Raw genomic sequence first — 139805 nt, forward strand, 5'->3', positions numbered from 1 at the left:
GCAAAAACCAACGTACATTGCATCAAAGAAATAAAGGATCTGGAGACATGGCTCAGTGGTTAAAAGGACTGGCTGCTTTTACTGAGGACCCAGGATAGTGTTCAGCACCCAAATCCAAAGGATGAAATGTCCCTTTCTGTCCTCTGTAGGCACCAGAAACCCACATGGTGTATAATACATTCATCTAGGTAAGCACTTACACCCATAGACTAAAAACAGCAGCAACAGCAGCAGCAGCAGCAGCCACCACCACCACCACCACCAACAGTAACAGCAACAGTAAAGGTTGTGCTGGCTGATTTCATGCCAAATTAACACAAACTGGAGTCATCAGAATGGAGGGAACCTCAATGGAGAAGATGCCTCCCTAAGATTGGACTGTAGGCAAGCCTGTAAGGTCAGTTTCTTTTTCTTTTTCTTTTTCTTTTTCTTTTTCTTTTTCTTTTTTTTCTTTTTTCTTTTCTTCGGAGCTGGGGACCGAACTCAGGGCCTTGTGCTTGCTAGGCAAGCACTCTACCACTGAGCCAAATCCCCAACCCCGTAAGGGCAGTTTCTTAATTAGTGGTTGATATGAGAAGGCCCAGCACATTGTGGACGGGGACACCCTGGGGCTGGTGGTCCTAGGTTCTAAAAGAAAGCAGGTTGACTTGAACTTAGTGCTGCTTGTCTTTTATCCCAGCACTTGGCACTTGGAAGGCAGAGGCAGGCAGATCTCTGTGAGGTTGAGCACAGGGCTATGGACAGAAACCCTGTCTCAAAAAAAGTGATGGGGGGGGGGAGAGGGAGAGAGAGAGAGAGAGAGAGAGAGAGAGAGAGAGAGAGAGAGAGAGAGAGAGAGAGAGCTGAACAAGTTAGAGCCAAGTTTGTGTTTTTCTTTTGCCTTAATGGACTGTGACCCCACATATATAAACCACAATCCTTTTCTTCCCCAAATTGCTGGTCTTGGTCGTGGTGTTTCATCACAGCAATAGTAACCCTAACTAAGAGAGGTAAAGAGGCCTTTAAATTCCAAGAGGTCTTACTGAAGACAGGCCGAGAGCTTATACGCATGTGGTTAGATAAGATATTACAAACCCAAAGGGGGAGTTGCTGGTGATGTGCAGGAGCAGGGCCATGGAGGTGAAGGGCAGGACTGGGTCCAGATGGAAAGACCGTTCCAGATGGACTGATGGACAGACTTAAACTTGAGTGTAGGTAGTGACAAGTTGTCAGATAGGCTGAGCCAAAGCCCCAGGGGACAATAAAGAGTGTTTTTGCCTATCCATCCCTTGAGGCACATACCGTAGGGGATGGTCAGGTGATGGTTTATTGGGTCCTATCTCTATCACCATTGTGGCCACCAGAGTGTTTGGTGTCTCTTCATTTAAGTGTCAGGTAAGGGTCTGGTGTATCCTTTTAGGTCTGGTGTATTCAATACATTCAAAAGGCCTCCCCCTCCTTCCCCGCTTCTCTCTCTTTCTCGCTCAGGGGTTTGAGACAGAAATTCTCTGTGTAGCCCTGGCCTACAGCTCAAGAGATTCACCTGCCTCAGCTTCCTGAGTGCTAGGATTATAGGCGTGCACACACACACACCTGGCTCCCCCGCCCCTCTCCCGCCTGGCAAGGCTAAGCTTTTCTGAGAGTGTTCTAGTATACTTTGATAAGCTCAAAAGTGGTAACCTTGCAACTTGTTAGGAATGTCATTTATCAGTCTGTGCCTCATGGGTGGTGCTGAAAAAGTGGTGGTGCCTATGTGCATGAATAAGATACAGTCTTCCTGCCTCTATAGCTGCACTTGGCCAAACGCTGCTTATAAAATGGAGTCACCTAAGGCAAGGCACAGCCTGAAAACCATGATTCCACATAATGTGTATTAACGTAGAGCAGGGCACAGCCTAATCTCTACATTGAGTAAGCACTTTGCCACTAAACTACAACACCAGCCTTTTAAAAGATTATTTTGAAGGCCAGTATCAGCTACACAGCAAGTTTGAGGTCAGCCTGAGCCACATGAGATCCCGTCTAAACTAAAATTAATTTTGAGACAGAGCCTCATTAACTTGCCTGTCTGGTCTTATACCTCCAATCCTTTTTCCTTAGCATTCAAAATAGCTGGGATAACAAAGTACGAACTACCAATTTTATTTTTCTGTGGTCCTGGTCTTATATAGTCAAGAAAAATGTTTTACCATTGAGCCACAACCATAACCATTTTAGAGGTTTTTTTTTTTTTTTTATTAACTTGAGTATTTCTTATATACATTTCGAGTGTTATTCCCTTTCCCGGTTTCTGGGCAAACATTCCCCTAATCCCTCCCCCTCCCCTTCTTTATGGGTGTTCCCCTCCTCATCCTGCCCCCAGTGCCGGCCTCCCCCCAACAATCACGTTCAGTCTTAGCAGGACCCAGGGCTTCCCCTTCCACTGGTGCTCTTACTAGGATATTCATTGCTACCTATGAGGTCAGAGTCCAGGGTCAGTCCATGCATAGTCTTTAGGTAGTGGCTTAGTCCCTGGAAGCTCTGGTTGCTTGTCATTGTTGTTCATATGGGGTCTCGAGCTCTTCAAGCTCTTCCAGTTCTTTAGAGGGTTTTGTTTTTTTTTTTTTTTTTTTTTTTTGTTGTTGTTTTTTTTTCCCTTTTCTTTTTTTCGGAGCTGGGGACCGAACCCAGGGCCTTGTGCTTGCTAGGCAAGCGCTCTACCATTGAGCTAAATCCCCAACCCTGTTGTTTTAAATATGGAATGCTTCATGAATTTGTGTGTCATCCTTGTGCAGGGGCCATGCTAATCTTCTCTGTATCGTTCCAATTTTAGTATATGTGCAGCCGAAGTGGGCACCACTTTAGAGTTTTTGAATCCCTCAATAGCTACTCATCATTTGTGGCAGGGGTCTCTTTCAGGATCTGGCCTTCCTGAGCACTTGTCCCTGTCCCGTCCTCCTTCCTTCTCCTCTTTCTCTTCTTCTTCTCCCTCCTCCTCTTTCTCCTTCTTCTTCCTCCTCTTTCTCCTTCTTCTTCCTCGTCCTCTTTCTCCTCCTTCTCCTCCCTCTTCTTCTCTTTATCTTTTTTCTTCCTTCTTCTTGACAAGGTTTCTTTGTGTAGCCCAGACTACAGTAGTTCTGACTGTCCCAGAACTAGCTCTGCAGACCAGGCTAGCCTCAAAGTCACAGAGATCCCCCTGCCTCTGCTTCCCAAGTGCTGGGATCAAAGGTTCATGCCCCCCTCGTCACTTCTGATGACCATAGGTAATCATCTAATCATAAAGATAGCCACTGGGCTTGAAGATTTCTACATCCCTGTCCTTCAATATGCTCAGGACCTAGTTAAACCTGAACCAGGAAGAGAACCCCAATATTCGGTGTAAGGTTCATTATCTGTGACCTACTGAAGAAACTCCAGGAAGGAAACTGGGCCATTTGTAAACGTGAAAGGAGGCAGGCAAGAGCAGAGCTAGGAGAGCATAGAAAATGAGACAGGGCATGCTCTGCTGTCCTCTCTATAAAACTGCAGCGGGAGCTTGCAGAGCCCTTCTGACCTAGTGGTTATGGAGGAAGGTAGGGTTCTCAATACCATCTGAACTTGGGGAAAATACTGTGACAAATCTCTAGTTCAGACAGCTTAAACAAAATTGTCCCCAAGGACAGCACATTACCAATGCAGCCTCTCCTTCAGTGAGTGCTTTGGAAGGGCCATGTGCTCAGGTTCAAGGCTTGGGTGGGGAAATTGACCTGGGGGCTTTCGGATCTGAGATGGCAAAGGCAGTGGGCATAGATGGAGTCTTTCTTGAGTCTACTTGTCAGGCCTAATGTGGCACCCTTCTGTGACACTATATTACTTTTTTCCCCCCCTGTGACAAAAGCAAGTTAGAAAAGGATTTGCTGAAGCTCACAGTTGGAGGATATAGTCTATTAGAATGGGAAGTCTCGACTATAAGAGCTCAGGCAGCTGGTCACATTGTCACCACAGCCAGGAGACAGATGAATGCTGGTGCTCAGTCCCTTTTCTTTTCTTCAGCTCAGGACCTGTACTGCCTATATTTGTGGTGGGCCTTCCTATCTAATTAAACTAATCTAGAAACTTCCTGGCAGGCATGCCCAGATGTTTGTTTTCACGATGAGTGTAAATTGGACAGTCAGGATTAACCATTTTTTGAGCTAGCTCAGCAGGTGAAGATGCTTCCTGGGACTCACAAGATGGAAGAGAAAAAAAATCCACTCTCATACGTGTCCTTCCAGCTCCCCATCGCACATTCCTCTCAATAAGCAATTTATAATAAAATTATTTAAAATATTAATTATGGGATGACTGTGGTGACTCTGAGAGTCAGTACAATGGAGGAGTCAGAGAATCTCTTGCAGCCTCCGGGCATAGGCTTTGCCGGTGCCTATTGTCCTCTGCCCATCACTCCTCTTATAGCCCAGAAGCATCTTTCTGATGGGGCAGACAGCTGGAGGATGTTTATTTTCTGGTGCTGGCTCTTTTGCCTCTTAAAAAGTCAGGCAAAGTCAGCAGCCTTGCCAGAGATTTAGCTTCTTACATTCTCAGTTTCTTCCATCAGTCCTGCGACCTTGGTGGGATGCCTGAATTATAGGAGGGTCCTGTCTCTTCCTTCTCTTGGCTAGCTAGGCTCCACCACAGCTGTGTAAAAGATCATGAGAAGGGGCAGAGTTCTGCTTGGTGCGTCTGGATCGTGATAACCACCTTAAATGGGAAACTTCCTCTTTACAGAAGAGAGATCTCCGTTTCCTGGAGCGTTAGGCTCAGCCCGCTCCTCTGCAGAATGGGTGCATAGGAAGGATCCAATGGGTCCACCTCGCTAGAGGGGAACAGGGGAGCAGAAGCAAGAAGCGAAGGGGCTTGAATGGATGTTGAGAGGTTGTACTCCAGAAAACAGTCACCTGGGCCAGAGTGGTCAGTCTATCTTCGATCCTCAGTTTCCTCATCTGTAAGGGAAGTAGGGGCCTGGAGTAGAGCTTTTGTCCTAGCTTAGAGGCTTGTAAACGCCTCTGACTCTGGTTCCACACCGGTGGACTGGGGAAGGAGGTCACTCTTACTGCCAGGGCGCTGGGGCAGGTGTGCACAGGCAAAGGTTGACCGCTGCAGGTGCTAGCGCAGCCCGCTTCTCCCCCAAACCCCGGTGTGACACTGGGTTGATCCGGCACTGGTGTCAGTGTCCCTGTCTAGGTAAAGCCGGGCTCACCCGGGAGAGCGAGATCGGGGCTACTCCGGTATACATTAGAAGGATCCTTCACCAAGAGGTGATAACAGGCGGCGCTTGCTTGCTCCGCACCTCTGGGGTTCTCCAAGCGGTAAACCTGCTCTATCCCGCGCCACGCCCCCGTTCCCCCTGCCCCCCCGCCCCCCAGCACCGCGAGAACGCGCACGCTCCCTTGCACCGCCCGTCGCCGGGCGCGAGGCTCAGCGTGCGCGCCGGCGCGTGCGTCGTGCGTGCTCGCGCGCGCGGCTCAGCGAGCGGCGCTCGGGGGCCCGAGGCGGCTGTGGCTAGGCGGCTCCGCGCTCCAGGGCTACTCGGCGTGACGGCCGCGCCCGTTCTGTTCCAGCCCGCCGCCGAGGCCGCTCCCGGGTCGCAAAGATGCCGGCCGTATCCAAGGGGGAGGGGATGCGAGGCCTAGCGGTCTTCATCTCCGATATCCGTAACTGTGAGTGTCAGACGCCGGGCGGGCCTGAGCGGGGGCGCGGCTGGGGGTCCGCAGGTGCGGCCGGGGGCCTGGGGGTTCGGCCGAAACGGGGAAGAGGGTATGGGCCGGTGCGTGGGTCGGCGCAGGCCTGGGAAGGAGGGCTGCGGGGTGCAGATCGCGCGGTGGGGCGGGGGTCCCGCGCGGGCGCTTAGGGTGCAGAGCGCGCGTCCTGGGTGCACATCTGGCGGGAGTTGGTTGCTTGCTGCGGGGGCCCAAACTGTGGTGGGGATAGTGGTGTCCCAAGTCCTGACCCACGATGGGGTGTGGAGTGAAGATTGGTGCGGGTGTGTGGGGCAGGGTCCTGGAGGTGCAAATCTGGTAGTGGGTTAGGCAGAGATCTGGGGTGCGGACCCCTGGTGGAGTGGTTGCATGTATGGGTTTGGACAGCTGGAGATTGCCTGTGGGTGTTCAGACTGAGGTGCGGAGCTTAGGTGTCTTGAGATCTAGGTGTAGCGATGGGAGTGCGGGGCGGGCTGGGGAGTCTGTGGGGTTTGTGGCAGTCGAGGGGTTTCCGGCCCAAGACGCCCCTCCCCAGCATGATGTCATCTTGGTCTTTCTAGTAATGGAGCCTTTAACCCAGCCTTTTCCAAAACAGCGTGAATTTTCTCTTTGGGCGGGGATAGGGACACTACACGTCTCTCGGACCTGATTCAGGCGGCATGTTGGGCGCGATGATTAGATCTCACCCACTGCGATTAAAGTGACTCATTCCCCCAGGGAACCGGGAGCAGCCGGGTGTGGATGTGGAAGCTGCGCCTGCTTCTCGCTGAGCAGTTCTGTAGCCAGTGTCCCCTGGGTAGAAAAAAAAAATCTGCACAAAGTGAAATGGGTCGGAAGGTTAAAGGTCACGAAGGGCGGGTGCCCAGGACTTTGGCTTACGGAAACTTCTGAGGGTTATCAGACACCCCCTTACTGCAGAGAAGAAAAGGCATTTTCCTGTCAGTTTATTTTTTACTTGGTATTCACAAATAGCTGACTCCATAAGTTTTGTTACTTTAGAGATTAATATGTGTCCTGAGGAATTTGGCCCTTGTGTTGTCACACTAACACTTCATTTTATACTGTATTCCCTAAGACTGTGTGCAGGACCCCAGCTTGCCTGGCTCTGTAGGACTCTGGAAGAGGTAGACTTCTGTCCTTCCCTGCTCTGCAAAGATAACAGGCATCCTTGGATCAGGGCTTACCAAAATTTTAGACAATAACATTCATAGTCATAATGCATTTGTTCTGAAAATTTTTGTAAGAAATTGCATGTATAAGTGTGTGTGTTGTGTGTGTGTCTGTGTATTCACCCACAAGCCATGGTGTCTTGTGTTGTAGTCAGAGGACATCTCAGAAGTCTGTTTTCTCTTTCCATCATGTGGGTCTTCAGTGTGCCAGCAAGTATCTCCCCCCCTACCCCCCGCCCCCAACAATATCCCCATCTCCATCCTTCTGTCTTCTGAAGAGAGTTACATTGGGCAGGATATTGATGGTGAAAGCAGTTTCTCACCCAACAGGTTACCACTTGTTAGACATGCCCGGTGTTTGATACGTGGTAGGAACTGGGTAAATTGGTAGAGAAGCCATCCCTATCTTGGCACAGCTAATCTTTGGGGATGATCGATATTTGTTTGGTGGGGGGGCACTTCTGCCTCTTGGAGGATGTTTGGCAACACCAAGTGCCTCAGTTGAATAGTGGTAAATGGCTCCTCAGAGGTGTATGGGATGTACAAGACTGAACCTAGAGGACCCGTTAGAAGATGGGGTATCTGGGCCTCCCTGGGAGCAGGTTTCTATGTAACCTAGCCATCCTCTCAGAATACCTTCCTTCTCTGCTGTCAGGGCTCCCATGACACTGCGAGTCTCTTCTGTGGAGCATGTTGTCTCTTCCAGGGGAGTCTTATGTCCTGCTGCACAGGAAGTACCAGAGCAAGGGCCCTCATGCTCTTCAGTCCACCCCGCCCCGTGCCCCTCAGTGTCTGGCATACAATATGTGCTCTGTGAGTGAGTCAGCTCCAAGCAAGACGCAGAAATTCTCACTCGAGCCGGGGACCAGAGCTGGTGTGAACATGATCCCTAGGCCATGGGGGTTGGGCAGTGTCACTACTCTCCCTTTTCCTGAGTTTGTATTTTCTCATGATGGGAGTGGGTGGTGGCTCTGTGGAGAGGGAGTGCTAGGTCAGCCCCCAGGGTGCAGTGCTGGATCCTGACTCTGGTACCATCCTTGTAGCTAGAAGCTGCCAGTCAGTGAGCCTTGGTTCTCAAGGGGTTGGTGATAAGCTGATGTGTCCTCAAAGTCTGTGTCATGTCTGTTTCAGCAGTGTTTTTATCTGGTGTCTCTCCGAGGGCCTGTGTTGAGTGAAGGCTGAGAGGGAAGGGTCGAGAGGGATAAAGGGATGTGGGAGCTGTGAGGTTCTGCATCTTGTTCGCGCTTGGGTTACTAGTTTACCCTCTCCCAACCTACTCCCATGTCATGGAGGCCTGCAGCTTTGCAGCTCAGGTAACAGACACAGTCAGTCTTTTTTTTTTTTTTTTTCGGAGCTGGGGATCGAACCCAGGGGCTTGCGCTTGCTAGGCAAGCGCTCTACCACTGAGCCAAATCCCCAACCCCACATTCAGTCTTATAAAACTAATGTGTTCCTTCCTGGTCTGCTTCAGCCAGGGCCTGTGAACTTAGTAATATGATTTTAGTGTGTCAGAACCTTGTAAATGCTTCTGTTTCTCTTGCCTTTATTTATTTTTATTTATGTGTATGTGTGTCTGCTTGTTTATGTGTGTATCATGTGCATACAGGTGTTGGGAGAGGCCAGAAGAAGGTGTTGAATTTTCTAGAACAGAACTGACAGGTTGTTGTGATCTCCCCAGTGTGGTTGGTGGGTGCTGGGAATAGAACCTGTGTCCTTTGCATGAGCAGCAACTGTTCTTTTTTTTTTTTTTTTTTTTTTTTGGTTCTTTTTTTCGGAGCTGGGGACCGAACCCAGGGCCTTGCGCTTCCTAGGCAAGTGCTCTACCACTGAGCTAAATCCCCAACCCCATGCAGCAGCAACTGTTCTTAACTGCTGGGCCATCTCAGATTGTTTCTTTTTTCTTCTTTAAATAACAACACATGCACACATACATACATACATACATACATACATACATACATACACATACACTGTAGCATGCATACAGGTGCACGCATGCATACATACATACTGTAGCATGCATACAGGTGCACGCATGCATACATACATACATACTGTAGCATGCATACAGGTGCACGCATGCATACATACATACATACATATATATATAGTGTATGAATTTTTTGCCTGCATGTCTGTCTGTGTGCCATGTGTGCCTGGTGCCTATGGAGGTCAGAAGAAGGCATCAGCTCCCTGGAACTGGAGCTGTCGTTGTTAGTAGCCATGTAGGTGTACAGAGTTGAACCTGGGTCCTCTTCAGGAGCAGCTGGTGTTCCTAACTGCTGGTTTGGGCTGGTGACGTAGCTCAGCTGGTGAGGGCACTGGCTGTCAAGCCTGCTGACCTGAGTTCTATGCCTGGAAGCCACATGGTGGAAGGAGAGAACTGACTCACCAAATTGTTCTTTAACCTCTACATGTACACTGGGCATGTTTGCTGTGGCACGTGTGCCCCACTGAATGTTAAAAAAGAAAAAAAATATGTTTCTGTTTGTTTTTTAGTCCAAGTTTTAAATAATTTCTTATTTTGAAATAATTGTAGATTCATAGGAAGTTCTGAAGAAATTGATAGGCAGGCCCTTGGCATCACCCTTCATTCCACCTTTCCTGATGTGGACATCTTTTGTAACCACAGTATTTTCAACACGGGAAAACCAACATTAGTACAAACCACTGGCATAATTAGATTTCATTATTTTGTTTATTTACTTTTTTTTTTTTTTTTTTTTTTGGTTCTGGGGATTGAACCCAGGGCCTTGAGTATTTCAGGCCTTAGATGTCAGTATTTTACTTGTAATCATGCATATCTGAGAGAGAGAGAGAGAGTGAGTGTGTGTGTGTGTGTGTGCATGCGTGTGAGAGATGCTTGTGGGTTTAGTTTGCATAGCTTCAAGTTGCTTGCACTTCTGAGAGACTGTTCTGCTCTGTTCCACGAAGCTCCCTAGCATTAGCTCTCATAGCCACACCCACTGCCTCCCACCATGGCAACCGCTAATCTGCTCACCAGCTCTGTAATTTTGTGATCTCAGGAATGTCACGTAAATGGAATTGTACAGCATGTGACTTTGGAGATTGGCTTTTTCACTGGTGTGGTCCTTGACATCCATGTAGGCTTTTGTGTTGATGGTGTGCCAAGGAAACCAAACCCTTCTGACATTGGGAGTACAAGTGACGCGAAGGAGAGCCATGTGGAACTTATTTAGCATGTCTTCCTCATTAGTTTTTGCAGTGCTGGGGATGAGCACTGTCATGGAGCCACACCCCCAGACAAGTGGCACTTGTCTTTGTGCACTGCTGTTGACTTCACAACAGTCCAATATGATTGGGGATACCAGTGGTCCCAACTAAGATGGTTGGCCTGACAGGGTTTTTGATCTTATTAATATGCATAAAAGCAATGCTCGTTCATGAAAATCTGGCTTTGATTTTTGATCTTTTACTGGGCTGCTTGTGGTATGATCCTTTCACAGTCCCGAGCAGTGGCAGCCAGTGAAGCTTCCCCTCAGTCCCTGACTTTGCAGTGAGCTGTGCGTCTGAGCCTGAGGCTCTGGGTTAAGTATATTGAGGGCCTTTTCTGCTAAGTATTTTCACCTTGCTGTGGTTTAGTGGGCACCTCCATCACAGGTTGTAGAGCATCTTTCTGTACAGTACTGACTGAGCATGGCATACTCTGAGAATTGACTGTCACAGGCAGGACTGCAGCAGAAAGACAGAGGGTCCTTGTAAGACTTGTCATATTGCTATGGGCAGGAAACTGCCCAAATTGCCATTTATCTCTGTGTGTGGAGCTGGGCTTTGGAGACTGTGTAATGCTTTTATCATGCTTGGGTGCCTTCTTAATCATCGTAGGAGCCCAGGTGAAGGAGGAGAGGGTGGGGCGGCCAAGCCACGCCTCTTCCGTCCTCAGAGAAGAGCATAGCGGCTGTGTATGGCAGGGTCCACTGTGGCAGATGCCCCTTTGAATTGTACTTCAGCATCACTAAGATCTCAGACAACTTATTTGGTCATAGAATCTCAGTTATTAGCCATAAGTTGGACATTGAGAAATGGAACATAACAATTCGAATTCTGTTTAAGCTTCTGTATAAACATTAAACATGAAGTTGGTACTTGATTTTCCTCAATAATGGTAAAGATAAATTAGACCTGGTCTGTTGTTGAATGTTTTTATTTAAATATTTATTTATTTATTTTTAAGATTTATTCATTTATTATATATAAGTACACTGTAGCTGTCTTCAGATGTACCAGAAGGCATTGGATCTCTTTACAGATGGTTGTGAGCCACCATGTGGTTGCTGGGAATTGAACTCAGGACCTCTGGAAGAGCAGTTGGTGCTTTTAACCATCTCTCCAGCCCTTATTTATTTATTTATTTATTTATTTAATTTTTTTTCTTTTTTTCGGAGCTGGGGACCGAACCCAGGGCCTTGCGCTTGCTAGGCAAGTGCTCTACCACTGAGCCAAATCCCCAACCCCCCTTATTTATTTTTTTAACAGGGTTTTTCTGTTTTTTTTTTTTTTTTATTTTCATTTTCTTTGACTTACTTTATTTGTTTTTGAGACAGAGTTCTCCATAATAGCCCTGACTGTCCTGGACTTTACTGGGGCCCAGGTCACTTTGTAGACCAGGTTGGCCTTGAACTCACAAGACCCACCTAAATCTGTCTCCCTAATGTTAGAATTAAAGGCATGAGCAACCATGCCTGACCGCCCCTTGTTTTAATGAAAAAAAATATTTTTTACTTATGTGAGATGGGGTCTCATACTGAGACTGACCTAGAACTGACTGTGTGGTTCTTGTTTGTTCCCTTCGCCCTCTAAGTACAATGTGAGCCACCATGCTTAGATATTTATTAATCGATTAAGGGCTTCCTAGGTAGCATGGACTGTCTCTGAGGCACTGAGATTATAGTCATATGCTATTATGCCTAAGCTTTTGTTGAGTTTTAAAAAGAACCTTCAAAGTTAAAAGCCTGTAAAGTTCACTCACTGTCTTCTCTCCTGATAGTCCCATTGAGAAGTGCTGACTTTTTGAGAAGAATGCTTGTCTTGCACATTTTCTTTTGCAATCTTCTGCATAATTCATATTCCTTAGAAGCCCATTTTGAAAACTTGTGACAGGATGGTGGTGAGGGATGAGGAAGGAAGTCTTAACTGCCATTCCTGTGTGCACTGTTGGTTGGGGCTTCCAGGAGATACTCACAGGAGCTCCACAGTACTTTCCCACCCTCAGGAAGGGCTTACACTGTTTTGTGACAAGTTGGCTCCCATTGGTAGCACCTTTCAATGTCAGTACCTAGCAGTAATCTCAATCTCCCGCTCCACCCCGCAGTTGAGACTTTTACTGTGTATTCCAGGCTTGCCTTGAATTCATGTGTAGTCTAGCTTAGCCTGTGGAGTGCTAGGATTGCAGGTGTACGCCATGCTTGGTACCTCTCTTTTCCTCTTAGAATGATTCTCTGTGCTTTGGCAACTGCTTGAGGCACGGTTCTTAGAAAGGCTGTCTCTGTGGGATTAAATGGCAGTTCCTTGGCTCTTTAAAAAAACAAATGAGTCAGACTAGAAGGGCAGATGAGCATCTGCTGGAGAAATGGTTACTTTGAAGCATTTTTAGCTTCATGTATGTGAGTATTTTGTTTGCATGTATGTCTGCATTCTGAATGAATGTCTGGGGCCTGAGGTCAGAAGGTGTTGGGTTCCCCGCAGCTGGGGTTCTGGATGGCTGGGAATGCTATTTGGGTGTTGGGAGTTGAACCCTGGGCCTTTGCAAGAAAAACAAGTGTTTTAAGCACTGAAGCATCTTCCCATCCCTGAATGGTATTTTGAAGACAGTTTACACGAGAAGAGCTGAAGTATGTGGTGTCAACTCCGGAGCAGAAGGGGCTGCACTCTGGTGGATCTCACCTGTGGCAGCTTCTTGAGCATGAGGCCTCCCTTGAGCTCAAACTTCAGGATTTGTAAGGTTCAAAAGTATTTTCGTTAATCTGTAGTAAATTAGTCAGAAATCTTGGTTGGGCCTAGACTGCCCAGATGGTTCAGAGGGATGAGGTGCTTGCTACCAAGACTGATAACCAGAGTTGGATCAAGAAAGAAAAAACAAAAACCCACTATCTGAAGCTGTGCATTGTAAGCTTTTAATTCCAGAGGCAGGAGGACTGTGTGTTTGATGTCAGCTTGGGTTTCACATTAAAATGCCATCACAAAGAAAAAAAAAACCCTCCTGAACCTGCAAAGCACAGTGGACTGGCACTGCCATTGAGATGGCAGGATGGGCGCCTGCCTGGTGATTTCTCAGATCTGGAGTGGTACCGACCGACACCCTGCCTGACGGAGCTCTCTGATTGGAGGTGGGTGATCCTACGGGACACAGAAATAATAAGAGGTATAAATGGTATTGGGCACTACGAATCAGCGATTCCAAGTAACTTTGGAGGACCGTGTGCTTGGGTGTGGCTTTGCCTAACAAGCATTCTTTCCAGTGGAAGTGGAAGTGTGTGATGCAGTTCCTACCTGCCTGCAGATTAATACGGTCTGGAATGTTCCCTCCCAGCCTCTCCGTGTGGTCAGCGGTGAGCTGCATGAGGTCTCATGTAAGGCCTGATATGGAAGATCATAGGAGCTACAAAGTCGAGTGGCCTCTTCCGGCTTCTGTATGTAGAGCTAAGTAAAAGTCTCCACAGTTGGGAAGAAATGCAGAGCGAAAGGCATTGGCTTAAAACACAAATGAGGGGGCTGGAGAGATGGCTCAGTGGTTAAGAGCACTGACTGCTCTTCCAGAGGTCCTGAGTTCAATTCCCAGCAACCACATGGTGGCTCACAACCATCTGTAATGGGACCCGATGCCCTCTTCTGGTGTGTCTGAAGACAGCTACAGTGTACTGATACACAAAATAAATAAATAAATCTTTAAAAACAAACAAACAAACAAACAAACAAACAAAACCACAAATGAGCAGAGTAGGTGTTCTGCACACTTCCAATCTCAGCAGAGGCCGAGACAGGAGGATCAATTCCAGGCCTCTCTGGGCTACAGGAGGACACCCTGTTTTAAACCAAGCCAAAGAACAAAACCAAATGGACGGCTTTTACTAAATCATATGATGCCTTACACTCAGATAACAAAACTGTATCAGGGTTTGCTTTCTAAACTTTCCTGACTCCCATGTGGTGGCCAGCAAAGGCTGACATGTCCGAAAAACAGTACCACACATGCAGTTTTACTCTGGTGTCTAGGATTCATTGGGTGTCCCTGTGCAAGTGTCTCATAATTAGCCCTGGCATTGTGTGGATGTGGCATTGTTAGGCTTGGCCAACATGCATACACTAGATAGCTTGTGAGCAGACAACAGTTTCACTGAGAAATAGTGCCCTGTACACAGAACACAGACCAAGAGAGCGTGGGACCTGAGGTCACAAAGTCACTGTTACTGTAACCCTTCAGGGAACTGGGTGGAGAAGGGTGTTACTCCCCGCACTGTGGACCCTAAAGCCATGAATTCCCTGGGCAACCTCACCCCTTTCCCTTCAGTATTCAGAACGGACTGGGGGACGGTGGGAGGGTTTGGGCCTGGGAATAAGGTTAGGTTAGGCCAGAGGGCTTCTGTGGGAGGAGCACAAGGTACGGGCTGGAGTGTGCTGGTAGATAGCTCGCCTGTGTTCCTTCTACTTGCAGGTTTGTTTTTGGTTTTGTTTTGTTTTGTTTTTTTTTTTTTTTTTTGGAGACAGGGTTTTTCTAGGTAGTGAAAATCTTTTAAAATGGTGAAATATGAGTATTTTTTAATATTTTCTGGTTTGCATATTTTATAGTTCAAAATATAGTTCTGAGTCTGGGTGTGGTAGTCTTTAATCCCAAGATTTGGGAGGCAGAGGCAGGTGGATCTCTGTGACTTTGAGGCCAGCCTGGGCTACACAGCCAACCTACATAATAATAGAGACCCTGTCTCAAAAACACAGACCAAAACAGCAAAAAAAAAAAAAAAAAAAAAAAAAAAAAAAAAAAAGCAAGAAAGCAAATGCAAATACATGTCTGAAGCTCAGCATTGTGATGCATGCTTGTAACCCCAGCACTTGGGAAGCAGAGGCAGGAGGATCAGGCTAACCTTGGCTACATAGCAAGTTTGAAGCTAGCCTTAGATTACTTGAGAACCTTCTTAAACAAAAAACAAAAACAAAACAAACCATAACAAAAACACCAACTTTTCCCCTAAAACAATAACAAAAACAAATTCAATAGCTTTTTTATATTTATTTTTGGTATAGGTGGTTTTTGCTGGTCATGGTACCAACAAATCAGAGCCCTGTTTTGAATCCCATTTATGCCTATAGACGTTTGAAAGTCTTTGTCCAGTTTGAAGTTTATTGGTACTGTGGGCTGTTGTGAGTCTATTTTCAAGGGTTCCTCTATAAGTTCTCTCTGGTAGATTCCTCACCACTATTAGTGAATACACATACCCATGGTGATGGCCACATTGCTTAGGCTGGCATTCCATTTCCTAGGTTCAGTCATTCTCCTGCCTCAGCCTTAGAAGTAGCTAGAAATACAGGTGTACCCCACCTTGTTGACTACATTCAGTCAGTTTTCCATGTTAAGCTTTTGTTGCCATATTTAACTGTAGCCTGCATTGTCCCTGCACAGGGTAGCAAATCCCTCTCTCCTACGAGGTGAGAGTGCAGCTGGAGGGAGCTGCAGGCTAAAATTACTCCTGGGAGCACCAGGTCCTTCTGCCCGAGGCTGCCTCAGCCTCTGAAGCTGACATTCGGTTTTTTTTTAAATTGGTTAAATTATTTATTTACTTTACATCTCATCACAGCTTCTCCTCTCTCTTCTCCCAGGTTCTCCCGCTCCCCTCCGTCCTCATCCAGCTCTCCCCCACTTCTCCTCAGAAAAGAGAGTCCTCCCATGGCTATCTACCAGCCTTGGCATATTAAGTTGCAGTAAGCTTAGTCACATCTTTTATTGAGGCTACACAAGGGGAAAGGGATCCAAAGGCAGGCAGGGTGTCAGAGAAACCCCTGCTCCAGCTTTAGGAGTCCCCACATGGAGACACCCAGCTGCACAACTGTTACCTGTGTGTAGAGGGCCTAGGGCTGTCCCATTCATGCTCCCTGGTTGGCCCCATGGGCTTGTTAGTTGATTCTGTAGGTTCTGTTATGGTGTCCTTGACCCCTCTGGCTCCTTCAATACTTCCTCTCCCTCTTCCACAGGATTCCCCAAGCTCCACCTAATGTTTGGCTGTGGGTCTTTGCATCAGTTTCCATCAGTTTCTGTGTGAAGCCTCTCTGATGACAGTTATGCTATGGACCTGACTTCAAACATAGCAGAATATTGTCAATAGTGTCAGGGGTCTCATGGCATGGATCTCAAGCTGGGCCAGTCCTTGGTTGACCCCTCCCTCATTCTGCTCCATTTTTTATCCTTGCACATCTTGTAGGCAGGACAAATTGTGGATCTAAGGTTTTGTGGCTGGGTTGGTATCCCAGTCCCTCCACTGGAAGTCCTGCCTGGTTATAGGAGATGGCCAGTTCAGGCTCCGTATCCCCCCATTGCTAGGAATCCCTAGGGTCACCTCATTGATTCGAGGGAGTTCCCATTGTCCTAGGTTTCTAGCTTATCCCAGGGATGCCCACCCCCCATTCCAGTTTTCTCTCCTAGCACTTTCCCCCTTCATCCCTCCTGTTCCCCCCCCCCCCCGCCCCACAGTCCTCTCCTTCCATCTACCCCCTTTTTTGGTTTGAGATCAGGCCTTAGTAGGTAACTCTGGAAGTCCTGGAGACTAGGCTGGCCTGGGATTCTCTGGGATTGAAGGTGCATACCACCATGTGCACACACATCCGCCCCTCACCCCCCATGCTTTGGAAGCTGCCGTACTTGTCATTGTTGTCCTTGTGGTGGGAGATAAGGATCCAGTTCTGAGTGCTGTCTCCTTCATACTCTCTGATTTATTGCACATCTAATGTAATAGGTTTATTGCTTTTAAAAAAAGAAAACAAGAATACGCAATATGGAGGTGTGCTCTTAGAACCCCGCACTCCGGAGGCTGAGGCAGGTGGATGGTGGGTTTGAGGTGAGCCATCTTCTTTCTTTCTTATACTTCCATTCTTATTTTCTTTGGCTTTGCTTGGATGGAGGCTGGAGCTGGAGAATCCCTAGGCAAATGCCCTGCATTAATAATATAGTAAATTCCAGGGGATTTTTCTTCCAGAACAAGATACTGTGTACTCCAGATTGGCCTTGATCCTTCATCCTCCTGTCTCAAGCCTCCCAAGTTCTGCGGTTCCAGATGCTACCACATCTGATCTGTGTTGCTGTGGTGGTTATAGTAGTGGTGCTGCTGCTGTTTCCTCCTCCTCCTCCTCCTCTTCCTCTTCCTCCTCCTTCTCCTCCTCCTCTTCTTCCTCCTCCTCTTCCTCCTCCTCCTCCTCCTTCTCCTCTTCCTCTTCTTCCTCCTTCTTCTTCCTCCTCCTTTTTTTTTTTTCTTCAAAAATAAGGTCTCATAATATAGACTAAGCTGCTGACTTTGAACTTAGAGATTTACCTGTCTCCTGAGTGCTGGAATAGTTTCCTTTGTTATGATTTTGGTACAACAGCATTTTTTAAAAAAGATTTATTTATTTTATGTATGTGAGTACACTGTAGCTGTCCTCATACACACCAGAAGAGGGCATTGGATCTCATCATAGATGGTTGTGAGCCACCGTGTCCTTGCTGGGAATTGAACTCAGGACCTCTGGAAGAGCAGTCAGTGCTCTTAACTGTTGAGCCATCTCTCCAGCCCTATAGCAACATTCATATGAGTGTTCTGAGTGTGGTGTATAGTTCAGATTTCTTTTTTTTTTTCTAGATTGTTAGTGTGCATGGGCACTGGATGGCATTTTTTTTTAATTAGACAGGATGGTGACACACCTTTAATAGCAACACTAAATAAATACATAAAATTATTATTATTGTTATTTTGGTTTTTCAAGGCAGTTTCTCTGTGTAGCCCTGGCTATCCAAGAACTAGGTCTATAGACCATGCTGGCCTCAAACTCACAGAAATCTGCCTGCCTCTGTCTCATGAATGTTGGGATTAAAGGCATGAGCCACCACTGCCCCACAATAAAATTATTTTATTTTATTTTTTTGGATTTTGAGACAGAGTTTCTTTGCATAGCCCTGGATGTTGTGGAACTTGCTACATAGACCAGGCTGGCCTGAAACTCACAGAGGTCTGATGCCTTTGCCTCTTGAGTGCTGGGATTAAAGGTGTGTATCACCACACCCATCTAAAAATAATTTTTTAGGTTACACTTTGCAACCCCTACTAGCCTGGGGCGCTCTATGTAGACCAGGTTAGCCTTATACAAAGATTGCTTGTTCTACCTCCCTAGTGCTTGGATTAAAGTTATGGGCCCATACCTGGCCTAGATCTACCGTGACACCATTCTGCCCTGTCACATTACACCCTGAGATCAGGCCCTGGTCAGATGCCTGCTCTCTTGACTATGGATGCCCCAGTTTTGTTTGTTTTTTGTTTTTGTTTTTGTTTTTTGAGACAGGATTTCTCTGTGCAGCCCTAGCTGTCCTGGAATTCAATCTCTAGACCAGGTTGGCCTTCAATTTAGAGAACCACCTGCATCTCTCTCCTGGAATTAAAGTCATGCGCCACCACTGCCTGGCTGATGACCCAGCTTTTAAAGATTTTTTTTTTTTTTTTTTTTTGGTTCTTTTTTTCAGAGCTGGGGACCGAACCCAGGGCCTTGCGCTTCCTAGGCAAGCGCTCTACCACTGAGCTAAATCCCCAGCCCTGCATGACCCAGCTTTTAAAATTGTTTGAAGTAGAGACCGGAGAGATTGATTGCTGGATACAAGCACTTGCTTTTGCAGAGGACCAGAGTTCAGTTCCTCGCACTCATGTTAGGTCGTCCAGAATGCTTGTAATTTCAGCTCCAGGGAATCAGGCATCCTCTCCAGCCTCCATGGCAGCCCCCCCTCACATGTGTACACATTCATTCTCTCCCCCCTTTTTGCTCATATGTACTATATGAAACAATAGACTTGTTTCTGCTGGTGGGTCTGCTTCTGGGCTGGCACATCCTGTCTCTGGTACCCGTATGGGATCTGCTGTCATCTTTATAGCCTCTGTGTCTCTCTGGTATTGTTCCTGTGCTAGTGATGCTTTTAGGCAGTTTGATTTATTCTGTTAAAGTTTCTATCCTTGAGATTTGAGCTTTTTAGACCAGTGGACTTATAGTTCTGAAGTCTGGAAGACAGATGAGATGATCTACTTAAACAGAGAAAAAGTTGATTTTTCTCATAACTTTGGAGTTTGCAGTCTATGAGGGGATGGTCCTATTGTTTGTGGTCTGTGGCATGGCAAAGGTGACACGACATCTCTTCATGGAGTGAACACATAGAGCAGAATCACTTAACTAAGCACCAGGAAGTGGAAGAGGTAGAAGAATGGGGTCCATAGTCTCTTGGGAGAGCAAGCCCCAGACCCAAAGACCTGCCCTGTGTTCTACTTTTTATACTTTGCTTCCACTTATGACCTCCCAGGAGCTCCAGGCTGGGGAAGAAGCCTTTATGGCTTTTGGGGGCATCCCAGATTCAAACAATAGCTGTAGTTTTCATCTGTTTGAAACTCGTGTCTGTTCTCTCACACACACTCGTTGCCCCATGAGATCCCCCAGCCCTCACGGATGGTCTTCTTTCTGTTTGCTCCACTTGCCTAAGTCCCTGGGGCTGTTCTTTCAGCTTGTGACCTGTGGTGCCAGGTTGCTAACATGCTGGGCACCACGAGTGCTCTCCCAGCTCTACCTTCTGCCGTTCACAGCCTAACAGCCTATGCCTGTTAGTTGAACTCCTTTCTCCTTATAAGTTGTTTCTGTTTTTTTTGTCCACAGGGTGACATTTCCTGCGATTTAGACATTGTGAGTCCCTCCTTAGTTTTGAATGATTACCTTGCCTATAAATATCACAGAACTTTGTTCTGGGCTGAAGCCAGGTCATTTGGGGGCAGTTTGGTCTGGTAAGGAAGGACCAGAGTAGCCTCAGGCCTGGGGCTGATTTCACTCTTTTCTCTCCCCTTTTAAGAGTCTTGTAGGCCAGGCTGACCTCCAACTTACTGTGTAGTGGAGACTGGACTTGAACTCATCACTTCTTGCCTCTACTTATTAAGTTCTGGAATTACAGGTGTGTGCCACAATGCCTGGCTCTTGTTTGAGGTGGGGTCCTTACCAGAAGAGGGCCACAGTGGGCTTCTTGCAGCTGAGAGGCTTCCTGTTAACCAGGGTAGCACCTGTCAAGTCAAGGATTTTCTTACAGAGTCCATCTCCTGCTCAGTTCAGGGAGATAGCAGGCCTGGGTTCCCTCTCTTTGACTGGAGGCAGAGCATATCTCTGTGTCTTCTTAGATCTTTAAGAGAGAGGATAAGTGTGGACCCTGCTAATGACCAGTAGGTTTTAGAGAGATATTTGTTACAAGAGAGTGGAGTTTGGAGGTCTGGGCTGGAGATAGGAATACAGGGTGCTGTTACAGTTGACATTTAAAGCTGGAGGGCATGAGGTCAGGCCCAGGAGGAGAGATGGATTCGTCCTTCTGGCCACCTGTGATGATTTGAATAGGTTTGGCCCCCATAGATTCTTGTGTTTCAGTGCTTCCCCTTAGGGAGTAGCACAGTCAGGAGGTGTGGCCTTATTGGAGTAGGTAGGAAGTCCATCTTGGTGTTGGCAGGCTTTGAGATTCCTATGCATACATTCCACACAGTATGGAATCAGAGCCTTCTTCTGGCTGCCCTCAGATGAAGATGTAGAACTCTCAGCTCCTCTAGCACCATGTCTGCCTGGATGTTGCCATGCTCCCACCATAAGATGATGGGCTGAAGCTCTGGATTTGTAAGCCAGCCCCAGTTAAATGTTGTCCTTTATAAGAGTTGCCTTAGTCACAGTGTCTCTTCACAGTAATGAAACCCTGGCTGAGACACCATCCTAGCTTACATCTGATGCAGGCTCTGTGCATTTCCCTGCTCTGACTGAGCAAGTGAGGCAGCTGCTGTGGCTACTGCTGCTGTTGTGTGCTGGGGCCCAGATTCAGATGCCACAGACTGCAGCATTTCCCCTTCTTTTAAGGATGTTGTAGGTGTGTTGAGGTGAAGAGGATCATAGACCAGGGAGGAAGTCTGGTGGGGTGGCTCAGGGGACAACAGTAGTTGACTTAACCCTTCCAAGAGTTTTTGGTCTAAGGAACAATGAGGATGGGTGGGACTGCAGAGGTGTTGGGCGTGTTGGCTTCAGGTCACTTCCTGACAGGTCCACTTACAACCATAGCACACCCAAGCATCATTGGGGCTTGGAAGATGCTCACTTAATAAAGTACTTGCCACAGAAGCCTTAGTTCAACTCCCAGCACCCGTGTAAAAAACTTCGTAAAGCCAGGAATGGTGGAATAGGCCTTTGATCTCATCACTGGAGAAGCAGAGGTAGGCAAATCTTTGAGTGTGAGGCCAGCCTAGTCTACATAGTGAGTTCAGGCCAGCCAGGGGTCTCTCAAAACTACCCCCTCCCTCCAATCAGCCAAACAAAAAAATTGCATGTGATGTGATGTTGTCCTTTTGCAGGGGACAAGCAAGGATTCAGTATGTATAATTTACAGAAATTTGCCTACCTCTGCTTTTGGAGTTCTGGGATTAAAGGAGTATATCACCATGCCTGACTGTAGTGCCAACAGTGGGAAGGAGGAAACCCAGGATTTCTGGAGCTTGCTGGCTTGACAGTCTAATCTACTTGGTAAAATTGAAGGTACAGTGGCAAAACAAAACACCAAGCTGGGAAGTGTTAGCCCACACCTTTAATCTCAGCACTTGGGAGAGAGAGGCAAGTGGATCTCTGTAGAGGGAGTTTATCTTAGGATTTTAGTGCTGTGAAGAGACAGCATGAACATGGCAACTCTTAGAAAGGAAAACACTTAGTTGGGAGCTGGCTTACAGTTTTAGAAATTTAGTCCGTTATTGTCATGGAGGGAAACAGGACAGCTTACAGGCAGACATGGTGCTGGAGAAGGAGCTGAGAGTTCTACATCTTGAGCCATAGGAGACCTTAAATCCGCCTTCAAATGACACAGTTCCTTTAAAAGGCCACATTTTCCACAGTGCCACTCCCTGTGGGTGAAGCATTGGATCACTTGAGCCTGGGGAGCTGTACCTATTCAAACAACCACATTCCACTCCCTGACCCTTATCGGCTTATAGTCATAACATAATGCAAAATGCATTTTGTCCCACTTCAAAGTCCTCATAGTCTACCACAGTCTCAACAACTTTTATTTTTTGAAATTTTTTTAAAGAATCATTTATTTTATATATGCGAGTACACTGTTGCTGTCTTCAGACACACCAGAGACGGCATCAGATCCTAGTACAGATGGTTGTGAGCCACCATGTGGTTGCTGGGAATTGAACTCAGGACCTCTAGAAGAGCAGTCAGTGCTTTTAACTGCCGAGCCAGCTCTCCAGCCCTCAACAGTTTTTAAAAGTCCAAAATTTAAAGTCTCTTCTGAGATTCATGCAATCTCTTTAACTGTAATCCCCTGTAAAATCAAATTAAAAAAAAAATCACATACTTCCAACATATGATGGCACAGGATATACATTACTACTCCAAAATATAGGGAAGGGAGCACAGTGAGGAAATACTGGACAAACTCCAAGCTCTGCATCTTGGATCTCTTCAGATCAAATGCTCTTCAGATCTCCAACTCATTTCAGCTTTGACTGTAACACACTTTTCTTTTGGACTGGTTCCACTCCTGTTAGCAGCTTTTCTCAGCAGGTATCCCATGGCTCTGACTGACCTCTTGGGGTTTCCAAGGTAATCCACACAGCGACCTTTCTGGGCCTCCATGTAGGAACACCCCAGCCCTACATCTGGTCTCAGTGGCTTTCCCTAATCTTGGAAACCCTAATCCATAACCCCTTTCTTTTCTCCTTGTTGACAGAATTATATGACTGAAGCTGCCAAGTTCTGTTGCTTGCTGGGACTGGAACATGGCCCCCTTTTTCAATTACATCTTCACCAGCTTTCGGTTTTCAATGATTTCCTTCACTGTGGAAGGTTGGCTGTTCTAGAGTTTGCTGTGTATACTAAACTGACCTTGAACTCAGAGATCTGCGTGCCTCTGTCTCCTGAGTGCTGGGATTAAAGGCGTGTACTATTATGCCTGGACCTAAGCTGTTCTTTAATTCCTTTTCTCAAGATGGGGCTGAGCTGGGTGGAGTCTTCCCCTGAGGCCACTCCCTTTATTCCATTTCATCACATGTTTATCTCTGAACACAGGACTTGGCTCCATTCCACCTTTTTAGTGCCCTGTTTCTCATTAATCCGTTTATTTTGAATTTTTCCTTTCACATTCTGTCTCTTTTCATCAAAATGTTCTTCATAAGAGTGGACAGCAGTAACCCCACATAATCAATAGTAGACTGTTTTGAGACTTCAAATGCAATTAGTCTGGATCTCTTTACTTTAGCTTCAGGCAGACTCTTCTCACAAGGTAAAAAAGCAGCCACGCTCTTCACCAAAATATCACAAGAATGATCTCTAGGCAGCATACTAAAATTCTTGAGCTAGGCTCCCGTGGTTCAAATCTCCCTCAGCACCACTTTCTTCTGTGCTACTAGGAGAGCCCATTAAGCAGCACTCAAAACATTCCATGGCTTTCCTAACCCCAAGTCCCCAAATCCACACTCCTCCAAGCAAAAGCACGGTCAGGCCTGTCACAGCAACACCCAGTTCCTGGTACCAGCTTCTGTCTTAGGGTTTTGTTGCCATGAAGAGACGCCATGAGCATGGCAACTCTTAGAAAGGAAAACATCTAACTGGGGCTGGCTTACAGCTCCAGAGGTTTAGTCTGTTGTCATCATGGCAGGAGCACGACCGTTTACCAACAGACAGTGGTGCTGGGAGGGAGCTGAGAGTTCTACATCTTAATCCACAGGAAACAGAAGGAAACTGTGTGCCACACTGGGCTTAGCTTGAGCATATGAGACCTCAAAGCCCATCCCCACAGTGACATACTTCCTCCAGCAAGGCCACACCTCCTAGTGTCACTCTCTATGGGTGAAGCATTCAAACACAGTCTATGGGGCCATACTTATTCAACCCACCACAGTGTTTCAGGACACCCTAGTCTACACAGAGAAGCCTTGCGTGTGTGTGAGGGCAAGGTGATGGTACCTGAGGGCAATCTCTAGCTTCTACATGCACACATGGGTAGGCACATCCACATAGACATATGCGCACATTCGCACACCTGAAAGTGAAGGAATGAAAAACCCTAGTTCCTGTGGCTCACAGCTTACCTGAATGAAGATAGTTCTGGGGTCTGAAAGGTATCTGGGGTAAATTCTCTTAACTTACCAAGCTATGTATTGGTTGTGGCTCCTGTGCAAGGGCTTAAGTTCCCTCCTTGACTGGCTATTAGTCTAGGGTGGGGAGGGTGGCTTAGTGTAAATATGGTCACCATATGACCAGGATTTCGAAGTCTCCGTGAGGCATGTGTCTAAGAGAAAGGATGTGTATATACAGAAACTTACATGTGAATGTGACAGTCAGGGTCTCACTATGGGTCTCACTGTGTAGCCTTGGCTGGCCTGTGGGATGTTAAATTATTAAGGCATTTATGTATGTATGTATGTATGTATGTATGTATGTATGTATGTATTTATTGTTTTTTCGAGATAGGGTTTCTCTGTATAGCTTGGCGACTGTCCTGGAACTCTATTTATGAACCAGACTGACCTCAAACTCACAGAGATCCACCTGCCTCTGCCTCCTGAGAGCTGGGGTTAAAGTTGTGTGCCACCACCTGACTTTTTTTTTTTTTTAAAGATCTATTTAATTTATTTTTATGAATGAGCATTTATATGTATGAGCAGTTTGCCTGCATGTGTGCCTCTGTACCTTATGTGTGCAGTGCCTGAGGAGGTGAGAAAAGGGCATTGGGTCTTCTGGAACTGGAGTTGCAGACAGTTGTGAACCACCATGTGGGTGCTAGGAACAGACCCTGTGTCCTCCAAGAGCAACTGTTCTTAACTCTTGAGTCATCTCTCTAGCCTCATACGTTCTTTAAAAAGATTTGTTAGTTTTATGTCTGTGACTGTTTAGACCGCATGTATGTATGTGTACCCTGTGCATGTGTGGTACTCTCAGAGGCCTGAAGAGGTGTTATTACCCTCGAGCTGGTGTTAACGAATGTTGAGAGCCTCCATGTGAGCATGGGAATGTGGGAGCTGAACTTAGATCCTCTGTGAGAACAAGGGCTATTTATCACTGGGCCATCTCTCTTGTCCCAAGGATGTTATTCTTGATAGCCCCAAGGTAGAAAGAACCCCAAAACCACTAGGTAACAAAGTATGGATCACAATGATGCCCCTAATAAAAATGGCCGTGCAGGCTGCTGCTTGACAGTGTTGTGCTGAGGAAAGAAGCCAGACTTTAATCATACATACTGTACTTTCCCACTTAAATGGACTGGCAACAGGCAAGCTGAGGATGTCAGGGGCTAGTAAATGACTGCCAATAGTTATGGAGTTTCGTTTGGAAAGATAAAGGGCAGACAGATAGGAGAATGTTGGAAGCCACTGTGTACATGTTTTATGTGAGTGAACAGTGTGGTTTGTGAATCATATCCCAAAAAACTGCTGAAAAAGATGGTCCAGCCCAGTGTGTCAGAGCCTCGTGGGTTTACTCAGTGGGACTTACCAGCAGAACAATTTTTAATTTCTGTAAAATTTCCCCCTCCCTTCCCTTTCCTCCCCTCCTCCCATCCCTTTCTTCCCCTCCCCTTCCTTCCTCTCCCCTCTTCTCCTTCCTTTGAAGCCCACTCCATATCCCTGCTGTTAAATTGCACGAGTCTTTAGCTTCCCGTGCTGGGGAGCACAGATCCGTGCCATCAGACTGTCTGTGCACCTTTCCTTGGGTTTATTGGTGTGGATTTTGATCAGTGGGCCCCCTTCCCATTAACACAGACCATAGAGAGGCATTCCTGAGCACAGCCATATCAAGCCTGTGGCCACTCACTGCCTTCTGCCCATTATCTGAGATTACATTCCTCAGAGCATTCGGGCTAATGGCAGTCTTGTCATTAGAAGATCTGAGTAGGCAACTCCAGCAATCTGAGCCTTGCAGTTTGTGGGTAGGTTGTGAGTGGCTATTGTGGAGAACACCTTCAATGCCTAGTAAGAGTCTTATCTTCATGTGGACAGTCTAAAGTGAAGAGAGTTTCTGTCTTAGCATACATTTGACTGAAACTCTTCACTTTAGACAGAGTTTCGTTATACACGTCAAAGGTTCATGTTTTTATACCTCTCTGTGTCTCTGCCTTTGTGTCTCTTTCTTCTGTAAGGTCCTACTGCACAGCCCAGACTGGCCATGAACTTGTGATCTTCCTGCTTTTAGTCTCCGGAGTGCTAGGATTAGAGGTGTCTGCCAACATGTCCAGCCTCGGCAGGTGTTTTGTAATCCGGGTCGTTCCTGACTGAACTACCGTCAGGATCCGTCTGATCCCTAGAGAAGAATGATTAACTACTCAGTTGCTGAGGAATGAGCTTTCTCCCAGGTGCTCCGTCCCAGCCTGTCCCCATTCTGTGCATTCTTTGAGACTCACTAAGGCAAAATATGGCTTGTTCCTGGCCAATGTCTGCAGCTAGTCTAGGTCACTTATTAGCCAGTGACGCTCCGAAGTCCATGCTGAAATTGCTGTTGCATTTCAGAGAGTTAAGGTAGCTAAGACCAGAATCCCACAGCTCAGAGTGTCTGTCAGGCTGGTTCACACAGTCTGGTTGGTCACTCAGGTTGGTGGTTACCTTTTTGGTTTTTTTTTTGTTTTTTTTTTTTTTTTTAAATGGATGCCTAGCCTAAGACAGTTTCTTTTTTTTTTTTAAATATTTTATTTATTATATATTATGATTACACTGTCACTATCTTCAGACACACCAGAAGAGGGTATCAGATCTCATTTCAGATGGTTGTGAGCCACCATGTGGTTGCTGGGATTTGAACACAGGACCTCGGGAAGAGCAGTCGGTGCTCTTAACCACTGAGCAATCTCTCCAGCCCGGTGGTTACCTTTTTGAAATCAATTTCTAGAGTTAGAATAGGTAGTAGTCCTTGCCCTTGCCTATATCTAGGTGTTTTTTTTTTTTTTTTTTTTTTTTTTTCAGTCTGGGTACTTTATTTCATTTTTGTCCATTAGGCCATGAATTTGTATGGCATGGGCTCCAGCAGCTCAGGCTCCTTTCCGTTAGTCCTCACAAAGTGCACTTCTCTGGGTGGCACAGGTGGGCGTCTCAGCTGAGCCCAGGTGCCCTTTTCTTTGGCTTCCTTTTTCTTCTGATTGTTCTCCTTCACCTCCTTCAGGAAGCTGTCTCTGCCCTTCGACTGTTTGATGTGCTTAACTTGCGTGTTTGCAGTGATGCCCACGGCATGCTTTGTAGACTTCCGGTTTTGCCGTGGTAACACTTATGGGGCATCCCTTTTTGAACAGTGCCCATTCCCTTGATGTCTACAGTAGCACCCTTCTTGTGGATTTGCATGCGTGTGGCCAAAAGAACAGCTCCATGCTTCCTAAAGGTCTAGAGAACATAGACCGAGTGCTTCTCTCTGTGTTCGTCATTTTGGTGAGTTAACTGGAAGGTGGCTGCTGTGGCTGAAGAACTATATCTAGTTTTTAAAAAGTGTTTTTGCTTTTGTTTTTTTGGACAGTATTTCACTTTGTAACCCTGGCTGACCTCAGACGCACAGAGTTTTGCCTGCCTCTGCCTCCTGAGTTCTGGAATTAAAAGGCTGCTACATCTGGTCCAAGCTGAATCTTTGTCACATTAGCTTTTTGTTGTTGTTTTGTTTTGATTTTTTTCTTTTTTCTTTTTTTCGGAGCTGGGGACAGAACCCAGGGCCTTGCGCTTGCTAGGCAAGTGCTCTACCACTGAGCTAAATCCCCAACCCCTGATTTTTTTTTTTTTTCCTAGATCTGTTTTTCCCAAGATGAGGCCCTTTGTCTAAGAGTTAGAAGTGTGATGTGAGTAAGGAACGTGGCCAGGTACTACTGTCCAGTGGCACATCTGTAATATATGTTACAGATACCACCTGTAAAACATCTGGTCAAAAGAGGCAGGCCTGCTGGTGCCATCTGCACTTTAAATCCTGTGTGTCGTTTCATCTGGTGGGAATTCCTCTATAGCATTTCCAGAGCATTTGGACATTTGGTGACCCCTGTGAAGTGAGTAAAAGTACCACCCTGTGGAGGGCAGCGTTAATGGCCTGTGTCATTCAGGCGGCCTAACCTCACAGTAACATAGGATTCTATGATGCTGCCTTCTGTGTCAGACGGGACTTAGAGCCATCCTAACTGGGAAACATGGCCCATCGTGGAGCAGCAGTAGTCTGTATGCACACTGAGCTCATGGCTACTCCTCATGTGGGAGCTTCTCAGACAGGTAGACCTGCTCTCGCTTTCACTGAAGGCATTCTCCATCCCTTGCTGCTCCTCAGAATGTCAGTGCCGGGAGGCATCAGATACTGGGCTCTGATCCAGGGAAAGGAGAGAGGGCCTCACTGTCTAGTGGAAGAGGCAGTGAGGCTGCAGACAGACAGGGATGCCCGAGGACAGGAGTAGTTAGAGTGCATTGGTGGTGGCAAGTGGAAGCTCTCTCAGTGAATAGGCTCATTCCTTGTTCTTGGAAGAGACTTGAGTTTTCTGTAGCGGAAGCTGTGGTCAGATGAATTGAAGGACCCAGATGTACTCTTGTTCACCATAGGGAGTGCCTTGAGCAGACCCAGGTGAATGGAGGACCGAGGGCAGTGCAGGATGGTGGGCTGATATGGCTTGGCCAGAGTCCCATAGAACAGAGTCAGGGTAGATCAGAAACACTGGAAAGGCCAGGTCTACTAAGTGTGCCTGTGACCTCTGGGTGTCTATCTGTCATCGCCACCTGGGGTGCACTGCTTCTCTGCTTCAGAACCAACTACACTGAGTTAGGACTGACTTGCTTTCAGGACGGTGTGGGCCTCTGGGCGGACAGGTCTCCCTTCCCACTGGGAACTACTGAGGCAGGAAACAGGCTTTCTGAGTGATGATTCTCCTAAGGTTAGGTGCTGCCACTCTGGGTGACGGCTAAGCAACTGCCTTCTGCATGTCCACTGTGCTCCTGCGGGAGCTGTGTTTCACAGTTGCACACTGTTACATTGTTACGTTATCTGGACATAACGTTTCTGTACTTATGCATGCCTTCCCCTTTCATACTGCCATCCTGTACACTTAGACTGTCCCTGAACACTTACGCCCACTTTTGCAATCACCCCCACCCCACTTATGCTCCTCTGCACACCTCATGCTTGCACCTCATATTCATAGTTGATGTTTTCTGTGGTTCCTCATGTGACTGGATGTCTGAAGTTCGTGATCCACAAAGAATTTAGGGAGCAAGGTGGTTTGGACTTTATGTAGTTGGTTTATGACATTTATACCTGATAACTTTGCTGGATATAAAGCCCCAATGTCTTGTTTCTTTTTTTCTTTTTTTTTCTTTTTTTCGGAGCTGGGGACCGAACCCAGGGCCTTGCGCTTGCTAGGCAAGCGCTCTACCACTGAGCTAAAATCCCCAACCCCTTGTTTCTTTTGCTTGAATATCTTAGATATATTATAACCATTCTGATGTTCAACACTGCTTAGTGTCTTAAGCTCCATGTAGAACTTTTTTTCTTTTTGAGACATGTCTTTCTATGTAGTTCTGGATGGAACTTGCTGTGTAGACCAGGCTAGCCTTGAGCTCACAGAAAGTCACCACACCCAGTTTTTGTTTTGTTTAGTATTTGAGGCATTTCCCCATTCCACTATGCTAGCCTTGGCTACTTGAGACCCTGTCTAGAGAAACTAAAGAACAACAAACAACATACCCAGCACCCACACACGAAACAGAAGCCGCTGTGCTGACCTTTAAACATCGTGCTCTGGGGCTTGGCTAGGATTTCCCCAGGCTCCTACTGTCCACAGAGTCCTTCAGCTTTTCCTTTTTTTTTTTTTTTTTGGTTCTTTTTTTCGGAGCTGGGGACCGAACCCAGGGCCTTGCGCTTCCTAGGTAAGCGCTCTACCACTGAGCTAAATCCCCAGCCCCAGCTTTTCCTATTTTTAAAACTTAAAATGTGTGTGTGTGTGTGTGTGTGTGTGTGTGTGTGTGTGTGTGTGTGTACATGCATATGCTCAAAGCATGGCTATCTTCTACTGGCATTCTCCTTCCTTCCTTCCTTTTCTTTCTTTGAGATGGGGACTGATCCTTGACCTAGAGTTGGTTGAGTAAGCTAGACTGGTTGACTGGCAGCCTCAGGAATCTGTTTTTCCTCTCCTAGGTCTGGGTTAACAAGCCTGTGCCACCCGACTTTTTCTTATAGATTCTGGGGATGGAACTTAGGTTTTTATGCTCATATTTTTACATTTACTGTTACTCTTTTAAAAAAGTTTTTCCATTTTTACCTTTTATGCATATAGGTGTTTTATCTGCATGTATTTCTGCTCATGTACAAGCAGTGCCTGCAGCGGGCAGAAGTGGGCATCAGATTCCCAGGATCCGGAGGTTGTGGGCTGCCATGGAATGCTGGGAATTGAACCCAGGTCCTCTGGAAAAGCACTCAGTGCCCTCAGCTGTGGAGCTCTCTCCAGCCCTCTATTCACTTTTATGATCTGGAGATGGAACTCATGATTTCACCATGCCAAGCAAACCTCTTCCTCTGACCCAGTCTCCTGACCTGAGTGCTGAAGCGATAGATGTTTGTTAGCACCTGAGCTTTCCTGTCTGTCTGTCTCTCTGTCTGCCTGCCTGCCTGCCTGCCTGCCTGCCTGCCTGCCTGCCTGCCTGCCTGCCTGCCTGTCTTCCTTGGGGCAGTCTTGTTGTGAGAGCCAAGCATGGTGACTGATGGCTAAGGCAAAGAAGATTGTCATGGGTTCCAGGCTAGTTGAGGCTACATTCTTTGTCAGACTCTGTCTCAAAAGCAGCGGGGAGGGGTGGTGGTGGCGGCAAAAAATATGAAATACTTTACAAGTTAAAGCTGTTTTAGTTTATAATATGCAAAACAATTTAAGCAGACCCTTCCATTTTTAAGAAAATTTATTTTTATTTCTTATTCGTGGGCAAATTTTTAATTCTCTCCAGAAAAACCAAAGCCTCCCACAGCCCTCTCCAAGCTCTGCAGCAGGTGAGCTGCTTCTGGCTAAAAAGTAGGCTCTCGGGGTTGGGGATTTAGCTCAGTGGTAGAGCGCTTGCCTAGGAAGCGCAAGGCCCTGGGTTCGGTCCCCAGCTCCAAAAAAAAAAAAAGAACCAAAAAAAAAAAAGAACCAAAAAAAAAAAAAAAAAGTAGGCTTGCAGGTGGGCTGCCCCTCCCCTTACTCCTTTTCCTTCAGACATCTCTGCTGAAATGAACCCCCACAGGTATGCAGCCCCGGCACAGCCTGGAAGGAGGAGCTGCCCAGATCTCCATTTCCTCAGCTCTTTTACACAGGTGCGCCTGTCACCTCAGGAACTTAGAGCCACAGCTCAAATTTTTTTGGTGGCCCTTAGGTGAAGCTTTGTGTTCCAAAAGCCTCCCTCCTAAGGCTGGGCCTCTGGCTGGGGACACCCTGATATCTCTTTAGAGCAGGATGTGTCAGAGCCTGATGCTCAAAGGAGATGTGGCGATGAGGCCTGTGCTAGGGCTAGGGTGGGTGTGTCCCACCAAGCCTGGCTTTTAATTCTTTTTTTTTTTTTTAATTTTTATTTTATGTGAGTACACTGTAGCTGTCTTCAGACACACCAGAAGAGGGCATATGACCACATTACAGTTGGTTGTGAGCCACCATGTGGTTGCTGGGAATTGAACTCAAGACCTCAGAGCAGTTAGTGTTTAACCTCTGAGCCATCTCTCCAGCCCCCTGGCTTTTTTTTTTTTTTTTTGGTTCTTTTTTTTGGTTCTTTTTTTCGGAGCTGGGAACGGAACCGGGGCCTTGCGCTTCCTAGGCAAGCGCTCTACCACTGAGCTAAATCCCCAACCCCTAGCCCCCTGGCTTTTAATTCTTTTTTTCTTTTTCTTTTCTTTTTTTTTGGAGCTGGGGACCGAACCCAGGGCCTTGCGCTTGCTAGGCAAGTGCTCTACCACTGAGCTAAATCCCCAACCCCCTGGCTTTTAATTCTTAACTCCCTTTTTTCCCTTTTCCTTTTTGCTCATGTTAGCCCGGGCTAGCCTCCAACTCACAGCAGTCCTGCCTCAGCCTCCTGAATACTGGGATTATAAATTTGAACTGTATCTCCTAAAGACAGGATTAAAGAAAACTTCAGAAATAAAAGCAGCTTCTTACCTTCTTCCTGGCAGTTTAGGAAGCACCAGAGCTAATCCAGTGCTTGTGCTGTCCACTCTGATGGAGCCTTCGGCTACTCAGGTGTGGCAGATAGGAATCAGGGTCCTAAGACCTGCTCCATCAGGGTTGGAGACAGTGATGTGAGGTTGTTGGGCTCTAGACCTTGCTGCCCTTTGCCCCAACTGCGTCATAGAATCCTGTTTCCTGTCCTTCTCACCTGTCCATCTAGAGCTCGCTGGGTAGAACTGGACTCAGAAGTGCTCTCAGTTCAGCTATAGTGAGCCCTGCTCATGAACAAGTCTTCCCAGGAGATAAGGGACACTCGATTGGCCTGCCTTGCGGGGTGGGGGGTGGGGACGACAGGTAAGCTGGGTATCGAACAGCAGTGTGAGGCCAGGCTCTGCAGTGTGTGATGTGAGTTAAGTCAGTATTGGCTCTGCCAGCCTTGGGCTTGGGACAGCCTGTGCTATGGCTTTGTGTTGCAGATGGGTTGTTCCTTTTGGAAGAACAACTGTTATATCAGGAGTAGCTTAAGAGGATCCTTTGTTTTTACTTTAATTTTATTTTTACCTTTTACTTACATTTTTATTATCTTTTATTATAATTAAATGCATGAATGAATTCAATGTATTTTGGTCATATCCACCCTCAGCTCGTCCCCCTGTTCCCCTCCACACCAACACTTCCCTTTCTCACTTCAATGCAGAAGGCCCGTTTAAACCTTTTCTTTAAAACTTTTTGCTTAATTTTATGTATATGTTTTTGTCTGCACATACAACTGGGACAAACAGTTACATGGGTGTGGGACCATTTACTGGAGCTTGGGAAACCTGTCAATGGCCTCCCACATCCAGAGAGGAAGGGCCCTTTGTCTTTAAACAGCTATTGGTTGTTTTGTTTTTTTGAGGCATAGACTCACTAATAGGCCAGTCTGGCTTTACCTCTGCCTCCTGAGTGCTGGGTTCAGAGTACCACCATGCCTGGCAAAGCTATTTTTAAAGTTTGAATTTTATTTATATTATTATTGTGTGTGCATGTGGAGGCCAGAGGTTACCTCTGGTGTCAGTTCTCACAAGCTTCTACCTTATCCTGGGTTCTAGGGGCCAATCTTAGATCCCCAGTCTTGGGCATTGAGGTCTCTACCCACCATGTTGCCTATGGACCCTTTAAATTGCTTTTCTTGCTGCTTCAAAGAGTGATTTACACATATAAATACTTGTTTGTATACACAGCATGCTCGTTTGGTAAGTGAGGTGTGTGTTCCTCGTTAATTCCCCTCATACATAGTCATGAAGTAGCTGTTCTCCCATTTCTCCTAACTTCATTTTGCATTGGAGGTAGACTTGCTAGGCTTTGCAGTGAGTGTCTTGAGAGAAGACAGTTGGATGCTTGTGGGTTAAACTGCTATTTTCTCCGTGCTCATGGAAGTCAGCATCCATGATGTATAGCTGAGGACTCATGGAGGGTTGAGGGAGAACCCTTAGAGCATGATGTGATGCTTTCCATTCTCAGAGCTGTGGCACACAGGTAGATAGAGTTAAGCTGGAGGTGTAGTGCACCCCTCTGAGATGCTGCTCCCAGGAGGTGCTGTGAGCCTACTTCATCACTATCTTTATGGGGTTCTTGCCTTGCTGTGACTACACTATACCAGTTTACTAAGGTCTCGGATCCTGCTGCTGGTCTTGAAATGGTTTGCTTCTTTCCTTGGTTTTACCTCCTGTCTTCAAGGTTTTGGCTGTGATGCTGTACCATGTAATTGGACATCATCCGTGTGGCTGGTCGTTCCTCCCCCAGCACCACTGAAAACCATGAGTCTGTCATCAGTTCTCAGTGTAGGTCTCAGCAGGAAAGAGTGCTTCTTTAGAGGCAATGAAACAATGTATTTATATTCTTTTCTCCTAGGTAAAAGTAAAGAAGCTGAAATAAAGAGGATAAATAAGGAGCTGGCAAATATTAGATCAAAATTTAAAGGTAAGTGCTAACCATTTCTGCAAACTACTAAAGGCCTTGTAATGACTTCATCGTCAGCCTAATGCTGCCTGAAATCCATCTGGACATGGCTGTAGTAGGAAGATGCCCTAAATGTGTGAAGTACCACCTGTGGGCTCAGGTGTCCTAGACTAAATTAAAAGGGAAAAGTAAGCTGAGCACACCTCCAGCCTCAGGGATACTCGAAGCTCAGTCCTGGTGAGCTTGCTATAAGCAGTGTGCATAGGAGAGAAGTGAACTTTAGGCCTGTCCGTGAGTTCATCTGTGTTTTGTTTTCTGGCTGGATGTGACCTCAAGTTCCTGCAGCTGATGTCTTCACCATGATGGGCACCCCTTGAGCCATGAGCTGAAGTTAACTCTCGTTAAGTCACTTTTGTCAGATAGTTCTTTCACAACCACCAGAAAAGTAGTAATTACAGAAAGTCTTTTAACTTAGAAACAAACAAATGAATAAACAAAAAACAACCTCCTAAAACCATCAAGTTCTTAGTCTAGTAAATCTAGCCCTGAGGACGCAGGTAGGGAGAGCAGCTTGTGTTGAATTGGTTGGGCAGCCCCCTCCTAGCTTTCATGCTGACCTTTCCCTAGGGTTGGAAATAACACTGACTCTGCCTTGTCTGGAAAGTGCTGCCCAGCACCACGCCGGGCAGGGTGCTGAAGTCTGTTGACTACACAGTGCCCGTGTGGCTGTTTATCTGAAGTGTTATGCAGAGCCCCAGTGTATCTGCCCTGTCAGGTGAAGGCAAAGACCTGTCTTTACACGGACTTCTGCTGAAGAGGTGTGTGCCTGCTCAGCACAGGCTTAGAATGCTGCACGTAGGGCCCTCGGGAAAGCCCGCTAACCCTCTAAGCTGAGCACATCATGAGAACTGCGAGAACAGCTGGAGTTTCCTAGAAATGGTGAGTAGAGGAGAAGCTTGGGTTGCATCCTCAGAAGAGGTGCGTGGTCAGTAGAGTTAGCCTTGTGGTCTCCTAGAATCTCGGGGGGTGGGGGGGAATTCAGGCCTTGAAAGTGGATTTCCCGGATGGTCGGGCAGTGAGAAAACTAGTGGAATTTAAACGATTACTTGTCAAATATTTGCTGTTGAGCTGACAGAAAGTTAAATTTGAGTTTCTTAAAGCAGGCCTCTGAAAGTCCTGACACTGAACTTGAATGTAATGACTCTCTTGTGACTTGACTTTGGTAGTCTCTCATTGCTCTGTAAGGAGTGGGGCTGCCCATTTGTTTCTCTGCAGGCTGGGTTCCAGATGTAGACCCCATGATGGGGTTGCAATGCTGAAGACTTACAGAGGATACCCGCGCACTGTAATGGGGAGGGAGGCCCTAGGTAGAGATACTGACTCATGGTCACCTGTAACCCGTTGGGCAGCTGTGGAGTCTGGCCCGCCTCTGGGGTCTTATGTCACCCTGCTCAGCTGAGTCAGACAGACTTGGGCAGACTTGGGTACAGCCACCTGTCCAGCTCCCACATGCTGGCAGCTCTGGACCCTCACTGCGAAAGGCCTTGTCTGCTATTCTAACTGTGTTATATAAGGAAATGCATATTGTTTGCTTGATAAAAGATGAGCACCCAGTACATTTTAACCTATGTGATTATACAGAGTTTGTGACTCTCAAAGTGGAAAGGATTACGTTTGAATGTGGAAGTAAGAAAAATTATTATTTTATCCCGTGTGTATAGGTATTTTGCCAGCATGTATGTTTCTGTAGCATTTGTATGCCTTGTGCCCACAGAGGCCAAAAGAGGGACATCAGATTCCCTGGAAGTAGAGTTACGAATGGTTATGAGCTAACATGTGAGTTCTGGGACCCAAACTTTGGTCCTCTAGAAGAGTAGCCTATGTTCTTAACCACAAAGACATCTTTCCAGCCCTAAGTGTTCATATTTTTGTTAGTTTTAAGAATAATCAGGGGCTGGAGAGATGGCTTAGAAGTTAAAAGTGTTGACTGCTATTCCAAAGGTCCTGAGTTCATTTCCCAGCAACCACATGGTGGCTTATGTTATATTATATTATAACCATCTATAATAAGATCTGGTGCCCTCTTTTGGTCTATAGGCATACATGCAGACAAACTGCTGTGTACATAATAAATAGACAAATCTTTAAAAAGAGCAGTAATTTGTATATGTGTAAGTTAAAGGTTAAGAACTTTGGGGCCTGGGTGCCAGCTCACTGATTAAGGGCACTTCCTGAGTCTCATAGCCATCCCTGGAACCCACATTGTAGAGGGAGAGAACCAACTTCTGAAAGTTGTCCTTTGACCTCCACATGTACACCTGGCATGTATACTTCCCCCATGCACACACACAAACACAACGTTAACAAATGTTAAAGAAGAGATAAAGGACAAGGACTTTAGCTAAGGCTATATCTTACTGTTAAAGTGTCCCCTGACAAGTACAAAGCCCTAGATTTGATGCCTAGCAACTCCCTCCCCCCTCCCCCCCAAATCAAGGGAGGTGTTAAATTATCCATTCTACAAACATCTATGTGAGTGCTAGGAAGTCTTAGGAAGCTGAGCTGTTCTGTGCAGGAAGGAAGTCCCTCTGTGCACTGCCCAGGGCTGTCTGCTGAGCAGAACTGGTTGTTGAAGGAGTGCAGGGATAGATGTCTATAATCTGTTGGTGGTGAACTCGTAGCTCAGTTGTCTGCTGCAGTTAGAGTCCAGTTGGCTTAGGTCTGCACTGCCTGGAAGACTGCAGTAGATGGCACCTCCTGAGTCCAAGACCTGTCCTGCCACTGGTGTCAGCTGGGGAGCAGACAGTTCCAAGGCCTCCTGAGAGCATGAGTGCCATGAGAGAAGAAACATTCTCAGGCTACCCAGGAGAAGGCCATGGCTTGTGAGGCCAGGGGCAGCACTGTTTATACCTTTACCTTACTGCTCTGAGAAAGGGAGTCCAGATGGTATAGGCGCTTAGACTTTTCAAGACCTACTTAAACGCGTGGGTTCTTAAACGCTTCAACCTCCCTTCTAGCCCACCTACCCAAAGTAGGGAGAAAGAAGGTTAGTAGGAAATGGGAGTCGTTGACCTGCTTACAAGTAGTTCTTTAGGGCGATCCAATCCCAAATACTAAACCTGAGTTAGTCACAGCAGCCAGTCCAGTCAGCAAATATCAAACACATCAGTATCAGCTGCTCCATCCTGAAGAAACCAAGAGGCTCTGCTGCCATTTTGGCGTGAGTCTGCGGAAGCACCTAGAAGTAGCTGGAATACCACGAAAGTTCTTTGGTGTGTTTCTCTACAGCTGCTTTTAATGTTCTGGTCATCAATGACTGCAGAAGCCAAAGGAAAGGCAGGCACAGAAAAAGAAAGAATCAAGGGGAAGGGAAGAGTAGAAAGTGAACTTAGGAGGGCAAGAGGAAGGGAATGGGAAGAGAGAAGAAAACCGGATGTCATGTTTGTTGAGAATAGAAGCATGGAATACCATGAGAAGTTCTTTGGTGTGTTTGTCTACAAAGTCACGACAAGCAACGATATGCACGACCCGCAAAGAGCTGCAAGGCAGGGCAAGAGCAGCGTCAGCGAAGACCGGAGAAGCAGCACAAGGCAAACCAGTGCAAGAGCTCTGTCCACTGCTGGTTATTCTTTTTTTTTTTTTTTTTTTGGTTCTTTTTTTCGGAGCTGGGGACCGAACCCAGGGCCTTGCGCTTCCTAGCCAAGCGCTCTACCACTGAGCTAAATCCCCAGCCCCTACTGCTGGTTATTCTTAACATCCTCAAGTGTCTGCCTCAACGAAACAGCCTCTCACATGTGTGCTTCAGGAAGACATCCTCTCATAAGACAGCTTCCAGAAAAACATCACATAGCACAACCGAGTCTCCAAAGAAACCAGAGATTTCCACTTCAAGGTGGAGCTGTTTTGGTGGCCCTGAGGGACTTAGAGCCATGACCGAACAATGTCTTCCAAGCAAAGCTTATTTGCTTATCAGCTAGGGGTGGGCTATGGCAGACATCTGATAGGCAGAGCCTAGTAGCTGCAGATACTCATAGGACACAGCTCCTTTCTACCCGGTTCAGAATGGATCCCTGTGTAGAGGGATAAAAGTCAAAGTCCGGGTCTCACCTGGTTTTTACATCATACCAAAAATCACACTGCAGGGGTTGGGGATTTAGCTCAGTGGTAGAGCGCTTGCCTAGGAAGCGCAAGGCCCTGGGTTCGGTCCCCAGCTCCGAAAAAAAGAACCAAAAAAAAAACAAAAAAAACAAAAAAAAACAACACACTGCAGCTCTGGAGATTGGGCCCACTGGCCTCTCTCACACAGCAGCTGGGTTTTCTTGGCACATGACACTGAACAACTTCATAGTTAGACCTGGGTTGAGGTGAGGAGCACCAGTCCCTCTGGTAGGAGAGTGTTGTCTCCTTAATCTTGAATGTAGTTGGTTTAAATACACTGTTACAGTATGTGGTCAGAGAGGACAAGGATGCTCAGAGAACGAGAGCATGTGAGCTGTAGCCCACAGAGGCCCAGGAGACAACATCTTGAAGACTTGTAAGTCAGGTTCACGTTACAGAGGACTGGGTTTACAGCATTTAAAGGTGTAAAAGACAAACTTAGTAGGAAATGGAGAAAGTGTCAGAAGTGAGAACAGACTTTGAAGTAAGACCATTTGGGGTGACTTAAATGGAGATATGGCTGATGACTGAGGTGATAGAAGTAGTTTAAGAAAAGTTTGGTGTTCTGAAAGGCTGGGCGGATGAAGACTAGCTCACAAGGTGGAAAAGAGGGTGTATAGACGGTGGGAGGCACAGACTAAAGTTGAAACCTGGATGGTTACTTGGTGTCTTGGAGGGAAGGTGAGGTGTGTGGCTTAGAGAACTAAGAATCTGGAACAAACGCAGAATATACAAAAGGGAATCTACCCTGAATATGTTAGCATATACTGTGTAGGCTCAAAGACTGGCGCACTGAGCGGTGAGGGGTGGAACTCTCTTCACAGCAGCTGTGCAAGGCTGGCAGCTTTTGAGCAGGAACAGCAGGGAGCAGGAAGAAGGATACAAAGTCCAGATATTGAGGAAGTCCACTCTAGGGGTGACTCTGGGGAAATGTCTTACTCAAAAAAACAAACAAAAAACCCTCAAGGAAAAAAGAGGATTAAAAACCCAACAACAATGAGGGGTAGAGAGAGGGAAGAGCTTGTATATACAAAAATTTGCAAAATGCAGGAGGCCAAGGCAGGAGAATTGCCAGTTCAAGGTCAGTCTGGGAATTATAGTGAGACCTTGTCAACCAACAAACAAAAAATCCTAAGGGCTGGAGAGTTGGCTCAGTGATTAAGAACACCATCTTGCTCTTTGAGAGGACCTGGGTTTAATTGAATTCCCAGCACCCATATAGTTGTTCACCACCATCTGTAATTCCAGTCCCAGGGAATCCTCTTCAGACACTGAATGCACCTGGCTGGCATACACCTTTAATCTCAGCACTTGGGAGGTGTAGACAGGTAGATCTCTGCGAGTTTGTGGTCAGCCTGGTCTATACAGCAGCAAGTCTCAAGAAAACAGCCCCTCTAAAACCCTCTAGCAAAAAAACAGTACTAATAAAGCTTAAAAAGATATTTTAACAACAAAAATGAAGAACTTCCTAACAGTAGGCCTTTCTCTGATAGAGGAACTTGGCACGCTCATGATTCCAGGTACAAGGTCAATTACACAGAAATGAATGATAAAACAGAGGATGCTGGGTAGTAAATTTAAATGGTGATGTGGTAGTGTTTTGTGGCGTTTAAAGTCTAGATAGAAATTAAGTCCTTGATAGTAAGCAGATAAAATGTGAGCAGTGAACACTGGAGAGTTGAATCTGAACGTTTTTTATGGCAGTCTAAACTTAATGAATGATTGACGCTAAGTTATACAGAAGGGCACTGCTTTAATGAAGACTTAAGTAGGGTCTTCCATGGGCTAGCCTGGTCTAGAATGTATGATGCCCCAGAGATTGACTGAACCTCTGATCCTCCTATATCTACCACCCTAGTTCTGAAGTTATAGATGGTTTCCACCACACCTGGTTTCTGTGGTGCTGGTGATCAAACCCAGGTCATCTTGCATGTTAAACAAACGTTCTACCAGTAAGCTGTTTCCAGCCCTTTTAGTTTACACGTGGCCATCTCAGAATAGTTATAACGTTGAGTTAGTTGGTCGACTTAAATACAGTGGCTCCCTGTTGCATAGACATATAATCTTCTGTTGTTGTTGTTTTGAGACAGGGTTTCTCTGTGTAGCCCTGGCTGTTCTGGAACTCACTCAGTAGACCAGGGTGGACTCCACTCAGAGAGCGCCTCCTGCTTCTACCTCCTGAGTGTTGCGATTAGAGGGTTTTTTTTTTTTGTTTTTTTTTTTTTTTGTTTTTAAATGATGGAAACAAAAATATGCCTAAAAGCAAAGCTTCTAGAAAAACCATTTGTTCTTTTCTGTCTTGTATCAGTCCTCAAACTTGAGCTTGGCCTCCCGCCTGGCCTAGCACTTACAGCTGTCATTCTTGTTGCCAAGTTCTGTCCACGGGATATCAACAGAGTACCTTGCGGGCACGAGGTGATTTCACACAGGACTTGTTTTTTAAAAGTATATATTATGTTTGTATATGAGTGCTCTATCTGCATGTATGCCAGCATGACAGACGAGGGCATCAGATCCTACTGTAGATGGTTATGAGCCACCATGTGGGTGCTGGGAATTGAACTCAGGACCTCTGGAAAAAAGCAACTAGTGGTCTGATTTGATTTTTTTTTTTTTTTTCGGAGCTGGGGACTGAACCCAGGGCATTGCGCTTGCTAGGCAAGCGCTCTACCACTGAGCTAAATCCCCAACCCAGGACTTGATTTTTTTATCTCTTTTTTCTTTTGTTTTTTGTTTGTTTTGTTTTGTTTTGTTTTCCTTGTCCATACATCCATGACTTTTTAGGGATAGTGCTCAATTTTATCCACCAAGGAAGGCATTGCTGTCAGGGCAGTCTGAGGTGCTGTCAACAGTATTCTTTATAATAACAGCTTTGAGTCTGGAGTAGTGTCCAGCCAGGACCACCTGTCACAGGTTTCATGAATTCACCCATTTTGACAGCAGTTAGCACTCAGCAAAAAAGGAAGGATGTCTTTAAAATACTCTAATTAACATTTTATTAGACATCTCTATATAGTCTAGGATAACCTGAAGCTGCTGTGTAGCAGAGATGGACCTTGAACTTTAAGATCCTCTTGCCAAGTGCTAGAATTACAGGTGTGCCACTGTGCCATAGAAAAACTGCTATAAGTTCAAGGTCATCCTGGGCTATGTAGTGAGTCCCAGACCAGCCTGGGATCTAGAATGGGGCCTTGACTCCCTCCCTCATCACCTTCCAAAAAGATGCACATGTGAAACCTTCACAGACAGGCAGAAATACCAAGCCACTTATCTGTTGTTGCAAACCACAGTTGTGCAGGGATTCATGTAGGAGTCTATAGCTGTAGATGACTGAGAATGAGTTACAGGGATTGTGGAATCATTCAAGCATCATTCTTATTGTAGTCTCCCACTGTACACAGCTACACATACTGTTCCCTCTGTAAACAAAAATGAATAAGGACATTTGAAAAGTCTGGGTGAGGAGTTAGGATGGCCAGAACCTACAGAGATTCATCTGCCTCTGCTGTCCTGAGTGCTGGGATTAAAGGAGTGCACCACCATGTCTGGCTTGGATTTTTTATGCTAGTTAACACTGTGGTACTTTTAGTATTTACCATTTTATTCTCCAGTACAGAATATGGAGCATTCTAGTGGTGAAGATTGTCTCTAGCAGTAATTATGTGTGGATGTAGGCTCTGACTTTGTAAGCTGCATATTCTAAGACTATGATATAGGGAAAAGTCTGTGATTAGAACTCAGCTGGTACAGTGGTATTTATCCACTGGTTGAAGGTTACCACCACAGGAAGTCTATTTAAGATGTTGGTAGATTTTGGGCAGGAGCTTTGGGGCTGTTGCTATAGTGCTTTTCTAGCTCAAAGTCTCATTACTGATTCCTAGCACTGCATAAACCAGGTATGGTGGTGCTCACCTAAAATCCCAGCACTCAGGAAGGAAAGGCAGATGAGAATTTCAGGGTTGGCTATCCGCTGTTACACAGTGAATTTGAGACTAACCTGAATTATATGAAACCTTGTTTCAAACAAACAAAACAAACGAGAAGTTGAAAGTGTGCCTATGGATGCTCAGAGGCCAGAAGAGGCTGTGGAGTCGTCCAGAGCTGGTTACAGGTGCTTTGGGGACACCCAGTTTGTTACATGGGTACTAGAACCTGAACTCCTGTCCTCATGAGGGCCCTGTAAACACCTTTCACAGCTGAGCCATCTCTCCAGCCTGCTCATGGCACGGTTAACAGATCGGACCCTTGCTTTGTTTAGTTCTTGGAACCTGGCTCAGAGCTACAGTTTATCTAGTCTATTAAAGAAGCAGACAGGATGACCTTGATTTTTATAGGCCTCCAGACTCAGGAGGTTTTCAGTTAATTTGCCACATTAGGTCATAAAAGAGCTCGTTAACCTTTATTTTTGACTTTGCATAGTCTCTGAATGGGTACACGCTTGTTCGTTGCCTTGCTGGATTTTGACTTTGCATTAGAGTCTCTGCATGAGTACACACTTGTCCATTGCCTTGCTAGATGAGTACACACTTGTCCGCTGCCTTGCTAGATTTTGACTTTGCATTAGAATCTCTGCATGAGTACACAGTTGTTCATTGCCTTGCTGGATTTTGACTTTGCATTAGAGTCTCTGCATGAGTACACACTTGTCCGTTGCCTTGCTAGATGAGTACACACTTGTCCGCTGCCTTGCTAGATTTTGACTTTGCATTAGAGTCTCTGCATGAGTACACACTTGTCCGTTGCCTTGCTGGATGAGCACACGCTTGTCCGCTGCCTTGCTGGACTCTGACCAGTTTCTTTCCTGCAGCTCTTCCACCTCTGTCCAGGTCACACTCACACCAATCAGAGGTTAGCACATCCGCAGTGGCTTTTAAAAAGTCTTAGTTTTATTATTTTTAAGTGTATGTGTGTGGTTTGTATGTGGGTGTGCACATGAGGGCAGGTGCTTACAGGGACTAAAGATGTTGGGTCTCTCTAGAGCCAGAGAGTTTCAGGTAGCTGTGAGCTGCCTGCTGTGGTACTGGGAACTGAACTCTGGGCCTCTGAAAGAGCAGTGCATGCTTGTAACCCCCGAGCCATTTCTCCAGCCCCATCCTCAGTGTGCTTAACTCAGTTTGCTCTCTCAGATCCTTTTCGTTCATATTTCATGTGCAAACCTCTAATTGGTTTAAACTGTTTTGTTCTCTATGCTACAGTGGAGGTCCTAGAGCAGCCTGTTCCAGTCAGTTCTCTCCTTCCACTTTGTGGTACCCAGACGTGAACTCAGGTCATCAGGCTTGCATTTTGTGCTTTTACCTGCTGATGATATTCCACTGTTCCCAGTTTGCTCTGTGCAGAATGGCCTACAGCTGAGGCTGGCCTTGAATTTCCTGCCTCTGTCTCCTTAGTTCTGGGATAACAGTCTTGTATTGCCATGCTTAACTCCCTCATTTACATCCTTTTGGGATATACCTTGAAATGGAATACATTAATTTAGCTTTTTTCCCTCTATGATGTGTGCTAGCACATGTGTGCTAGGCAAGTGTTTTAAACCATCGAGCTACATCTATAACCTGATAATTCTTTTAACCTTTTGAATAATAACCTTACGTTTTTGAGATGGAGTCTCACTATGTAGCCCTTACTGGTCTGGAACCCACTACATAGACCAGTCTGGTCTCAAATTTGCAGAGATCTCCCTGGTCTGCCTCCCTGCCACTCATGCTGCGCACGCACACAGCATGAAGATAGCAGCAAGCTGAGGCTAAGTAGGAGGCAGCCAGCTAGATACTGTGTTAGCATCTGAGTTGTGAATGCTGTGCTGCTGCTAGAAAGGAGGGGAGGCTTCCCAGGAGCTCTACAAGCCCACTTTGAGTTGGTATTCGCCCAACATGTGGAGTGTTTGTCCTGGACATACCTGTGAGGTCAGTAGGTCTGTCCACAGAGATGCCACTGCCCAGCTCTTAATAAGCAAAGGGATGATGTTGCTGTGATGTCCTTGACTAGTCACATACCTTTAGACCATACATTTAAATTATATTTACATATAATAATATTTTTTGTATTTATATTATATTCTGACTACAGTTTCCCCTCTTTTCCTCCCAGGCCCCCCCCTCCTCCCCCCCGGGCTTCCTTTCAGAAAAGGGCTGGCCTCCATGGATATTAACTAGCCATGGCAGGTCAAGTTGCAGTGAGACTAGGCATTTCCTTTTCTATTAAGGCTAGATGAGGCAACCCAGTAGGAGGAAAGGATCTCAAGGGTGGGCAACAGAGTCAGAGACAGCTCCTGTGCCTACTGTTCTGAGTCCCACAAGAAGACCAAGCTACACAACCATATACATACATACATACATACATACATACATACATACATACATACATACATACAAACAAACAGCCTTGTTAGTCCCATGCAGGCTCCCTGATTGGCAGTTCAGTCATTGTGAACCCCTATGGGCTCAGATTGGTTGATTCTGTGGGTTTTCTTGTGGTGTCCTTGACCCCACTGGCTCCAACAATCTTTCTTCCCCCTCTTCTCGGGATTCTCAAAGCTCTGCCTAATGTTTGGCTTTGGGTCTCTGAGTCTGTTTCCATCAGTTCCTGGGTGAAGCCTCTTGGATGACAATTTAGACCATACATACATCTGTTATTCTGACTTGGAGAAGACTATATGCAGCACCCCTCCTTACTGCTGCAGGTCGGCTCAGGAATATTCCTGTGCTTTACATGGCGTGCCACGTGCCAGCTGATGGCTCTTACCTACACATGGAGTTTGTGCTGTAGTAAGTCTTATGGTGAACCCACTTTCTGAAGTGTGTGTGTGTGTGTGTGTGTGTGTGTGTGTGTGTGTGTGTGTGGTTTTATGACCAGGTGATTTGCTCCTTAACTGTTGTGAAATGGAAAATAATTTAGAGTAAGTGTGTCTGCCTAAGGCGATAAGCTTGTTTAAAGGGTTAGCTTAGCTTGATGGCTTGTGCAGAGCTTTCAGATCTCTCTTCAGGGTTAGGGGGCCAAAGCAGCTTGAGAGGTGAGGGCCCCGCAGGCAGGCAGGCAGGCAGGCAGGCAGGCAGGCAGGCAGGCAGGCAGGCATGCATTAGCAGGTCTCTTTGGCTACAGAGCACTGACTGCCATGTATTCTGGATGGTGGTGTGTGCCACACTTATCAAGTGCAATAGCTGCTCTCCCTGTGTGTGTAGCTGCATGTCTGGATGGAGGCCTGCGCCTTCTTTGAGACTTTTACTACAGTCTGTTACTGTGCTAACCAGGTCTCTACCTTCCTCACCTAGATTAGATGTAAACCTTTCATTGACCTTTCTGCAGGTGACAAGGCTCTTGATGGCTACAGTAAGAAGAAGTATGTCTGCAAGTTACTCTTCATCTTTCTCCTTGGTCATGACATTGACTTTGGACACATGGAAGCTGTGAATCTTCTGAGCTCAAACAGATACACGGAAAAGCAGATCGTGAGTATGGTTGAGGGGCAGGGCCATGTGCCCGTGTGCAGTTTGCAGACTCCTTCTTCTCTCTGTCCCATATTGGGTACCAACCATCTGTGCATCTGGCCTGTGTTACTGGCTGGCGCTGGTTTCTTGTAGCCACGGCCATCCTAACATACTTCTTTGCTTCTAAGGACCAGTTGTGCCCAGGATAGACTTTGATGGGGTGGCCTTCTTTCCACTGATGCTTTCTGCTGGCTTAGGCAGGTAGAGTCTCTGTGCTCACACACCTGTGTCTGTTGCCTACAGCCTCGGTGCCTTCTTGTCACAGGGCCATGTTAGTGAGTACCATGTCAGCAGTGACTTTACTCCATGGCCTTTTGCATGACCACTTGAAAAAGGATCTGTGCCCACAGGGGCAAGCAATAAAGCCAGAGAAGGTGCGGTCTCTCTCTGCAGGCTGCTCAGACTTGCTTAGGTTTGGAGTTTCAGCTCTGTCTGCATTCTATTATAGTAAGGCTGTTTGTGTATTAATAACAGATTTCTCTTTTGGTTAAAAATTTAACTCACAGGGGTTGGGGATTTAGCTCAGTGGTAGAGCACTTGCCTAGCAAGCACAAGGCCCTGGGTTCAGTCCCCAGCTCCGAAAAAAAGAAAAAAAAATTAACTCACAGAAATTAAAAAATAAGCCAATTATCTTAGGGTTTTTTGTTAAGAAAATTAGCCCTTTCTATTTTCAGGCTCCACATCCTCACCTTGTAAGTGATAGAATGGGGATATGAGACTGAACAGGTAGTGAGGAGTGGATAGCAGTAAGCTAGGCTTTCGGACAGGTCGCGTGGTGCCAGGCTTGGTTCTGGCTGTGACAGCCCTCTCCCATCCTGACATGAAGACGGTGTGGTATCTGAACACAGATGTGTGAGCTACCAAGAAGGAAATGAGATTTGGGGAAGGACTGAGTGGTCTGGTTTCCTTATGCCTCTGACTTTGTACATATTTTAGTGCATCAGTGCATTTAGTGCATCAGGGCTGGATGGTACAAAAGTGGTGTTCACTGGTACACTGTCCAAACAGGGGCTGTCTTAAGGGGTGAGTCTCTGTGGCACTCATTGAAATGGTACCAGAGGCTTTCCTGGCTTGCTTCTCTGTACACTGTATGTTAGCCATCTTGTCATACGCTTTTTGTCTCTGCTTTCTGGAAATACAGGGCTACCTTTTCATCTCTGTATTGGTGAATTCAAATAGTGAACTGATCCGGTTGATTAACAATGCCATCAAGAATGACCTGGCCAGCCGCAATCCTACATTTATGGGTCTGGCCCTGCACTGCATCGCCAATGTGGGTAGCCGTGAGATGGCAGAGGCCTTCGCTGGAGAGATCCCCAAGATCCTGGTGGCAGGGTATGTATCTGGGAGCTATACGTGGGCAGCACGTGCTTCTTCTAAACACAGTCCACTGTGTATAACGAGGGGTGCCAGGAAGCCCTACTATAGAGCTCAGAGTCATAGATTCTCTCCGTAAGATCACTAATCATAGAAGAAAACCCTTAGCCTGCCAGCCTAGAAAGGACTACAGGGAGAAAGAAACAATGTTGTTTGGTATAACTCCGAGTCTAATCCCTGCGCAGAAGCAGTGGAGCAAAGGACAAGCCTTTGTGTATTGAGGATTCTACATCATCTCTCTCCTCAGTTCATTTGGAAAGCTGACCAGTGGTGTTGAGAGTCATTCTGGAAGAGTTCGGAGCAGCCCTGGGCTGTTTCAGGCCTCGGGATTGGCAGAGGCAGGGCCAGCTGGGTCATGTGCTTATGCTGTTGTGTAGTCAGTCTACAGACATAGTGGCTACGTTCATCATGGTCCAGGAGACAGGATAGGACAGTTGTTAGTGAACTGGGAGCAATGGCTGCAGCCCTCTGTTACTGTGAAGCTGGAATATAGGTAGGTCAGAGCTAGCCTACATTCTCTACCCAGTCAGCTTTCTGGGGGCCTGGGTGGGGCTGACATGGAACAAAGACTTAGTGAGTTTACCATTTTCATAGTGGAGTGCCTACCCCTGTCCTCTAGTAGGCAGAGGCCAAAAATGCTACAAGTGTCCTCTGCATGGCACAGGCACAAAGCAGAGAACACTTCAGTCTCTGTCGCTGTGCTGTGGTACAGGAGCTTTAAGCCAGCCCTGGCACCTCAATCTTGAGCAATGTGAAGCACAGGCAGGTAGAGGAACCAGGCTCGGGAGAACTGTCCGGTGGAAACAGGTTCAGAAATGTGGATGTGGGGCACAGGATATTGATGAAGAGAAGCATTGCAGAGCTGAGTGGCAATGGGAAATTCAAAGGCTTATGATTGTAGACTGTCAGCAGAAATCATGGAGAATACTGGGTATTTGAGGTAGGAGATCACAGTGGCTGTTGGTTGGGGTAGAGGAAGGGCTAGAGTTCAGACCAGAGAGGAAGGAAGTTGGGCAGGATGCAAGTGTGAGCTGCTAGCAAGGCCTCCCTGGCCATCTTCCCCAGCAGTCACTGTGAAGTCTTGTGGCTGGGCACCTGAGTGTTGCCTGCTATGCCCCATCAGGGATCCTGGCTCAGATGTCTTTGTTACATTGCTGCCTTCTGGCACTGCCACAGGGCTGGTCTAATGGAGCAAGTACAGACAGGGTGATCCTTGAAAAACATTGGAGGAACAGGAATATTTCCTGAGATACACAAGGGTACATGAGAGTGACCACAAGGCCCAACGCTGAGTAAAGGTTCTTTAGCAGGAGACAGGTGGTGTCTCCCAGTTAGAACATGTTGGGCTGTAGGGATAGTTCATGGGCAAAGCTTACCATGGCACCCTGTAAGCAAGTGATGGGACTCAACTGAGCACAGGTGATTCTGTGAGTGGTGTCTGAGCATCACGGTTGTAAGGTGCTGGTCAGTGTGGCTCCTGAGATGGGGGCCAGTGGCTGTAGATGGTGAAGTAGTCTTGTCAGAATTAGGATGTGAGGCTGGAGAGGGTAGTTACATTGGTGCCTTTCTCAGTAGAGGATCAGGATCAGAAAGAATACCTTTGACAGCTGGGAGCTGCTCTGGGCCCTGTGGGTTTATGAGGGTGCTGTTTGTCCTTGCCTCTGGGCTAGCAATTGTTTGCTCCTTTTCTCTGAGTTGCCTGTTAACATCAGTCTGGAAACAAGAGGAGATGGCCTCCTGGTTCAGCATCCTGGTCAACAGGCCCTTCTGTTTCTTATTACCACAGCTATAGTTCCCATCTTAATGCCTTGGGGATTCCAGCTGGTTCTCCACAACCCCCAATCCCCTCCTGACACAAGGTTTCACTATGGAGCTTTGACTGTCCCTAGAACTGTGAAGTTCATGGTGGCCTTAGAGTCACACAGATCGCCTGCCTCTGCCTCCTAACTTCTGGGATTAGGGCATACGCCACTATGCCTGGCTTTCCAACTGGTTCCCATGGAAAGGACGGCCTCCTCCAACTAACATCTTTTGATCAACCTGTTTTTTTCCTCCACTGTTTGTTTCTTTGACTGTTTTTGGGACAGGGTCTCAGTCTGTCGTCCCATTTGCCCCCGGACTCACACGGAGATCATTCTGCCTCTGTCCCCTGAGTGCTAAGATTAAAGACATGTGTCATCATACCTGGCCTCTTTCCTACTTCTTGGCAGGGTCTGGTAGGGTGGAGGGGAGCCCCAGAGCTCCTCTGTCTTCAACAGCAGAAAACAGCTGTCTACCTGTTTGTTGTCTGCATCCATTTACAACTTTATTCTTTGGGCCTCTGGGTGGCCTTGGAAGGAGAAGAGAGAGGACAGCACTTCCTGACACCAGTGCTGCCTCAGGCCCTCGCATGCACACTCTGGCTGGAAGGCAGCACGCATGTGAGGGGTGTGTGTGTGTGTGTGTGTGTGTGTGAAGGGAGGGAGTGCAGCTGCTGCATGTAGGTGTTGATGTGAAGTTGCAGGCTGGGCCAGGACACAACGGGCTTTTTAAAAAGACTGTAGTTAGATTTGGGCATTGTGACTTACACTTGAAATCTTAGCATTCAAGAGGTGGGACAGGAGAATGGCTTTGAGGTGAGTGTATGATACGTGATGAGAGCACCAAAATCCAAAACAAAAGAAAGGCAAGAGAAGAAACCACTCGTGCGTCAGGTCAGGCCTCCAGTCTGACCCTGCTGTAACGAACGGGGTGGGGTTGGAGTAGTCCTGTGATCCAGAGAACATCATCATTGACATGACTGGCCTCTACAGTCCGTTTTGTATATGAGAATTTACAAAATGGGGATGAAAATTTGATGCCTTTGGAAGCCAGAGTGCAAATAGTGCAGGCTTTTGCCTGTAGGTTGGTGTCGTGCCTGAAATGTGTCTTTCAGAGTGACCTATGCAGGCCTAGCGTGTTGAGCCGTGTAGGCCTTCCTACCCACTGGTCTCCTGGTGAACTTCATGTGGTCCTCGCACAGCTCCATCCCCCTTGGCTTAGTTTGTGGTACCTTGAGAAGTCACCAGCCGCTCTCCTGAGTGACTGTCGATGTCTGTTTTCTAGAGATACCATGGACAGTGTGAAGCAGAGCGCAGCCCTGTGCTTGTTGCGCCTGTACAGGACGTCACCTGACCTAGTTCCTATGGGCGACTGGACATCCCGTGTGGTACACCTCCTCAATGACCAGCACTTGGTAAGTGTCTGAGTTTCGTTCCATTCTTAATCACCCTTTCAGTAGCCTTTCAGAAGAGCACTGTAAGGCGGTCCATTAAGAGTCTCAGAATGTGAAGGTGATGCACTGTCCCCTCTGCAGATTAAGCCCCGAGAGTCCATGTAGCAGGGAGACTCTCACTCAGTGCCTGTGCCCCCTATATACTGCTTGTGTGTGCTACGAGGGGTGTGTCCCACCTCTTGGCTAAATTCCAGTGTGCCAGTCTTACTGAATTACCCATTTTATAGAAGACTGGAAGGTCTGATTTGGTGAGCACGACTGCTCAGATGGGCGGGAAGCAGCTGTGAGCCGTGACCTCTGCTCCTTAGACTGTTGAACAAGTGAATCTGGTGACCTGGCTGGGGTCAGGCAAGTATGTTAGAGATTTACTCCCACCCCTGGGAAGATCTGCTGTGAAGGTTAAAGATTGTTAGATGCTCATTTAGGCAACAGTACCTGGGGCTTGCATTGGACATTTTAGTGTGGAGTGGCAGCCGTTCAAGCCATTCCTGTGTTGTGTCTTCTTGTGCTTGTTGAGATAGTTAGAGCAGCTCTTGAAGGGAGTGCAGAGAAGGTGGAAGGCCCTGGATGGGAGCCAGTAATGCTGCTTTGTGAGTGGTCCCTGAGCACGAAGACCCTGAAGTTTAAGTCAGAGGATGTTACTGGAGGCCATCAGCTATATCAGATAAATGCTAGTTCACCATTGATAGACTTTTTAAATTGTAACTAGTTAGAATTTCCCAGTTTTATAGCTGGAAAAAAAAATAAACCACAGTTCAAAGAGATTAAGATTCTCAGAGCCATACTGTGCCAGACTTAAACCAGGTTTTCAGAGGCTCTAAGAGTCAGGTGTCACACCAATGTGCAGGTGAACCAGCTGTGAGAAGCATTGAGCAGTGCTTTGTGTTCAGCTCCTCTGGTGGTGTGTCAGTCATCTTGCTGTGGCTTCAGATCATTTCCAGATAGCAAGGCTGGGTCTTTGGTGCCAGGACACTGCCTTTCTTTGGATGCTATGACCCCAGTTTCTTAGTTGCTTTTGGTTTTCACATTACATTATTTTGCTTGCATCTTGGCTCATGACAGAAACTTAACTCAAAGTAGGAAAGGTAAGGGCATCGTGTTCAGACTCACAGGCTTTCCTTAGTAGCCCAGCATGGTCTCCTTTTAGCTGCTTCAAACCCATGTCCAGCTTTGCCAGTGTAGAAGGCCTGAGACACTACTCTCCTAGCCTCATGCTTAGGGACTCTTAAAATGTCAGATGTTTGCTTATAAGTGAGCTTGGTGGGCCAACGACCTGGGGGTGAGATCAGGAATACACAGAAGCCATAGGTAGAGGGATATACACATACATATACAGAGTCATAGGTGGAGGAAGGACCCAGCCCTGATGGGTCATAACAGGGGTTAGGTGGAGCAGATGGCCTAGAGCTTTGAGGACTAAGCTGCTATCTGGGGAAGAGATTTGGAGAGGGAACAAAAGGCCAGAGTTGCCCCATGTCCACCTGGGGACACCTGAATCCATGTACTGTGTACCATAGCTTGCTTCCTGTGAGACCACAGAAGATGAGCAAACCATAGTTTGAAGGGATGCTAAGTCAGTGGCCAACAAGTATGTATTTGCACATAACTTGAGTAGCTGTGTTCTTGTGGATTTGGCCTATTCCAAATGTCAGGAATACAGCAGCTCCTGACTCCTATCCTAACCTTATGGAACTTACATTTGGTTTTGAACCAGCATCTTGCCATATAGCTAGGGCAAGCCTTGAAATAACATTTCTGCTTCTTCCTCTAAAATACTGCGATTACCAGATGTGCCATACTGCCAGGCTAGAGATTCCTTTACTCAACCAAATTCTTACAGGAGGCATGAACTGGAAACAGCTATTTGTTATCCTATGACGGTGGTAGGCCAAGCATGGTAGGCTTGTGGAGGCCGGCCATGCTGCACTGCTGTGTGAGCTGCTCCTGTCTGAGCCCAGGCAGTCGGTGGAGACAATGCAGGGAAGCAGGCTCCAGCCTTGGGTCCCATCCAAGTTAAGACACAGGAGGACTGTGAAAGTTCTGTCTCCCTCTGTAGTGGGCACAGTGATTAAAGGCACATAGAGTAGATGGGGACAGTGGTATAGGTGACAGACAGAAAATAAGGCCCCCAAACTTCCCAGTTGCTGCCTGCTTCACCTGCAAATATCTAGGCCAAGCTGGACTAGTTTCGAGAGACAAGCTAGACCCAGGAAGAACCAGTATGTCCTACCTTGGTTTTGCAAACCTCATGGGTCGGTCAGGGCAGGCCTGGGGACCAGGTGGCCATGTCCCATAGGGTGCACTTTATACGCACTGTCATCTGTGATGCCTGTCTTTCAGGGTGTAGTGACTGCCGCAACTAGCCTCATCACCACACTGGCCCAGAAGAATCCTGAGGAGTTCAAGACCTCTGTCTCTCTAGCTGTCTCTCGACTGAGCAGAGTAAGTCCATGGTGGGGGGAGACAGCAAGGTGGGTTTGATTTTCATTGATTGGCTGAATTATTACTTTACATTTAGAATGTAGGATATTTGGCCCACACTGTAAATTCCAGAATAAAAATTGTTCCTGCCTGGGGCTGGAGAGATGACTCAGGTTAAGAGCACTGGCTGCTCTTCCAGAGGTCCTGAGTTCAATTCCCAGCACCCACATGGTGGCTCACAACCACCTGTAATGGGATCTGGCACCATTAATTAACTCAATAAAATTAAAATTTGCCGTTGTCAGTCCTTGACATGTTTCTCTGTTAGTTGAGAAGCACCCTGCCCTATCCAGTGTACTCACTGAGGGGCAGTTGACACTGCCAAGTGTACCCTTGTCCCTTCTCCTAGCTGGTGTGCTCCCCACTCACCTTCACTGCAGCTAGGACTGGCCTGGCTTTGTGCCTTGGATTTTGTTAGCGTCTCTGTGTCGTGTTTATTTTGTGTGTGTGGACCCTTGACTTTTGTTTGGAGTAGCTGTTGCTGCCTTTCTGATCCTGCAGAAAAGTTGCTCTCCCGAAGGGATGCAGTGTAGTCATCCCTGTCCTCTCAAGCCTTTTGTTTCTTCCTCCTCGCAGACAATCATCAGTGACTGGCTCTGAGCGGCCCAGGGTGTCTCATAGGCTACATGTGTGTGAAATGTTGGTAGCAGTGGGCTGGCATGGCTTAGGCTGTAGGATTTTCAGTGGCTTCCACAGCAGTTGCTGTTACACCTGCAGCAGTGTGGCCCTGCTCTGGTCTTGCCTGGGTGAGTTGGCCTCTTGGACTTCGGTGTCATTGTGATGTGGCCTGGTGATCCGTTGAGCCTGGGAAGCATTCGTATGGATTGGCACTGTTGGCTGCATTCGATTGGAACAGACACTTTGCCAGCACTTACCCTTTGCTGTTCCTCAAAGGTAGTGGGTGTAATGGCCTTCCCTGATCTCTGTGTAGTTGGTGGACATGCTATTTGGCTTTCTTGCTGCTTTGAGACAGACTTTCACTGTGTAGCCCAGACTGGCCTTCAACTGACAGTCCTTCCTCCATGGTGTATTCCCAGTGCTGGCCATCACTGTTTTGCGGAGTCTTCTGGTCAGAGACTTAAGTTGCTGAGCCTCTGGGTTAGCATTGCTAAATCTTGCTATGAAGCCAGCTGCTCTGAGGCCACGTCTAAGTGGCACAACTGGCACTGTTCGGATGTGAGGAGCCAACACTGGACCAGACTGGAGAACCCTCTCCTGCTCTCCCTCACTGTTCTCTGAAGTTTTGCCAGTCTTGTGGTCTCACACAAGTCAGCTGTGTCTCTGTTCTCTATCCCCAAAGTCCTTTGCAAACAAGGTGACTCTGAAGGCTTTTGTAGCTTTGTAAAATTTAAGATTTTTAAGATACAGTACCAATTTAAAGGTCGTCTTCTTTAGACCAGCAGCTCTGTCTATGTTTAAAATGCTATTCTCAGTGACTGCTTAAAATTTTTACTTTTCTTGAGGTGCAGGGAATTGAATCTTCACTTCCTATGTGGTGGGTAAGCACTCCACTGCTGACCTCCGTAATGCGCCTACCATTTGGACTTTAACTGTTATATTGTTATCCTATTCCTCTAAATGAAAAACAACCTTTTTTTTTTTTTTTTTGGCCAGGTTTGGTGGCACCTGCTTTAATTTCAGAATTTGGGAGGTAGAGGCAGGTGGAATTCTATGAGTTCAAGGCCAGCCAGGGCTGTATACATAGTAAGACCCTGTCTCAGAAATAAAAAAATTTTTGTGTTGAGGATTACATATAATTTAAGATTTATTACTTTTTAAAATGTATAGTTCATTGGTGGTAAGTAGGTCCGTAAGTTGTGACTGTAGCTACAACTTTGTTTTTTAGTATGTATTTATCCATGCATACATGAGGAAGTCAGAGATCAGCTTGTAGGTGTCCATGAATTTAAACTCAGGTCATTAGGCTTAACTATAGGCACATTTACCCCTTGAGCCTTTTCTCTGGCTCTTTTATAGCTTGTAAACCTGAAACTGTCCTCATCAAACACTGATGATGTCCCACCTGTCCCGCACCAACCCCTGGCACCTTCTACCTGAGTGCCTCTGACTCTGACAGCACTGACTACCTTATACAAGCACAGTCACATAGCATGATTTCATCTGGCATAATTAATGCCTTTAGGGTCCACCCGTGTTCTTAGACTTCTCAGTATCTTTCCTCCTAGGGCTAAATAATCTTTATTAAGATTTATTTATTACTACTCGTGTGTGTGTGTGTGTGTGTGCGCGCGCGTGTGCGCGTACACACACACATACACACATTTATATGTACACATGCTCATAGAGGCCAGAGAGAGAGATGGGTCCCTAGTAGCCATAATTATAGGCAGTTATGAGCCACCAAACTTGGGTGATGGGAACTGAACTCAGGTCCTCTGGAATAGCAGTATGTCTTTTTAATCACTAAACCATCTATCTCTTCAGCTCTGAGAGATGAATAATTGTCTCATATGTATTTTGCTAACTCCTCAGCCTTGGGCTACTTCCATATTTTGGTTGTTATGGATGGTGCTGTTGAAAATGTGGCTATGTAAATGTCTCCTTTAGATGCCTCTTTGTCTTTTGGGAGTAGAATTGCTGGATTAGATGCTAATTTTATTTTTGTAAAGGAACTGACATACTGTTTGCACAGCACCCTTGCTATTTACATTTCCGTCAACAGTACACAAAGGATCTGCTTTTTCCACATCTTTACCAGTGTCTCACTGGGTATATCATGACCCACGGAGGCCAGACAACAACTTTAGCAGTTGGTTCTCTTCCATTTTTTTTAAAAGGACTTATTTTTATTTTACCTATGTGTCTGCCAGCATGTGTGTATGTACATCTCAGCATAGAGGAGAGGCATCAGCGTCCCTGGAATTACAGATAGTTGTGAGCTGCCTGGAGCTGGGCTTGAGGCTTCTAGAAGAGCAGCACAGCTCTTGAACACTGAACCATCTCTTGAGCTCCTCCCATCTCTACATGGGTTCCAGGGGTTGATCTCGGTTGTTAGGCTTGTGGGGCATTTTGCCCACCCATCCAGCCTCCCTTTTTTTGAGACAAGGTTTTGCTCTGTACCCTAGGCTGGAGTTGAGATCCTCTTCCGCTTCCCAAGTATCAGGATTATAGGTGTGCACCGCCATGCTAGTGTGCAGGCAGGCTTGATTTTGTTGCTGGTTTTCCTCACAGGTGTAGGGGGGTCCTGCAATCTTGATCTGCATTTTCCTAGTGATGAAGTTGGGCATCTTTCCATTGTTCATCCACCATGCACTCATCATCTGCACACGTGGCAAGGCCCACTTTTTTTGTTGCCTTTCCTCCCTGGGAGGCAGTGTTGGGATTGAACCCAGGCCTGTGTCTAGGCCCCTAGTGCCCACTCTATCTGAGATGCGTGCTATCGACTGCACTAAGACCTGCAAAGTTTTCACTTTTTATTTTCTTGGACTTTATTGTGCTGTCCTACTTTGTTTCTGTTTATGCCTTCTTGTTGTCTTTCTCCATAAACATTTAGAGTCTCCCTTGCCTTTTTCTTGTAAATAAGTGCATTTGAAGCTGCAGGTTTCTCTCTGAGCATGGTATAGCTGGAAAGCACACACAGGAAAGACACATCATTTGGGCCTGCCTCTGCATTTCCCAGAGAGGATGTGGACCTTGTTTTTGCCTGGCTTGGCTGCTTGCTGTCCACTTACTCTGTCTAGTTCTCTTCTGACTCTGCTGCCTGTGGCAGGGATGTCTACAACCTGAGTCCAGGCTAGTCTCATCAGGATGAGCTTTCTAGAATGTGCTCACTTATGGCTGGGGGTTTACAGAGGTACACATTTAGGGAGGGAGCAATCCTGAGTCCCTCTGATAAGACACAAGCTGCCAGGCATGGTGAGACAGGCCTTTAATTCTAGCACTTGGGAGATAGAGGCAGGTGGATCTCTGTGAGATTGAAGCTAGTCAGGTCTACAGAGTGAGTTCCAGGACAGCTGGAACTGTAGCACAGAGAATCCTGTCTCAAAAAATAGAACTAAACTAAAAGAGGTGAAGAAGACGCAGGGCTGGGTGCTGATGAGACAGCTTAGCAGCTGTGGCCATAGCTAGCCTGGGGCCATATTGGATTAGGAGGTAGAGGTTGTAAGTGGGGCAGAGCTGCCTGGCTCCACTTACTCAGCATGGCTTGGCCGGGCCTTTGGGGTGTAGGTCAGAACGTTTGTTTTCCAGCTCATGAGGAAAAGATTGATTCCTTCTTTAGATGTCAGTGTCTAGTACTAAGGGATGGTTGCTGTGTGTCTGTTGCTTAGAAGCAGCCTTGGTCGTCTCTTCCTCAGGGCACCATAGCCCTTGCTGGCAGCATTTGGATATGTCCCTGAAGGGCATGCATAGTCCCTTTTAGTGTGAGCTGATGTGGCCATGCCAGCTTCTCTTCGAGGGGAGATAGGAAACAGTATTGGATATACCTAATACTAAAAATAATTGTTTTCATGGTACGGCCCAGGGAGCCAGTGTGATCTTCTGTGGGTCCCTGTGGAGTCCTCTGAGGACAGCCTCTTACTCACCTGTCTTACAGATTGTGACGTCCGCGTCAACAGATCTTCAGGATTATACTTACTACTTTGTCCCGGCTCCTTGGCTGTCAGTCAAACTTCTGAGACTGCTGCAGTGCTACCCACCCCCAGGTAATGTTCCCCGCAGTCCTTCTAGGTGTTCTTGCAGCACCTCCCACAAGTGATAGTCCCATACCCGCTTCCTCCGTGCTCCCTGAGCACCTACTCCATGGTCACAGATTCAGTTCACCCGAGATTCTTCATAAGTGAGAATTTATTTCTGTAGTTGGTTAGTTTTTGTCTATTATGTTTAAAGATTTATTAGGAGGTGTTTCAGAGAGAGGTCAAGTTAGTGATATGTTGGCATGGTGGACTTAAGGACCTGAGTTCAATCTAAAGCACCAACATGAAAACCCAGGCATAGTGATGAATTCTCCAGTACAGAGAGGCAGACACGGAGGGTCCAGTGTAAGCTACTACAAGTCTCCTGTCCCAGTCAGAGACACTCTCAGAAATGTGGGTGTGGGCGGCTCCTGAGGAATGGCACCCAAGGCTGACCTGTCTCTCACACATGCACACATGCACTTATGTCCACATGCAGCTACTTGAAGATCACACACAAAGTTCACTGGGTGTCTTGGTTCTGTTCTGTCCTCCTCCTCCTCTGTTTTAAAAAAAAATAAGTAAATAAATTTATTTATTTACAATAGTTTCTTATTGTACAGCCTAGACTGTCCTGGAATTCACTATAACCCTCCTGCCTCACCATCCCAAGTGCTGGGATAGCGGGCTCCCACCACTGTAACTGGGTTTTGTTTTAATAGCTTTTACCTTTCCCGTGTGTGTGTGCACACACAGCATGCATGTGGAGGTCAGAGGGCATCGTGTGGGAGTTGGTTCTTTCCTTCCATGTGTAGTTTCTGAGGATTGATCTCGGGTCATTATGCTTGATGGCTATGCCTTCCTTTATCCACTGAACCGTCTCACTGGCCCTTGTTTTGTTTTTAATGAGACAGGGTCTTACATACCTCAGTCTGGCCTTGAACTTACTGTATAGTAACTCCTATCCTCCTGCCTCTGCCTCCTAAGGGCTTTGATACAGGTGTGTACCACCATGGCTGGCTTTAGTTTTTTGCTCATCGTCTTTTCCTTTTGCTTTGAACCAAATTAAAAATTTTCTTTCTCTCTACATTGCTCTATGTTTTCTCTGTTTCTGGGGGTGATAAGGGAGAACCAAGCCTCCTTGTCTCTAAGCTCTTTGATGTTTTGCCCATAATTCTTGGGTTTTATGACTAACACATTCTAAGTGGAATGTGTAGTTACCATGGCTGCTCCATCCTGCTTCGTGTTTAAGACACTGGAACAGGGAGCTATCCCATGACAATGTACAAATGCGCCCAGTCATATCCGCAGCTAGGAATAATTGTCAAAGGCACCCACAGGACGAGCAGTTCATTGGCAGCCTATTGCCCAGGTGTGGGTCGGGCTGGTGGGATGAGTACCTAGGAGCCCAGCCAACAGTTGTGTCTTGCCCAGAAGACCCTGCGGTGCGTGGCCGCCTGACTGAGTGCTTGGAGACCATCCTGAATAAGGCCCAGGAGCCCCCCAAGTCCAAGAAAGTCCAGCATTCAAATGCCAAGAACGCTGTGCTGTTTGAGGCCATCAGCCTCATCATCCACCATGACAGGTGAGCCCCATTAGCAGCACATCCCTCTCAGAGACAGCAGGCAGAGGCTGGCACTAGGTGTCTGTTGCTGAAAGGTGGCCTGTTCTCTAGCCTTGGTCTGTGCTCCTCTCGCTTCTTGAGCTCATGTGCACTCTGGCCCCAGGACATTGCCACTAGATACTTTTATGGCTATGGCATCTTCCCTAGAGCTGCCTCTTGCTTCTGAGTATTCCAAGAGGCTTCTCTGAGGGGAAGGGATACCTGCGTGACTTGTGCTCAGAGAGGCAATACGCCAGTATTCTAGGGTCTCCTAGGACAATGATAGTGATGACTCCCAGCTTCTGGGTGGGTCACAGGCAGTGTGCCCTTATGTGTGCCTATGGCACTGCTCTCTGGCTCTCTGCCAGAGGCACGAGGCTCAGGAGCAGGGTGAAGCCGACAGAACTCTTGCCTTTTTGGAACCAGCTGTTTTTGCTACATCATTTAGATATATGTTGCTGTGACAAAAGCAGTCTGTCAAACTAGAGCAGGGTTGATAATGAACTGTTAAAAACGAAACTTGTGGTGTGAGGGAGAGCTTACTGGAATTTCGATGGTTTAGCCTGTGTTCCACATTCATAGCCCTTGTCACTACTGTTTGCCCTAGCCTGGTCCAGTTTCCTACACAGCCTTGCTCCAGGCTGGCTGCTACCCAATTCACTTTCCTTGACACAATAAGAAAGTGAAGGCTTAGCCTACCAGAGCTTTCCAGAGTCTACTGTGGAGTAGAGGAGATCCTGCAGATACATTAGAGTCACCCCTTCTTCACTGCAGCTGCTCCTCACTGCGCCCCTCTTTACAGCACCTCTTCCTGTGTCACTTCACGCTGCACTTCTTACTGTCCCACCTCCTCACTGCGCGTCCTCACTGCATGTACCCTTTACTGAGTCTTTTCCTTCCTGGACCTGTCTCACTACTTCTGTCCTTATGTACCGCCTCCTCCAGCACCTCCTGCTCTCCCTCCTCCTCACCACCCTACTACCTTCTCCTCATCGTGCCTCTCCTCCCTGCATCCGTCCTTACCTTGTCCTCTTTTGTAGCTCACAGCCCTTCCTGAGCCCCTCCTTACCATGTCCTCTGCTCCTTGCAGTGAGCCCAACCTCCTGGTCCGTGCCTGCAACCAGCTGGGCCAGTTCCTGCAGCATCGGGAGACAAACCTGCGCTACCTGGCTCTGGAGAGCATGTGCACACTGGCCAGCTCTGAGTTCTCTCACGAGGCTGTCAAGACCCACATCGAGACTGTCATCAATGCCTTGAAGGTGTGTTCCTTGTTGATCATGTGGAGGCCAGAAGGCTAGGAGGTGCCTGCGTCACCTCAAGATAAATCCCTTCACGCTGTTTGAGTCCTATAGTCTGGGTCCTGTGACTTGCTGGCATTTGGGGTGAACGCGGCAGTTGGGTGAGAAAGCTGTCCATCTTCCTGCAGTGCAGCACTGCTGTTCTCAGGCTTAGCACCTGGGAAGAGCTCCGGCTGAGCTCCTTCAGCTGAGCGTCCCTGACAGCTGAGCCCATCCCACGGGATGATTTCATGTGACATCTGCTTGGATGGAGTCCACATAGTGTAGTTCAGTAAACAAAGTTTTCTTTGACAGAAAGATGAAATATTTTGTTTTGTCTCCAGGACTGTTCACCTCTTACAAAACAAAATTCCTTGTCAAGGATTTTAGATTCTTTTAAGGATTAGAATTCCGGAATTTAAAGCAGAGGTTACCTGTTCTCTTACCTCCTCCCGAGTGTGAGAGTGACCCTGCTAGCGTGTTCCTCTGGTATGGCACACACTGCCCACTGTGCCTGCCTGTTAGCTTACATGTTACACGTTAGTTCATTAGTGAACCATACTTGTAAGACCCTTCATTTGGTGAGTTTTAGGCTGTAGTGAAGCAGGTCTGGCCCTGGTCTGTATTTTTGTGTAAATCAACAGGCATTTTGGTGTCTTTCTTGAAGGAGGCTGTGTTCTTCCTAGTCCTGGTTGGGTGTCTGCTCCAGTTGCTCTCTTCCATCACAACTCTTATCCTAAACCTCTCATCTTAAGCACACCTATGTCAGGTGCCCTCTGTCCTGCACTGGGGCCCTGCAGTGTTCACCACTGTAGGGGCTGCAGATAGCGGCTCCATGCTTCTCAAGCACTGTGTGTGGTGTCTCTCCTATGCCTCCTGGAGAGGGGCTCAAGAACCTGCCTTAGAACCAGCTCCCAGGCAACTCGGAAGGTGCTGGCCTGTGCCCACACAATGGAGGCCTTAGTGACCTGTTCATTAGGCCTGAGTGTGGTCCTCAGAAGAGCTGGTTAGGGAGGAGGGAGAGTGGACAAACAGAGCTAGAACTGGTTTGCTCTGATTGGACTAAAGCATGAGGGGACAGGACAATGTGTTGTGTGTGGGTTCCAAGTGGCCTAAGCTGTTGGGTCCCATATATAGATAGTGAGGGGGCCCAGTAAGGGGTCTGGGGATAGAGCAGCACCCTGCCTGATGGGGACAGTGCTGTGGGGTTCCCCAACACAGCTCCTATGGAACAAACAGATGCTAGACTCATGGACGCATATAGCAGTGGTTAGCCACTGTCCACCGACCTGTGCTTCGTAGGAGTCCTGACTGTCTTTTTTCTCAGACGGAACGAGATGTGAGTGTGCGGCAGCGGGCAGTGGACCTGCTCTACGCCATGTGCGACCGAAGCAACGCCCAGCAGATTGTGGCTGAGATGCTGAGCTACCTAGAAACAGCTGACTACTCCATCCGGGAGGAAATTGTGAGTCCTATAACCTGAGGGGCTGTTAAAGCTGCATTCTGGTGGGTGGTTGCTGGGTGGTTTTCAGTGCCTGGCAGGCTTGCATGAGTGTCTGTAGACACTAGATAAAAGATTCCGTGGCATCAGCTTTCTTGTCTAGCCTTCCAGTGTAGACATCTGGCAGTGCAGGGTGTGGCCATCTGTGCCAGGCAATGAGCTAATATTCATTCTCCAAGATACTCTTATATTTTGAACATGAAGATGCTGCTGGTTAGGTTTTCTTGGTGTCATCTGGCATATTAGAGGTTAATGTTTAAGCTGTCATCAGCACTGAGCAGTGTTGGTTTCGAGCGGACTCTGGTCAGTCTGAGTGTCATGCACACCTAACCATTGTTGTAGTCCAGCAAATTGCTTACATGAAACCACTGTGTCTTAGGGAGGAAGGAGGCAAGTGCATGACCACAGACGAGAGGCTCTGGCTTGCCTCACCTGGTATAACACTGGTCTCTCGATGGTGTCTCTGGACCTAGAGTGACAGGCAGTGTGGCACTGGCTGGATTGCTTCACAGGCCCTGCAGCAAGGGTCTGATGGGGAAGGGCTAAGGGCTAGGCGCACACATTGAGTTGTTTCATGACCATGTCTTGCTCCAGGAAAGGCCTGAGATAATTAGAGGTCAGGAAGGCTTCTTGGAGGTGGTAACTAGCTGAGCTATTGACTAGGGCTAGAAGGAGGGGCCACATGGGATTGAAAGCTGCTGCCTCACTCATAGCAGGTGCTGAGTGCGGGGCCCTGGCTACCTAACGAAATCCTGGAGTTTTTTGTTTTGTTGTTCTAGTCTATATTTGTGTGCAGTGTATGGCTTCTGGCATGTGTGTGGACTTATTTTTCCTCCTACATGGGTTCCGGGGACTAAGGTCATCAGACGAGGCAGCAAACATTGTCCCCTGCTGAACCATCTTGCTGTTCTCCTTGAGATGATTTTAAAAGATTACAGTTTTAGAGTTTCTGACTCAAGATTGTGCCTGTGTGGCCAGATACATTGCATGTGACAATAGCAGGGAACAAATGGTGAAGCAGACTGCTCACCCTGTGTCCAGGAGGCAGAGTCCAAGTGAGACCACAGTCCACAGCCCCCTTCAGGGTCTCCTTTCCAGTGACAGCAGGCTCTCCACTGATCCCCTCCTTCAAAGTCACCTCCACCTACTGCGCTGCTCTGGAATTCACGCTTCTAACACTTGGAACATTAGAAAAGTCAAGGTTTGGCTGAGGCAGGCAGTGTGGGCACAGGGGCATTGTGTGTGGGGAAGGGTTGGCCTTGTTTGAGATGTGGCTGGACATGTGGCTTGTAGCTTTGGCCAGGCTCACCCTCACTGGATTGCTCTTGGTGTTTTCAGCAGAGGTGGCAGTGGCATCTGTCAGTGCAGTGTGTTGGTTTGCCCTCTAACCCTTTTTCTTTTCTATTGAAATCAACTTTTTCCCCCACATGATAGAATTTGTTCATGTTTTCTCCCACTCCTGTTCCTCCCAGACCCTTCCCACCTCCCTACTTATCCAAGTATGTTTTGTTTTTTTCCACCTTTTTTATCTTTTATTTTTGAGTTTATAATTACATTTTTTCCTTTCCTCCTCAGCCTGCCCACATACCCCTCCCCATTCTTCAAATTAACCGCCTCTTTTTTTTATTAATTGCTAATGCATTTATATGTGTATATAGATCCATAACCTTTCTAAATAAATCCTGTTAAGTCCATATCATGTTGCTTGTATGTTTTCAGGGCTGCCCCTTCTGCACTGAACAGCAGATTGGTGTGCTCCTCCTGGGGAGGACTGCCTCTCCCACTCCCAGCTCCTCCTGGGGAGGACTGCCTCTCCCACTCCCAGCTCCTCCCGGGGAGGACTGCCTCTCCCACTCCCAGCTCCTCCCGGGGAGGACTGCCTCTCCCACTCCCAGCTCCTCCCGGGGAGGACTGCCTCTCCCACTCCCAGCTCCTCCTGGGGAGGACTGCCTCTCCCACTCCCAGCTCCTCCTGGGGAGGTTGCCTCCCCCATTTCCAGTTTTCCTCAGTTGCCTATAGTTCTTTGTGTAGGGTTGAGACCTTGCGGGCTTTTCTTGTCCTGTTTGTTATGTCTTTAGTGCCAGCCTTGTTCAGCTCACATTTGGGTGGTCTTGGTGAGATGTGATGGGGCAGCTTCTGACATTCCTGGGAGACAAACTCCGGATCCTCTGGCTCTCACCATCTTTTCTCTCCTGCAGTGCCCTCTTGAGTCAGCAGGACTGAAGCTTCTAGTTAGGTATCAGCTCGACTTCTCTGTGTTGGAGGAGATGTGTGGACGTTGTCTTCAGCAGTAGGGCCTTACCGTCAGTTGTAGAGAGCAACCAGTAGATATTTGGGGGCTTCCCTTTGGCCAACGGCTCAACAGGATGTAACCCATTTCTGGCACTTGATGGCACAGGATGTCTAGTTGGAGTACTGTCTCCTCTGTTACTTGGGGACTTCATTTAGATTCCTTTTATATGTTGTATTTTCACAAGTGTCTACAGTTATATTTCAGTATGCTTTCTCAAATGCCCTTTAGTGTTAGTTGTCCCTCCCCCTATTTCTTCCTGTACCCTTCCTTCCACCCCTGTCCTGTTTAATTAGCCCTACTTCATTGTCCTCTGTATCTCTTCAAACACTATACTCTTTCCTTTCCGTGGACCCCTGCCTCTCCCTGGTCCTTTGGTGTGATTCAGTGCCAACCTCTGCCAGTATGTGGATTGTGGCCTGCCTGTTGCATGCTGAAGGCTTAAAACTAACGTCCGCATACAAGTGAGAGCCTGGGTTTCTTTTGGGGTCTGGGTTACTTGACTCAGGATGATTTTTTTTTTCTAGCTCCATCCATTTACCCATAAATTCATAGTTTCATTTTTTTTTTACCAGCTGAATAATACTCCATTGTGTATAAATGTACCACCTTTTCTTTATGCATTCATCAGTTGATGGGCATCTAGGTTGTTCCCAATTCCAGGCTATTCTGAACAGAGCTGCAGTGGACACGAATGAGCTTGTATCTTTAGTAGTAGGACATAGGATCCTTTGGCTATGTACTCAAGGGTGGTATAGCTCGACCTTTTTCTTTTTTTGAGATGCACCTTCTCTGGGTAGCCATGGCTGTCCTGAAACTTGATGTAAACCAGGCTGTCCTCAAACGCACAGAGACCTACTGTGTGCCTCCTGAGAGCCGGAATTCAAGGTTTACACCACTATGCCTAGGTTGCATAACTGGATCCTGAGGTAGAACTACTTATTTCTGGTTTCTTGAGGTTCTGAGGAATTGCCACATTGATTTCCTTAGTGGCAGCATAAGTTTGTACCTTGTCAGCCTGAATAAGTGGTCCCCTTTCCCTGAGTCCTTGCGAGCTGAGCTGCCCTTTGTTTTATTGATTGTGACACTGTGACACTGTGACTGAGGTAGATTAAATCTCAAAGTACTTCTAATTTTCGTTTCCTGGGTGGCTAAAGACGCTTCTTCAGGTATCTCTCAACCGTTTGTAATCCTCTTTTGAGAACTTTTTCCCCCTATTTTTAAATTGGGTTGTGCGTGTGTGCGTGTGCGTGTGTGTGTGTGTGTGTGTGTGTGTGTGTTGTTGTCATTTAGATATTTTAGACACACACATTTCCATTCTGTAGGCTTACTTTGCTGGTAATTGATGGTGCCCTTTCTATATAGAAGCTTTTAAGCTTCAAGAGGCTCTGCTTATTAATTATTGCTTTTAGTGCCCATGCATTTAATTGGACGCTTGCCTACAGTTTGAAAGGATTAGTCCATGAGCATCATGGGGGAGAGTGTGGTGGCAGGCAGGGATAGTCACGGAGAGCTCACATGACCTGCAAGTTGTGGGCAGACTGGACCTGGCATCGGCTTTTAAAACTTCAAAGCCCACCAGAAGCAATGCCCCTCCTCCAACAAGGCCACACCCACTCCAGGGCTTTCCCAAACAGTTTAAGTGGAGACCAAATGTTCAAACATAAGAGCTTATGGAGACCATACATGGGCTCATTCAAACCACCGTACTCTAAGTGTCATGGAGTCAGGGAGGTAAGGTGGTGCAGGACTGGGGTGTGGCCGGCCTCGGCAGATGTCTGGAGTGTCAGCTTCTTGTCTCAGGTGCAGCTGCTGTGCTCAGTTGCAGTACTCCTGTGTGCCTGAAGCTTTTCTCTCCGGAGTCTGTGTCTCTCACTCTGGACTGTGGCTTCTGAAAGCCTCCTGTTTACCCTAAACTTTAGGTCTTTCTGCAGCCTGGCATGGGCTTGTGTGGCAACCCGTTCTCTATGTCCTGCGTAGCATCTGCCTGAGGGCCCTGTCTTCCCCGCAGGTGCTGAAGGTGGCCATCCTTGCTGAGAAGTATGCAGTGGACTACACTTGGTATGTGGACACCATCCTCAACCTCATCCGCATTGCAGGCGACTATGTGAGCGAAGAGGTGTGGTACCGCGTCATCCAGATTGTCATCAATCGCGATGATGTGCAGGGTTATGCTGCCAAGACGGTGTTTGAGGTATGGTGGGGGAGGGTGGGACTGTCACGGGGGACAGGTGCCTTGAGGGAACAGACGGGTCTCGGGTGTGGTTGCCTCACCCCCTGCAGTTCTGCCCTTTTTTGCACTAATGCCCTCCACCAAGCTGTAGGTTCCTCTCAGTTTAATCTTCAAAACCATACTAGGGCTGAGGCAATTGGGCTGTTAGTGGCCTACTCGCTGTCCTGTGCATAAGGGAAGTCACGTCTGCTTTATCTCAGGAGACTCTAGGGACAGCCATGGACCTTGCTGCTGGGCCCGTTTGCTGTTGGCACTGCAGCAAGCTGTAGGAAGCCAGTGTCTGCCAAGGCTTTAGGGGAGGCTCTCACTGACATAAAAGACACCTTGTAAGGAAGGCCCAGCTGCCTTTGCTGTGGCTTCACTTTGTGTCAGCTGTGGCCCAGCTCCTGATGTTCCCCCTTTTGCAGGCATTGCAGGCTCCAGCATGTCATGAGAACTTGGTCAAAGTGGGCGGCTACATCCTGGGCGAGTTTGGAAACTTGATAGCGGGAGACCCACGATCCAGGTAAAAGACCCCAGGGAACCAGGGGTATGTACTGCACTGGACTGCCCCACTCTCCACACTGCTTTGGCAGCCTGAGGGAGGCGGAGTCCCCTACACTGGGAGCTGGCAGTGTGTCCTCAAGGAGGCACTGCTTTACATACGGTCCCCGTGAGAGGTGCAGGCTGAGCGCAAGGCAGCACATGGGACAGATGAGATAGTGTGACTCCCCATCTGTGCTCTCTGCCCCTCTTAAGCCCTCTGATCCAGTTCAACCTGCTCCACTCCAAGTTCCACTTGTGCAGCGTCCCCACTCGGGCACTCCTGCTGTCCACCTACATCAAGTTCGTGAACCTCTTTCCAGAGGTAAAGGCTACCATTCAGGACGTGCTGCGCAGTGACAGCCAACTGAAGAACGCAGATGTGGAGCTGCAGCAGCGGGCTGTGGAGTACCTGCGACTGAGTACTGTTGCCAGCACTGATATCCTGGTGCGCTCCTGGCTGGGCTGTTTGGGACTGGGCCACTGGGCTGGTGCTGTGTGTCAGGATGGCCACACCAACCTCTAATCCCTCCAACAGGCAACTGTCCTGGAAGAAATGCCACCCTTCCCTGAGCGTGAGTCCTCCATCTTGGCCAAGCTGAAGAAGAAGAAGGGCCCAAGCACAGTGACTGACCTGGAGGAGACCAAGCGTGAGCGAAGCATCGATGTGAATGGGGGCCCCGAACCCGTTCCAGCCAGCACCAGTGCTGCGGTGGGTCCCTGCCACTGCAAACTTGGAGCCCATCAAGGCCCCATACCCCCAGGGTTGGGATTAAGAGGGTGCCTGTGAGACAGCTTATGTTGAGAACTGAGTCCAGTGGAGTCCAACCGTGGGCATGCAGTCAGGTGTGCCCCTGAGCCTAGGATCTCCAGGACAGCCTATTCCATGAGACCAGGTTATGGCTTCTTGGGACGAGGCCAACAGCTGTGGCTCTCTGTGGTAACTTATTGTGTAAGAGGCCTGGTGTGTGTTCTCCGTTGATTTAGAACGGCTTGCCCTTTGTTTCCTGTAATGACTTGGAAACAGACTTCTCCTTTATGTGGCAAAATGCAAGTATTTCTGTGGATGGAAGAATACAACATCTGATGTTCATTGGTGGGAAATGCCACTTGGAGAGCTTCGTTACTGTCTTTCTCCAACTAAAGTAGGACTAGGAATATGGTCTGTAGATGTGGTTCATCAGATGTGGTTGTAGACTTTTCTGGTGGTCAGCCTCTGTGGCCCTGTCCCATTTGGGGGAACTATCTGAGAAAAGACATCTGTGTTGTTGCCCCTGAAAGAGTTATGTAGCCACATGAGCGGACCCAGGAGCCCACTTTGTCCCCAGCATCCCCTTCCCTCTTTGTGTTGTCCAGCAGTAGCAGCAATTAGGCTTCTTGCTGGCCTGAGGCCTGGCAGGCTGTCACTCACACTTGTGGCCCTCGCATGGCAAGACTTTGGGTACACATCATCACATACCTGTACGTGCACTTAGAAAAAACACAGCATATTACAGCCATTTCACACCTATTTCCACACACTTGAGCATTCTTTGCTGAAGCTCAGTTTGAGGCCTGGTCCTGTTGGAAGGAGTTCTGTAGCTGCGTCAGACCATTGCTACCTGTGTGCAGGGTATTTGCAGCCACTGAGCACGTGCTCTGTACATGGTGTGCTGTATTAGAATTAGAATGGATTTGGGATCAAATTTCACGATGTTTGCCTTTGTGAACAGCCAGTAGAATGTCTAAAAGTCATTCACAGTGACTCTTGAAGGCAGGGTCTTGTGTCAGCAGCAGCCAGCATTTATAGACTAGCTGGGGAGTGCTGTGGACTGCACACAAGTGTGTATGTCAGCTGTGGTGTGACTTACCTTTGGGTAAGTCAGATCTGGGAGTGAATGTGGGTGACAAGCTGTGCCCTTGTCCTGTGTGATGCTGTGACTTTAAGGGCTGTTTGAGACAGGGTTTCTCTTTGCCCTGGCCATCCTGGAACTTTCTATATAGACCAGGCTTTGAACTGAGAGATCCTCCCCTGCCTCTGCCTTCAGAATGCTAGGACTAAAGGTGTGTGCCACCACCACCTGGCTTTAAGGACTCTTTCCTTGTGCTTTTACCTAGACTGAAAAGCAAGGGTTTTTGTAAGAGGCGTGTGTGCTTATCTATCTGCCCTCTTTCATAATTGCACTGGATTTAATCCCGAGCCAAAAAGGCATCTGAGCAAGTTGCTTGCTTACCTTTGCATCTTTTTTCTTTTTTGAATCTTAACAGTTTTATTAATTAAATTTGTTCTTTGATAATTTCATGTGTATAATATATACTGAGTACTCTCCTTCCACTTTCTTAACCCCCTTCCACCCTTGTACACACCTTCCTTTCTACATACTTCTTTCTTTCATTCCTGTCAACAGTCAGTCATGGATGAGGGAGGATTGACAGGGCTCTAGGCCTCACTGATGAACTCGTGGCTACTGATAGGTGCTGGGAGAGGTAGAGTCATTGTCTTCATTGTACATCACTGCTGAGCCCATCAGGCTCCAATAGATGACTCCAAATCCAGGATTAAACAGATGGCCCATGCTAATCTCTTAAACCAAGTCTTCATATTGTAGCCTGATTTACTGTGCAGCCCAGGCTAGCCTAGAACTTGCTATATATAGCAGAGGATAACTTACAACTCTCTGTTCTCCTGTTTCTACCATGTGCAAACTTTATTCCTTTTGAATAGTTGAAAGTAATGTGCATAGACCTACTTCTTTTTTTTTTTTTTCCCAGAGCTGGGGACCGAACCCAGGGCCTTGCGCTTCCTAGGCAAGCGCTCTACCACTGAGCTAAATCCCCAACCCCATAGACCTACTTCTTAAGCCATACCTTTTTTTTTTTTTTTTTTTTTGAACTTTGTTTTTGTTCATATAGCCATTTGTGGAAAAAATGCAGGCGATTTTCTAGCTGTGTAAAATTATGGTGGAATTCTGAGTGTCTTCATCTGAACTCAGGGGTAGGCTCACTTTGTAGGCGGGCAACCAACAGCTCTCACTTGCTGCTCTGCAGTCTTTGGATTGCTCCCCTCTCCTCTCCCAGTACCTGACCTTGGAGTAGACCCAGGGCTCTGTGGGGTTCAGGTGTCCGACTGTCTATGCTGATGCTCCCTTTTCTTCTCTTCCAGTCCACACCTTCTCCATCAGCAGACCTGCTGGGTCTGGGGGCCGTTCCCCCTGCTCCCACAGGGCCCCCTCCCACCTCTGGCGGTGGGTTACTGGTGGACGTGTTCTCAGACTCAGCTTCTGCAGTTGCACCTCTTGCACCCGGCTCTGAAGACAACTTTGCCAGGTATCCTAGTTTCTGAGTACTGCCTGGGAGCTGGGGTGGGACTGTACCTCATTGGTGGTGTGCCTAATCCCTAGCACCTAATGGACAGTATTAGGCCTAGTGTTCTTCAGACAGAGACCATGTGGGCAGCTGTGCTTTGTTTTAGAGTTTATGGCACATCTATTTCTTCTCTTTGGAATGTTTGGTAAATACTCTGAGCTTGTTTCTTCTTTCCCACTTACCATCTCCCACCTACTCCCGCCTCCCATGTGCTTTCAGCTCTGTCAGTCTTTTTTCTTTGTCTGCCTATGGCATCTGCCATCTTTAAGGAAACCCCCTCAGCTCTGGGTATAGATAGCTGCCTTCTTACCACTGTCTCAGGCGCTTACTGACCCCATAGATGTCCTCTGCTTACATGCTCCTTGTCCAGCTACTTAAAGGTTTGGGATCACTTTTCCTTCTCCCTTGGCTGATTTTGCTGCTTCCCTGCTGCTCCCTGCCCTGCTTTTGTTTGGGTCCATGGGTGGTGTGGGGCTCCTCACTTTTACCCTCCAGTGGCAGTGCATTTCTGTCTGGGGAAGATTAGAATGCATCAGAGGATGGTCTTTGCTTCCTGCCTGGAGATGATAGCAGCATTCTTGTGATCTTAGGGTGTCCATTTCCTCATATTCATTTTGGACATGATCCTTCCTTCCTGTTAGGAAATGTGTGTTTGGAGTGTGTATTAGGGGCAAAGCTGCCTCTGTGGGCTGTAAACAGGCTTCTGATAGCTGGAGAGTACTGACTTGGTGTTTGACAATTCTGGAAAACCCAGCTTCCCAAGCCCTTGTTGCAGAGGCAATGTGGGGATCCAGCCAGTTACCCTTTTTGACAGGGTCTGCATCCAGAAATACCTTATTATTCTTGCTCTGTTGTCATTTATCCATGACAGCCATAGGCCCTGGATCAGCTCCTCCCTGCTGTCCTGTGAAGATTGGGGGTGGGGAATGTGGGTGGATGTCATCTGCAGACAGAGTCTTCTTCTGTTGATCTAAGCTTCCCAGCTCCAGGAGGTCATGCACCTTTACCTTTTCCCTATCTCAGCCTGCTGACCTGGTCCTCTCTAAAGGTTCTCGGTCAGTTCTTTAGGGCATGAGCCTGTGCAGAGATTTGCCTGTCTTGGTTTTGCCAGGCCTATCACTTGATGCTTACTTGGTACATTGTGGAAGACCCTGTTGCTTTGGTCAGTGCAGCAGGAATGAGGGAAGTTGAATCCTCCGTAAGCCTGCCATGACTGTTGTTCACCTGTGAGGTACCTGGGGTCAAAGTACAGTTGAAGGGACCTTTTGGAAGCAGCCAGCCATACAAGGATGGTAGGGGCTTCTCTGTCATGTGGATAGTAGATTGGTACCAGACCCAAGGGCATAACTCCACAACCTCTGCTTAAGTTCCTCAAGTAGCATCCAAGCTGGGCCTGGGTAGAAGGCTGGCCCAGTTGGGGAGGTGGGGGCATCCTGAGCTCAGCCACATCCTATGAGGTAACAGTCATCCCATGTATGTTGTTACGTGTTCTCAGAAGTGTTGGGGAAATGGTCTTATGCACTGTGTTTTATTTGGGAGATCTCAAGCATATCCAGAGCTGGGCAGATAGCTGTTGAGTTGTGACCTGGGTGACTTGAAAGCTGGAGGTGTCTGGTGTGCTCACAGGAGACTCTGTCTCTATTCCTCTAGTGGACATTGTGCAGAGTGTGGCCACCAAAACTCCCTCTGTCCTGAGTGCGCAGGCACAATGTGATCGATAGCTTCCCTGTGTGTTGTGATCGATAGCAACAGCTCTTTCCGCCTAGCGCTGATAGCTGTGGAAAAGTTGATTGAGTTGGTTGATGTATGATCTAGGGCAGAGGTCATTCACCTTGGTTCCTGAGTCTGCTCAGGTAGCCATTGAGACCTTTAGGTGTGTGGCCACATGCGACTGTCCCGGGCATAGAGGAGGTCCAGCTGCACCTTGTGCATTCCACCCAACCCTAGCCTCTTCAACTCCAGACCTCCCTGGGTGACTAGTCACAGGAGACACCATCTGTTTCTCAGAGGTACCTGAGGAGGCTTGCCACAGGCCCCTGGCTCTGGGTCTAGCTCTGTGGACCATGGTAAGGTCCTAGAAGCCTTTCCATGTCTTTCCCTGTCTCCACAGAAGTATTTTAGCCCAAAAATACTTTAAGCCCTTTCTAAAACAGATTCTTCTACTTCCTGTGTGTGGCTCTGAGTGACCCTTCACTCCTTTCTCCTAGGTTTGTTTGTAAAAACAATGGTGTGTTGTTTGAAAACCAGCTGCTTCAAATTGGACTGAAGTCAGAATTTCGGCAGAATTTAGGTATGTGTTCCATTTTACTTAATGAAAATTTCTTTAGAAATTTTTGGAAATAGCCAAGCATGGTCACACACATCTGTAATCTCAGCATTTGGAGGCAGAGACAGGAGAATGGAGAGTTTGAGGGTACTCTGTACCAAATGGTGTCCCAGGCAAGCCTAGGTTACATAGTGAGGCCTCCCCCAACAAAACCTTTTTCTTAAAAAGCCAGGGGCGGTGCCTCCATCTCTAGAACCTCTGGTGTTGTTTTTCTGAACTCTAAGGACGTAAGTGTCAATAGGATCTGCCGGCTGACACAGGGAGCATGTCCTGGTTGGTTACTGTCAGAGCATGGCATGTTTGAAGGACAGTCCTAGCTGTTAGAATCAGCAGGCAGGCTGGCTGATAGACTCAGGCAGAAGCTATAAGTGTCTAGGTGCCTACCATGGTGTGCAGGCTGGTTCTCAAAATGCCCTCGAGGGCTGTTTATGGCCCTGCCAGCATCCTGACATGGGAACTACAGAAGGAGACTCTAGGGCAGATGTGAGAGACTGAAGAGACGACACTCCCCATTTCTAATCTTGCCATGCTTTTCTTTGTCTAGTTGACTTTAGTTTTATGTTTGAAACAGGTTCTTATGTAGCCCAGGCTGTCGTCAAATGTACTGTGTAACTGAGGCTGGCCTTGAACTCCTAATTTTTCTGCTTCTACCTCTGAAGTGGTGGGATTACAGATGAATGCTACTGTGCCCACCTGCCATACTACTTTTAAACTAGAAACTTGGTGTGATGGCTCTGTGAATAGTCCTAACATTTAGGAGGCTGAGATGAGGGGGGACTGTCATGAGTTCAGGGCTAGTCAGGAAGTTCTAGGCCAGTGTAAGCTACAGAGAGAAACCAAACAACTGTTTAAACAAAAATAAAACAAAAAAAATTAGAAAAAGTTCTTTTCAACTTTAGCAATAGTCATAGCTCACAGTAAGTAATTGTAGCTGAGATTTCGGGGATCACTTTGACTGTTCATGCTAAGTGTGACATACTTTGTATAAACCACCTCTGTTTCCTCCTAGGTCGAATGTTCATATTTTATGGTAACAAGACCTCCACGCAGTTCCTAAACTTCACTCCAACACTAATCTGTGCTGACGACCTTCAGACTAATATCCTTGCTTACCTCTAGGCTCTCAGACAGACAGACAACAATGGGGTTAGAGGAAATTTCGAGGAGGATGTGTTTGTTAAAATGGCATTTTTTCCTAGTATCTAGGACAAAGCACGGGCCTACCCTTTGAGTTGACCTGATGGTGCATCAGACGCCACCCATACCTCTGTCACTCTTTGTTTGCTTGTTTTGTTCTCCTGTGATCTCAGTAAGTCCTTTGCCCTGTGAAATCCCCCACAAGGAGCTGTGGCCAGAGGCAGAGTGATCCTGTGGTAACTAGCTAGTGTGATGCATCTCAAGCCCACTGGTGACGTGTGCGTGGGCAGCCTCTGCTCGGGCAGAGGATGGATCCATGTGACCCGTCACGAATGGTCTGGTACGTTGGGTTCTTTCAGTTGAGGACTGTCAGAGAGGACGGCTGGCGTCTGCGGACAGTGACCAGGGATGCACTGTACCCCGTTCATAGTGTGTAGAACAATGAGTGTCATCTTTGTAGCAGATCTCTGTTCATTTGGAGATGATCTATTTAAATGCAGCCATCTGGAAACAAGTAAGAAACACAGATGTGGTGTTTAGGGCTGTGTCTCGGTGGAAGCATGCACACCTATTCAGCATAAGCAGGAACCTGGCAACATCTCCAACAGCCCCTGCTGTGCACACAAACTCCCTTTCAGGCAGCTCCTTTCCCTGGGTCCATGGGGTCATGAGCTATGGGCACCGGATGCCACAGAGAGTGCAGAGGGAAGCAGAGGCTGCCTGTGACCAGCCATGGCTGCATGGGCCCTGGATGCAAAGGTGAGAGAGCTGAGAGGTTCCTGTCTATTTTGCAGTCTCTGGCTTCCGTAAGTTCAGAGCTGAACTAATCTGTAATGTGCCTTTCAGTTAATTAGCAGGCATGGCTTCTGCTGAGCACTTTTAGTTCAGAGCTTGGCTCTGCAATGCTAAGTATGCAGCTAGTGTACAAATTCTAAGGTCTTAGGGGAAAGGTCTGGCCAGATACATTTGGCTGTAGGTAGTCTGGGCCGTTGGGACCTATTGAATGATGGAAGGGCAAGCTGGTAGTAGCGCTGGACCTTGGTTTACTTTAGCTGTTGGCAGGTCGATGAGTAGGAGCCTCTGCTGCCTTCTGTGGTGGGCTGGCTGGACTGGGCCCACTCTCCCTGTCTGCCTGTATTCCTTAATGCACTCACATCTGAACCTGCAGACTAAGCCCGTGGACCCAACTGTGGATGGGGGCGCACAGGTGCAACAGGTGGTCAACATTGAGTGTATATCTGATTTCACAGAGGCACCTGTCCTCAACATCCAGTTCAGGTGAGTGGTGTGTGCCTCCTGTGTCCTTTTGCAACCAGTGTGCTTCTCTTCAACATTAGTGCTGTGTCACTGTGCATATGTGCAGAGTAGTGCCAGGCCTGGAAATCTAGACCATGGAGCATGTGGAGAGGGGAGCTGGTTTCTGTGACCATGGCATGGTGCCACAGGGTGTGAGTCTCCTTTGTGGTCTGTGGAGCTAGGCTATTTCTGACCCAGATGATTTCGTGGTGAGAAATGGAAGGGCTTGCCCCCCTGGGAGTCTGAGAGCCACTCTCCATGCTGCCTGTTGAGGCCTGCTTAAGAGGAGAGTTTGCAGGGTAAAGGTGGTGACTGGTTTGGAGGCAGGTATCTGGACCGTAGTATGTAGCCTCCTTTCCTTTTTTATTGACCACAGTAGGGTGGATGGGATCATGGTTCCTTCTTGAGGAGCTACAAGGCTAATTGATTTGATAGAAGTTCTGCTTAGGTTTGTCCTGGGTCTTTGTTTGTCAAAGGAACAGGACTGAAGGGAACTGGTCACTGACACTTCACACAAAGCAGTGGTTTGGTCCCCTGATCACCTGTGAGTGGAGGGGTAGATGGAGAATGTGGCTTAGCCCCTCCAGGAGTAATACTGCTGGTATGCAGTCTTTGTGGTCATTATTGGGGTGGGTAGCTACATGGCCATTTTCTAAGCCCAGAAGATTCACCAACTAAGACATTCTGGTTCTGTGTTTGTTCTCCATAACATGACTCTGTTGTTATAGGTATGGTGGTACCTTCCAGAATGTGTCTGTTAAGCTTCCCATCACTCTCAACAAATTTTTCCAGCCCACAGAAATGGCTTCTCAGGATTTCTTTCAACGTTGGAAGCAGTTGAGCAAGTAAGAGGAGTGAACTATGGGTGGAGAGGGGAATGGGGATGCTGTCTCTGGAAAGGATGCTGTGTGGGTTTCAGCATAGCTTTTAGTACTAACATTCTGTTCTTTTAGTCCACAGCAAGAAGTGCAGAATATCTTCAAAGCAAAGCATCCGATGGACACAGAAATCACTAAAGCGAAGGTAGAATGCTGGTAGGGTGCCATCTGGCAATGTCCCCGAGGCCAGTGCTGGGGCCAGTGAGTCTTGACCTGCCTGTTCATTCTCTGTAGATTATTGGATTTGGTTCTGCGCTCCTGGAAGAAGTTGATCCAAACCCTGCAAATTTTGTGGGTGCTGGCATAATACATACCAAAACCACCCAGATCGGCTGCTTGTTGCGCCTGGAGCCAAACCTGCAAGCTCAGGTGAGGGCTTTGCAACAGGAGGATGGATATGCTTGTGTCGCTGTTTATTTCAGTGTGGTTTATTTATAGAGATACTCAGATACTAAGGGTTGTTGGTCATGGTGACAGTGCAGACATTTAGACAGCTCCTGGCCAGTGGAGCACATCATGTTTCTATCTCCTCACCGAAGGCCCAATGTGCTTCCACAGTACCTACCCCTGAGCTCTGTCTAAGCAGCGCTCCCAGTGCTGTCTTGTTCTGTGTCCCTTTCTGGAAGTGTTGGACATTTGCCACTTGTGTCAGCAGTATTCCTCTAGAGACCCCACTCTGTGTGCTCTGTTCTGAGTATGGATACTTTTCACAGCACTTGGTGGTTTGGGAGTATAGTGGTCAGCTCACAGGGTGGTACATAGTTAACTTGATGAGAAGCTGCCAAGCTGGTTGTGTATGCCTGTAATCTTAGTACTCAGGAAGAGAGGGCAGGAAGAGTGCCCAGGCTACACAGTTAGACTGTGTCTTAGTGCCCGGGCTGCAAACACCAGCTTTCATTAGACTTTTCACTGGTGAAACAGTGGTGCTTTGGGGGGGGGACTGCTGTGAGTGGTGAGGCCTGGGCTACAAAAGTACTGCTAAGATCAGCCTGGGCTCAGTGCCCACTCACCCTGCTGCTCTCTCTTTCAGATGTACAGACTCACCTTGCGTACCAGCAAAGACACCGTCTCTCAGAGACTATGTGAATTGCTGTCGGAACAGTTCTAATCCACAGACCAGAAGATCAGGCTCTTTGTTTGTGCGTCTCTCTCGTCTCTCTCGTTTGTCTTTGTACCACACTGCAGATAAACACCCCTTGTCTGAAAACTGCCATTCAAGGCACCTCCAGTCCTACACCTACAGCCAGCCCCTGGGTGTGGAGGGAATGCAGGACACAGTTTGAGAAGGGCTGCAGCAGGCCTGCCCCGTCAAAGAAGGGTGCCTGGGCCTGGGAAATCAAGGCAGTCCTGTGGTTCAACCTACAAATTAAAGGGAAATTAGAAATTTGAACGAAAGTGGAAATTTTGTTCAAATTTTATTAAAATGCCACTGGTTCAATCTCAGAATCCAGAAATAGCGCCATGTGCTTATAGGGTTAACACAGGGCTGTGTGACCATGCTGGATGGTGAGGGCAGTGGCTTAGAGGTGTGTGACCTCAAGGGCCGGGCAGTGTCCATGGAGTTTGCTGCAGCACTGCCTGACGGTGCTGAAGTGCTTGTGCTTATAACTGTTGGCAAACTCCATGCCCACTCGTGGCAGGGCCCTGTGCCTAACAAGCCAGTGTTCTTGAAGGGACAGTCTGAACATTTCACCACTTTTTTGAGATCCTAGTTTTGCAGCATGGTGGGCAAAGGGCTTCCTCTTGACTTTGGAAGACATGGATGTCACCCATCTTTTGTTTTTATGAATGTACTGTCCCTATGGTACCTTCTGGGGACCTGAAGGCTATGTGGGTGGGGTGATGAGGTAATGACTGTGAGACACGCTTCTCTCCAGAGGGTCTTGGTTGGTGCCCAGTGCTCTGTCCTCACTTCTGTGAAGCCCTTGTGGTTGGGTGGGAAAGAGAGACCTAAATGTGGCAATGGAGTGACAGGCTGGAGCGAGAATGGCAGCCCAGGCAGGTGCTGCACTAAGGATGCACTGGGCTTCCTAGCTCACGGGCCAGTTAACCCTTTGTGGGCATTGGACTGTATGTACAGCCCATCAGGGGAAGAGCATAGGCCACATCAGCAGCTCAGGCTTGGGACCTTGCACTCTGTCTTGAGGTGATGCCCAGGACTGCTACAGACTCAGCTGTATAGGGTCAGCGGTACTTACACAGCAGTGTTGATGTCCCTTGCCCACTGCAGCACTAGGGGTGGTCACTTAAATGAGGATGTTTTTTGCCTCAGCCTCAGGCTGCTAGCCTGTCATGGTGGGTTTGAGGGCTGCAGCAGGGCTCCAGCCTACTCAGGCTCCCGTAGCCCCACTCTGTCCAGCCCAGGCAGTTAGTCAGAACAACCAACACCTGTGTGCTGATCAGTGCATTCCACAAAGCCCTTGGTCTGCCTGTCATGTTGTGACCCACGCCTGCCATGGCACAGGCTTCTTCTGTTCCAGATGGATGACCTAGCTGTGGTCACAGTGAGCCTCCCAAGTCCCCTTGCTCTAGTAGCTGGACAGTGTGGCTGTCCATTATGTACAGTCCACGCACTATTGCATGGACCGTGTGGATAGCTCAACCTGTGTACCATGTGCTGCCCAGTGATGGTGTCTCGATCAGTAACGTCCCAGCACACGGAAGCTGCTGGGGCATAGGCCCGCCCTCCATGACTACCGGGCCTCCATTAGTCCAGTGTGCTTGTTCTCAGAGAAAAAAAAAAAATAAATGCTAGGACAGGAAACTGGAACATGTGTGTGGTTTTTGTGGGGAGTGTCCTGGATAGCCTTGAGACCATTCCTTGAGGAATTGAGTACAACTTAGAGCAAAGACCCTCTCAATTGAGGGGTAACTCAGGAAGTGACTTTCCTGACGCTGATGCTGAGTGTACCCTAGGCTGGGTCCACACACTGCCTAAGCTCCACTGAAATCCCGCACCTCGAGGCTTTGGTCTAAGCACATAAGGCCTATGGGCTCAGGACTTCCTTCCCTGCCCTAGGCTGAGACTGTGCAAGAGAGATGGTCCTTGCCTGGAGAGCCAGGGAGATGGTGGGTTTCACTACACTTGGCAAAAATCCTGGGTGGGAGCAGCTCATAGGGCTGGCAGTCTTTCTGCCCTAGCCCCACCTAGGACATGGACCTCTACAGTTTCAGGTCCTAATGGCCTAGCCTGTGCAAGCGTTTGTGATATCATGCCCAGGATTCTGGAGGACTGTAGCAATGTGTACACAGCAGGTTCTGCCTTGAAAAGAACCATTTTATTTGGAATCTGCTCATTGTTGGGCGACGGCCTCCTGTCCAGCAAGTGCCAATGCCTTTTTTTCTTTCCTTTTTTCTTTCCTTGTGTGTCTGCTGCTTATCTTGCTGCTTGTCCCCACCCAGGACTCCTACCCCTGCATCTTCCTCCCACCATTCTCCTCATCTCTCCAGGTGTCCTGCAGTCTTAGCATCTGCTTCTGTGCTCTGATGTCTTGGGCAATATAGCCAGAGGCCGGGAGGTGCTGCTGTGCAGGCAGACAGGAAATGTCCAATGCATCAAGATTGAAGGGATGCCACTTTATTTCCACCATAAGGCCTGTTTTGCTTGGTCAAGGTGTACAGGAGACGATGGTAGGAGGCTCTGCATGACAGCTATTTCTCTGTAGCTACCTCAGGATGAAACGTGGTCAATGTCTCTTGGAGGCCATGCCCCTGGCCAATAAAGGGTTTGCATGTTACCAGTGTTGGGGAGGTAATGAGAATAGCATTTTCTTGTACCCAGAGGCTAGTTGGTGCTGTTCAGTTCTTGCATTGCAGGGAACTGCATACACAGCTGCTGAACACTTGGAGAGTGAGTGTGAGCTGCTGACCTGGTGCATTGGGATCTGGGCAGGGCAGCAAGAGTTGCTTCTTGTAGGTACTAAGGGGCTGACAGCAGCCACAGCTGGTCTCCAGCTGCAGGGTGTCCATATTGATACTGCCAAGAAACAGAGACCAGCAAGGTCAGAATTCCCCCTGACTCCCAAGGCCAGGCCCTCTGAAGCCAGCACCTGCTCATGGGCAAGGCAAGTGTGGCCAGAGTGACCTGCCTAGACCTCTGCCAGTCAGAACTGGCATGGGAACCACTGAGAGCCCAGCTCCTGTGAGGTTTCTGGCCCCAGCAGACAGGAGGGTGTTTGCCAGCAACTCACCTGACAGAGGAGGCACAGAAACCCTGGCAACGAGTTAGAGTCACATTTGCCACACAGCCCTGGTAGGTAATCTGGTGCTCCTCTTCTTGCAAGCTGCAGGCCCCTGAGGATGGAGGCCGAAGAGGGGGTCTGAGATACTACCTTGTCCCCATCTGACTCGTCCTACGTAGCTCCTTATCCTTCCAGTTTTCAAAGCCTTCTTAAAGGATCTGGCACTGAGCCAGGCTCAAGTGAATCTGAGTCAGTTCCCCAGAGTCCCCAGTAAAGGTGTCTTAGGCCTGTTGGATGGGAGGACATACTAAGGGCCAAGGAGGGTATCGGAGGAGAATGTCTGTATCCCTCACAAGAGAACATACAATATCTGAGAAGAAGCATTGTGCCACCTGGGTTAAGGGCGCAGCAGAGAAAGCCTTTTCCTCTGGGCTTCAGGATGACAAATGGTAGTGACACTTCAGCAGTCAGGCTGTACTGTTGGCCTTAGGATCTGCCAGTATGGGCAGGTTGGGATGGTATATTACCTACAATCAGCTCTCGGGAGGCTATGCCGAAAGACCGTGAGTCAAGAAGAGCCTGGGTTGATACTGCCCATGAGGAACTTGGGTTAAGTAAGGTGGCTCAACAGGTAAAGGGGCTTGTCACCAAACCTTATGACCTTTTCGTCTCTAGAACCCTCATGACAGAACTGGCTCCTGCAAGTTGTACCCACAACATATTAAGTTAAAAATGATATGTGAGCCAGGCATGGTGCATACAGCTGTTACCCTAGCACTTGGGAGGCAGAGGCAGGTGGATTGCTTGTGAGTTCAAGGGCAGCCGAGTCTACAAAGTGAGTTCTAGAACAGAAACCCTGTCTTGAAAAACAATAACAAAACCAAGATAAAAAAAAAAAGTATTTGTGGGTGACAGATTTGCACCCTGTATCTTCTCTCATGTATCCAAGTTTATCCCTGGCCTACTTCTCCGAGGAGTTTTGGGGTGATCTCTTCCTGTGCTGTAACACTGCTTTCTCGCCTTACTTCTTGAGGCTGTTTTCTCAGGAAACAGCCTGAACTTAAACAAGCTGTAAGCACAAACAGTTACTGATTGCTGGCTCTGTGAAGACCCTGCATGAAGGAGGCCTGGAGCTTGTGTGGGAAACCTGGCCCCAAGTTGCGTGCTCTGAGTGGAACCCTCAAGGGTGTCTGTCCTCAGAGTACATATTGAATTCCAGTTGCTGTGCAGGCTGACATTGTGCTGGGATCACGTTCCTCTGGGTGGCATTAGTGATAGGTGGGTAGGATAGCTTATAGAAACCATGGGCAAATGGTACATACTAATTTCCTTGCCTGGACTAGGCGATCACTTTCTTCAGCACTGGGGTAGTTTGCACGCCTAAACACAAGGGCCTAACCACACCCCACATGCTAGCCAGGTGTGGAGGGCTTAGAGATCTTGGGACCAAGCAACTCAAGGCTACAGCAGGCCCATGGGGCACAAGTGAACCCTTGCAGGGAGCAGTAGAAGGCCAGAGAAGTCAAACTGGCTCAAACTATCGGAGGATTTAAGTCTCTTGTTCAGCCAGACTGGGTGAACAGAGAAGTACTCCTGAGGTGATGAGAAAGAAGCTTGCACTTAGCACCAGAAAAACCCAAAAGATGCTCCGAGACCTGCACAGAGGCAGCGTGGGAGCACAGGAGGGAAGTATGCACAGCAGACTACACAACACCTGCTGTGTAAAATCCTGAGGAGTAAAGAGATGGAACCTAAGTAGGCTAGGGACCAGGGACCCAGCCACACAGTACTTACCAGGATCTGCGGGTGGTGAGGAGACCGAGGAGCCCAGATTGGAGGGCGATGTTGGGGTAGAAGGAGAGGAGCTTCCACTGGGAGTAGTACTGCGGCTCAGGAACACAGATGTGGGCAGTGGGCTGGTACCAGGAGGCCTAGTGGTATGGTTGGTGTCTGGAGAACTTGGGAAGTTTGTCATACCCATGGTTGAAGACAATAGCCCTGATGTAGCAGCTTGGGTAGTAAGGGAGGTAAATTGGGAGGTGGTGGACTTCGAGGAAAATGAAGAAAATGTGGGCGTGTGAGAGGTGGTCTTGGAAGTGGAGAAAGGACCAGTGCTGGAGGTTGGCATATTCGATGGGGTGGGAGTCATGTGGCTAGTAGGGAGAGCAGAGGAAGAAATGGAGGTAACAAGAGGAGACACAGAGGAATTAGGAGGAGAGGCAGCAGAAGGAGACACAAAGGCAGAGACGGATGGAGGAGGGGATACTGTGGGTTTAGTAAACAGCGGGGAATGGGAAACTGAGGTGGGAGAGGGTGTGGACAGTAGGGTGGACGGAATAGATCGTGAAGTAGGAGGGAGACTGGATGTCAGGGAGGATGGTGGAGAAGATGCAAGGAAAGATGTAGTGAGACTAGAATTAGGGGGGGGAGACGGAGATGATGGCACGGACGGAGAGAGGGGGTTGTCACTGAGAGAAACCAGAGTCGATAGCAAGCTTGTAGGGGGGGAGAGAACACTGGTGGAGGATGAAAAGGAAGGGGCAATAGTGGAGCTGTGGGGAACGGGGGAAGAACTCCACCATGAAGGAGAAGTTGTTGCTGTTGTAAAGGAGGTATAAACGTCGGTAATGGCAACTGTAGTAGACAGCATAGGTGGTACTGTTGGAGGGGACCTTGTACCGGTCACTGTAGGAGTTGTGAGAATGGTGCTCAATGGAATGAAGGAGGAAGGTGATGGTGCTGTGTGTCCATTGGTTGGAAGGACAGTCCTCGGTGGCGTGGAGGTGGCGGCCGGTGACACCGAGTGTTGGCTGGTTGGTGTGTTCAGTATCTCAGTGGTGGGTGTCACGGCCGAGGTGGATATCAGTGGGGGTTGTGTGGACGCTGAGGTCTGAGGACCTGAATGGGTCGGGAGGTTGGTGGCAGTCTGCATGGATGTTCCTGAGGGGAGCCCGGTGGTTTGCACTGTGCTGGAGACAGCCTCGGTGGGTGAAGGGTGTGTGGTGCGTGGAGTCTGAGGGCCGCTGGTTGTGGCTGAGGTGGTGTGGATCACGGGTGTGCCAGTTGAACTCACGGTTGGCTTAATTGAGTTGGAAGTCGCTGGCATTGATGTGGACCCGTGGGCAGTCACTGAAGCTGTTTCTGAGGGGTGTGAGGTAGAGGGGGATGTCCTGCCTGTGGAGAATGTTTTGGTCTGGGTGATGGCGCCGGTTGTGTAAATGACAGGTGCTGATGTGTGAGGAGGCCGAGTTTGTTCCAGGGTGGTGGGAAGAATGGTTGCCCTTGCTGTGGAGGTGGAGGCGGATGAAATTGTGTGTTGGGGTGTAGGAGTGACAATTACCTCAGAAGTCTGCGTCACTGCGGAGGTTGAAAATGAGGGAGGTGTTGTGGCCAGTGAGGTCTGAAGTGCTGACGGTGTAGGGGAGGCTGTGTTGGTCTGCACAGATGTTTCTAAGGAGACACCTGTGGTGTGTTTTGTGCTGGAGACAGCAGCAGTGGTGGGAAGGTGTGTGGAACTCCCAGCCTGGGGAGTGGTACTGGCGCCTGAGGTGGTGTGGACCACTGGAGTGGCAGTTCCTCCCATGGTGGACTTGGTGGCAGTGGTTGTAGGTCCTGCTGTGGATGGATGAACAGTGTTGGAGGAAGTCTGGGAAAGGTGGGAAGTAGAGGTTCTCTCTGTGGAGAAAGAGCTTTGAGTTTGGGTGGTGGCGCTGGTTGAGGAAGTGGCAGCTGTGGGTGTGTTTGGAGGTCGTGTTTGTTCTATCGTGGTTTGTAGAATGGTGCTCACTGGGCCAGACATAGACACCGAGGAGACTGTGTGACTGTGTGGGCTAGTTGGGGTGATGTGTACCTCTGAAGTTGGTGACACAGAGGAAGGTGAAAGTGATGGCAGTGATGTGACCGAAGAGGTCTGAGGAGCTGATGGCGTTGGGAGTGTGGTGGTGGACGGCTCAGATGTTCTGACGTGGGGAGCTGTGCTGTGTGTAGTGCTGGAGAAAACTGCCGTGGGTGGGGAGAGTGTGGTGTGTGGAGTAGGGGCGCTGCTAGGTGTGCCTGAGGAGGTGTGGACCACTGAGGTAGCAGTTACACCGGTGGTGGGCTTAAGTGAGTTGGTGGTAGCTAGAATTGATGTTGATTGAGTGGGTGTCATGGCGGAAGACTCTGAGAGATGTGCTGTAGATGTCCTGTGTGTGGAGAGTGAGCCTTTTGTGCTGGTGGTGGCACTGGTTGTATAAATGACAGGTACTGTTGTGTGAGGCGGCCTTGTGCCTTCCAGGGTGGTTGGAAGGACAGTCCTCGGTGGCGTGGAGGAGGCGGCCGGTGACACCGAGTGTTGGCCGGTTGGTGTGTTCAGTATCTCAGTGGTGGGTGTCACGGCCGAGGTGGATATCAGTGGGGGTTGTGTGGACGCTGAGGTCTGAGGACCTGAATGGGTCGGGAGGTTGGTGGCAGTCTGCATGGATGTTCCTGAGGGGAGCCCGGTGGTTTGCACTGTGCTGGAGACAGCCTCGGTGGGTGAAGGGTGTGTGGTGCGTGGAGTCTGAGGGCCGCTGGTTGTGGCTGAGGTGGTGTGGATCACGGGTGTGCCAGTTGAACTCACGGTTGGCTTAATTGAGTTGGAAGTCGCTGGCATTGATGTGGACCCGTGGGCAGTCACTGAAGCTGTTTCTGAGGGGTGTGAGGTAGAGGGGGATGTCCTGCCTGTGGAGAATGTTTTGGTCTGGGTGATGGCGCCGGTTGTGTAAATGACAGGTGCTGATGTGTGAGGAGGCCGAGTTTGTTCCAGGGTGGTGGGAAGAATGGTTGCCCTTGCTGTGGAGGTGGAGGCGGATGAAATTGTGTGTTGGGGTGTAGGAGTGACAATTACCTCAGAAGTCTGCGTCACTGCGGAGGTTGAAAATGAGGGAGGTGTTGTGGCCAGTGAGGTCTGAAGTGCTGACGGTGTAGGGGAGGCTGTGTTGGTCTGCACAGATGTTTCTAAGGAGACACCTGTGGTGTGTTTTGTGCTGGAGACAGCAGCAGTGGTGGGAAGGTGTGTGGAACTCCCAGCCTGGGGAGTGGTACTGGCGCCTGAGGTGGTGTGGACCACTGGAGTGGCAGTTCCTCCCATGGTGGACTTGGTGGCAGTGGTTGTAGGTCCTGCTGTGGATGGATGAACAGTGTTGGAGGAAGTCTGGGAAAGGTGGGAAGTAGAGGTTCTCTCTGTGGAGAAAGAGCTTTGAGTTTGGGTGGTGGCGCTGGTTGAGGAAGTGGCAGCTGTGGGTGTGTTTGGAGGTCGTGTTTGTTCTATCGTGGTTTGTAGAATGGTGCTCACTGGGCCAGACATAGACACCGAGGAGACTGTGTGACTGTGTGGGCTAGTTGGGGTGATGTGTACCTCTGAAGTTGGTGACACAGAGGAAGGTGAAAGTGATGGCAGTGATGTGACCGAAGAGGTCTGAGGAGCTGATGGCGTTGGGAGTGTGGTGGTGGACGGCTCAGATGTTCTGACGTGGGGAGCTGTGCTGTGTGTAGTGCTGGAGAAAACTGCCGTGGGTGGGGAGAGTGTGGTGTGTGGAGTAGGGGCGCTGCTAGGTGTGCCTGAGGAGGTGTGGACCACTGAGGTAGCAGTTACACCGGTGGTGGGCTTAAGTGAGTTGGTGGTAGCTAGAATTGATGTTGATTGAGTGGGTGTCATGGCGGAAGACTCTGAGAGATGTGCTGTAGATGTCCTGTGTGTGGAGAGTGAGCCTTTTGTGCTGGTGGTGGCACTGGTTGTATAAATGACAGGTACTGTTGTGTGAGGCGGCCTTGTGCCTTCCAGGGTGGTTGGAAGGACAGTCCTCGGTGGCGTGGAGGAGGCGGCCGGTGACACCGAGTGTTGGCCGGTTGGTGTGTTCAGTATCTCAGTGGTGGGTGTCACGGCCGAGGTGGATATCAGTGGGGGTTGTGTGGACGCTGAGGTCTGAGGACCTGAATGGGTCGGGAGGTTGGTGGCAGTCTGCATGGATGTTCCTGAGGGGAGCCCGGTGGTTTGCACTGTGCTGGAGACAGCCTCGGTGGGTGAAGGGTGTGTGGTGCGTGGAGTCTGAGGGCCGCTGGTTGTGGCTGAGGTGGTGTGGATCACGGGTGTGCCAGTTGAACTCACGGTTGGCTTAATTGAGTTGGAAGTCGCTGGCATTGATGTGGACCCGTGGGCAGTCACTGAAGCTGTTTCTGAGGGGTGTGAGGTAGAGGGGGATGTCCTGCCTGTGGAGAATGTTTTGGTCTGGGTGATGGCGCCGGTTGTGTAAATGACAGGTGCTGATGTGTGAGGAGGCCGAGTTTGTTCCAGGGTGGTGGGAAGAATGGTTGCCCTTGCTGTGGAGGTGGAGGCGGATGAAATTGTGTGTTGGGGTGTAGGAGTGACAATTACCTCAGAAGTCTGCGTCACTGCGGAGGTTGAAAATGAGGGAGGTGTTGTGGCCAGTGAGGTCTGAAGTGCTGACGGTGTAGGGGAGGCTGTGTTGGTCTGCACAGATGTTTCTAAGGAGACACCTGTGGTGTGTTTTGTGCTGGAGACAGCAGCAGTGGTGGGAAGGTGTGTGGAACTCCCAGCCTGGGGAGTGGTACTGGCGCCTGAGGTGGTGTGGACCACTGGAGTGGCAGTTCCTCCCATGGTGGACTTGGTGGCAGTGGTTGTAGGTCCTGCTGTGGATGGATGAACAGTGTTGGAGGAAGTCTGGGAAAGGTGGGAAGTAGAGGTTCTCTCTGTGGAGAAAGAGCTTTGAGTTTGGGTGGTGGCGCTGGTTGAGGAAGTGGCAGCTGTGGGTGTGTTTGGAGGTCGTGTTTGTTCTATCGTGGTTTGTAGAATGGTGCTCACTGGGCCAGACATAGACACCGAGGAGACTGTGTGACTGTGTGGGCTAGTTGGGGTGATGTGTACCTCTGAAGTTGGTGACACAGAGGAAGGTGAAAGTGATGGCAGTGATGTGACCGAAGAGGTCTGAGGAGCTGATGGCGTTGGGAGTGTGGTGGTGGACGGCTCAGATGTTCTGACGTGGGGAGCTGTGCTGTGTGTAGTGCTGGAGAAAACTGCCGTGGGTGGGGAGAGTGTGGTGTGTGGAGTAGGGGCGCTGCTAGGTGTGCCTGAGGAGGTGTGGACCACTGAGGTAGCAGTTACACCGGTGGTGGGCTTAAGTGAGTTGGTGGTAGCTAGAATTGATGTTGATTGAGTGGGTGTCATGGCGGAAGACTCTGAGAGATGTGCTGTAGATGTCCTGTGTGTGGAGAGTGAGCCTTTTGTGCTGGTGGTGGCACTGGTTGTATAAATGACAGGTACTGTTGTGTGAGGCGGCCTTGTGCCTTCCAGGGTGGTTGGAAGGACAGTCCTCGGTGGCGTGGAGGTGGCGGCCGGTGACACCGAGTGTTGGCCGGTTGGTGTGTTCAGTATCTCAGTGGTGGGTGTCACGGCCGAGGTGGATATCAGTGGGGGTTGTGTGGACGCTGAGGTCTGAGGACCTGAATGGGTCGGGAGGTTGGTGGCAGTCTGCATGGATGTTCCTGAGGGGAGCCCGGTGGTTTGCACTGTGCTGGAGACAGCCTCGGTGGGTGAAGGGTGTGTGGTGCGTGGAGTCTGAGGGCCGCTGGTTGTGGCTGAGGTGGTGTGGATCACGGGTGTGCCAGTTGAACTCACGGTTGGCTTAATTGAGTTGGAAGTCGCTGGCATTGATGTGGACCCGTGGGCAGTCACTGAAGCTGTTTCTGAGGGGTGTGAGGTAGAGGGGGATGTCCTGCCTGTGGAGAATGTTTTGGTCTGGGTGATGGCGCCGGTTGTGTAAATGACAGGTGCTGATGTGTGAGGAGGCCGAGTTTGTTCCAGGGTGGTGGGAAGAATGGTTGCCCTTGCTGTGGAGGTGGAGGCGGATGAAATTGTGTGTTGGGGTGTAGGAGTGACAATTACCTCAGAAGTCTGCGTCACTGCGGAGGTTGAAAATGAGGGAGGTGTTGTGGCCAGTGAGGTCTGAAGTGCTGACGGTGTAGGGGAGGCTGTGTTGGTCTGCACAGATGTTTCTAAGGAGACACCTGTGGTGTGTTTTGTGCTGGAGACAGCAGCAGTGGTGGGAAGGTGTGTGGAACTCCCAGCCTGGGGAGTGGTACTGGCGCCTGAGGTGGTGTGGACCACTGGAGTGGCAGTTCCTCCCATGGTGGACTTGGTGGCAGTGGTTGTAGGTCCTGCTGTGGATGGATGAACAGTGTTGGAGGAAGTCTGGGAAAGGTGGGAAGTAGAGGTTCTCTCTGTGGAGAAAGAGCTTTGAGTTTGGGTGGTGGCGCTGGTTGAGGAAGTGGCAGCTGTGGGTGTGTTTGGAGGTCGTGTTTGTTCTATCGTGGTTTGTAGAATGGTGCTCACTGGGCCAGACATAGACACCGAGGAGACTGTGTGACTGTGTGGGCTAGTTGGGGTGATGTGTACCTCTGAAGTTGGTGACACAGAGGAAGGTGAAAGTGATGGCAGTGATGTGACCGAAGAGGTCTGAGGAGCTGATGGCGTTGGGAGTGTGGTGGTGGACGGCTCAGATGTTCTGACGTGGGGAGCTGTGCTGTGTGTAGTGCTGGAGAAAACTGCCGTGGGTGGGGAGAGTGTGGTGTGTGGAGTAGGGGCGCTGCTAGGTGTGCCTGAGGAGGTGTGGACCACTGAGGTAGCAGTTACACCGGTGGTGGGCTTAAGTGAGTTGGTGGTAGCTAGAATTGATGTTGATTGAGTGGGTGTCATGGCGGAAGACTCTGAGAGATGTGCTGTAGATGTCCTGTGTGTGGAGAGTGAGCCTTTTGTGCTGGTGGTGGCACTGGTTGTATAAATGACAGGTACTGTTGTGTGAGGCGGCCTTGTGCCTTCCAGGGTGGTTGGAAGGACAGTCCTCGGTGGCGTGGAGGAGGCGGCCGGTGACACCGAGTGTTGGCCGGTTGGTGTGTTCAGTATCTCAGTGGTGGGTGTCACGGCCGAGGTGGATATCAGTGGGGGTTGTGTGGACGCTGAGGTCTGAGGACCTGAATGGGTCGGGAGGTTGGTGGCAGTCTGCATGGATGTTCCTGAGGGGAGCCCGGTGGTTTGCACTGTGCTGGAGACAGCCTCGGTGGGTGAAGGGTGTGTGGTGCGTGGAGTCTGAGGGCCGCTGGTTGTGGCTGAGGTGGTGTGGATCACGGGTGTGCCAGTTGAACTCACGGTTGGCTTAATTGAGTTGGAAGTCGCTGGCATTGATGTGGACCCGTGGGCAGTCACTGAAGCTGTTTCTGAGGGGTGTGAGGTAGAGGGGGATGTCCTGCCTGTGGAGAATGTTTTGGTCTGGGTGATGGCGCCGGTTGTGTAAATGACAGGTGCTGATGTGTGAGGAGGCCGAGTTTGTTCCAGGGTGGTGGGAAGAATGGTTGCCCTTGCTGTGGAGGTGGAGGCGGATGAAATTGTGTGTTGGGGTGTAGGAGTGACAATTACCTCAGAAGTCTGCGTCACTGCGGAGGTTGAAAATGAGGGAGGTGTTGTGGCCAGTGAGGTCTGAAGTGCTGACGGTGTAGGGGAGGCTGTGTTGGTCTGCACAGATGTTTCTAAGGAGACACCTGTGGTGTGTTTTGTGCTGGAGACAGCAGCAGTGGTGGGAAGGTGTGTGGAACTCCCAGCCTGGGGAGTGGTACTGGCGCCTGAGGTGGTGTGGACCACTGGAGTGGCAGTTCCTCCCATGGTGGACTTGGTGGCAGTGGTTGTAGGTCCTGCTGTGGATGGATGAACAGTGTTGGAGGAAGTCTGGGAAAGGTGGGAAGTAGAGGTTCTCTCTGTGGAGAAAGAGCTTTGAGTTTGGGTGGTGGCGCTGGTTGAGGAAGTGGCAGCTGTGGGTGTGTTTGGAGGTCGTGTTTGTTCTATCGTGGTTTGTAGAATGGTGCTCACTGGGCCAGACATAGACACCGAGGAGACTGTGTGACTGTGTGGGCTAGTTGGGGTGATGTGTACCTCTGAAGTTGGTGACACAGAGGAAGGTGAAAGTGATGGCAGTGATGTGACCGAAGAGGTCTGAGGAGCTGATGGCGTTGGGAGTGTGGTGGTGGACGGCTCAGATGTTCTGACGTGGGGAGCTGTGCTGTGTGTAGTGCTGGAGAAAACTGCCGTGGGTGGGGAGAGTGTGGTGTGTGGAGTAGGGGCGCTGCTAGGTGTGCCTGAGGAGGTGTGGACCACTGAGGTAGCAGTTACACCGGTGGTGGGCTTAAGTGAGTTGGTGGTAGCTAGAATTGATGTTGATTGAGTGGGTGTCATGGCGGAAGACTCTGAGAGATGTGCTGTAGATGTCCTGTGTGTGGAGAGTGAGCCTTTTGTGCTGGTGGTGGCACTGGTTGTATAAATGACAGGTACTGTTGTGTGAGGCGGCCTTGTGCCTTCCAGGGTGGTTGGAAGGACAGTCCTCGGTGGCGTGGAGGTGGCGGCCGGTGACACCGAGTGTTGGCCGGTTGGTGTGTTCAGTATCTCAGTGGTGGGTGTCACGGCCGAGGTGGATATCAGTGGGGGTTGTGTGGACGCTGAGGTCTGAGGACCTGAATGGGTCGGGAGGTTGGTGGCAGTCTGCATGGATGTTCCTGAGGGGAGCCCGGTGGTTTGCACTGTGCTGGAGACAGCCTCGGTGGGTGAAGGGTGTGTGGTGCGTGGAGTCTGAGGGCCGCTGGTTGTGGCTGAGGTGGTGTGGATCACGGGTGTGCCAGTTGAACTCACGGTTGGCTTAATTGAGTTGGAAGTCGCTGGCATTGATGTGGACCCGTGGGCAGTCACTGAAGCTGTTTCTGAGGGGTGTGAGGTAGAGGGGGATGTCCTGCCTGTGGAGAATGTTTTGGTCTGGGTGATGGCGCCGGTTGTGTAAATGACAGGTGCTGATGTGTGAGGAGGCCGAGTTTGTTCCAGGGTGGTGGGAAGAATGGTTGCCCTTGCTGTGGAGGTGGAGGCGGATGAAATTGTGTGTTGGGGTGTAGGAGTGACAATTACCTCAGAAGTCTGCGTCACTGCGGAGGTTGAAAATGAGGGAGGTGTTGTGGCCAGTGAGGTCTGAAGTGCTGACGGTGTAGGGGAGGCTGTGTTGGTCTGCACAGATGTTTCTAAGGAGACACCTGTGGTGTGTTTTGTGCTGGAGACAGCAGCAGTGGTGGGAAGGTGTGTGGAACTCCCAGCCTGGGGAGTGGTACTGGCGCCTGAGGTGGTGTGGACCACTGGAGTGGCAGTTCCTCCCATGGTGGACTTGGTGGCAGTGGTTGTAGGTCCTGCTGTGGATGGATGAACAGTGTTGGAGGAAGTCTGGGAAAGGTGGGAAGTAGAGGTTCTCTCTGTGGAGAAAGAGCTTTGAGTTTGGGTGGTGGCGCTGGTTGAGGAAGTGGCAGCTGTGGGTGTGTTTGGAGGTCGTGTTTGTTCTATCGTGGTTTGTAGAATGGTGCTCACTGGGCCAGACATAGACACCGAGGAGACTGTGTGACTGTGTGGGCTAGTTGGGGTGATGTGTACCTCTGAAGTTGGTGACACAGAGGAAGGTGAAAGTGATGGCAGTGATGTGACCGAAGAGGTCTGAGGAGCTGATGGCGTTGGGAGTGTGGTGGTGGACGGCTCAGATGTTCTGACGTGGGGAGCTGTGCTGTGTGTAGTGCTGGAGAAAACTGCCGTGGGTGGGGAGAGTGTGGTGTGTGGAGTAGGGGCGCTGCTAGGTGTGCCTGAGGAGGTGTGGACCACTGAGGTAGCAGTTACACCGGTGGTGGGCTTAAGTGAGTTGGTGGTAGCTAGAATTGATGTTGATTGAGTGGGTGTCATGGCGGAAGACTCTGAGAGATGTGCTGTAGATGTCCTGTGTGTGGAGAGTGAGCCTTTTGTGCTGGTGGTGGCACTGGTTGTATAAATGACAGGTACTGTTGTGTGAGGCGGCCTTGTGCCTTCCAGGGTGGTTGGAAGGACAGTCCTCGGTGGCGTGGAGGTGGCGGCCGGTGACACCGAGTGTTGGCCGGTTGGTGTGTTCAGTATCTCAGTGGTGGGTGTCACGGCCGAGGTGGATATCAGTGGGGGTTGTGTGGACGCTGAGGTCTGAGGACCTGAATGGGTCGGGAGGTTGGTGGCAGTCTGCATGGATGTTCCTGAGGGGAGCCCGGTGGTTTGCACTGTGCTGGAGACAGCCTCGGTGGGTGAAGGGTGTGTGGTGCGTGGAGTCTGAGGGCCGCTGGTTGTGGCTGAGGTGGTGTGGATCACGGGTGTGCCAGTTGAACTCACGGTTGGCTTAATTGAGTTGGAAGTCGCTGGCATTGATGTGGACCCGTGGGCAGTCACTGAAGCTGTTTCTGAGGGGTGTGAGGTAGAGGGGGATGTCCTGCCTGTGGAGAATGTTTTGGTCTGGGTGATGGCGCCGGTTGTGTAAATGACAGGTGCTGATGTGTGAGGAGGCCGAGTTTGTTCCAGGGTGGTGGGAAGAATGGTTGCCCTTGCTGTGGAGGTGGAGGCGGATGAAATTGTGTGTTGGGGTGTAGGAGTGACAATTACCTCAGAAGTCTGCGTCACTGCGGAGGTTGAAAATGAGGGAGGTGTTGTGGCCAGTGAGGTCTGAAGTGCTGACGGTGTAGGGGAGGCTGTGTTGGTCTGCACAGATGTTTCTAAGGAGACACCTGTGGTGTGTTTTGTGCTGGAGACAGCAGCAGTGGTGGGAAGGTGTGTGGAACTCCCAGCCTGGGGAGTGGTACTGGCGCCTGAGGTGGTGTGGACCACTGGAGTGGCAGTTCCTCCCATGGTGGACTTGGTGGCAGTGGTTGTAGGTCCTGCTGTGGATGGATGAACAGTGTTGGAGGAAGTCTGGGAAAGGTGGGAAGTAGAGGTTCTCTCTGTGGAGAAAGAGCTTTGAGTTTGGGTGGTGGCGCTGGTTGAGGAAGTGGCAGCTGTGGGTGTGTTTGGAGGTCGTGTTTGTTCTATCGTGGTTTGTAGAATGGTGCTCACTGGGCCAGACATAGACACCGAGGAGACTGTGTGACTGTGTGGGCTAGTTGGGGTGATGTGTACCTCTGAAGTTGGTGACACAGAGGAAGGTGAAAGTGATGGCAGTGATGTGACCGAAGAGGTCTGAGGAGCTGATGGCGTTGGGAGTGTGGTGGTGGACGGCTCAGATGTTCTGACGTGGGGAGCTGTGCTGTGTGTAGTGCTGGAGAAAACTGCCGTGGGTGGGGAGAGTGTGGTGTGTGGAGTAGGGGCGCTGCTAGGTGTGCCTGAGGAGGTGTGGACCACTGAGGTAGCAGTTACACCGGTGGTGGGCTTAAGTGAGTTGGTGGTAGCTAGAATTGATGTTGATTGAGTGGGTGTCATGGCGGAAGACTCTGAGAGATGTGCTGTAGATGTCCTGTGTGTGGAGAGTGAGCCTTTTGTGCTGGTGGTGGCACTGGTTGTATAAATGACAGGTACTGTTGTGTGAGGCGGCCTTGTGCCTTCCAGGGTGGTTGGAAGGACAGTCCTCGGTGGCGTGGAGGTGGCGGCCGGTGACACCGAGTGTTGGCTGGTTGGTGTGTTCAGTATCTCAGTGGTGGGTGTCACGGCCGAGGTGGATATCAGTGGGGGTTGTGTGGACGCTGAGGTCTGAGGACCTGAATGGGTCGGGAGGTTGGTGGCAGTCTGCATGGATGTTCCTGAGGGGAGCCCGGTGGTTTGCACTGTGCTGGAGACAGCCTCGGTGGGTGAAGGGTGTGTGGTGCGTGGAGTCTGAGGGCCGCTGGTTGTGGCTGAGGTGGTGTGGATCACGGGTGTGCCAGTTGAACTCACGGTTGGCTTAATTGAGTTGGAAGTCGCTGGCATTGATGTGGACCCGTGGGCAGTCACTGAAGCTGTTTCTGAGGGGTGTGAGGTAGAGGGGGATGTCCTGCCTGTGGAGAATGTTTTGGTCTGGGTGATGGCGCCGGTTGTGTAAATGACAGGTGCTGATGTGTGAGGAGGCCGAGTTTGTTCCAGGGTGGTGGGAAGAATGGTTGCCCTTGCTGTGGAGGTGGAGGCGGATGAAATTGTGTGTTGGGGTGTAGGAGTGACAATTACCTCAGAAGTCTGCGTCACTGCGGAGGTTGAAAATGAGGGAGGTGTTGTGGCCAGTGAGGTCTGAAGTGCTGACGGTGTAGGGGAGGCTGTGTTGGTCTGCACAGATGTTTCTAAGGAGACACCTGTGGTGTGTTTTGTGCTGGAGACAGCAGCAGTGGTGGGAAGGTGTGTGGAACTCCCAGCCTGGGGAGTGGTACTGGCGCCTGAGGTGGTGTGGACCACTGGAGTGGCAGTTCCTCCCATGGTGGACTTGGTGGCAGTGGTTGTAGGTCCTGCTGTGGATGGATGAACAGTGTTGGAGGAAGTCTGGGAAAGGTGGGAAGTAGAGGTTCTCTCTGTGGAGAAAGAGCTTTGAGTTTGGGTGGTGGCGCTGGTTGAGGAAGTGGCAGCTGTGGGTGTGTTTGGAGGTCGTGTTTGTTCTATCGTGGTTTGTAGAATGGTGCTCACTGGGCCAGACATAGACACCGAGGAGACTGTGTGACTGTGTGGGCTAGTTGGGGTGATGTGTACCTCTGAAGTTGGTGACACAGAGGAAGGTGAAAGTGATGGCAGTGATGTGACCGAAGAGGTCTGAGGAGCTGATGGCGTTGGGAGTGTGGTGGTGGACGGCTCAGATGTTCTGACGTGGGGAGCTGTGCTGTGTGTAGTGCTGGAGAAAACTGCCGTGGGTGGGGAGAGTGTGGTGTGTGGAGTAGGGGCGCTGCTAGGTGTGCCTGAGGAGGTGTGGACCACTGAGGTAGCAGTTACACCGGTGGTGGGCTTAAGTGAGTTGGTGGTAGCTAGAATTGATGTTGATTGAGTGGGTGTCATGGCGGAAGACTCTGAGAGATGTGCTGTAGATGTCCTGTGTGTGGAGAGTGAGCCTTTTGTGCTGGTGGTGGCACTGGTTGTATAAATGACAGGTACTGTTGTGTGAGGCGGCCTTGTGCCTTCCAGGGTGGTTGGAAGGACAGTCCTCGGTGGCGTGGAGGTGGCGGCCGGTGACACCGAGTGTTGGCCGGTTGGTGTGTTCAGTATCTCAGTGGTGGGTGTCACGGCCGAGGTGGATATCAGTGGGGGTTGTGTGGACGCTGAGGTCTGAGGACCTGAATGGGTCGGGAGGTTGGTGGCAGTCTGCATGGATGTTCCTGAGGGGAGCCCGGTGGTTTGCACTGTGCTGGAGACAGCCTCGGTGGGTGAAGGGTGTGTGGTGCGTGGAGTCTGAGGGCCGCTGGTTGTGGCTGAGGTGGTGTGGATCACGGGTGTGCCAGTTGAACTCACGGTTGGCTTAATTGAGTTGGAAGTCGCTGGCATTGATGTGGACCCGTGGGCAGTCACTGAAGCTGTTTCTGAGGGGTGTGAGGTAGAGGGGGATGTCCTGCCTGTGGAGAATGTTTTGGTCTGGGTGATGGCGCCGGTTGTGTAAATGACAGGTGCTGATGTGTGAGGAGGCCGAGTTTGTTCCAGGGTGGTGGGAAGAATGGTTGCCCTTGCTGTGGAGGTGGAGGCGGATGAAATTGTGTGTTGGGGTGTAGGAGTGACAATTACCTCAGAAGTCTGCGTCACTGCGGAGGTTGAAAATGAGGGAGGTGTTGTGGCCAGTGAGGTCTGAAGTGCTGACGGTGTAGGGGAGGCTGTGTTGGTCTGCACAGATGTTTCTAAGGAGACACCTGTGGTGTGTTTTGTGCTGGAGACAGCAGCAGTGGTGGGAAGGTGTGTGGAACTCCCAGCCTGGGGAGTGGTACTGGCGCCTGAGGTGGTGTGGACCACTGGAGTGGCAGTTCCTCCCATGGTGGACTTGGTGGCAGTGGTTGTAGGTCCTGCTGTGGATGGATGAACAGTGTTGGAGGAAGTCTGGGAAAGGTGGGAAGTAGAGGTTCTCTCTGTGGAGAAAGAGCTTTGAGTTTGGGTGGTGGCGCTGGTTGAGGAAGTGGCAGCTGTGGGTGTGTTTGGAGGTCGTGTTTGTTCTATCGTGGTTTGTAGAATGGTGCTCACTGGGCCAGACATAGACACCGAGGAGACTGTGTGACTGTGTGGGCTAGTTGGGGTGATGTGTACCTCTGAAGTTGGTGACACAGAGGAAGGTGAAAGTGATGGCAGTGATGTGACCGAAGAGGTCTGAGGAGCTGATGGCGTTGGGAGTGTGGTGGTGGACGGCTCAGATGTTCTGACGTGGGGAGCTGTGCTGTGTGTAGTGCTGGAGAAAACTGCCGTGGGTGGGGAGAGTGTGGTGTGTGGAGTAGGGGCGCTGCTAGGTGTGCCTGAGGAGGTGTGGACCACTGAGGTAGCAGTTACACCGGTGGTGGGCTTAAGTGAGTTGGTGGTAGCTAGAATTGATGTTGATTGAGTGGGTGTCATGGCGGAAGACTCTGAGAGATGTGCTGTAGATGTCCTGTGTGTGGAGAGTGAGCCTTTTGTGCTGGTGGTGGCACTGGTTGTATAAATGACAGGTACTGTTGTGTGAGGCGGCCTTGTGCCTTCCAGGGTGGTTGGAAGGACAGTCCTCGGTGGCGTGGAGGTGGCGGCCGGTGACACCGAGTGTTGGCTGGTTGGTGTGTTCAGTATCTCAGTGGTGGGTGTCACGGCCGAGGTGGATATCAGTGGGGGTTGTGTGGACGCTGAGGTCTGAGGACCTGAATGGGTCGGGAGGTTGGTGGCAGTCTGCATGGATGTTCCTGAGGGGAGCCCGGTGGTTTGCACTGTGCTGGAGACAGCCTCGGTGGGTGAAGGGTGTGTGGTGCGTGGAGTCTGAGGGCCGCTGGTTGTGGCTGAGGTGGTGTGGATCACGGGTGTGCCAGTTGAACTCACGGTTGGCTTAATTGAGTTGGAAGTCGCTGGCATTGATGTGGACCCGTGGGCAGTCACTGAAGCTGTTTCTGAGGGGTGTGAGGTAGAGGGGGATGTCCTGCCTGTGGAGAATGTTTTGGTCTGGGTGATGGCGCCGGTTGTGTAAATGACAGGTGCTGATGTGTGAGGAGGCCGAGTTTGTTCCAGGGTGGTGGGAAGAATGGTTGCCCTTGCTGTGGAGGTGGAGGCGGATGAAATTGTGTGTTGGGGTGTAGGAGTGACAATTACCTCAGAAGTCTGCGTCACTGCGGAGGTTGAAAATGAGGGAGGTGTTGTGGCCAGTGAGGTCTGAAGTGCTGACGGTGTAGGGGAGGCTGTGTTGGTCTGCACAGATGTTTCTAAGGAGACACCTGTGGTGTGTTTTGTGCTGGAGACAGCAGCAGTGGTGGGAAGGTGTGTGGAACTCCCAGCCTGGGGAGTGGTACTGGCGCCTGAGGTGGTGTGGACCACTGGAGTGGCAGTTCCTCCCATGGTGGACTTGGTGGCAGTGGTTGTAGGTCCTGCTGTGGATGGATGAACAGTGTTGGAGGAAGTCTGGGAAAGGTGGGAAGTAGAGGTTCTCTCTGTGGAGAAAGAGCTTTGAGTTTGGGTGGTGGCGCTGGTTGAGGAAGTGGCAGCTGTGGGTGTGTTTGGAGGTCGTGTTTGTTCTATCGTGGTTTGTAGAATGGTGCTCACTGGGCCAGACATAGACACCGAGGAGACTGTGTGACTGTGTGGGCTAGTTGGGGTGATGTGTACCTCTGAAGTTGGTGACACAGAGGAAGGTGAAAGTGATGGCAGTGATGTGACCGAAGAGGTCTGAGGAGCTGATGGCGTTGGGAGTGTGGTGGTGGACGGCTCAGATGTTCTGACGTGGGGAGCTGTGCTGTGTGTAGTGCTGGAGAAAACTGCCGTGGGTGGGGAGAGTGTGGTGTGTGGAGTAGGGGCGCTGCTAGGTGTGCCTGAGGAGGTGTGGACCACTGAGGTAGCAGTTACACCGGTGGTGGGCTTAAGTGAGTTGGTGGTAGCTAGAATTGATGTTGATTGAGTGGGTGTCATGGCGGAAGACTCTGAGAGATGTGCTGTAGATGTCCTGTGTGTGGAGAGTGAGCCTTTTGTGCTGGTGGTGGCACTGGTTGTATAAATGACAGGTACTGTTGTGTGAGGCGGCCTTGTGCCTTCCAGGGTGGTTGGAAGGACAGTCCTCGGTGGCGTGGAGGTGGCGGCCGGTGACACCGAGTGTTGGCCGGTTGGTGTGTTCAGTATCTCAGTGGTGGGTGTCACGGCCGAGGTGGATATCAGTGGGGGTTGTGTGGACGCTGAGGTCTGAGGACCTGAATGGGTCGGGAGGTTGGTGGCAGTCTGCATGGATGTTCCTGAGGGGAGCCCGGTGGTTTGCACTGTGCTGGAGACAGCCTCGGTGGGTGAAGGGTGTGTGGTGCGTGGAGTCTGAGGGCCGCTGGTTGTGGCTGAGGTGGTGTGGATCACGGGTGTGCCAGTTGAACTCACGGTTGGCTTAATTGAGTTGGAAGTCGCTGGCATTGATGTGGACCCGTGGGCAGTCACTGAAGCTGTTTCTGAGGGGTGTGAGGTAGAGGGGGATGTCCTGCCTGTGGAGAATGTTTTGGTCTGGGTGATGGCGCCGGTTGTGTAAATGACAGGTGCTGATGTGTGAGGAGGCCGAGTTTGTTCCAGGGTGGTGGGAAGAATGGTTGCCCTTGCTGTGGAGGTGGAGGCGGATGAAATTGTGTGTTGGGGTGTAGGAGTGACAATTACCTCAGAAGTCTGCGTCACTGCGGAGGTTGAAAATGAGGGAGGTGTTGTGGCCAGTGAGGTCTGAAGTGCTGACGGTGTAGGGGAGGCTGTGTTGGTCTGCACAGATGTTTCTAAGGAGACACCTGTGGTGTGTTTTGTGCTGGAGACAGCAGCAGTGGTGGGAAGGTGTGTGGAACTCCCAGCCTGGGGAGTGGTACTGGCGCCTGAGGTGGTGTGGACCACTGGAGTGGCAGTTCCTCCCATGGTGGACTTGGTGGCAGTGGTTGTAGGTCCTGCTGTGGATGGATGAACAGTGTTGGAGGAAGTCTGGGAAAGGTGGGAAGTAGAGGTTCTCTCTGTGGAGAAAGAGCTTTGAGTTTGGGTGGTGGCGCTGGTTGAGGAAGTGGCAGCTGTGGGTGTGTTTGGAGGTCGTGTTTGTTCTATCGTGGTTTGTAGAATGGTGCTCACTGGGCCAGACATAGACACCGAGGAGACTGTGTGACTGTGTGGGCTAGTTGGGGTGATGTGTACCTCTGAAGTTGGTGACACAGAGGAAGGTGAAAGTGATGGCAGTGATGTGACCGAAGAGGTCTGAGGAGCTGATGGCGTTGGGAGTGTGGTGGTGGACGGCTCAGATGTTCTGACGTGGGGAGCTGTGCTGTGTGTAGTGCTGGAGAAAACTGCCGTGGGTGGGGAGAGTGTGGTGTGTGGAGTAGGGGCGCTGCTAGGTGTGCCTGAGGAGGTGTGGACCACTGAGGTAGCAGTTACACCGGTGGTGGGCTTAAGTGAGTTGGTGGTAGCTAGAATTGATGTTGATTGAGTGGGTGTCATGGCGGAAGACTCTGAGAGATGTGCTGTAGATGTCCTGTGTGTGGAGAGTGAGCCTTTTGTGCTGGTGGTGGCACTGGTTGTATAAATGACAGGTACTGTTGTGTGAGGCGGCCTTGTGCCTTCCAGGGTGGTTGGAAGGACAGTCCTCGGTGGCGTGGAGGAGGCGGCCGGTGACACCGAGTGTTGGCCGGTTGGTGTGTTCAGTATCTCAGTGGTGGGTGTCACGGCCGAGGTGGATATCAGTGGGGGTTGTGTGGACGCTGAGGTCTGAGGACCTGAATGGGTCGGGAGGTTGGTGGCAGTCTGCATGGATGTTCCTGAGGGGAGCCCGGTGGTTTGCACTGTGCTGGAGACAGCCTCGGTGGGTGAAGGGTGTGTGGTGCGTGGAGTCTGAGGGCCGCTGGTTGTGGCTGAGGTGGTGTGGATCACGGGTGTGCCAGTTGAACTCACGGTTGGCTTAATTGAGTTGGAAGTCGCTGGCATTGATGTGGACCCGTGGGCAGTCACTGAAGCTGTTTCTGAGGGGTGTGAGGTAGAGGGGGATGTCCTGCCTGTGGAGAATGTTTTGGTCTGGGTGATGGCGCCGGTTGTGTAAATGACAGGTGCTGATGTGTGAGGAGGCCGAGTTTGTTCCAGGGTGGTGGGAAGAATGGTTGCCCTTGCTGTGGAGGTGGAGGCGGATGAAATTGTGTGTTGGGGTGTAGGAGTGACAATTACCTCAGAAGTCTGCGTCACTGCGGAGGTTGAAAATGAGGGAGGTGTTGTGGCCAGTGAGGTCTGAAGTGCTGACGGTGTAGGGGAGGCTGTGTTGGTCTGCACAGATGTTTCTAAGGAGACACCTGTGGTGTGTTTTGTGCTGGAGACAGCAGCAGTGGTGGGAAGGTGTGTGGAACTCCCAGCCTGGGGAGTGGTACTGGCGCCTGAGGTGGTGTGGACCACTGGAGTGGCAGTTCCTCCCATGGTGGACTTGGTGGCAGTGGTTGTAGGTCCTGCTGTGGATGGATGAACAGTGTTGGAGGAAGTCTGGGAAAGGTGGGAAGTAGAGGTTCTCTCTGTGGAGAAAGAGCTTTGAGTTTGGGTGGTGGCGCTGGTTGAGGAAGTGGCAGCTGTGGGTGTGTTTGGAGGTCGTGTTTGTTCTATCGTGGTTTGTAGAATGGTGCTCACTGGGCCAGACATAGACACCGAGGAGACTGTGTGACTGTGTGGGCTAGTTGGGGTGATGTGTACCTCTGAAGTTGGTGACACAGAGGAAGGTGAAAGTGATGGCAGTGATGTGACCGAAGAGGTCTGAGGAGCTGATGGCGTTGGGAGTGTGGTGGTGGACGGCTCAGATGTTCTGACGTGGGGAGCTGTGCTGTGTGTAGTGCTGGAGAAAACTGCCGTGGGTGGGGAGAGTGTGGTGTGTGGAGTAGGGGCGCTGCTAGGTGTGCCTGAGGAGGTGTGGACCACTGAGGTAGCAGTTACACCGGTGGTGGGCTTAAGTGAGTTGGTGGTAGCTAGAATTGATGTTGATTGAGTGGGTGTCATGGCGGAAGACTCTGAGAGATGTGCTGTAGATGTCCTGTGTGTGGAGAGTGAGCCTTTTGTGCTGGTGGTGGCACTGGTTGTATAAATGACAGGTACTGTTGTGTGAGGCGGCCTTGTGCCTTCCAGGGTGGTTGGAAGGACAGTCCTCGGTGGCGTGGAGGAGGCGGCCGGTGACACCGAGTGTTGGCCGGTTGGTGTGTTCAGTATCTCAGTGGTGGGTGTCACGGCCGAGGTGGATATCAGTGGGGGTTGTGTGGACGCTGAGGTCTGAGGACCTGAATGGGTCGGGAGGTTGGTGGCAGTCTGCATGGATGTTCCTGAGGGGAGCCCGGTGGTTTGCACTGTGCTGGAGACAGCCTCGGTGGGTGAAGGGTGTGTGGTGCGTGGAGTCTGAGGGCCGCTGGTTGTGGCTGAGGTGGTGTGGATCACGGGTGTGCCAGTTGAACTCACGGTTGGCTTAATTGAGTTGGAAGTCGCTGGCATTGATGTGGACCCGTGGGCAGTCACTGAAGCTGTTTCTGAGGGGTGTGAGGTAGAGGGGGATGTCCTGCCTGTGGAGAATGTTTTGGTCTGGGTGATGGCGCCGGTTGTGTAAATGACAGGTGCTGATGTGTGAGGAGGCCGAGTTTGTTCCAGGGTGGTGGGAAGAATGGTTGCCCTTGCTGTGGAGGTGGAGGCGGATGAAATTGTGTGTTGGGGTGTAGGAGTGACAATTACCTCAGAAGTCTGCGTCACTGCGGAGGTTGAAAATGAGGGAGGTGTTGTGGCCAGTGAGGTCTGAAGTGCTGACGGTGTAGGGGAGGCTGTGTTGGTCTGCACAGATGTTTCTAAGGAGACACCTGTGGTGTGTTTTGTGCTGGAGACAGCAGCAGTGGTGGGAAGGTGTGTGGAACTCCCAGCCTGGGGAGTGGTACTGGCGCCTGAGGTGGTGTGGACCACTGGAGTGGCTGTTCCTCCCATGGTGGACTTGGTGGCAGTGGTTGTAGGTCCTGCTGTGGATGGATGAACAGTGTTGGAGGAAGTCTGGGAAAGGTGGGAAGTAGAGGTTCTCTCTGTGGAGAAAGAGCTTTGAGTTTGGGTGGTGGCGCTGGTTGAGGAAGTGGCAGCTGTGGGTGTGTTTGGAGGTCGTGTTTGTTCTATCGTGGTTTGTAGAATGGTGCTCACTGGGCCAGACATAGACACCGAGGAGACTGTGTGACTGTGTGGGCTAGTTGGGGTGATGTGTACCTCTGAAGTTGGTGACACAGAGGAAGGTGAAAGTGATGGCAGTGATGTGACCGAAGAGGTCTGAGGAGCTGATGGCGTTGGGAGTGTGGTGGTGGACGGCTCAGATGTTCTGACGTGGGGAGCTGTGCTGTGTGTAGTGCTGGAGAAAACTGCCGTGGGTGGGGAGAGTGTGGTGTGTGGAGTAGGGGCGCTGCTAGGTGTGCCTGAGGAGGTGTGGACCACTGAGGTAGCAGTTACACCGGTGGTGGGCTTAAGTGAGTTGGTGGTAGCTAGAATTGATGTTGATTGAGTGGGTGTCATGGCGGAAGACTCTGAGAGATGTGCTGTAGATGTCCTGTGTGTGGAGAGTGAGCCTTTTGTGCTGGTGGTGGCACTGGTTGTATAAATGACAGGTACTGTTGTGTGAGGCGGCCTTGTGCCTTCCAGGGTGGTTGGAAGGACAGTCCTCGGTGGCGTGGAGGAGGCGGCCGGTGACACCGAGTGTTGGCCGGTTGGTGTGTTCAGTATCTCAGTGGTGGGTGTCACGGCCGAGGTGGATATCAGTGGGGGTTGTGTGGACGCTGAGGTCTGAGGACCTGAATGGGTCGGGAGGTTGGTGGCAGTCTGCATGGATGTTCCTGAGGGGAGCCCGGTGGTTTGCACTGTGCTGGAGACAGCCTCGGTGGGTGAAGGGTGTGTGGTGCGTGGAGTCTGAGGGCCGCTGGTTGTGGCTGAGGTGGTGTGGATCACGGGTGTGCCAGTTGAACTCACGGTTGGCTTAATTGAGTTGGAAGTCGCTGGCATTGATGTGGACCCGTGGGCAGTCACTGAAGCTGTTTCTGAGGGGTGTGAGGTAGAGGGGGATGTCCTGCCTGTGGAGAATGTTTTGGTCTGGGTGATGGCGCCGGTTGTGTAAATGACAGGTGCTGATGTGTGAGGAGGCCGAGTTTGTTCCAGGGTGGTGGGAAGAATGGTTGCCCTTGCTGTGGAGGTGGAGGCGGATGAAATTGTGTGTTGGGGTGTAGGAGTGACAATTACCTCAGAAGTCTGCGTCACTGCGGAGGTTGAAAATGAGGGAGGTGTTGTGGCCAGTGAGGTCTGAAGTGCTGACGGTGTAGGGGAGGCTGTGTTGGTCTGCACAGATGTTTCTAAGGAGACACCTGTGGTGTGTTTTGTGCTGGAGACAGCAGCAGTGGTGGGAAGGTGTGTGGAACTCCCAGCCTGGGGAGTGGTACTGGCGCCTGAGGTGGTGTGGACCACTGGAGTGGCAGTTCCTCCCATGGTGGACTTGGTGGCAGTGGTTGTAGGTCCTGCTGTGGATGGATGAACAGTGTTGGAGGAAGTCTGGGAAAGGTGGGAAGTAGAGGTTCTCTCTGTGGAGAAAGAGCTTTGAGTTTGGGTGGTGGCGCTGGTTGAGGAAGTGGCAGCTGTGGGTGTGTTTGGAGGTCGTGTTTGTTCTATCGTGGTTTGTAGAATGGTGCTCACTGGGCCAGACATAGACACCGAGGAGACTGTGTGACTGTGTGGGCTAGTTGGGGTGATGTGTACCTCTGAAGTTGGTGACACAGAGGAAGGTGAAAGTGATGGCAGTGATGTGACCGAAGGGGTCTGAGGAGCTCGTGTACTTGTTTTAGGTGGTGCTAGGCTATTGCTTGACCATGACTGATGCGTGGTCATGGTAGTCCTTCCTGTGAGAGGTACCTCTGTGGTCTCTCCTGCGTAACTTGTTGTGGCTGTAGTGTGACTTTCCTGTTGGGTTGATGTCACTGTGGATCGTGGCAGGGAATAATAATCAGTTTAAGCTCTTTGCCCTTCATTTGTTTTATGCTGCGGTTCTGTTCTTTGATATTCACTCTGCCCTCCCAGCATGGTAGATCGATTCCCTGTGAATTGCCCACTTCTTTAGATACTTGGTTTTCTCTGGCTAATTTTAGTGCAGTTCTACCTTTTCCTCCTGAACACTTACCTTGATGTAGGCTGTTTCTCCCCCTCTTGGTGATTATCTGCCCCTTTGTTCCCTTTCTCCCTAATCTTTTGAATATACATATCCTCCTCCTTAGTTGTATGTGCTCTACTGAGAGTCATATTCAAACATGTGTTTTGAGTGCCGTGGCTTCCCACAGGCCTTGACTCACCTTGGCTGGTAGACATCCCAGTCATTACTGAGGTTAGCAGTGTCACTGTGGTACTCTCTGTGAACTCGGCTGTGGTCTTTGTGGATGAGCTGAGGGAAGATGCTGTGGGTTTGGATGTTGCCTCTGTCACTGTGGGCCTTGTGGGTGTTGACTTCGGTATAGACGTAGGAGACAAAGGTGATGTCAGTGGTCTGGTAGCCACAGTGGTTTGGGGGTATTCTGTAGAGGGAAGTAGTGGCAATGTTTTTTCCCACCTGCTTTCCAGATGCATGTTCAAGCCCCCTGCTCGTTGCTCTGGCCCTCAGGAGACTTATTGTTATCTCTTTATAGCTTGATGAACACCTGTCTTGTCCCTTCCCCAGCCTGCTGTTGTCTGTCTGCCTAGAGTGGGCTCACCCCCAGGCCATGACACAGGTTCTCGGTTCTCTACTCATACTCTTTGGAAGGATGTTGGTTTCTCCTCAGTGTCCCCAGCAGCATCTGGGATTGCCGTGGTGTGTGAGCAGGGTGGGCTGCAGAGTGGAGGCCCAGCAGTTCCCATGGATATTCTATTAGAAGTTCCAGACAGCCTGGAATGCTACCTTGAGTGACCAGCTTGAGTTGTCAACTAGGTTTTTGGAAAAATCTTCATCCTGCCTCTCATGCACAGCTAGTTCTGTGCTGAGACACCACCTCAGGCATATCTCAGTGGGAAGACCGTAAGTAGTAACCCTCCATACCCTAGAATTCTACTATGCTCCCCTCTCCATTTTTACCTCCTGAGGAGACTGTGGATTTCTTTGGAGTGGTCCAGTCTGTTCCTTCCTCAGTGGAGGATGGGGCTGAAGGCGGTGGGGTTGGAAGACCTGGCAAGTAGGAGGGGCCCACAGGTGTGCTTGTAGAGCTGGAACTGTGGAACTCGGTGCTGATGGGGGTTGCAGTAGTAGGCTGTGAACCTGTATAGAGCATATGTGATCTCATGGATGGGCAGAATCTGGCTCCAGAGCTCCCCCATCCCGGGAAGAGCTCGTGAGGGGGGGAGGCAAAAAGGTATAGGGTGGCTCATGGACCTCTGAAGGCAGCGTGGACTCCTGGGAGACTTACCTGGTGAGGCCCTGCTTCCTGCTCAGTCAGGTGAGTCAAGTGGCCACCATCAATGGCTGGCCAGAAGCTAAGCTTTGTAAGTTCTTTCCCTTGTAACCTAGGGCTTGCAGGGTACATTACCCACCCTCCCAGGGCCTGGCAGATGTAGAAGCTGGGCTGGTGGGGTGGGGAGGGCTGTCCACTGGAGCTAGGGTGAGCCCTGGGCAGGAAGCCTTCATCCTGTGGTACCAAGTGGGTGAGCAATCACCTGTGGTGGTTGGTGGTGGTGTGGTAGTAGGTGGTGCTGTAAGAGAAGGGCAGGCGTTGTCAGGGATAGCTGTGTATGAAGCTTCTCCCCTGACTGGCCCTCCCCACCCCTGCCTCTTTCCCTCTCTTCTTTGTCAGCCTTGTAGGGAGAGTAGGGATCTAGGGCTGGGTTCATAAGAAAATTCCCACTGTGTATCCAAGTACCCTGGCTGGTGTGGGGCACTCTGGCTGTGGGTATGTAGTGGCTGGGCTGGGGAATAGGGCAGAGACCAAGGGGTCCAGCACTGCGTTTTTGTTTCTGCTGTGGCCTAGGATTCTGTTTGAGCCATTGTGTCAGTGTCCTGAGGGAGAGGATCTAGGAAGGAGTTACTAGGCCTGGACAAGCTTGAGACACAGGCTGCCCACACAAGGGCTGGTCGTGGGAGTGCCTGCTGGACTTACCACAGGGTACACAGGTCCCTTCTTTGTGGTCGAAGTACTCATTCTGGGAGCAGTTGTAACAGCCTGGGATAGAAATGGGCAGGCTCAACACTCCAGCCCCACTTGCCTACAGGGAGCCCTGCCTTGCTGTGCTCCCTACCCTACCTTCCTGCCTCCACCTCCCTCCTTCCTCCTCTCACTTTACACCAGCTCCTGAAGTTACTCTTTGGCTCTACAACTCTGCCTTTTCTGCCCTTGCTTTCTTGGCTCCTGGTTCCTGTGTCTTAACTACATGTTTATTATTCTATCTGTCTGTCTGTCTGTCTGTCTGTCTGTCTGTCTGTCTATCTTTTTGAGACATCTCACTATGTAACTCTAGCTGACCTGAAACTAATTATGTAGCCCAGACTGGCTTTCAACTTCAAAGATTCCCCTGGCTCTGTCTCCTGAACGCTGGGACTAAAGGCGTGTGTGACTGGCCTAATCGCTCTTTTGTGATGTGGAGATCTCCACCTGTGTCCCAGCTCCTGCCCCATCCTGGCTCCCCCTGCCAGAGACTTTCCAGAGCAGCAGCAACCCATCTAGCTGTGTGTGGGGTTCCTGTGGCGCCCATTTTAACTTCCGAATGTCAGAATGCCATCTGACAGTTCTTTAATTCCTTATTTTGGTTTTTAAGGATCTTTGCCAGGCCAGGGAGCAGGGCTAGTTTGGGTGAGGCCAGGTCCCCAATTGAAAACAGGGCCTGGAACTCAGTACACATTCTCTGAGTGTGTGAGTGAGTGACTGTGTGCGTGGATGAGTGTGCACTGGGGTCAATGTGTGCCGAGGAGTGTGGGTGGACGGATGCGGGAGAGTGGATCTGCGTGCAAACGAATGAATGCATCATGAATAGACTTTTGCACGAATGGATGGATGGACCTATGAATGGCTGAATGAACGAAAGCCATAGGCATGGCACGTGCGTCCCAGGCCCTCATACCTTCAGTGTTTGTATCCGGGAAGCTTCCCAGGCTGCCAGGGCAGAGACAGGGCTGGTAGTGCCACGTGCAGTTGTGCTGAGCTATCTGGTATCCATTGTCACCCACCAGTGTGTGGGTGTTGTAGAAGTCACAGTAGATGGCTGGGAGGAAGGACGCACATCAGCTGGCACCAAGGCCTACATGCCAACATGAAGGGCTTGGGGTCTGTTGGAGGCTTCCTCTTGGTGGGTCTGGGAGGGGAGAGCCTGGGGAACCGCTGGTGACCCAAGGTTGCCTTGCAGGGGTACAGCCTGGTGCCTACCTGGAGAGAAGGCTTCTGGGGTAAGCCCCTGGGTGGAGCAGGTTTGGGCATGGGGTGAGACACTCACGGCAGAAGTCTGGGGTCCTCCAGTCCACACACACGCCCTTGTCCAGACAGGCCTTGGCATAGGCAGCCACTGCATCACACAGACACTCGCAGTCCCCGCCTGTGTCGCACCCACAGGCATCATGCACGCAGGCCTCATAGTAGGGCAGGTGGTATACCTGTGGAGAGGAGGGTACCATGTTGCCATTGGCTGCTGCGGTGGTGGCAAGGTGGAGTTTAGACTTTGTTACCTTGGGGAATAAGCTTTGGAGAGGGAGTATCCTGGCTCTCTGAGAGGCATCTTCTAGTGTAAGCTATAGCTCTAATCGGCTGTCACCTTCCAGAGGTGAATGTTGTTGGTGCTCAGTCACCCCTGCTCTGGGGTATCCATTAGAGACAATTCCTGTTGGGACCAGAGTGTGGCAAACCCAAGCCGGGTGTCTCTTGCTTGCATGCCTGATCCTCTCGGGGTCTCTGCTCCCTTCTTCAGCTCCTCTAAGCTATCCCAGATGTCCCCTGGCTATAGGTACTTTGCCCCACATGAGGTAGTCTCCTGCAATTCTTTCTGAGCACCAAAGATCAGGGTTTACCTCTGAGTCCAAAAAGCTCATCCCTGCCTGTAGCCGTGTCACTTACAACTGAATATCTCATCTCTGGGCCACGTATCCCAGAGTAGCCAGCTGTCTGCCTGGGGTGACACTTCTACTCATTGTCTTATCTGCTATGGTCCTCTGGTGGGCAGAGGTCTGGGCACTGCTTATCATATCTAGCTTGTGTGTGACCCTGGCCTCCGGCGCTGGGTACACCCCTCTTCACACCTGATAACCTCCAGCTAACCTGGAGCCCAATGGTAGGAGGACTGTGCCCGCTGTCCCTGTCTTGGAGGACAGGACCCACCTTGCTGTGGCAAGCGGCAAAGGTCTGGCTGTTGATAATGTTGCATTTGCGCTCAGCCCACGAGCGCCGGAAGGTATTCAGGCTGCAGGGATCCACCGCGTAACTTGCATCCCCACACAGTGGGCTTTCCTTCCACGAGTTCACAAACTCCAGCTCATTGGACGCCACATACTTGCTGCGTGTTTCGAAGTCATCTTTCATGTTCCCATTGGAGTTGCCACACAAGCCACAGAGGGGGTCCTGCTGGGGAACAGTTGCTGGGGAGTCATGCAGGCTTTGTGGTGGACCCCTCGCCCAGAAACTAGCCAGGGCCTTGGTTCACTGGCAAACATGCAGTGAGTACCTGGGTCTCACGGCGGATCTTCATAGAGACACTCATGTGCTTGTTCCACATAAGTGTCAGGTTGAGCCTTCCAGGGATGTCTATGTCCAGCACAAGATTCAGGGGGCTAGGCTTCACTTGTAGATGCACCAGGGGTTCTTCCCCACTGACTGTGTAGTTACCGTCTGCCATTGTGATGGATAGCCCCTGTGGGGGGAAGGGTTGTCATCACCTGCTTTCTCTTCCTGCTCACCCAGTACCCAGATCAGTCCATGACTTGAGTCTTTGGAAGGGAGGGGTGAAGTCCAACATGATAGGTTTCCATCTTTGTGAGGATCAGTTTGAAGACAGCCTAAAACACACGATAAACTCGAGACCAGCCCTGGCTACACGAGACCCTGTCTCAAAACAACAACGAAAGACATGTCTAGGAGTATCTATTGGGAGCCAGTTCTGGACAGAAGGTGCTAGACATGTGGAAACAGATTCAGCTTCCTGGAGAGCAGCTTTCTTTCTGCCCACGAAATGCTATACGGCTCTGGGAAACTGTTGGAGACCACGTGGCCAGCTCTGAGTGTGCAACCACCCAGCTGGCCACCAATCTCTCGCCACATCTTCCTGTCATACAAATGAGAAGGGAGGATGGGAGGGTGTTCAGTAAAGGAGGAAGCTTGGAAGACCTGGGGGCTGATGATCAAATTACAGCCGGCCTTCTTCCACCCTAGGCATCACAGTCACTTACACCTAGGGAGATCTTGATGGCTCTGGAGCAGGTGACCCCCGACTTCCCACAGATGACGTTCTCTGTCAGGACCTTGAAGGTAGGCTGTGAGCTGTTGGCACCACAGTCATCCTGCAGGAAGAGGGTGTTGAGGAGAAGCCCTCATGGTCCCCACTCTGGTTCCTGTTAGCCTTTGGCCCCGGGCTCAATGGTTACCGTGGCCAGCGTGTATTCGCAGTTGCCGTCAAACACAAAGCGTTGTCCATCAAAAGTTATGATGTGGCCTTCGCCGTAGAGGACACAGGTGGATGGACACTGGGTGCTAAGCTGGCAGGTCCACCTTCCCTGCGAGCAGGTGCTGGGGAGATGGCAGTGAGAAATGGTTAGACATGGTCTTTCCACACAGGGAGATGGACTGGGCTGTGACCCTAGGATTCCCCACCTCTGGGAGCCCTACCCTGGGACAACTTACTTTTGGGAGTCTTCACCTGCCCAGATGACCCTAGGGGTCTGGGTGTTCATGACCTACCAGGTCTTACAGTCTGTATGGAGCTCAGAACCACCAGGGTAGGATGTCCCTGCATAGTCACATGGGCATTCCTCTGCGGGCACACACTGCCCGTCACTGTTTTCATAGAGTCCCTTAGGACAGACGCAGCCGGATTCGCACTTGGTGGGTACCTGGTGGGGAGACAGGGTTAGTAGCTCCTTAAGCATTCTGCAATCCCAGAACCAGCCTCCTTGAGACTACCCGTGTCTTTTCTTTTGTCCAGCCTTCTCTAAGGTCTCTATGGACAGCTGAGTTTTACTCTTAGAGAAGCCACCCTTCGGGTAATGTTTCAGGTGTGTGTGTGTGTGTGTGTGTGTGTGTGTGTGTGTGTGTGTGTGTGTGTGTGTGTGTGCCACATACTCAGAGACAGGTGGCTGTAGTTCCCAAGCCGGGAGCCAGTCCATGTCCTCAAGAATTCCAGAGACAAGCACCCTGTCCTCTAACTGCCTAGCTACCAATCAGCTCCTGACTCAATGCCCAGCACTAGTTATCGAGACAGAGCCACAACCAGAGGGACCCTGAGTGCAGCATGGTCCTGCTGTGTACTGGCTCCTGTAGACTTTTAGAAACCCTCTCCACCCTGCTTCTTACACAGGCAGTGCCTGTGGCCAGCATCTGGCACGTGGGGGCACATGCAGCTCCAAACTTGTCCTCTGACGACTGGCTGCAGGACTGGAAGGTCTTGGGCTCTGGGCAGGATGCTGCAGGGAAGAAGCAGACAGGTCAGGTGGACTGGGGACACGAGGTGGTGCAGGGGCTTCTTTTTTTTTTTTTTTTTTTTTTTTTTTTTGGAGCTGGGGACCGAAGCAGGGGCTTCTTTACGGGGTCTCATGGTCATCCCCTGGTATATACTTACCAAAGAACATCTCTGCTTGCCGTGGACAGCTCAGACGCCCATTGATGCAGTAGCTATAAGAGAGAGGCAGGGGGAGCTGGAGAGATGGCTCAGTGGTTAAGAGCAATGACTGCTCTTCCAGAGGTCCTGAGTTCAATTCCCAGCAACCACATGGTGGCTCACAACCATCTGTAATGAGATCTGATGCCCTCTTCTGGTGTGTCTGAAGGTAGCTACAGTGTACTTATATATGATAAATAAATAAATCTTAAAAAAAAAAAAAGAGGGGCAGGGACACATGAGCACACACGCACAGGCCCTTCCCTCACCAGACCTTTCCCAGTCCTTCCCTTCATACCATATGACCCCGTTGATCATGGTTGACTGATCAGCCTGGACAAACTTGTGGCTGTCCAGCAGACAGGGACACTGGGTTTTGTGCACACATTCTGCCTTGTGGTTCAGGTAGGTGCCCTCAGGACAGTTGCAGCCATCCACCGGCACAGGACTCGCGTGACACTCTGTCTCACGGTCCGACAGAGACAGGCAGGTACGGTCACAGGCCTTGCTATCATAGCTGAATGTACGGTTGCCAGAGCACGGCACAGCTGTGGGAATGGAGGGGTCAGGTTCTCGGGACAGGAAGCGGTGTGAGGAGAGGGTCTGGGGCTTGGGGATGTGGTGATGCAGGCAGAGGAATGGCTGAGCGGAGATTAAGGCCCTAGAACCCCTCAGGCTGACCATGAGGCCCTGTTGTGGTCTAGGCTCACATCACTGCTATGCCTGCGACCCTGCCTCTTCTGACCCCTCCCTCCACTCTCTCGTCACAGTCAGCACTCACTGCAGTTGTCCACACTGTTCCTCCAGCCCCAGAGCAGGACGCCACGGGAGGAGCAGGCATGGGCATAGGCCCCCAGCGCAGAACAGATGTGAGGGAAGGTCTCCTCATAGTTGCAGGCCTGGTACACACATCTCTGTGGGGAGAGGACATCTAGGCATCTAGGACTGCATCCGCTGCTACCATCTCCCCTCGTCTCCTCAAGTGCCCACTGCACCCACCTTGTAGAAGGGCTGGGGGTTCACCACATTGTGGCACTTCTCAAACACACTGCCTTTCTTCAGCAGCATGGAACAGTGGGTCTCTGCACACACCTCTGGAGGCAACAGATATAGTCGTGGGTATCCCGTTCCCATCCCAACGGGCTTAGATGGCTGAAGGTGGGGGTGCAGGAAACTCACTGTTGAGCTGGCTCATGGAGCAGGGGTCCGTCTCACGCTCTAGGGCAGCTGGACAGTTCCCCGCACGCCAGGAATCCACAAAGAGTGAGGCAGTGCCTTCGTCAATACCCATGCTGGTTGTGAAGTCATCTGTCGTGTCTCCGTTGAAATTTCCGCAGAGCCCTTCGTGGGCGGGATTTGTGAGCAACTGAGTCCTGATCCTCCCATCCAGTCCTCCATATACCCAAAGCACTCCCCCTGCATCTGTGCCCTTTATTATCACTGGCCTTATATGGCTGGAACTACAGATTCCCTGGATTTGGAGAGCCAGTATAAGATACTCGTGGGTCCCCTCTGCATCTAACTGCAGCGGGGAGGAGACAGCCAGGCTGACTCGGAGAGTGACCAGCAGGACAGTGCTCACCTCTGGTCTGGCCTTTGAACTGGGGCCCGACTGTGATGTACGCCTGGAAGACAGGCTGCATCTGGAACATAATTTGTAGCCCGAAGGTGGTAGCCATCTGGAGGTGGGTAGATGTCTGCCTGAAGATGGTGATGTTGTCTGCAAGATTTCAGGGCTAAGAAGGCCGTCCCTGCTGCCGTGCTCCAAAGACATGGCAACAACAAAGTCCCCAGTGCTGGCCCCAGAAGGACTTACGTGTCTTGTATGGCAGCAATTTGGTGTCCCCGTTGTTGGTGATCACTTCATCCTCTGAGATGACAATTTTGTCCTGGAGAGACGGAGGAGTGGGAATAGGAAGTAAGAGAAGCAGGAGCCAGATGCTGGCCTTCAGAGAGTGGGACATAGCACGTGCTTGACAGAGCAGGCAGCCTTACCTTCTTGGACAGGTAGATGATGGACTCTAAGGAGGTCTCTGAGTGCGAGTAACCCGACTTGTCATACACAGCCATGAGGGTGCCTTCATTGGGAAGCTGTGGGCTCTGGGAAGGGGAACAGGTCAGACATGGATGGACTGTTCCCTTTCCCCCAGCCTTAGGGCTCCTCCTACCTGGAGAAGAGTGTAGGTACAGGTGCCATGGAAACGGTAGGGTCTGGCGTCGAATGTTGTGACAAAGGAACCACCTTCTAGGGAGCAGTGGCCAGGACACGGCTGCTTTGTACAGGTCCAGTGGCCCATGGTACACTGGCTGCAGGTGGATATTGGGGTCATCCCCAGGGGATTGTGAGGCCCAGGGTGAACAGCATCCCTCCCTGGGTCCCATGCTAGCAGAACTTCTTTTCCATACTCACCAGGTTTGGCAAGCTGTCCTTGTGATCTCCCCCGGGCCATAGACCATACCATTGAGCATGCAAGGGCACTGGTTGACTGGCACACAGGAGTGGTTTCCAGATATATCGTCAAGCAGTGTACCTAAGGGCATGGGCTCCGTGGGACAGATGTTCCTGAGGCAGCCTATCACTGTGGGGACTTGTCCTCAGCTGGCTGTCCATCTGTCCCAGGCTCTGCCCTCCTTCATCCCTGCCAGCCTTGGGGAAGGTGCTTTGAATGACTCAAAGCCCACCTCTGCTCCCCACTGCTCACTCTGCATGGAGCCCTTGGTGTACTGGAAGTTTTGGGATCCGTAGATGAGGCCTGGACCCGGGACTCAGATATAGAGTGTCGAGGCCAAGCTGGAGCAGAGAGTGAGTTTTGGGGAAAGTGGGTGCTCATATATATCCTCACCATGGGGGCAGAAGCAGCCGAAGGTGCAGAAGCTGGAGCAGCTGTGCTGTGGGTTGGAGCAAGTCTTGACGCAGACCTCACCACACTCCTGGTACACTTGGTTGGCCGGGCACTGGCTCATGGCTGCAGGCAACAGGCATGGGATCTGGTAAGGAGATCTCACCTGCCTTCCTGAGTTCCTACTTTATTTTTGCTTAGTTTCTGCCCTTCTCAAAACTGTTTTCCCTTTCATCCTGCCTGAACTCACGGCAGAGGCTGGGGGTCCTCCAGTTTCGGACAGGCTGGCCAGCCATGCTGCATCGGCGGGAGTACTCAGACAGTGTGGCGCAGCTGCAGTTGGGCTGGCCTGGCTGGGCACAGTCAGCCATGTCTTCCTGGCAGCTCAACATCAGTGTCTCCTTTGGCACGTCACACCCAGGGGACACCAGGGTCAGTAACTGGTTGCAGATATGTGCCTGAATAGAGAGCCACTCAAGGTCATACGGGCGAGGCCACGTCTTGTATCATACCCAGGGCTTCAGTCATGGAGGTGGCATTGGTCCCAGAGACCCTACACAGCCCCCTTGTGTCTGCCACATTCTGGACCTGGGTTATGGGCCACCTCACATACGTATCTGGTCTTCAGGATGCTGGGACTGGGGATAGCTTCATGGGCACAGATCTCATTGGGGTCATCTAGCTTCTGAAGTGTAGCGTACTTATGGGGTTCCAGAAGTTTGCCTAGGGACACAGGACAGAGATCAGTGTGTGGGACTAACTACTAAGAGGCCTGGAGCCTGACCACCCACCCTGACCCAGCTTACCATCCTCACTGAGAAATTCATTGTCTATCTTTCCATCAAAGTTCCCACACAGTCCACATAGCTTGCCCATGTACTTCTTCTCTACCAGGACCTGTGGGGTGATACCGTTGGTTCCTGTAGGAATGCATAAGGAGTTCCCCACCCCGGCTGGAGAACCCTTAGACTCTTCAAGGTTCCAGGCACTCCCACCTCACCACCCTGCCCTTCCTGGGAGCAGAGCGTGAGGTTTCTTCCCTGACTGGATCCTTCTCCTTTTCAAATAGGGAAACTGAGCTGCTATCTAAGCTCAGGTCCTCTTGGTTGCTGGCCAGCAGTCAACTGTCCAGCTGTCCCGCTAGTCGGGGCTCCTGGAACTCACTTCGAGGAGGGCCCCTCCTGAATGCTGTCTGTCAGCTCGTGAATCTCACCATAAGGTGGGCGTCTGGACCCCACATGATGACTAGCTCCAGCTCCAGCTGCTTGGCCACCAGCTGCACGCTCTGGCCGTATGGTGTGATCTGGAGGCCATTGCTGGTGTAGGGCAGGCTAACAACCCTGTGGGTAAGACAAGTTAGCAGCTGTTCTTTCTGTCCCCCCGACCCCGGCTGCCCTACTCAGCTTACCCAATGTCCCTGACAGAGATGGTTTCTTTGTTCACAGTAACCACAGAGGCTCCCAGTTCTATGATGATCCGGGAGATGTTCCCATCCCCATCTCTCCGCAACTGGATGCTAAAGGTGGTGGGCAAGTCATCCCCGCAGGTGGCCGTAAAGACATAATTACACATCCCTTTGAAATTATACTGATGGCCATCAAAGGTGGAAAAGTGGCCAGCTCCCCACATGGAGCACCAACCCTTTTCTGGAGCTGCGGGGAATAAAAAGATACACTCACTCTCAGTCCCATTTCCCGTGTCTAGGCAGGGCATGTCTGGGGCAGCCCGGTCCAGAGGCTGTGGCCCTAGAGAGCCCACCCTAGCCCCAGTCCCACATGCCCACCCAGCTGTGGCCTGGCCTCTGCCTTCTCTCTAGGCCTTACAGGATTGCAGGTTATCCTCGGAGTCGGAGTCTGTGGCATCTCCAGTCCGGGCACCTGTAAGGCAGGAAGCTACAACTCAGCATCCCCCACACAGCTCCTATCGAGGCTCTGATCAGGGCAGGCGGGGCCAGCGGACATAGAGGTCACAGTTCCCGAATACCCCTCCCCCAGTTAGCACCTTGGATGAGAACTCTTGGCTAACGCCTGAGCTGAAGCTTGTATTATGGATCTTTCTTGTGGAAACCCAAACTACAGCACCGCCAGGGCCTGCACGCTGTGCGTGTGTGCAGGTGCGTGTTCAGGTGCGTGTGCAGGTGCGTATGCATGCATGCGAGTGTGCACGTGTGTGTTCGTGTGTGTGCATATGTGTTTGTGTGCACGTGTGTGTATGCGTACATGCGTGTGTATGTGTGCATGTGTGTGCGTGTGTGTGTGCGCGCGCGCGCGCGCGTGTGTGTGTGTGTGTGTGTGTGTGTGTGTGTGTGTGTTTTGAGATGTGGCAGCTCCCTCCTTCCTGCACCCTGGACCACTGGGCTTCTGGTACTCTGGTCAATAGGGATTTAGATGCTGATGGCTCTCGTGTGTCTTTGGATGTTTCAGCTTCCAGGGACTTAGGCTGGCAAAGGAGGTGGTATCCAGATCTGTATGGCTGGGACTGTTATCTCAAGCTGTTCCACCACACTATCATCCTTGATGGGTTTGTCCTCTGAGCCCCAGCCTGGTGAATGCCCGTGCATCACCTCAGGACCCAGCAGGCGGTGGGAACGGAAGATCTAAAGTGATGTCTAGGGAAGTCAGGAGCATCTGCCTCTGTCGAGCGATCCTTGAGGGTATGGAGAATGGGCAGCCTCCCTGGGCAACAGCCTCTGTAGCTCAGGTTTCTCTCTCTTCCAGACAGTACGGAGACACTGGCCATTCTATGTGATGTGAATGGCATAGACCCAGCTCCTGTCCTCTTGACCCCAGACTTGGGTCTGGCTCTATCCCTCCCCCTTTTGTCTATTGTGCTCTAAGGGGCTCCTGTCCCCTGTCTCCCTCTCCTGACAAGTCTTCCCTCTCTCTGACCCCAGCCTAATGGGCCTGGCGTCCCTGTTTTAGTCTGAGTTGGCCTCTAACTGAGGTCCTTCTGAAGATATCCAGGAGACCACCAGCACCACTGCCCCTCCTGCTGGGACCACCTGCAGCTCAGCCATTGCCAATGGGGACTCCTGGGCTTGTTGAGTGGCCTCTCCTGTCTCCAGTTAACCCGACTCCCTCAGGCATCTGTCTCCTTCCCAGCTTCTGTAGCCTCAGGTCCCACCTGAGTCTGACCTCATACTCTTCACTTCCGCCCTCCGGCTAGGGTGCACAGAGGTGATGCTCAAACACTGTTATAGGAGCAGCCCAACACAGTTCCCCAGACTTCAGCCTTGGTTCCCGCTAGGCCTTTCCTAGTAGGCCCTCCCTTGGCTTACTCTCCTATCCTGGCTATAGGCCCAGGGGACCTGGTTCCAGGCTCCCCCTTCTATTCCTGCCAGGCATGCTGAGTAAGGGGCAAGGCAGGGTCCACGGTGACCTGGTAGGACCCATAGACGTTGCTTTATGACTTTCAGGACTATTTTTGGTGTGAACAGCTGGCCCTATGCAGTGGGGAGGAGATTGCTGGAGAGAGGAGCAGAGTAGCCTGATGGGAGGCGCATCACATTTTTCCAAATCTGAGACCCACCTAGCACCCTTGCCCAAAGGCTGGGTCTACTCTAAGGGTGGGTGTTATATGGTCCATCTCCCTAGGGGAAGTCCCTGATAGCTCCAATTGGCATACAGAGCTGTGGGCTGCGGTGACACAAGATGTCTTCCTACGACGTATGCAGAAGGGGAAGTTGAGACCTGGAGCCAGTCCTACAGTTCTGTTAGTGAGCCAGGTGAAGAATAGTGGAACCTGAATTCTGCCCGGGAACTTTGGGTCCAGCACCAAAGACTTTGTTGGGGTGATACACTTGCCTGCCCCCACATACCTCAGCCTCTCCAAGAGCTCCCAGGGCCAGAGCCAATGGGGAGAGAAAAGGAGTATCATGTCTGTCCTATTGCTAACTGTCACCAAAACTGCTGAGACTGTGCAAGAGGGACCCCCATTCTAGTTCAGGTTTGAGCCCATTCCTTTCCTGGCTACCATACCCAGCTCACAGGAGGTGAACAGGTTTGAGCATTTCGCTGGGCCCCTCCTACCTCCCATTCATCAGTGTTCATTAATATGGCCAGCCTGCCTTAGGCAGTCAATGAGACAAGAAGACCTGAGAACTTCCCCATGCACAGGGACCTATGGAAGGCATTGGGTATTCAGACCACCCTGGGCACTGGTCACTGCCTACTCACCATTGATTAGGGGTCCCCTGAAGAGCAGCAACAGCAGCAGGTGTCCGACCCTGAGCATGGTGGCGCTCTTGGAGCAGAGAGGTGACCACCAGCCCTGGTCTCCTGCTGGGCGCTCAGGCAGTCTTGCTGCTGCCTCTGCTGTGATTGAGCGTCTAGCTCTCCCAAGCCTATATAGGGGTGGGGTGCCCTCCCCCTACCGCACCCACGTGTGCCCCATACTCCAGGCCTGTGATCACCACCGCCTGCCTGGCACAGCGGTGGCCAAACAGGATATTGGGTTCTGCTTTATCAAGACTCAGACTTTGGAAAATTCTGCAACGGTTGTGGCCCCATTATCTTCCCACTCCCAGTTGGGGGCTGACACACACACTCCAGGGGCCCACAAGCACCTCCTGCATCTGGCTGTCCTGGGGGCCAGGGTGGGTCCTGCCACAGCCCGTCCTAACTGCCAGTTCACTGTGGATACCACACACCTTGGAGCCTGGGATGGGGCTGGTCCAGCGGGAGGTCAGGTAGGCTGGGCCTCTTCCTTATCCGGTCAGACAATCCAGTTTCCAACCTTGATCCTGGTACCAAACCAATACTTATTTTCTGCATCAACTTCACTTATTTTGAGTTTTCCTTCCAGGAAAAAGACCACTTGGGGAGAGGTCCTGCTGCAGTATACTGGGTGGTGGTGGGGTGGGGTGGGGTGGGGTGGGGTGGGGTGGGAGGTAGGTGGTTCCATGCAGTCTGCTGTGCTCCGTACTCCTGTTCTGTGGGTAAAGTTACTCTTTTTTTTTTTTTTTTTTGGTTCTTTTTTTTTTTTTTTTCTCGGAGCTGGGGACCGAACCCAGGGCCTTGCGCTTCCTAGGCAAGCGCTCTACCACTGAGCTAAATCCCCAACCCCGTGAAGTTACTCTTTTGCAGCATCTCATGGGTTGAGTGATCTGTGGGTGCCCTTAGACAACTGGCTAATCCTACTTGGGACATGGGATCCTGGGAATATGAGAGGAGTGTGTGTGTGTGTGTGTGTGTGTGTGTGTGTGTGTGTGTAAAGGTGGGGGTGCATGCCAGCCCTTTAAGGGGCTAGTAGGACAAAGGTCAGACTGAGGGCCAGAATTGGGGTTAAGGTTTGGGTGAGGAAAGGGCAGGTTCTTTCTTTCTTTCTTTTTTTTTTTTTCCACGTGGAAAGGTTTAATGAAAGAAGAGTAGAAGAGGGGAGAAGCAAAGGAGGCTGGCCATGAGCACGTGGGGGAAGGGGGCAGAGGAATGGGGAGAGAAAGGACAGGGACAAAGAGGGCTTAAGAGAAGAGTAAGGGCAAAAGAGAGCGGGGGGGGGGGGAGAAGAAAAAAGAAAAAAAGAGAGCAAGAGCAGGGCAGGCTCTTTCTTGAGACCGTCTCTCATCCAGGAGATGAGGCAGAATCCAGCGAGCTTCTGGGTCCACCCAGTCCCACTGGGAGCCTGAGGTGAGGGACAGGGATCTCCTGATGGTGGCTTGGGTACTCCTGGGCCAGTGAGTGCTGAGCAGTGACTCTTGGACCCCTGCAGGAACCAGGATCAGCCTTGTACCTGTGTTCATTGTAGGTTTGGTATTGACTCTAGCCTTGTTTCAGTCTGGCCTGTATCTCACAGCCAAGCTAGGCCAAGTCCCCTACTTTGGACCTAGCATATCTCCTCTAGTCCCCCACACTGGGAGCTCTCAGATGCTGTCCTTAGTTGGCTCAGAGCATATCCAGCAGACTCTGTGAGAAAGCAGTGGATGCTGTTTTCTGTAAATAAACTAAGCATTAACAGGATGTTTTGGGCTTGAGTGTGGCACTGTAATACAGTGTGCGTCTAGCATCTCTGAGGCCCTAGGTTTGACTTTAGCACCCTACCCCCCAAAACCCCCCCAACAATTCCTCCACATCAAACCAAACCAAACAGAAAGAACATGATCTTTATAGAAACTGAGTTTAGCCTCAGTGGGTGGAGTGGTCACTTAATGTGCGGGCTGCTGGGTATCTGATCCTACTGCCCTTATCCATCCATCCATCCATCCATCCATCCATCCATCCTCCCTCCCTCCCTCCCTCCATCCTCCCTTCCTCCCCTCTCCCTCCCTTCCTTCTTTCCTTCCATCTTTCTAATACACTATTTACCGTGTGTGCGTGTGTGTGCATGTGCGTGTGCGTGCGTGCGTGCGTGCATGCGTGTGTGTGTGTGTGTGTGTGTGTGCACCTGCAGAGGCTAGACAAAGGTTGGAACCTGAATACATTACAGACAGGTGTGGGCTGCCATGTGGATGCTGGAAAATAAACCTGAATTATCCGACAAAAGCAACAAGTGCTCCTTTTTAAGAAGCATTTATTTATTTTTATTTTATGTGTGATTACTTTGCCTGGATGTATGTGTGTGCACCATGCATGTGACTGGTCCTATGGAGGCAAGATTCTCTGGGACTGGAGCTATATATGGTTGTGGGTGCTAGGAATCAAACCCTGTTCCTCTGGAAGAGCAGCCAGAGCCTTTAACCACTGAGCCATCAACAAGTGCTCTAATGGCTGAACTGTTTCTCTAGCCTCTCATCGTGACAGTGAGTGCCCTCTCACCCTTAGATTTCATTATCTTTATTTCTGTGTGTATTCGTGTGTAGGTTATGTGCATGTGAGTGCATGTGCCAGAGGAGTCTGAATTTTGGAACTGGAGTTCAAGTTACAAGTGTTGTTAAGCTGCTCAATGTGGGTGATGGGAATCAAACTCTGGTCCTTTGGAAGAACAGTAAGTGCTCTTAACCGCTGAGCCACCACTTCTGCCCTCTTAGCAGTTTCTTAAAACCCAACAGCCTTCACTCAGTGAGAAATTGAGGAACAGAGTGAAGCTTTCACTCAGGCTGACACAACTGGAACTTGTCCTATCTCTGGCTACATTCTCGAAGCTGGGCTTGGGCAGGTGAGGAGGGACTCAGGATGGACCCTAACACAGAGGAGTTGTGTAGCAGGGGCTCATGACCCTGTGTGGCTAGGAGCCTTGTGTCTGCTTGGCTGTCTGGCTATGCTTGTGTAACAATCTTCAGGGATGTGTGCATGTGCACACGTATGTGTGCCTTCCAGGATCTTCTAGGCTGCGTACGCCTGTGGCTAAAAGGTAGCTCCAGGGAGTGGCACTGCCCTTGCCTAGGTCAATGGCTCTATCCTGTTGAGGAGGGGCCACAGCAGGGCATCAGGGCCCACCTTCTGCAGCACACTTGATTGGTGGGAAATCACGGCTCAATAGTGTTTTTGTCCTTTGACTTGGGAGAGCAAATGCACTGAACAAACAGCTCTGACAGCTGAGATAGCTCTGACCGGGAGTTAAGTGTGTGAGCGCCATTGTTCCTGCAGCAATCACAGTGATAAGCTTCAGGTCCCGCTGGCGGGCCAGGAAAGCGGAACCTACAGCTGGACAAGTGTATGATTGTCCATTCTCACGTCCAGCTCAGACCCTTGCTCTCCACATCCATCAGTGTGCCCAAGCCCTGGACAGTAGCCTGCCAGGACCTAGATTTGGCTATGAAGTGGAGCCCAAGCCAGATCTAGTCCTAGAGCCCAGTGTCTGGAACAGTGGTTTTTGACTTTCTTAATGCCGAGACCCTTTAATACAGTTCCTCATGATGTGGTGACTTCCAACCGTAAAATTATTTTCATTGCTATTTCATAATTGCAATTTGTTACTGTTATGAATCGTAATGTAAATATCTATGTTTTCTGATGGTCTTAGGTGACCCCAGTGAAAGGGTTGTTTGACCCTAAGGGGTCGTGATCCACAGGTTGAGAACCACTGGTTTAGAGAGAGGTGGCTCAGAACCTTGCACAGCTAAAAGAAGGCCTTGGTGTAGGGTTTAACAGGTGCTTTGAGATGCTCTTCACTATGCTTGGGTCTTCACTCCTGTCATTAGCAAGAAGCCCCAAACCCTGGGTTTGCTCAGCCTCATTCATAAAGGTACAGGAGTGGACATATTGATCAGCCCATCTGGACCACCTGTCCCTGACTGCTGGGCCCACCTGGGTCAGGTGTGACATTCCCCAAGGGAGGGGCTGGTGTCTTCCCAGTTCCACTGCATTATCAATGAGAACTGGGGAGGGTTTGTGAAACATGTCCACCCCAGAAGTAGGGGTTCTCCCCTGTGGCTGAGCCATCCTTGGAGGGGGGCCTGACTGTGAGCCACAGGACTGACCATCCAGTGTGGATTCTCAGTGCAGGATGTAGCTTTGGATTTCCAAGGACTGGGTATATAGGATGGATCTGTCGGGCCTGATGTCTCTCTTTTTTTTTTTTTTTTTTGGTTCTTTTTTTCGGAGCTGGGGACCGAACCCAGGGCCTTGTGCTTCCTAGGTAAGCGCTCTACCACTGAGCTAAATCCCCAGCCCCCTGATGTTTCTTGAAGGTTTGGGGTGGGCTCTGAAACTTTGGTGGTCAGAGAACTTCAGGGCAGGTTCATAGGTCCTTATGTTGTGGGGAGACAGTGACCCTGGACACAAGTTGTTGAGGGGTTTCAAGCTTTCGAGCCGGAGCCATGCCTGCCATAGCTGCTATGTCCTGTGTGTAGTAGGTGGAAGTCAGCCTTGGACTGACTGGGGGCAGGGGAACCTGGATTTCTCAGAAGGGCTGTTCTTCCCTCTCCTGCCCTCCAAGGTTCACTGGTGATCTACACCCACCCTAATTCTCATGAGTCCTGGCCTCCCAGTGGCCTTGGGAGTCCATAGAAGATGAAGCATTCATGGTCTACCTTCTCCAGGGCCCTGCAAGCCCTGGTGCAGGAACCTGCTGGCTGGTACTCCTACCTGGACCATGCTGTTCTGGGGCCCCACTGCTGGAACAGAATGTCCAAGATCATAACTCACTCCTGGCCTCTAGTCTCCTACTCTAGACAACTGTTGTTTCTCTGGCTCTTGAAGAATTTACTCTGAGCTCTGGAGTCAATTCTGATGAGGTAACAACGAAGTCAGCAAATCTCCTGCTATGGCCAGGGCTCCACAGCTAGAGGGGTAGGTGTGGCCTCCTCAGCCCCTTCAGCGACTGTTCCTCAGTTTCTACCTGGCAAAGTACCCGGACTCCACCACTTACATGATCAGGCTTTGGTTCATGGTCTGGGGTTTGGTTGTGGTCAGCCCCTTCCTCTGGACATGGGCCCTGGCCTCCAGCCTTGGCAGGGAACTGCGTGCCCGATGTAGGTCCTACCTGGGTGGTGAGGAACTGTGTTCTGAAATCGGTGGAGAGCTCATTATCGTGCTCCCCCTGCTGGGGGCCTTTAGTCCTTTTTGTTCATGGAAGTCCTGTATTTGTGCTTAATGGAGGGACCCCAGATAATTAGGGTGGCATCAGAAAGGGATGGTAGGTGGACCTGGATCCCAGGAAGCTGATAGGTCTTACCCTGGGATGAGGGTGCCTGTGGCTGCACATCCACCTCCTCCTTATCTTCTTCTTCCTTCTCTTCCTTATATTCCTCCTCTTTTTCCTCTTCTTCCTCCTTTTTTTCTTCCTCCTTTTTTCTTTTTTCCTCTTAAGATCTGGTCTGATGCAGCCCATGCTGGTGTTGACTTGCTATGCATCCAAGGATAACCTGAACCATTCTCCACCTCCTAGGGGCTGAGATTACTAGGGGGCCACCATATTTGATTTATGAGATGCCGAGGCTCAAATTCAAGGCTCTGTCCATGCTAGGTGAGGATTCTACCAACTGAGCTACACTTCCGGTCTGAGATACCCACCTTTTGACAGGAAGGCTTCTTGCTCAGCTGTCCCTTCAGTTAGGGGGCACACTACACCTGTGAGTCCTATGCTGGACTTCCTCATACCTTTCTTTCTTGCAGGAGGGTGGGGAGCCTTGGACCTGACTGACAGAAGCCCTTAATGGGTCTTTTTCCATTACCTGGATGCTTCAACAAGCCTTCCAGGGCAGTGATCCCTCAGTCTTGCTCACAATAGATAACCTAAAATCGCACAGGCACCCGGGGAGAGTTCAGAATCTGGAAGGATGAGCGGCATCCAACCCTGGCCAGTGTTAACATAATCCCAGCTTCCAGGCCACATGTAAAGGTGCCCTCAGCCTGGCAAGCAGGAAGCAGTTTGGGATTGCCAGAAAGCCCTGGCCAAGCTGCCCTGCCCCCACTTTAGTGCAGATCCAGCGGATGTTGAGTGAAACACAGATAGGGGATTGGCAAGGACACAAGGCTTGGCCCCTGGGCTGTCCCAAGTGGCACTGTGGATTAATACCTGTCAGGCTTTGGGTTCCTGGGCTACCTTCTGCCATGCGAGCACCTGTGGCATACGTGACTCAGTGCAGATGTCCCCGCTGCTGGGAGCTGCAGAGGGGGCTTTCAGAAGTGCAGGAGGGTCTTAGACTGTGAGTGGGTGACTTTGGAAGCTAGAGATCAGGTGTTGAGCTGGAAGCTACGAGGGCACTACTCTTCAGATATCTTTGGTCTCTGTCACAGATAATGTTAGGGATCCAGCAGGGCCCCAGAAACCTAAGTCAGATGCATTTCAGAGCAGAACAACAGTAGCCCAGAGTTACACCATCTGAGGCAGAGCCATGACTGTGGAGGCCAGGCCTGGCCAGGAGCTGATATTCAAGGGTGTCCTGGACCTAGAGTCAACTGGGAGAAATGGGTGAAGTGAGCCTGAGGGCTGACAGTGGTGAAGGGGCTTCAAACTAGTCATGGGAATAAAGGGGGCAGTGTGTGCTTACATGGGGTCTAGGTAAGGTGTCTCGGTGGAGTTTGAGAACAATATGTTGGCTCTGTTAATAGCATGGTAAACAGACACGCACAGAGGCCGTAGCACAGAGGCCACAGCCTGAGGCTGCAGATCCTGCAGGGAATTTCTGGAAAGTTGTGGCCTCTCTCCTGAGAAGCATGGCTACCACAGACCAGTGCAATCCTCAGGAACTTAAGGAGCATCCCAGGCAGTGGGAAGGGGAAGGTGGGTGTGGCATAGGCAGGCAGCAGTCAAGAGGGGAGCTCTGGGCCCAGAAGGGCTGTAGACATTGGCGGTAGTCGGTTGTAGCCTGATGTAGGCTGAGTCACGGAGAGACTCTATGGGAACAGGTGGAATTCTGGGGTCCTGGGGAAACAGGGCCTTTAGCCTCTCCTGCCCAGTGTCAGATTGAGCAAGGCTGAGACTGGCCTTAGAAATGAAATGCTTAGGCCTGGGAATCCAGCGCAGTGGCACAGTGTCAGCCCAGTATGCGTGAGCCCATGGGTTCCGTTCTCAGTACCAAGGAAGAGAAGAAATGTGATGTCCAGGGGCAGCAAAATGGTTCAGTAGGTAAAATGCTCATGGGATCCTGACAACTGAGTCTGAACTCTGGCAGGCATGGTGGAAGGAAGGCACAGACTCCCAAAAGACGTATTCTGACCTCCCCATGAACGCTATGGCTCGCCTGCCTTACAGTGAATAATAATTAAAAATGTAACTATAAAACCACGAAAAGAGAATAAACGTAATGTCCATGTTCCTGTGTCCCAGGTCACCTTGAGAGCCTGGTGTATGCTCTCCTCCTTTGTTGATTTCTTGGCCTGTCTCCAGCTTGAGTTAACCTTAAGTGGGCTGTTGGGAGCGTGTGGGAAGAGTCTCAGGTGCTTACTCCTTGCCATGATTGAGTTTGCCATGGCCGTGTCGCTGGTGTCTTTGGACTGAGTCCCACTGGGGACATGAGAGACTCCTAGGCTCTTCACAACTTCCTAGTCAGCGATGCCATGTGATAGACCACAATGCCCACTACGTGTGGTGCTGTGGAAGGGCAGTCTATAGTGCCCACTGTGTGCAGAGTTACAGCATGGCAGTCCACAGTGCCCACTGTGTGCAGTGCTATGTACTTTCAGTGGGCTTCCCCGGCCTCTGTTTTTTTTTTTTTTTTTTTTTTGTCAATTATTTTCTGAATCTATTTCTTCAATGAAGTGCTTCAAATCCCTAGTCCATCTTTGGATTGGGTTATTTAACTGTGGTTCACTTAGAAGTTCTTTAGGTGCATGCACATATGCTTATGTGTGTGTGTGTGTGCATGTGTGTGTGCATGTGTGTATATGTGTGTGTGTATGTGAGTGTGTGTGTATGTATGTGTGTGGTATGTGTGTGTGAGTGTGTGCATGTGTGTGTACATGTGTGTATGTGTGTGTATGTGAGTGTGTATGTGTGTGTATGTGCGTGTATGTGTGCATGTGTGTGTACATGTGTGTATGTGTGTATGTGTGTGTGCATGTGTGTGTATGTGAGTGTGTATGTGTGTGTATGTGCGTGTATGTGTGCTTGTGTGTGTATGTGTGTGCGTGCGTGTGCGTGTGTGTGTGTGCATGTGTGTATATGTGTGTGTGTATGTGAGTGTGTGTGTATGTATGTGTGTGGTATGTGTGTGTGAGTGTGTGCATGTGTGTGTACATGTGTGTATGTGTGTATGTGTGTGTACATGTGTGTATGTGTGTATGTGTGTGTGCATGTGTGTGTATGTGAGTGTGTATGTGTGTGTATGTGCGTGTATGTGTGCTTGTGTGTGTATGTGTGTGTGTGCGTGTGCGTGTGCGTGTGTGTGTGCATGTGTGTATATGTGTGTGTGTATGTGAGTGTGTGTGTATGTATGTGTGTGGTATGTGTGTGTGAGTGTGTGCATGTGTGTGCATGTGTGTGTATGTGAGTGTGTATGTGTGTGTATGTGCGTGTATGTGTGCTTGTGTGTGTATGTGTGCGTGTGCGTGTGCGTGTGTGCACATGCACATTGAACTCAAGCCTCATGCGTGCAAGGCAATCACTGTACCTCCTGAGCTTTCAACTCAGTCCTTCCAGTCCTGTTAGCTGCAAGCTTATTGGGGTTGCAGCCTCTCTTTTTTACGATACTCACATCTTTCACAGAGCAGTTGCTCTTCAGCTTGGCAGAGTCTGACTTACCAGTGTTTCTTGAATACTGGGGCTAAGAGCTCCCCGGAGGCCACACGTCTTTGGCCGTCATGTCATTATTACGTAGACTTCTTTGCTCATGGTAACACCATTGCTTGCAAATCTGTTTTGCCTGATGTTAATATTGGCTTTTTTTTTTTTTTTTGGTTCTTTTTTTCGGAGCTGGGCATCGAACCCAGGGCCTTGCGCTTCCTAGGCAAGCGCTCTACCACTGAGCTAAATCCCCAACCCCTAATATTGGCTCTTATAGCAGAAAGAGGATCAGTCTAACTTTTCTGTTAGAGCAGTGGATTTGAGGCAGCATCTCAAGTAGCCCAAGTAGGGCAGGATATCCCAGGCTGAGTATGGAATAGCCTTGGACTCTGACCGTCATCAGCGTGACAGATCCTCTTCTATCCTTTAATTAGGATTTATCTATGATTTATTTTTTTTTGAGGTGCCCTGGCTACACAGCCTAGTCTGGCCTTGAACTTACCATCCTCCTGTCTCAGACTCCATAGTACCGAGGTTCCAGATGCACACCACCACTTGGGCTGCCATAGTGAGTTTAGATGCCCTATAGCATAATTTTACCTTTTGATCTGATCCTTTTTAGTTTTTATTTTAATAATAAACCCTGGACTGAAACCAATAAAATACAAACATCAACAATGAATTTCAAATTATGAAGAATCAAAGAAATAAAAATTTGGTTCTTTGGCAAAATCATTATGATCGGCCAAGCCTATTCAAACTAACTAAAAGGCAGAGGGAGAAGACCCAAATGAACAAAATCAGAAATGAAAAAGGAGACATAACAAACAGTCATGAGGAAATCCAAAGAAACACAAAGCCACACTCTAAAAACCCGTACTCTATAAATTGAAAAATATAAAAAAGGAAATGAAATTTTTTCTTGATAGGTGCCACTTACTAAGATTAAATCATGAATTTTTTCATGTTTTTAAAAAAAATTACTTTAATCTTTTTTACAGTCCAGTCATTATCCCCCTCCTGTTCTGCCCTCCAACAGTTCCTCATCCCACCCCCTCCCCCATCTCCAAGAGGATGTCCCCACCCCCACCCTTCCAGGCTTCCGCACTCCCTGGGGCCTCAAGTCTCTCCAGGGTTAGGTGTAACTTCTTTGACTGAGTCCAGATGGTGCAGCCCTCTGCTGTACCTATGCCGGGGGGCCTCATATCAGCTGGTGTAGGCTGCCTGGTTGGTGGTTCAGTGTCTGAGAGATCTCAGGGGTCAGGTTAGTTGAGACTGCTGATATTCCTATGGAGTTGCCCTCCTTCTCAACTTCTTCCAGCCTTTCCCTACTGCAATCACAGGGGTCCCTGGCTTCAGTCCATTGGTCGGGTGTAAGTATCTGCATCTGTCTTGGTCAGCTGCTTGTTGGGCTTCTTGGAGGGCAGCCATGCTAGGCTCCTGTCTGTAAGCACATGGTAGCATCTTCACTAATCCCACATCCAACAGAGGGCTAATGTAATATCCAAAATATATAAAGAACTCGAGAAGCTAACCTCCAAAAACAACAACAACAACAACAACAACAACAACAACAACAACAACAACACCACCAGACAACCCAATCAAAAAAATGGAGTACAGAACTAAACAGAGAATTCACAATAGAGGAATCTCGAATGACTGAGAAGCACTTAAAGAAACGTCAAAGTCTTAAGTGATCAGGGACAGCCTGGTCTTTCTCTTCTCCTTTCCTCCGCCATTGTGCGCACTATGCCTGGTTCGACTTCTTGCCATGTCTTCTCACAAGACTCTCAGAATCAAGCAATTCCTGCCCAAGAAACAAAAGCAAAATCGTCCTATTCCTCAGTGGATTCGGATGAAAGCTGGGAACACAATCGGATACAACTCTAAGAGGAGACATGGAGGAGAAGGAAGCTGGGTCTGTAAGGATTCATACAATGGCAAGACTGAGGGTTTATACTCATTGTGGTCGTCCATCAGTCCTACCAGATGGATTTCAACATTTTTAACCCGGAGGCTTGCTCGTGTCTAAATTAGGGTGTTTGTCCAGTAATAAGATTAAGAGGGGTTGGGGATTTAGCTCAGTGGTAGAGCGCTTGCCTAGCAAACGCAATGCCCTGGGTTCGGTCCCCAGCTCCGAAAAAAAGAAAAAGAAAAAAAAAAAAGATTAAGAACCTTCCAAAAAAAAAAAAAAAAGTGGTCAGGGAAATGCAAATCAAAATGACCCTGAGATTCTACCTTATATCAGTCGGAATGGCTAAGATCAAAAACTCAGGTGACAGCACATGCTGGCGAGGATGTGGAGAAAGAGGAACACTCCTCCTTTGCTGGTGGGATTGCATACTGGTACAACCACTCTGGAAATCAGTCTGGAGGTTCCACAGAAAATTGGAAATAGATCTACCTGAAGATCCAGCTATACCACTCCTGGGCATACACCCAGAAAAATGCTCCACCATGCCCACTATGTTCATAGGGGCCTTGTTTGTGATAGCCAGAAGCTGGAAACAACCCAGATGTCCCACAACGGAAGAATGGATACAGAGAATGTGGTTCATTTACACAGCTATTAAGAACGAGAACAGCACGAGTTTTGTAGGCAAATGGATGGAACTAGAAAATATCCTGAGTGAGGTAACTCAGACCTAAAAGGACATGCGTATTATATACTCACTAATAAGTGGATATTAGCCAAAAAAATACAGACTACCGAGGAGACAATCCACAGAACTCAAGAAGGTTAACAAGCAGAAGGGCCCAAGTGAGGATGCTTCAATCCCCCTTGGGAGGGAGAGGAAAGCAATGGGGGCGGGGGCGATGGATCAGGGTGGGAGAAGGGAGAGGAAGGGGAAAAGGAGAACAAGACCAGATATTGGGGGGAGGAAACAGGAGTGAAGCCCTGAGGGCCAGCAAAATGAATGGAAACAGGCAACCTTGGGATGTGGGAGATGGTGTATCCCTCTAGAATGTACCAGAGACCTGGGAGGAGAGAGACTCTCAGGACTCGAAGGGAGGAACCTTAGATGAAATACCCCGGGGGTTGGGGATTTAGCTCAGTGGTAGAGCACTTGCCTAACAAGCGCAAGGCCCTGGGTTCAGGGGAGAGGGAACTTGTAGAGCCCACCTCCAGTAGAAAGACAAGATATCAAATGGAGGGATGGGGTTGCCATTCCACAGTCAAAAACTCTGACCCAGAATTGTTCCTGTCTAAAAGAATTGCAGGGACAAAAATGGAGAAGAGACTGAGGGAAAGGAGGTCTAGTGACATGCCTCAAGGGGAGGCTCCTAGTCCTGGCGCTATTATTGATTATTACTGATGCAGTGGTGAGCTTACAGATCCGGTCGACTTTTTTTTTTAAAACTTGTGTGTTATTGGTGTGACTAGGGCAAGTCTGCCACCTGCTGTTGATTTTCTGTCCCTTCTATACTTCCTCCCCTGTAGTACTGAGCAAAAGTGAAGTGAGGACTGCAGTACAAGCAAGAACCCCTTTCTCTCTTCTGCCTTCTTGTGTAACATTCATTTCTTTCTTTCCCCTCATTTGTACATTCGTTAGTGTTTTGTCTGCATGGATGTCTGTGTGAGAGTGTTGGATCCTGGAGTTACAGACAGCTTTGAGCTGCCATGTGGGTGATGGGAATTGAACCTGAGTCCTCTGGAAGAACAGTCAGTGCTCTTAGCTGCTGACCTCTGTGTAACTCTGGCTGTCCTGAAACTTCTCTTTAGACCTCAAACTCAAAGGTCTGCCTGTCCCTGCCTCCTGAGGGCTGGGATTAAAGGTGGGCACATTGCTGCCTGGGCTTACTTGCTGGGTTTTGTTGCTGTTTGTTTGTTTCCAAGAGTGACTGTCTCTAGCTGTGTAGACTAGGCTGGCCTCAAACTCACATATATCCTTCTGCCTCTGCCTCCCAGAGTGGTGGGATTAAAGGTGTGTGCCACCACTGCTTGTTTTTTTTTTTTTTTTTTTCAAGGTGGTGTGTCGTGTAGCTCGTGCTTGCTGTAGAGCAAGCCCAGACTTCTACAGAGCTAACCCTCTGGGCTCCATCTCCTAAGTGCTGCAATTTCGGGTGCGTCACATCAGACTTCTCGATCTTTGTTATTATTATCTAAGTTTAGTCTCTGGACTCCTACACATGTCTCACACCACAGTCTACTTCCAGAGACACCTGAACATCGCACAACAGACTATCAGCTCTGATGGGCTGTGGTTCCTCCCTTCCCTTCCGCATTTTCCCCATAGCTGTTTCTGATCTGATTTTTTTTTTTTTTTTTTTTTTTTGGTTCTTTTTTTCGGAGCTGGGGACCGAACCCAGGGCCTTGCGCTTCCTAGGCAAGCGCTCTACCACTGAGCTAAATCCCCAACCCTCTGATCTGATATTAATTAAGACTTGAAATTATTAGGCTATTCTGCTGTTGCCTGTCTAATCATTAATCTTTCCAAGCTGAAGAGGTAGCTCAGAAGTCAGAGTGCTTGGCTTGCCTGGCACTCGAGAAACACCCTGGGCCTGATCCCTAATACTGCAAAAGTAAATTTGAAAGACAATTAAGATAGAAAAGTGGGGGTTGGGGATTTAGCTCAGTGGTAGAGCGCTTGCCTAGCAAGCGCAAGGCCCTGGGTTCGGTCCCCAGCTCTGGAAAAAAAAAAGATAGAAGAGTGACAGGGCTGGAGAGATGACTCAGAGGTTAAGAGCACTGGCTGCTTTTGCAGAGGTCCTGAGTTCAATTCCCAGCACCCACATGGCAGCTCACAACCATCCGTAACTCTAGTTCCAGGGGATCCAGTGCCCACCTATGACCTCTAAGGGTGTTATGCATGGACATGGTACATGTACACACATGTAGGTGAAACACTCATGTGAAAAACAAACCTTAAAGACAGGGTCTTGAGAGATGGCTCAGTGATTAAGAGCATAGACTGCTTTTTTTTTTTAAAAGACATATCTATTTATTTTATGTATATGTATGAGTACACTGTAAATTCAGACACACCAGAAGAGGGCATCAGATCCCATTACAGATGGTTGTGAGCCACCATGTGGTTGCTGGGAATTGAACTCAGGACCTCTGGAAGAGCAGTCAGTGCTCTTAACCACTGAGCCATCTCTCCAGCCCCCACAGTGCTCTTGCAGAGGACCTGAGTTCATTTCCTAGCACCAACATCAGGGGCCTCACGACTGCTTGTGCTGACACCAGGAGATCCAACACCTTCTTTTGACTTCTGCAGTATCTGAACTCAGGATCATAACACACACACACACACACACACACACACACACACACACACACACACACACAATTTAAAAAAAAAAAAAAACAGGCCAGATGTGGTGGTGCACACCTTAAATTCCAGCACTTGGGAGGCAGAGGTAGGCGGATCTCTAGGAGTTCGAGACCAGACTGGTCTACATAGCCAGTTCTAGGCTGGCCAAGACTACAAAGTGAGCCCCTGTCTTACAAAACCAAAAATAAATAAATAAATAAAATCTTTAAAAAATTTAAAAAGAGACAAATAACAAGGCCAGGGAGGCACCTAACGCAATTGAAGCTCTAGACAGAAAGGAGTAAGGATGGGACTTTTTGCATATTTTCACTTGGGACCTTCTTTAGGTGCTCCTGGTCCTTGTGAGGGAAGCTGCACATCTGGTTTCCAGAGGATGGGCAGCGAGGTGCACCCCTAAGGAGTTATGAATGAGGGGAACTGTGATGGTCAGGTTTTTGCTTTATAACTTGACACAGGTTAGGGTCACCTGGGAAGAGGAAACCTTAACAGAGAAAGTGCTGCCATCAGATCAGTCTGAAAAGGGCATTTTCTTGATTGATGATTGATGTGAGAGTCCAGCCCACTGTGGGTGGGGCCACCACTGGGTATAAGAAGCAAGCTGAGCACACCAAGGAGAGCAGGCCTTGTTCTGGCTCAGTTTGTGCACATCTTTTTTTTTTTTTTTTTTTGGAGCTGGGGACCGAACCCAGGGCCTTGCGCTTGCTAGCTCTACCACTGAGCTAAATTCCCAACCCCTGTTCTGGCTCAGTTTGATGATGACAATGTAACCTTAAGGCCAAGCTCAGCTGGCTTTGGTCACTGTGTTTATCACAGCAGGAGAAAGCAAACTAGAATGTGGTCAGTGCCTGGGGGGCTTGTTGTGCTTGCTCCTACTGCAAGAAGACCTCAGAGTGGGCAGCAGGGACAGTGGCAGTCATTCTCATGTTTATGAGAACATGTACTAACATACTCAGGCACCTTAGTTACACGTACATTCACACACACACGCGCGCGCGCGCACACACACACACACACACACACACACACAGAGAAAGAGAGAGAGGCTTCTCTCCTCTCTCCTAGTGTGCACACACACACCCATGCACATGCATACACACACATATATTTTCTCTGGTTATCTAGTTATGTTGTGGTTTAAATAGGAAGGGTCACCCCACAAGGCTCATGGAGCTATTTGAAAGGTGCTGGAAACTCAAAATAGGGCATAGCTGGAGGGTGGCCGACTGTCTTAGTCAGAGTTTTATTGCCATGAACAGACACCGTGACCAAGGCAACTCTTATAAGGACATTTAATTGGGGCTGACTTGCAGGTTCAGTGGTCAGTCCATTTTCATCAAGGCAGGAACATGGCAGCATCCGGGCAGGCATGGTGCAGGAGGAGCTGAGAGTTCTACATCTTCATCTGGAGGCTGCTAGCAGAATACTGTCTCCCAGGCAGCTAGGGTGAGGGTCTTAAAGCCCATGCCCACAGTGACACAGCTACTCCAACAGGGCCACACCTTCTAATAGTGCTACTCCCAGGGCCGAGCATATACAAACTGTCACACTGGCTTTGAAGGTTACATCTGCTTTCTGGTTCTGTATTTTCTCTCTGTTTCTCAGTTTCCATGAGTATTAGAACTTGGTCCACCAACTGCTGCTGCCACCATGATGTGGGACAAGCGACTGGCCTGAGCCCTCTGAGGCCACGAACCAAGACAAATCCTTCTTTCTGTAAATCGTTCATCTCAGGTACTGCGTCACAGTGGTAGGAAAACTAATCCAAGGTATAATGTGTTTAAACTGGATAGCAAGCTCTGTGAATTTACATATGCCCACACACACCTGTGTCCCCCTTGCCTGTTCAGCTATGCCCAGTCAGCTCCCACAGCTCAGATTTCTAAAATCCTAAACTAGTTCGGCCTGTTCTAGAATGTGCCATAATGGAGCCTGGTGTGTTCAGAGGTGACTGAGACTCATAAGACAGAACTTCTCCCTAAGTCAGCTTAGGCCCAGCCCTCCTCTGGGACGTAGTGTGGACACCAGGTGCCACCTGTTGGCAGCTGTCGGCATCTTGATATGACGTTCTCTGGAATCTTCCACAGTTCATGCATCATTAGCCTCAGGTTTGACTAGGCCTGGCGTGGGTGGGGTAAGGAAACAGTGGATTCAGATAGGAAAACCTGAATTAGACAAGGAAGAAAGACAGGAGGGAGTTTGTCAAGCTCTGGTGACCAGAGCCTGTCTCTGCCTGCCTTCCTAGTGCTAGGCAGGACTATCTCCAGGGCCTTCTGGAGGCTCCATTGGGGAGGAGAGTCCAGCCAACCTGACCCAGGTCAGTCTCTCCAATGGTCTCTATTGGTCAATTCCAGAAAAGGCCATGCATGCCCTAGACTGTTGACTCAGGAAGCCCAGCAGGAAGCTGGCGTGTGGTCCCTCCCTTCTCAGCTTTAGGTCTAGCCCCACACCCTGAGGACTGAAGGTAGGGACAAGCTTTCTTTAGCATCTTTGGGAGCTCACAAGAAGACATCATGCTGGTTGCTACCCACACCCCAACACAGTCTCCACCCAAGTCTGTTTGTTCCCTCCTGTCTTATCTTCCAGCTCAGACCTGATCACAACCCTTGTGGTAGTGTTCAAGCTACCAACTGTGCCCACAGGTCTCCCATTGATTAACCATTTGACCCCCTCCACCAGGGGTATGAAAACCCTGTTGTCATCCTGCTGGGCCCTCAGGCCTATGGCAGGGACATCAAGGTTTCTGAGAGGCTGGGGTGCTGGCCTGGTATGCAGATTTCAGGCACCCCATTCATGGCTGGGGTTTCAGGGCTCTGCACACTTTTCAAACACTAAGGTGTATCTAGGGGTGTCAGAGTGGCAGGTTAATCCTGCCCTCACCCCAGACCATCACTCCAGGCAAGCCCTCTGGAGCCAGGTGATTACAGCAGGCAGAGGGTGAGGGATCCTTGAAGAGCCACTGGGGCCCTGTGGCCCTAAGCCACCAGCAGTGTCTGCTTCCCTCCCTGCTCGGTGGCAGAGGCCGCTGGGTAGTGGTGGTCGTGAAAACCATGCATCCTTCCTGCAGCTGACACCGGGCATGGAGGAAGTGGCTTCCCCAGGTCCCTTACCTGGGCAGAGAGATGGCTCTGAAGTGATGTCTACAGTGCTTTCAGTTTCTATTGAATCTACCTGCAGGGCCAGAAGAGGCTACCTAGACGTCCAGTACCTGCTCTGATTGCTTTCAAGGTAGCTGGTCTCCACTGGTGACCCTGTAGGCCCCCCAGTGAAGGGAGTGGACAGTTGGGTGCAGCCAGTGACACTCGTCCAGGGAAAAGGACTGAAGGCCCTTCAGGGTTGGGAGGTAACAGGCAGATTGTTTGAAAGTAGTATGGGACAGCCCTGCGGGTGTAGAAATGGATGTCCAATTCCTCAGCTCTCAGTTTGTGTCATTCAGTGCCCTGTCCTGCAGGGTCAGGCTCCAGCATCTCCCCAGACCCTTGAGCCCAAGGCCTTACTCTCACAGATTAGCCTAACTCTGCCTTGAAAACACATCCTACAGCCCAGAGATGATGGCTCACATCTTTAATCAGCAGAAGCAGGTGGATCTCTATGAGATTGAGGCCAACACGGTCTAAAGAGCAAGTTCCACGGTAGCCAAAGCTGCACAGAGAAACCCCTTCTCAAAACAAAACAAAGCCAACAAAACCCAACAAAGAAAACCAAAAAGCACCCCCCCAAACCAAAAAAGCCCCTAAAAGAAAACACATCCTACATAAACTTCTTGACCACAAATACTCCGGTTCTCAAGTCTCCCCTGTCCCCAAGCCCTGACCCTTGACCATATTTTTACTTCCATGTTTAAAGTTCCCTGCAAGCCAGTTGTGGTAGAGCACGCCTTTAATTCCAGCACTCAGGAGGCAGAGGCAGGTGGGCCAGTCTGATCTTCATACCAAGTCCCAGGACAGTCAGAATTACATAATAGAGAGATCCCGTCTCAAAATACAAATAACAAACAAACAAAGTCCCCTGGCAATCCCCAAACTCATCCTCCTGCATCTGCATCCTTTCTCTCTCTCCTACTGGAGAGAGGAGAGCATACTACACCCTCAGGGCAGATGGACAGCCACATACTCAGTGTGTCCAGTTCTGTTCCACCACTATAATCATTGCCCTGTCCAGCGAGCCCAGAACGGGAAGGACATGTGTTAGGGCTTTATTTAACTCTCTTTTCTGTCACCGCAGCTCTTAGGTCTGCTGGGAGTCACATTCCCTTTCCTGCCAATCCTCCTGACTCCCAATCTTGGTGCCTCCTGCCTTACGGTTCCTGGAAGATGCCGGCAGGAGGAAGGGTGGTGATGCTGGACCTGTGCCTGCAACAGGACCTGGCCATAAACCTGGGTGGGGTGAAGCCCTGGCGTGGATAGCTGACCCTCCTGGTGGACTTTCCTCCCAGCCTAGCCTGCAGCTGTTGGCCTTGTTTGTTCCTTGAAAGAGTTGCCTGCCAGCCCTCAAGCTTCTTCAGAAGCCTGGGGGTGGGGGTGCGCCTGCTTCTCTCCTCTACACGTGGGTCCCAGCCTGGAGAGGCTGCCGGGACATAGAAAGGCAGTCCTCTAAGGTGGGACCAGAGGTCAGGAGCTTGTCTTGGGCCGTGTTTCTCCTGTGTCTGCCTTCTTGGATGAAATACAGGATGATCACCGGGGCCACTCTTGCTCCCAGTTTTGAAAGAGGGCCAGAGTGGGAATTACAATACTTTTTTCCGGCTCTCCCCTGGCTGCAACTGGGCTGAGTGTCCACCTAAGGACAGACATTCACCCAGTGAATTGTCCTGATTATCTTCCCGAGTGACATGCTGTTCCACAGCTCTCTCTGGGGTCCTTCTGCCTTCAGGGGAGGACTTGAGCACCAAAGTCTTTTCAAAGTAGGATGAGAAACCACTGGCCTGATTCCTGTGTCCCCACCACAAGGCAGATCCCTTGACCTCCCATGGTCATAGGGACAGAACACAGGAAGGTGGCATGTCTTGGTGTCTCCACAAATATCACGGAGCGTTTTGTTCTCCTTTGGGCTCTGGAGTGTGAGCACCAGTGCAGTGACCTGGGGTTCATGGGACTGGGTTGGGATGGAAGAGACTCTTGCTGTAGTGGACAGATTGTGCATATCCAGCTCCTTGGAAGAAGGTCTTTCTCACAGTGAGGACAGCTGATGGCCCTAGTGGTATGATTAATAGATGCTTCCTAGAGAAAACATGAATTCCGCACCATGATGCCTTCCCAGCCTGAAGACTTTCTGAGGGGAGAATGATGATGTTGGTGACTGTCAGCACGCCGCGTGCAGGCCGTGTTAGTATGTGGGACCTCTCCGAGGTGAGATCGGCTCATGGGGTTCCTCGATGACCTAAGAGGTGTTCAAGGGTCCTTCCCACTGCGGACTTGGGCGAAGTGCACTTCCTCTCACCCTTCCCACAAGGCCTTGTGTCCTGGTAGATGGCATACACACTGAGAAAGGACCCCGCTGCCTGGGGTGGAAGCCCGGCCTTAGAAACACAAAACCCCCAAACAAAACAAGGGCACTATTACTCTCAGCTCCTCAGCAGTCTTGTCTTGGAAAATAAAATTATTACTTCTTTCATGAGAGTGTTTTATGTGTGTCGGTGCAGAATGTACTCACTATTCATTGAAGTGAATGATACATTCTGCAATTTTCTGTTTAAATGTAAAATAGGGAAAAATATTAAGGTCTTACCCGTGTACTCCAGGGTCCTGAGGTCGAGGAGATTGTATACTGCAGTGTCCTACTCTATCTTAGGGACAGTAAGGCCACTGACTCCGTTACAGTGTCCATGTGACAGAACTGCCCCTCTTCCGCGTGCTCCCTCTGTGGATCTCAGTTGATGGCTGGCCACTTTGCATTTTATGTATTTATTTATTAATTATTTAAAATGGCTTTTCTTTCTTCTGAATTTTTTATTTTGGAGGCTGGAGAGAAGGTTCAGTGGTTAAGAGCATATACTGCCCTTACAGAGGACCCAAGTTTAGTTCCCAGCGCTCACACTGGCTGGATCACATACATAACACCTTCTAGCTCTAGGGGATCTGGTGCCCTCTTCTGGCCTCTGCAGGTACGCACACATGTATATAGAGCCACACTCAGACATACACAGAAATAAGATACCTAACTACTAAAATGTCAGTTTTTTGTCACTTGTGGTGACTTACACCAGTAGTTCTAGCAGTGAAACGAGGTGTGAGGACTGTGGCAAGAGGCCACAGGGATACATGGTTTGACCCTGTCTCAAAGTTTGTTTTGCTCATCATGGTGAAGGGCACACCTTGGTGACATGAAGCGTACTCACCAGCTGCTTTCAGAACATTCTGCCTTCTCAGGCTGAAACTCACTTTCTATTCAACCCTGACCCCAGTCCCTGATACTCCATCCCAATTTCTCTCCCCCTTCCCCTCCCCCCTCCTTTCTTTCTTTGTGTCTCACTGTAGACTTAACTCGTCTGGAATTCATCATGTAGTCCAAGGAGGCCTCAGACACCCAGTCATCCTTTCTCAGCCTCTCCAATGGCAGGTATTAGGGTGCGACCTGTGGCTCTAGCTTAAATTTCATCCTTAGAGGGTCTAGGGGATCGGTCTAGATGCCCTGAACCCCAAAGAGGGGTTTACAGGTGAGTCCACAAATGTTGCTTCAACTGGAGGCCTGCACCTCAGGTTTCTTCCCCCACCTGTCACCTCCTTCGGTCCTAGTGAGCCATGCCCCTGGATGGCATTATGCCTGAGGCATGGGAACCTGCTACTTTGTCCTCAGAAGGGCATTTAAAGCCTGCTGTGAGCTCTCCAGGGCCCAGGGGTTCTGTGGACCTTGTGTCTCTGAATCAAGTCCTGAACACAGTTTGGAGCTCTGGCAGGGACGCAGGGTGAGGTCTCACAATTTCAGTTTCAGGCTGGATGCAGGGCCAGGAAGCAGGACTTCTGGACTCCATGCCATTGGACTGGTCAGGATGTGGCCACCATGCCAGGCCTCCAGCCAGGCATTTACCATTTTTATGGTCTTCTTCCTTTATTGTACTATTTAATCTTATTAAGTAAGACCAAGGTGTGAGATTCAGGAGTTTTATGGCCTCAGGTGACCCCTGAGTGGAGGGAGGCTGGACCTTCCCATCTTCTTTGTGAACGATGCCTGTGCCACCCGCCATTCACAGATGCGATGTTTGGGGGCCATTAACCCACAGAGCAGGAGTAGATGCAGATGCAAGGCATAGAACACTCTGGATATTCACTGTGGGCAATGCAGGGCACAGGTGCAAGAAGGAAGTTGCCATGCCTGACAGTTCAGGGATGATTCTGCACTCTGGTTCTCTTTATGTGCAACACCACTGTCTGAGTCTGCAGGATCTCAAATGCACCAGAACAACAGGCGGGGCGTAGCGAAGTGTTAGAAAGGATTCTGCGTCTCTCCAGCCTGCACGGAGCAACCCCTCTGGTGGTAATGTTGTTCTGGTCTGGTGGGATTGGATTCTAGTGCCGCTGCTGACCACCTGGATAATGTGGCTTTGTCCTAGGGAGGCACAGTTGTCCTGGGTAGTGGCTAATGATGGGTGCACCTGCCCTGGTGGCAAAGATGATTTGTGTTTGTGAATCCTTTCTCCGCTAGTGCGGAAGCCATGCTAATTATTGCCTTAGATTGCTTTACAGCCTTTTTCTCCCAACAGCACTAGGAACATGATTTTAATGGTTCTGGAATATTCCATGGCACAACTGCATGGCACTTCATTCATCCAGGGCTTTC

The 139805-nt window shown here is 49.9% G+C and overlaps 2 protein-coding genes, 1 long non-coding RNA gene and 1 other non-coding gene across 6 annotated transcripts; 1 reads left to right on the plus strand and 3 right to left on the minus strand.

Moving 5' to 3' along the window:
• Nucleotides 1–2708: 2708 nt before the first annotated feature.
• On the minus strand, nucleotides 2709–2815 carry Rnu6-317 (RNA, U6 small nuclear 317). The gene has a single exon (XR_005499931.1). It is a non-coding gene; the product is annotated as a U6 spliceosomal RNA (small nuclear RNA).
• Nucleotides 2816–5416: 2601 nt separating this feature from the next.
• Nucleotides 5417–78707, plus strand: Ap2a2 (adaptor related protein complex 2 subunit alpha 2). Of its 2 annotated transcripts, none has more exons than XM_008760010.4 (22): nucleotides 5417–5636; nucleotides 34101–34169; nucleotides 45609–45751; nucleotides 46932–47125; nucleotides 50252–50381; nucleotides 52761–52862; nucleotides 57457–57565; nucleotides 58973–59120; nucleotides 60229–60397; nucleotides 61743–61880; nucleotides 66218–66400; nucleotides 66847–66944; nucleotides 67178–67409; nucleotides 67500–67673; nucleotides 70104–70267; nucleotides 72514–72596; nucleotides 73642–73731; nucleotides 74924–75047; nucleotides 75794–75910; nucleotides 76019–76088; nucleotides 76178–76312; nucleotides 76974–78707. In XM_008760010.4, the coding sequence occupies exons 1-22, from the start codon at nucleotides 5570–5572 to the stop codon at nucleotides 77049–77051; spliced, it is 2817 nt and encodes a 938-aa protein (XP_008758232.1). In that variant the 5' UTR covers nucleotides 5417–5569; the 3' UTR covers nucleotides 77052–78707. The 2 variants fall into 2 exon arrangements, with proteins under 2 accessions (XP_008758232.1, NP_112270.2); NM_031008.2 differs by having other exon boundaries at nucleotides 5490–5636; nucleotides 58970–59120; nucleotides 76974–77381.
• On the minus strand, nucleotides 57690–60343 carry LOC120097363 (uncharacterized). 2 transcript variants are annotated; one of them, XR_005494659.2, is made up of 2 exons: nucleotides 60208–60343; nucleotides 57690–58097 (listed from the first exon to the last, which is right to left on the minus strand). It is a non-coding gene; the product is annotated as an uncharacterized LOC120097363 (long non-coding RNA). The 2 variants fall into 2 exon arrangements; XR_005494660.2 differs by lacking the exon at nucleotides 60208–60343 and adding an exon at nucleotides 58265–58973.
• Nucleotides 78708–79386: 679 nt separating the features above from the next.
• On the minus strand, nucleotides 79387–117945 carry Muc6 (mucin 6, oligomeric mucus/gel-forming). The gene is made up of 34 exons (XM_039098009.2): nucleotides 117888–117945; nucleotides 115536–115604; nucleotides 115121–115364; nucleotides 114926–115052; nucleotides 114519–114609; nucleotides 114326–114435; nucleotides 113963–114170; nucleotides 113716–113838; nucleotides 113283–113403; nucleotides 113041–113179; nucleotides 112868–112972; nucleotides 112689–112761; nucleotides 112455–112592; nucleotides 112052–112213; nucleotides 111872–111966; nucleotides 111654–111786; nucleotides 111171–111420; nucleotides 110834–110886; nucleotides 110569–110678; nucleotides 109957–110108; nucleotides 109644–109785; nucleotides 109449–109559; nucleotides 108728–108913; nucleotides 108385–108624; nucleotides 107510–107666; nucleotides 107141–107281; nucleotides 106183–106245; nucleotides 105743–105778; nucleotides 105168–105347; nucleotides 104413–104631; nucleotides 103316–103332; nucleotides 81919–82055; nucleotides 80134–80236; nucleotides 79387–79919 (listed from the first exon to the last, which is right to left on the minus strand). Exons 1-34 carry the CDS (start codon nucleotides 117943–117945, stop codon nucleotides 79863–79865), a joined length of 4350 nt encoding a protein of 1449 aa, XP_038953937.1. The 3' UTR covers nucleotides 79387–79862.
• Nucleotides 117946–139805: the final 21860 nt, after the last annotated feature.

The sequence above is a fragment of the Rattus norvegicus genome, chromosome 1 (assembly GCF_036323735.1).
Source record: "Rattus norvegicus strain BN/NHsdMcwi chromosome 1, GRCr8, whole genome shotgun sequence".
Classification (NCBI taxonomy): Eukaryota; Metazoa; Chordata; class Mammalia; order Rodentia; family Muridae; genus Rattus; species Rattus norvegicus.

Excerpts from the sequence above, each read along its gene's own strand:
- Muc6 (XM_039098009.2), bottom strand. The coding sequence starts at position 117,945 with ATGCTCAGGGTCGGACACCTGCTGCTGTTGCTGCTCTTCAGGGGACCC. Across the intron at positions 110,887-111,170 it reads ATGATCAACGGGGTCATATG|CTACTGCATCAATGGGCGTC; the intron begins GTATGAAGGGAA and ends TCTCTCTTATAG. Across the intron at positions 108,625-108,727 it reads AGATCCGCCGTGAGACCCAG|GACCCCCTCTGTGGCTTGTG; the intron begins GTACTCACTGCA and ends GTTCCCCAGCAG.
- Ap2a2 (NM_031008.2), top strand. The coding sequence starts at position 5,570 with ATGCCGGCCGTATCCAAGGGGGAGGGGATGCGAGGCCTAGCGGTCTTC. Across the intron at positions 45,752-46,931 it reads GATACACGGAAAAGCAGATC|GGCTACCTTTTCATCTCTGT; the intron begins GTGAGTATGGTT and ends CTGGAAATACAG. Across the intron at positions 67,674-70,103 it reads CAGCCAGCACCAGTGCTGCG|TCCACACCTTCTCCATCAGC; the intron begins GTGGGTCCCTGC and ends CTTCTCTTCCAG.